General features: G+C 42.3%; 1 long non-coding RNA gene across 2 annotated transcripts; it reads left to right on the plus strand.

The window, feature by feature from the left end:
• Window positions 1–38,274: 38,274 nt before the first annotated feature.
• Window positions 38,275–80,180, plus strand: LOC142110282 (uncharacterized). 2 transcript variants are annotated; one of them, XR_012680506.1, is made up of 3 exons: window positions 38,275–38,404; window positions 49,916–50,022; window positions 80,047–80,180. It is a non-coding gene; the product is annotated as an uncharacterized LOC142110282 (long non-coding RNA). The 2 variants fall into 2 exon arrangements; XR_012680505.1 differs by lacking the exon at window positions 80,047–80,180 and adding an exon at window positions 50,266–50,396.
• The last annotated feature ends 63,999 nt before the right edge of the window (window positions 80,181–144,179 follow it).

The following is a 144,179-nucleotide window of genomic DNA, read 5'->3' on the forward strand; positions in this document are numbered from 1 at the left end:
ATTGTTTGGTCGACAATTTGACTGTAGACAGTATTATTAGGTCGATAATAATATCCCTAACCCTAACCCTATTCCTAAGGATACCAGTTAACTCTTTCCCTAACCCTAACACCCTAACCCTACCGCTAACCCTAATCATATAAGACTATCTACATTTGAATTGTTGACCTAATGTTGTCAACTTTCTGAATGTTGATCAAATTAATGTCTAGTCATCGACCGCATACCCTACTGGATGTCCTGAATGTAAGTAGAGGTGAACCATGCTCCTGAAAATCATATTTTGCAGCTTTATTAGGTATAATGTATGGAATTGGTAGACGAGGTGTTGCCATCTGAAATGTTAAGTGGCGTGTGATGAGTGTCTAACACTGCTGAGACCCCAGAGAACATCCTTGTAAACACCACACAATATAAACTCTGCCTTCAGCCATTTCCTCAGCCGCAACCATTTTCATTGCAATAGGTAATTCAAAGTTTAAGACAAAAAAAAAATCACATATCCAGGTTTCTCCTTGAGGTAGGTGGGTGATTAGAAGAACCATAGGGGCTACAGGGGGTGGGGTTGCATTGGAGGCAAGAGAAGTCGGGGCTTGGCAGTGCTTGGTCTTCCCCCTCCAAGGTCGCATCCACCCTCTCCCAGAGAACATGCTCTGCCCCCAATAGAGCAGAGAACACGCCTCTTCTGAGCAGACACCTCTCAGTCACTTGTGTAGTGGGTTCATGTGCCAGATTGTGCATTCTCAGGAGGGACTCACAGAGCAGAGGGGAGGTACTGGGAGGCTAGAGGGGCATCATTGAGCCACTCGCCAAATTTAGCTATGGAAAGGGTGATGTACTGTTTTTCACCTGTTGATTAGCATTGTGCTCCATATACTGCCCCCCACCCTACTCCCTGCGCACTATACATGTGTGCTGGTGGGTGAGGGACAGTGCTATACAAAGTATAACATTAATAACACTGAGCACACTTACAAGCTGTCCTTGTACCAGGTGAAGAAGAGGGGAGGAGAGAAGACTCTGTTTAAGGCTTTAAATATCCTGCAGTTAACAAGAGAGGAATTGTCGCTTAAAAAAAAAAAGCTGACTTGTGTGACCCGACTATGTTATACAGCGCTGCAGAAACCTTGTGGCGCAATATAAATAAACTATAATAATGATGATGAGATGGGTTATGTTGTGTTAATGCTGTATTAAGTTTATATTGTAATGTTGTGATGCATTGTGGGAAAAAAGAGGGACACTGGAGCATATTTATCAGTAGACTCCTTTCTCCAGCGGTAAGACTTATATCTTATCACCGCTTATCACAGCAATAGCAAATCCCATTATAGTCGCATTTTACAAAATCATATCTTCTTTCCCTGTGATGCTGGCTTGAAACGATGAGTTTGAATGTACCTTTCCGTCGGATAAGTCTCTGATGGCATGTACGTCCATGAGCTGGCTAGCCGTCTAGCGCATGTACAATGGAACACCATGCCCAGATTTGGACAATCTGTTCCACTAATATTATAAAAGTAAAAGAATACATTAAAATAATTATGGGCTTTTCGCCCATTGATAAATCAGCCAGACTGTCTGTTAGGACCGAGATAGATGTCATTTATATGAACTGTTGCTTTGTCCTTTGTGAAGTCTTCCATATATATTTGGCTATAATACAATGTACAACTGTCAGTGAGGACATAAGAACGTCTCAGCAAGTGTGCAGTGAGAGGAACATACAGAACACGCTTAAAATGATTGAGTTCTGACATCACAACTCACTGATTATAAATATGCTAAATGTATATGTGTTATATTGTCTAATATGTAATATGGGCAGCATGGTGGCTAAGTGGTTGGCACTTCTGTCTTACAGCATTGGGGTCATGAGTTCAATTCCCGACCATGGCCTTATCTGTGAGGAGATTGTATGTTCTCCCCGTGTTTGCGTGGGTTTCCTCCGGGTGCTCTGGTTTCCTCCCACTCTCCAAAAAACATACTAGTAGATTGATTGGCTGTTAACAAATTAACCCTATTCTGTGTGTGTGTGTGTATGTGTGTGTGTATGTGTATGTCTGTATTAGGGAATTTAGACTGTAAGCTGCAATGGGGCAGGGACTGATGTGAGTGAGTTCTCTGTACAGCGCTATATAAAAAAATGGTGATGATGATGATATGTAAACATCTCATACACATAAGTGTAAATCATTAACTCCATTGTCTTTCCACACATTGTCGATATATGTAGTACTCACTCGATGCCCCTGTTATTGTGTATATGGACATTGCTGGTATAATGTTTGTGGGGTACAGTTGGTATAATGTGGGGGGACATTGCTGGTATAACTGGAGACATTGCTGGTATAATGTTTGTGGGGTACAGTTGGTATAATGTGGGGGAGACATTGCTGGTATAATGTTTGTGGGGTACAGTTGGTATAATGTGGGGGAGACATTGCTGCTATAATGTTTGTGGGGTACAGTTGGTATAATGTGGGGGAGACATTGCTGCTATAATGTTTGTGGGGTACAGTTGGTATAATGTGGGGGAGACATTGCTGGTATAATGTTTGTGGGGTACAGTTGGTATAATGTGGGGGGACATTGCTGGTATAATGTTTGTGGGGTACAGTTGGTATAATGTGGGGGGACATTGCTGGTATAATGTTTGTGGGGTACAGTTGGTATAATGTGGGGGGACATTGCTGGTATAATGTTTGTGGGGTACAGTTGGTATAATGTGGGGGAGACATTGCTGCTATAATGTTTGTGGGGTACAGTTGGTATAATGTGGGGGAGACATTGCTGGTATAATGTTTGTGGGGTACAGTTGGTATAATGTGGGGGAGACATTGCTGGTATAATGTTTGTGGGGTACAGTTGGTATAATGTGGGGGGACATTGCTGGTATAATGTTTGTGGGGTACAGTTGGTATAATGTGGGGGGACATTGCTGGTATAATGTTTGTGGGGTACTGTTGGTATAATGTGGGGGGACATTGCTGGTATAATGTTTGTGGGGTACTGTTGGTATGAAGTACAGGGTGTGTGCAGTGTAACAGGAATGTTTCCTGGACCCTCCATTGTCAGAGTGTAACTGACATACTGAGTATAATACGATTCCTCTGCAGCTGTATCATTGGCTGATGTCTGGTGCCATAAGTAGAAGAGATTGGTTGTAGAGGGCATATAAGTAGTATTATTATGTGATGAAGTTATTATTACTCCCAGTACACACGTTACATGTAGATAACATGTCTGATGTCTATGTAATGAGTAGATTAGTCAGTACAACTTTAACTCACCTCTGCTCTGTTATTCCAGTCTCTCCGCAGAGTGAGGACATGACGGTTACATATGCGGCTGTTAAAACACCAGGAAAAAAAAAAGGAAAATCCAATGACAAGAAACAGAAAGGTGAAGTCTATTATTATGTCACATAATTATAATGTACAGGTTGCTGGAAGGTGGAGACTAATATTATGTCATATAATTATAATGTACAGGTTGCTGGAAGGTGGAGTATAGAATTATTAATAGGTTCTTCATGATCTTCACTTTTAACAACTCCCTTAGAGTGATACGTGCTCACCGGTTCTTGGCTGCTCCCAGGTCTTAGAGCTGTAGTAATAGAGGATTATTCTAAGACTTACTTTGTGCTGGAAATTTAGGAGGCACCAAAGAATCAAAACTGACATTGGGCAAGAAATGCCGGGACTTACATCAGAAGAAGGAATGACCATGTTGTAGCCAGGTAGACTCCAGTAACAGTCTGATCCAGGGGTCTGGGTGAGCAGTGATCCAGACAATAATCAGAGTCCAAACAAAGCAGAGGTCAGATTCAGAATCAGTGTAAGACAGACTACAGCAGTAGTTTCACAGGTTTACATGACTACACCTATAATTGGCAGCATCAAGGACCTTCCTGCACTATAAGCTTCAGGGAACCAACCAAGAGACTCCTAGTGAGCTCAGCATCCTGTGGTTATTAGCTGCAGTGTGAATGGTCCCCCTGCCCAGCTGCTCCGAGGTATCTATGGGATGTGAGCTGCTGACGGAGAAAGAGAAAGATCCCAGTGGAGCGTGACTGTGAGACCCAATCACCATACTTCCATTTTACCTATCTCTCTGTTAGCATATTGTCATTGCCTCTTTAACTCTGGTGAGCATGAATCACTGACTATATATGTGTCATTACCTCTTCAACTGTGGTCAGCATGAGACATCGTACCCCGTTCTCATTCATTTGTGGTGTATTTTTCTCATGATGTGATTGCACATTTGGGGCCCGAGTCATTAAGCATAAAAAAGGAGTAATCGTTGCACCTGATCAAAACCATGTTACACTTGTGGGGAGGTACATTTTAAACGTGATGGCAGATTTATATTTGGGCTATGGCATGTCCTAGATCAACTTTAAATTTTAGTGTAAAAATTAAGATTTCAATTATTTGTGTGCTACATGAAGTAACAGCCAGTATTTAACATATGTGCAAAATAATAAACTAATTTGCACCCCTTGTATTGTAACATGGTTTATTCCGCAGAACATTTACTCCTTTTTTTGCCTTACTTTCCTTAATGACTCAGGTCCTTGGAGTTTAAATCCCCTCCTGTTCTATCCAATCTCTGTCAGTGATAGACTCTGGACTCTGGAGATTAAAGAACGTTCTTGTGTGAATGGAATCTCACACTACACAACAACAGCAGTTCAGATATACAGTCAAATGTTTACCCCACAAATCCGCCATGTAAGAACCAGCATTACCCACTGAGAATGTCTGTGTCACCGCTCCACAGCAATAACAATGTATAGAAAGGTTTTTAGTAGAGATGGTCACTGACCCCCGTGTTTTGGTTTTGGATTCGGTTTTGGATCTGGACTACCGTCGTGTTTTGGTTTTGGTTTTGTTTTGCTATTTTTTGGGAAAATCCATGTTTTTGGGCCTAAATTAACCCAATTTAGTGCTCCAACTGTTTTAGAGACAAGTAATCTAATTGTTGAGGTAATAAATCATCCAAAAAAACAGTTTAATTCTTCGTTGGTAGGCCTTCATTTATTCTACACACAAAACAGATTGTCTTCCTCTCCATCTATGCATATTGGCAATGCAGCCATCGTCTTTGGATGTATATTACACCCTACACTTATAGTTAAATATGTAAAGAAATGGAAAAAGACAGTTTGCTTTCTGTCTCTCTAGGCCCCCCTCCACTTTTCTAAAAAAACTAAAAATTCAGCCATTATAGACTGTACAATATTAATTGACATGGAGAAAGCCAGTTTGGTTTCTGTCTCTCTAGGCCCCCCTCCACTTGTATAAAATACTAATAAATTCAGCCGTTATATACTGTACAATATAAATTGAAATGGACAAAGGCAGTTTGGTATCTGTCTGCATCAGATCCTCTCTCCACTAGGAGTAAAATAGAAAACTATTCAGCCGTTATATAATCTAGAATATAAATAGAAATTGAGAAAGGCAATTTGGTATCTGTCTGCATCATAATCATCAACATCATCATTAGCGCCCTCGTCGCCTACACAAATCTCCCACTCATCCTCTTCTAATTCCAAAGTGGCATCCTCAATTTGGGTTTCACCGGCTACACTCGGGCTATTAAGGCACACATGAGCAGAATGCTCACGATTAGACATCCCACTGTTGGATGGACTCTCCACAGGGATTGTTGTCATTTGTGAATCAGAGCAAATATTCTCCTGTAATGCCTCACTGTTATCTTGCAGCTCGGCTTTGACGCGTAACAGTAGTTGTGCACCAATTGTAGGCTGGGTAACTTTTTGGGATTTGCCACTAATAGCCAAAGGTGAAGGCCTCATTCTCTCTTTGCCACTGCGTGTGTAGAATGGCATGCTTGCAATTTTTTTTTTTATCGTCACTTAACTTTTGCTCAGTTATACTTCTTTTTCGCTTCAATACAGTAAAAAAATTTTTGGTTTTTGTTTTTTGCACTAATTTGGAAACACTCTGTTGTTTGACATCGCCTTGGCCAGATGACGTACTGGGAACACTAACATCAGGACTGGTGACAGAACCTGGTTGCTCATTCAGATCATATGTAGACTGCTTTGAATCCATTCTGAGCGCAAACCACTGGGGAGTGCTAAAAATTATTTGGTAGATACTGCTGACAGATATGACTTTTGACAGCCAGAAATATTAATGCACAATTAGGGAGGACACCCCAAAAGCACTGAGGAGTGCTAAAAATTATTAAGTAGATACTGCTGACAGATATGACTTTTGACAGCCAGAAATATTAATGCACAATTAGGGAGGACACCACAAAAGCACTGAGGAGTGCTAAAAATTATTTGGTAGATACTGCTGACAGATATGACTTTTGACAGCCAGAAATATTTATGCACAATTATGGGGGACACCCCAAAAGCGCTGGGGAGTGCCAAATATTAAGAAAAAAATAATAAACCTCTATCCTCCTCTCTGCACTAGCGATTTTGGTTAGAGCAATTGCAAGAACAATATTGTATTCTCTGTCCCTGCTCTAATTAGCCTATGACTACACCCTGCTCTCTCCCTCTGTCAAATGGTGATTGCTTGCTGTGGAGGCGTGTATTTATAAAGTTGAAGTATCGCGAGAACCGAGCCCCGAGATCCGACGACGTCACGATGACGTTCGGCCTTGATTTGGATTCGGAACGGGCGGGAGAGTACCGAGCTGCTCAGCTCGGTACTCGGATACCCAAAGTTCGGGTGGGTTCGGTTCTCGGAAAACCGGACCCGCCCATCTCTAGTTTTTAGTAACCCTCATGGTTTTTGCATCTCATCATTAAACACATAATGCAATGATCTTTCCTATGAGTGACTCTCCCAGTGCCACAATGTCTGAGTTGACAGGGGCCATGTTTACTTGGTCCTCTACAGACTATAGGGTTTACCAAGAACTAAATTGATTTACTTCCAAACCCACAGTCTGCAAAGTTCATTAGGTCTCAGTGATTAAACAATGTGCCCCATTATCTTAAACATATAACTAAACATAATTGTGATGGGATGAGTCTAACATGCTCCGTCTTTCCCATCTGTCCCTTTGATAAATGAAGATGGAGTGTGAGCTGCTTGGATGATCATTGTTTTATTTTCACTAATCCCACTGTTATAATCTCTAACTATGGATACTCCTTGTCAGGAATGGATTTAAGCTTAAACACCTTAAAATTAGCCAGGTGGGCTGTACGTTCCTTATATGAAATCCAAAATGTCTGCCGTACTTTCAGGCCAGCTGTTCCTTCCTCTGGGTAAACAGGAAGCTGGAAGCCTCTGGAGCCTCTCGCATGTCACATGGAAGGGGTTACGACGGGAGTTTCCATTGTCATTAACTTGTATTAAGCCCTGTAAGAGCCAGTGTGATCCTTCATTGTTCTCGAGAGGACTGTGCCAGACTTCTGGGCACCATCCCAGCAGAGGATAACATGGAGCTGTGCATCCTCCCCACCCATCATCAGCCTCTAGGTATCGCCCAAACAATCCAAAGGCAGCTGACCTCAAAATAACTTTACAGGGTGGAAATATTGTACTAGTTATAAAGAGTCCAGCGAGGGAAGATCTGCTTGTTCTCTGATCTTCTAAGCGTGGTGTTAGAGTTATGTCTCCTACCCACTATATTGTTGTCATGGTCAGATGCAGAAATAAAGGATCCCCGGATCTGCCTAACTTGGCACTACTCTACCCTGAGGCGCGGAGACTAACGGGACAGGTTGTCTTCACCAGGAACCACCGCAAGCAGGTATGGGTTTAGCAGCAACTGTCCCGAAGGTTGGGGCCCTCAGAGAGAGCATTAGATGAGACCCGTATGGAGAACACAGGAATGGAAGAAACTCTGCAGAGAGATGGTGCAGAGTAGCACTGAACAGCAACCAGCATATCACTGGAACAGCAAGCTGAACACTAAGAGGTGATACTCGCAGATGAGTGGCACTAAACAGCAACAAGGGAATCACTGGAGCAGAGAATTGAACACTAGGAGGTGATAGTTGTGCATGAGTGGCACTGAAAAGCAACCAGGGAATCTCTGGAACAGCGAGCTGAAGCAGCAGGAGCAATTGGGCCACGTCTGAGCACTGTCAGGGCTTGACACACAAAGAACAGGCTCCTGACTGCAGGTTCAGGGGCCTTAAATACCTGCTAATAAGAGAGGCACCAATAGTAAATAAGAGGAGGCTTTAAAAGAAGATCAGGTTTGCACATGCGCAGACCCAAATCCAAGCTGGCCGCTGCCAATGGACGAACGCGGTGCTCAGGGCCGAGAGAGACCCCTGCGTGGAGCAGGTAAGTGTGCCGGGATCCGAATGTGGGCCGAGGATGTGATAATTGCGAGTGCAGATTACAGAGAACAGTCACAAATCTTCATCCTAGCTGCATCTTGGGCTGGACTTCCTGCATTGGGGAAAACTCTGTTACAATGGGAGCTGCTCGTGAGCCTGCCCTCCTGATCTCACTACTGGAGTAGGCTGATTGGGGTGGTAGGGAGCTTAAGATCAAGTGACCGGGACCAGCAAGACGCAAAAATCAGGAGCTTCTAACAGAAGTCTATGGGACAGACAGCTTGACAGGGAAAATAAATGTTACCCTATTGGATTTTACAACTTGGCCGGGACAACGGTGAACTCTCAGTGCAGTGTGTGCCCTTCATGCGGTTGTCCTGGTAATTACATCAGGACAACTTTCAAAACTACAACTTGGCCTGGGAACTTTACAACTTGATCCGGTAAAGTAATTTCTATTGATTTAGCTAAAGTTTATTGCAATATTGACCCTGGTATACCTTGGGGGTTATTTAAAGTTTGATGAAGGTGCTGGTGATTATTTAAAGTTTTTTGTCATAGTATTAGTTATTGCCCTAAGGTGACAGGTTAACTAGTGAGATCTGGCTCTAACACCCCGATATCCTGACAATAATCAACCTTGAGAATTTACAACCCGCCTACGCAGAGCTAATATGGATAATATTCTTCTAAGTAGAGTCACTAATTAATTTACTTGAATAGACTGATAGATACACACTCAGTAAAATGACCCAGTTTTTATACATCAGTTGTACCGCACAATATATGTATCGTTGCAGTTTATGTGCAAGAGGGCGTTTGACAGTGTCCAGTTTGTTACTCAAGCTGCCCCCAGCTCTCTCCCCAGTTCTGCACAGTAATACCACACGTGGCAGCGTTACCCACTTCCTGGGCATATTATTTCACAGGAAGCACTAAGTTATATGAATCCCACTTTATCTGAAAATCTTAATATGTATCTTTTTTTATCCATTTTTGTTTTTATTTACAGAGGGACCTCTCAGCATATTGTCCATAAGATATATTTAGTATTTACACTAATGTAACAATAAAACTGTCTGTAAAACCATCTACTTGACAGTATTTCTGCCACACAAGGGACAGATATAGACAAGGCCAGGAACTATACAAACCTGGAGAAACAAAGCTGGGTCATTCCCTGTTCTGAGAGAACTTGTTGTCCCTGTTTCCCGATATAGATATAGACAGCAGAGCGATGGTCACATCAGGCATATAGTGGGGTCCTGATGTCTCTAAATATATATTATATTATATATTGCTTGTTTTATTTATAAATACATTCTAATAGTTCTAAATAGACAAAAGAGACCCAGAGAGACGGCTGGGAGGGATGGGGTACAAAATGATGCTGATTATTCCAACAAGACATCATCATCATCATCATCAACATCTATTTATATAGCGCCAGCAAATTCCGTAGCGCTTTACAATTGGGAACAAACACTGATAAGAAAATACTGGGTAATACATACAGACAGAGAGGTAAGAGAACCCTGCCCACAAGCTTACAATCTATAGGACAATGGGAGTTAGAAACACAAGGGCATGTGCTACATCATATTGCACACTGGACCAGCTAGAACGCAAAGGTAAAAGTATTGAGTGGGCTGTGTGTGTTGCAGTGTTGATCAGAGGGTTGTTGTCTTGTGATAGCTGTGTAGAGGATGGTAATAGGGTAATCTAGGGAAATTAAGATGGTGGTTGACGAATATCATAACCTTGTCTGAAAAGGTGGGTTTTCAGTGAACGCTTGAAGGTTTGAAGACTAGAGGAAAGTCTTATTGTGCGTGGGAGGGAATTCCACAAATTGGGTGCAGCCCGGAAAAAATCCTGTAACCGCGAATGGGAGGATGTGATGAGAGTGGAAGAGAGACGTAGATCTTGTGCAGAACGGAGGTGTCGAGTAGGGAGATATTTTGAGATAAGTGAGGAAATGTATGTCGGTGCAATTTTGTTGATGGCCTTGTATGTTAGTAGAAGAATTTTATATTGGATTCATTAATATACAGGCAGCCAATGTAGAGACTGACAGAGTGGCTCAGCAGAGGAATAACGGTTAGTAAGGAAAATCAATCTAGCTGCTGCATGCAAAATAGATTGTAGGGTTTCAAGTCTGACTTTGGGAAGACCAGTAAGGAGGGAATTGCAATAGTCGATGCGGGAGATGATGAGTGCATTAATTAATGTTTTTGCGGTGTCAGATATGTGCGTATTCTGGAAATGTTCTTTAGGTGTATGTAACATGATTTAGATATAGAGTTGATGTGAGGAATAAACGACAGTTGTGAATCAAGGATTACACCTAGGCAGCGAGCTTGCGGGGTGGGATTTATGCTCATGTTATCAACAGAAATAGAAATGTCAGGCAGGAAGCTTCTGTTTTTGGGTGGGAATATTATTAATTCAGTTTTTGAAAGATTGAGTTTGAGTTGGCGAGAAGACATCCAAGATGAAATGGCAGAAAGACAGTCAGTAACGTGAGACAACACAGATGGTGAAAGATCAGGAGAGGATAGATACATTTGTGTATCATCCGCATAGAGATGATACTGAAATCCAAAGGAGCTTATTAGTTTTCCAAGAGAAGTGGTGTAGATAGAGAATAGCAGAGGACCTAGGACTGAGCCTTGTGGTCTCCAACTGATAAAGGAAGCGGAGCAGAGGTGGATCCAGAGAAATTAACACTGAAAGAGCGATTAGATAGGTAGGATGAGAGCCAGGATAGGACAGTGCCTTCAAGACCTAGGGATTGTAGCGTTTGTATGAGGAGAGAGTGGTCAACAGTGTCACATGCAGCAGAGAGATCCAGGAGAATTAGGAGAGAGTATTGGTTGTTATTTTTTGCTGTGATCAAATCATTGACAACTTTGGTCAGCGCAGTCTCTGTGGAGTGTTGAGAGCGAAAGCCTGACTGAAGAGGATCCAATAGGTTGTTTGCTGTAAGAAAGTGTGTGAGGCGAGTGTAGGCAATTCTCTCGAGAAGCTTGGAGGGGCACGGGAGCTGGGAGATGGGGCAGTAATTTATGAGAGAGTTAGGGTCAGAATTCTGTTTTTTTAAATGGGAATAATCACTGTGTGCTTGAATATAGATAGAAAAATAACAGTAGAAAGAGATAGATTACAGATTTTAGTTAGAGGGGGAATGAGCACAGGAGACATACCCCGACATCTTCACACCGAAGGGCTCCTTCCCGATGAGGCTGCAGGACGACTGATGTGCCCACTGACTGCAAGCAAACGGGAGCAGTGAAAGAGACGGGCAGAGTGACAGTGAAAGAGAGTGAAAAAGTAGAGAGAGAGAGAGAGAGGATATTATTACACCACTTTCATGTATCCGGCCCACAATGTCAGAGTAATAATTTCCTGTCTGATATCTAGGTATATTACTTGTCAGTACAGCTGTCACTCACCTCTACTCTGTTATTCCAGTCTCTTCGCAGAGTGAAGACATGACTGTTACATATGCAGCTGTTAAGAAAACACCAGGAAAGAAGAAAGGAAAATCCAATGACAAGAAACAGGAAGGTGGATTCTGTTATTATGTTACATAATGACAATGTAAAGGTTACTGGAAGGTGTAGACAATTATTATGTTACATAATTATAATGTACAGGCTGCTGGAAGCTCCTTCACCATGTCAGACTCTCCCAGCTCTTCTTTGTCACTCACTGTATCTGATCCACCTCCCCCTGGGATATAAGTATATTTTCTACTTACACCAGGGGGTAAATGTATGAACCTCCGGATTCTTCAACTCCGGCGAGTTCAGCGTCTTCAGCGCTTAAATTTAAAGCGGCGCTGCCTTGTAAAGGGAAACTTCCCTTTACAAGGCAGCGCCGCTTTAAATTTAAGCGCTGAAGACGCTGAACTCGCCGGAGTTGAAGAATCCGGAGGTTCATACATTTACCCCCAGGTCTGGCTGACGATGGTTATGTCATCCAAGTACGCCGGCACAAACTCCTGTTATTGTTGGGGAGATGTTGCCAGCAGCCAGTAGAAGGAGCTGAGAACGAGGCCCAGGAAGGTGATAAGCAGGAGTGAGGGTAGTTCCAGCTTCTATAGACTGTGGAGTAATGTAGGTGTAAGCAGGCAAAAAACAAGATAGTGAGGTAAGTAATTAAGGAAAGGGTAGAGCTTGACCTTGTTTGGGATGATATCAAAGTGATGTGAAGGGACTTGTGGCTCTTCTGACACCCAATTGTGCTGCTATTACAGTGTCTCCGCAGAGTGAAGACAAGACCCCCACATACAAAGTTGTCAAGACATTCCAAAAACCATCAAAGAAGGAGACAAAATCTGCTATTACCCAGGAAAGTACAGATGGTATAAATGCTGGAAGAAGGGAAAAGTATGTACAATATGCAGGTACGAGTATGTATCAGAGCGTCATGAATGTCATCTGAGGTCTCCTTCTAATGGGAGGAGCTGAGCAGTCAGGTGTGAGGCACTACCTGTAAGCTCCAATGGGGCAGGGACTGATGTGAGTGTGTTTTCTGTACTGAATTAGTAGCGTTATATAAATAGCTGCTGCTGATGATGATGATTGTATCAGCTCAATAAAAACATCTCCTTGTCTCATTACTAACATCTTATTCATTAGTAAATAACTTCTGTGTTACAAGATTATGTTATCTGTTGTTTAAGCAGGGGCGGACCCAGACATTTGTCCTACCCCGGGCGATTTTAGGGGGGCGATTTAACCCCCGCCCCCTTTCTAATTTCCAAGGCTGCCGGCGGCTGCACAGTATGTGCAGGTCCGCTCGGCAGTGACAGTGTGCTGCCCCGCTGCTCTGATTGTGTTTAAAACACAATCAGAGCAGCCGGGCAGCACACTGTCACTGCTGAACGGACCTGCACAGTGTGCAGCCGCCGGCAGCAAGCCCCTGCTAGAGGGGGGCGATCGCCCCGATCGCCCCCCCCCCCTGGATCCGCCACTGTGTTTAAGTGACGTGTGCCATTGATTACCCACCAATTTACTTATTTGGGTCAATTCAGGGTTCGTCACATACGCTGCTGCTATATAACAGTGCTTTAAGAATGGTCTGTATAAATAACTTTTACAGAAATTTTTCTCCCTGCACGTAGCATTATTTCTATAATGTGACAGAAGTTGATACTAGTGTAGATAGGTGTCTGCAATCTTTATCTAGTAACAATTATCGGCAGGAGTTACTTAAATAAGCATTAAGCTGATACATGATGTCTGTTATTAAACAAAGGTCCTTTTATCTTAATAAACCCTGTGATGGGCTAATATTTGGTGAGAACAATAAATGTGACTAAATAACTGTGTAGATAATGACCATATTACATACTCAGCGCTAGATTTACTAAAGAGCGTTTTACTCAAACCGCCGCTTTTCGGTTATTTTACCGGCTGCTTTGAAACCGTCGGATGTACTAAAGGCCAAACCGCCGTCAAAATGGCCAGAAAAGACATTTTTCAAAACTACCACTTTACAAACTGCTAACCCGATTTTAACAATGATGACCATACAAACAGCCGGATTTACTAAGTTGGGGTTTTCAAAACCGCCGCAAAACAGCCGTCCAAACGCCCAAAATAAAAGAGGTGCTTGTGAGTGGTGAGATTGCTCAGACTGCTGCTTGATCTATTTTGCCATTCAGAACACAAGAGAAAGCACCTTTGACATTTAAAATATTTGGAAAATCATTATTTATTGATAAAGGGACAACATGAATTTAAAATTATCTTATAAATATTTTATTAAAGGGACACTATTATAGTATTAAATTATGTGGGGAATGTGAATATATAATATTATTAACTGATTGTTACTGGTGGATATAATTCTTTATATTGCACAATTTGTCATTACATATTGTCCAAATAATATAATAATTTAAATGATTTTATCCCCTTAATATAATGACATTTTTTTCCCCCTCATAAGTTATTATTTAATTAATTTTGCCCCTTTATCAATAAATAAGGATTGCCAACCTAATTTAAATGTCAGTGGAGCTTCTCTTATGTTCTGAATGGCAAAATAGTTCAAACAGCAGCTATCCTGAAGCAGGTAATAAAACTGTCCTGTCCTGTCTTTTGGTGGCGTTTTCATCCAAGCCGCCGGGGGTTTAGCTTTTTCAATCTGCCAAACATCACCAGTAATTTTAAATTGAAGTCATTGCGGTGGTTTGGACCACTAAACCACCAGCGATTCTTAGTAAATCTAGCCCTAAGAATTATCACAGGACTAACAGCAACTACACATTAGATCTCACTTTCCCTACAGGTGTCACTTATTTATATTTCACTTTTAATCATTTATTTTCATATGAACAATAAAAGTTATTTTTTATTCTAGTGTGAGTGTATTTTTCATCCCCCATTGGATGCCAGAACCATTTCTTCTTGAGATTTCCTTTCCTCTATACCCACTTGTCAATCACGGAGAGACTCACATAAGTAGTATTTCTCTCTTGTCTTTTGTTTGCATCTTTATTACTTATACTACAGAGAGAGCGCCCTTAATAACTGATCAATTGTTGTCTATTTTTATATGAAACAATAATATATCACATTTCCTTAAGTGTGGAGGGTTTTTGTTTTATAAATATATTCCAGAACATGGAAGGCACTTTAACATGTTTATACAGTTTATTGGTATCTGTGTAGAATTTATTGTGTCAAGTGCTCACAAATTCTTTGTTTAAGCATTCGGCAATATGTTGTTTGTGGCTAGAGATGCTCACTGACCCCCGTGTTTTGGTTTTGGCTTTGGATCTGGATTACTGTCGTGTTTTGGTTTTGGTTTTGGTTTTGCCAAACCGCCATTGCGTGTTTTGGTTTTGGTTTTGTTTAGTTTTGTTTTGTTATTTGTTAAAAAAAAAAAATTTGGGCCTAAAATAACATAATTTAGGTATTATTTTGTACCTACATTATTATTAACCTCACTAAAACTAATTTCCAGTCATTTCCATTCAATTTTGCCCACCTCCTAGGTCACAATATGATTTTCATACACTTTCAAAGAAAAATTGCTGCATTTCTTGCCAGTGATAAGAAAAAGGCCATTGTCATGCCTGGGTATAAGACCAAAAATCCACCTCTTAAGTGTGGAATTATTTTTACAGAAATCCTGGCAAGAGTTGTCTAGCTATTTGTAGCGTTTTTAAAGCCACACTCAGTAGAGGTAGGGACCATAACCATCTAGGAACCTCATCCATGTTACGGCATTTTTCAGCGAGTTCTTGGAAAACTGTTGGGAAAATCAGAAAGTTAGGTTAAAAAAAAATAAGCAGTCCAGCATCATCTACCTCACTTCTCTCATCTACATCCCAGCCCCTGCAATCTACACCCCCAACACCTTCATCATCAATATCCCCAGAACCAATAATTTACAGTTAAACAATCCTTTGCAAGAGGAAGCAAGTATGAAATCTGTCACCCAGTCACAAAGCGGATCACAGACGCCATAAGGACTATGCTAGTATTAGACCAGCGACCGATGTCCATTATTAATGCAGCTAGTTTTAGACAGTTACTTGTGGTGTTCTGTCCCTATTACCAAATTCCATGACGACCCCATTTTACTCGAAAAGCTATTCCTCACGTCTACCAGAAAGTTCTTAAAAATGTAATCATTGGGCTACAAAATGACATTCTACCCACTGTACACTTAACCACAGATATGTGGGCAAGCGGAACAAAGTATAGATTATATGACTGTGACAGCCCACTGGGTTGGTCATTCGCCTTCACCAGCAGGGACAGCAGCAGCATGTACCCAAGTACGTCACATTTTTCAGAAGTAGGCTACTTTGTGTATCAGCAGCTTCCCTAAGAGGCATACAGCTGACAATCTGTTCCAAAAACTAAGGGATGTCATTGAAAGATGGCTAATCCTGCTTGGACTCTCCTGAGGATATGTCATTTCTGATGACGACCCCAATATTGTTCAAGCATTACAGCGGGGTTGAATTCCATCACATTTCCTGTTTTGCACACACAATCAACTTGGTGTTACAGAACTTTTACAAAATGACATGCAGGGAATGCTGTTTGTGTTCAGAAAAATTTAGGGGCAATTTTAGTTTTCTGCAACAGCATGTAGGAGAATGCAGCAGCTGCAAGAAGACTAACATTTGAGGGGAATGAACTTTAGTCCAACGAAGTAGTCACCTTTGAAGAGAGTGCAGACACGGTTAGCTTGAGTCAAGTCATTGCCTTAATATTACATTTTCACAAGGAGCTACAGAAATTTAACGTGTGACATAAAACAAAGTAAATTTGCTAACTATATTTTAATTGTGGACAAAATACTTAATTTGCTTCGCAAGGATCCAAGACCTATCGACATCTTGTTGAGACATCTTCTCCTTCAGTTTCTCAGGCAACTGCTTGTTGTACAAAAAATTGCTTTCCCAAGACACCCAGTGGAGATGCAGATGATTCCGCACAACATTTTGATATTTGCTCTGTTGTAAAAGAATTGGCCAAAAATCATGACAGCTCTGCCCTAAAATTAACTACTAATTCCATTTGGAAGGCCATTATCGGCAATTACATCATACTACACAGACTTCTATGATGGTGGGATGAATTAGTATTGTTTGGGTAAGATTAGCACTGAACCGTGCCACCTCTCCTGTTTCTGAGTGAGCTATATTACAATAAAATGTAACTGCAGATTTACACAAAGAGTGTCAGCCCTATTATTTCTATTTCAGCAATTACAATTAGCAATGGAGCAATGGAGCTCTTCTCTTTGGGTGTTACCTATATAACACAGTAGAATTTGCCTGCAAAATCTACAGACAAGCCTGCTTGTCTTCCTCTTCATCAATGACTCTTAGCAATTGAGCACTCGACTTTGGGTGTATATTACACCCAAACCTTTTTAGTGCAAATTAGGAAAAATACAGTTTAATCCCTGCTAGGCCCTCCACCATCCTTTGCATGTTAATAGGAGGATTGGTTGCAGTTATGGGCAAGGTCACACATTTTTTTGTCAAATCCTTCAAACCAGCCCAGATGTCAAACTGTTGTGGTCTGCAACCTGCGTCATCCCTGATTGTGTTTCGAAAGTGCAAATTGGTGCCAGAACCTCACATGCCAGAACTGCTGCCACTGGTGCCACCCTGCTGCCACGACTTACACAATCAACCGCATCCTCATCAGCGCCCTCGTCAGCTACCTAAATCTCCCCCTCATCCTCTTCTAATTCCAAAGTGTCATCCTCACTTGGTGTATCACCGGCTACACTCGGGCTGTTCAGGCACACATCAGCAGAACTGCTGAAAGGCCCCTTCTTTATGGGTACACTAACAGAATGCTCACGATTAGACATCCCACTGTTGGATGGACTCTCCACATGGATTGGTGTCATTTCTGATTCAAAGCAAACATTATCCTCTAATGCCGTACTGTTATCTTGCAGCTCGGCTTTGACGCGTAACAGTAGTTGTGCACCACTTGTAGGCTCGGTAACATTTTTGGATCTGTCACTAATAGAGAAAGGTGAAGGCCTCATTCTTTCTTTGCCACTGCGTGTGTAGAATGGCATGTTGGCAACTTTTTTTTTATCGGCACTTAACTTTTCCTCAGTTCCACTTCTTCTTCGCTTCAACACGGTAAAAAAAAATTTTGGTGTGTGTTTTTTTGCCCGATTTCAAAAGACGGTGTAGTTTGACATCGCCTTTCCCAGATGACGTACTGGGAACACTACCATCAGGACTGGTGACAGAATCTGGTTGCTGATTATGCTCATATGTGGACTGCTTTGAATCCATTATGAGGCCAAAGCACTTGTAGTGCTACAAATTGTTTTAGAAACTGCTGACAAATATGACTTTTGACAGCCAGAAAAATTACAGTAAAACACTGGGGAATATGGGACACCCCAAAAGCACTTGGAGTGCTAAATATTATTTTTTTAGACTGCTGACAAATAGGACTTTTGACAGCCAGAAAAATTAAAGCAAAATAATGGGGAACACCCCAAAAGCACTTGTAGTGCCAGAACCTGAACAAAAACCCTCCTCTATCCTCCTCTTACTGCTGTAACAACTGGTATTAAGATTAGAATGGTATTGAATAGAAACAATAATGTGTCCAATTAATGCTCTGTCCCTGCGCTGATATAGCCTGTGTGACCTAACCCTGCTCTCTCCCTCTGTCATATGGTGATGGATTGCTGTGGAGGTATTTATGCTTTTCAAATCTCGCGAGAACCGAGCTCAGAAATACGAATACGTCACAATGACATTTTGCCTCGATTTCAAATCCGAACTGGCGGGAGAGTACCGAGCGTGCTCGGCTCGGTACTCGGATAGGCTAAATTCGGATCTCGGGGAACGGAATCCGCCCATCTCTATTTGTGGCAAACTACAAAATTGCAAAAAGAAAGTAATTGTATCTCTTACTTTACCTTTCCTGCCCTATAGTATATCCTCAGGAGAGTATTTAAGGTAAAGCTTGAGATGTATGAAGGGTTGAGGGCTTTGTAAGTGAGCGTGAGTAATCTGAATGGTATTCTGGAAGAAGTAGGAAGCCAGTGTAGGGATTTGCAGAGTGTGTGTGGTGGGTGTGGACTGGTGAGACTGGTAGATCAGTCTTGATGTGGCATTTAGGATGGATAGAAGCAGGGACAGATGGGTGAGAAGGATGTCAGATAGGAAGAGGTTGCAGTGATCAGGGATGTTGTTGTTTAAGATGATAGTATGAGGGCAGAGTCCTCATTTATGTGGGAGAATAGTCTGAGGGTGGCTTGAGAAGTGTAGGAGAAGGTGGGTGGGGTGCTGGATCTGGCAGGTGTTGTAATTTTGTATTTGAAATAGGTGTCAAAGTCAAGGACTGTGAGGGAAAAGAGGTAGATAGTGCAGATGGACAGAGAAGATAAAGGAAGCAAAGAGATATTGATGGTAGAAGTAGGGAGCTGGGTTGGCTGAGACTGTTTTTGTCAGGAGGACCCCGTGCTGGTAATCCCACATGTCCCAGAAAATAGCACTTCTTATTCGTTTTGGAGAAGGGGGGCACTGTTTTATGTATTTATTTTAAGGATTCCTCAAGTTGATAATAAAAATGATGATTGTTGTACAGCCATATCTTAAGATGCTTAAAATTTAAAATATAAAGTTAAAAACTATATGTTCAGACGCAATTTTATTATCTACGTTTGGCTGCATGGTAATGTTCACCTCTAAATGAGGCCCCTCTGTGTGTGCCCACAGTATCTTCTGGGCTTATTCCCATCTGTGACCACAGAGCTGACAAGTGGCCAACATCTGTATAACTACCAGTCATATAGTCCAACTAATTTATCCTATATACACAACGCTCTCTGTTACGTGTCTTGCACCATTTGATATTATGTAATTGATGACATCTTAATTATTCACTCTTTGTAAAATATGTAACCAAATGCTTTCTTTAAAAATGACATTTGATTTTGTTCAGAAACAAAATGTAAAAGAGGATTAATTCTGTATTCTGACCCGTTTTCAGTGTCTACGTTTCTATGTTTCCATTAGAGATGCGCAGGCTCGGTTTTCTAAAAACCGAAAATAGCAAACTTAGCCCCCCAAACATAGCAAATCCGAGTAAGGAGCCGAGGCAGCTCGGTACTCTCCCGCTTCCTTGGATCTGACATTGAGGCAAAATGTCATTGTTGTGTCGTTGGATCTTGGGGTTATTGAATTCCATAAGTACTTCCCTCCGCAGGAGATCTGGCATCATTGCTCACACAGACACAGGAGGGGTAGCATCGTTCTTGTCACTCTCCAGTCTCCAGTACCATTGCTCAGTGCCGTTGTCACACAGACACAGGAGGGGTAGCATCGTTCTTGTCACTCTCCAGTCTCCAGTACCATTGCTTAGTGCTGTTGTCACACAGACACAGGAGGGGTAGCATCGTTCTTGTCACTCTCCAGTCTCCAGTACCATTGCTCAGTGCCATTGTCACACAGACACAGCAGGGATAGCATCGTTCTTGTCACTCACCAGTCTCCAGTGCCATTCCTCATTGCCATTGCTCAGACACATTTTCCTGCAACACAACACATAAATCACTGACTCATGGTGTGTTAAAAAAAATTCAAATTTTTGGACAAATAGTGTGTATGTTCATCGATATGGATCATGATCAGTCAACAGAAGAGCAGGAGCACCAACAAGCTGCTGTCACCAGTCATGATGATACTATTCCTTCTACTAAAACCTATGGTCAAGGACATAGCGGGATTAAGTCTGGGAAACTGAAATCCAAAATACAAGATCTTTCATTGGTAAAGAAAAACAACTCTAATAAAGGGAAAGTTTACTGTAGAAAAACATAAAATTGCCAACATGCCATTCTGATTCTACACAAAATAACAATAAGCAGTTCAGTATCAGCTAGCTCCTAGGGTCCCAAACTGTGCGCCGCGGCACCCCTGTCCACTGTCACAGGGGTGCCATGGACAGGAAGAAGAAGAAGAAATAAAAAAACATTAAAAAAAATAAAATAAAAAAAAACTTACCAATCCGGCGGCGCCCGGAACCCAGCCTCCTCCTCCCTTCTCACTGAATGCCAGGCATGACATCATCACGCCCGACATATTCAGTGAGAAGCGGCAGGAGAGAGGATGCCGGGTCCCGGGCGCTGCAGGATTGGTAAGTTTTTTTTGTTTTTTGTCTTCTTCCTGTCCATGGCGGGATACAGAGGGGGCAGAGCGCGGATGCAGAGGGGGCACAGCGAGGGCACAGAATATGTGGATGCAGAGGGAACACAGTGTGTGTGGATGCAGGGGGCACAGTGTGTGTTAGCTGTAAATTATTCCTGACAGAAATATAATTGAAAAAAATATATATAAAAATATTCTTTTCCCTTGGATTTATGTGTATTATTTTTGCATACAACTAAATAAGTATTTCTGTCCTGACCTAAATACTTATTACGTTTTTTTGGCTACTTATAAAACGGGACTGCTCGATAATTATTTTGGAGGGGTGCCTTGAAAAAATTATGGAGACTCTAAGGGTGCCGCGAACTGCAAAAGTTTGGGAACCACTGAGCTAGCTCCTTTCTCTCAGCTAGATCCCAACATCTGCAATCTACACTGTCATCATTCTCACCCTCATCAGTGTGTACATCATCCTCAGCCTCACCCTCATCAGTGTGTACATCATCCTCACCCTCATCAGTGTGTACATCATCCTCAGCCTCACCCTCATCAGTGTGTACATCATCCTCACACAATATTAATTTATCCCCTCTGAAATCCACCATTACAGAAGTCTGTGTACTTTGATGTAATTGCCGGTAAAGGCCTTTCTCGTGGAATATGTAGTTCATTTTGATGAACATCGTCTTTTTAGCAAGTAGCCTCCTACACCAATAGCTGACAAGGACCTCACTAACAAGCTGAAACCGATTGTACCTACAATAAAGTTGCTGTGTGACTGCCTCCTGGACGTCATTGTCAAACACCTTCATGATGCAGACCGGGCTGTCTATGACATGTTCCTCAGTGATGCTGCTTACCTGATCTTCCTTAGTAAGGTTCCCGTCTGTGCTGAATACTCTATCTGAGTACACACTGGAGGGTGGGCAGCTTAGGTATTGCAAGGCGAATTCGTACATGGGTCTCCAAATTGCCTTTTTTTTCCTCCCAGTATGTAAAGGGACTGTCTGATGTTTCTATTTCTATGCTGTCATTAAAATAATCCTCCACCATTTTTTGGATGTTGATAATAGGATCAGGTGGAGTTATGGCAGACGTGCCACAAATTTTGGTTAGTTCTTTTAGACCAGGCCAGATATCAAATTGTTGTGCTGACTCATCTGCATCACCACTGGGTCTGTATCACTGGAGCTGTCAGCTTGCTGAACAGGAGCTCATTGCATCTCTTGAGATCTGGGTCAGTTGAAAAAAAAAGGGAAGACATAGCTCTTATACCTAGGATCAAGCACAGTCACAAAATGTAGTGATCCGATTTCAAGATGTTGATAACTCTTGGATCCTGGTGAAGCGAATAAAATACTTGATCTACAAGTCCGATGTACTTTGCGGAATTGCTTTGCTTCATCTCCTCCTTTAATTTCTCAAGCTGTTTTTCAAAAAATCTAATTAGGGGAATCACTTGACTCAAGATAGCAGTGTCTGAATTCACTTCACAGGTGACTACTATAAATGGTTTCAGCACCTTGCAAAACACTGAAAGTATTCTCCACTGCATAGACTAAAATACATTCCCCCTCCTTTTCCAATGTCAAGTCCTTACTGAGTAAGCGTGGATGGCTTTTCGTGGTTCCTCCATCCTCTGAAGCGCATAAATGTTGGACCTCCACCTTGTTACCACCTCTTGCTTCAGTTGGTGGTAGGGCAAATTATATTCTTACAGTTGCTGCAATCTCCTACATGCTGTTGCTGAATGCCTGTCACTCACCGGACTGTGAGTGCTTCTTCTCGTATATTTAGGAACTGTGGCCGTCCTCCATCCTGAGGGTCTGCGCATGCGCAGCCCTTTCAAACCCTTCAGTACCTGTTCCTTTAACTTAATTGGCAGATCAGGCAACACTCCCTATATTAAGCACCTGTGGTCAATACCACGTTGCCTGATCTTGGAGTCCCATTCCCCATGAGCCTCTGAAGGTGTTCCTGTGTTTCCTCGTGTATTCAGCGCTGCTGATTCCTGTGGTTTCCAGACCACTTCTACTCCTGTGGTTTCCAGACCACTTCAACCCTCCTGTGTTTCATCGTGACTGTTAGCTGATTCCTATCCGCTGCCTCCGTGCACTACAGTCTTCCAATCACTTCAACTCTGCTGTGTTTCATCGTGACTGTTAGCTGATTCCTATCCGCTGCCTCCGTGCACTACAGTCTTCAATCTACTTCAACTCGCCTGTGTTTCATCGTGACTGTTTGGCTGATTCCTATCTGCTGCCTCCGTGCGCTTCAGTCTTCAGCTCATCTCATCTCTCCCGTGTTTCCTCAAGACTGCTACAACTGATTCCTATCCGCTGCTCTCCGTGCTCAACAGTTCCAGCTCAGCTCTGCTCTCCCGTGTTTCATCGTGGCTGCACCTGCTGGTTGCTATCCGCTACCTCCGTGTACCTGCAGAGTCCTGCTGACTGCTACTCCTCAGTTCTACTCGTGTCTACAACAGCTGATCCGCTCTCCGTGCTTCTCAGTGTTCCTGCTGGTCTCTACTCGCCAGTCTGCATCGGATCTGCGCCTCACTGCTTTCATCTCGTCTAGACCATCGCTACTCTTCAGGGTCCTCCAGGAGTCCAGTTCTACATACTACTGCTTCCTGAGTATTTGTTCCCCTGCTGGTCTACCTACCTGTGCGCTGCACCTACTTGATTACCGCTTCACCCTTCAGGGACTTCGCATCCTGCCGGCCTTCAGCCGTTCAGGTATCTCTGCACTCCTGTCTGACAGCCTGCTCCTGAATCACGGTATGCATACTTCTCATTGACTGTGCTGGTGTATTGCATATCTTGCTGGACTGAGTTTGTTCTCCTCTGGAGTTTACTATCCGCTGAGACTATTACCATCATTGACTGTGTTATCTTTTGCCCGGATAGTTTCAGTGACTTTCTATTATTGCAGTGCTGTTCAGTCATTACTATATTGTGCATGTTATTGTGGATCAAGTTTAAGGTGCCCGTGTATCCTCTGTATTGCAGTCTCTCCCCGTGCTCCTCCTCACATATATATTCAGTGGTACAACTTGCTAACGCAGACCACTGACTCCCCGGATACCTCCACTTGGATTCCATTCCTTCACTCAGACAGCGGTACAACTTGCTATCCGCAGACCGCTGACTCTCATCACCTCCTCATTTCTGTTGGACATTCCTCCTCACTATAGCAGTGGCACTTTACCAGTGCTGCTAGTCATAGACTTTCCTGAGCATCTCTATCATTTGCTATTTCCTGTTCCGTGATCACCCTGCTACCAGAGTACCATATTACCATCTATACTGCTCTGGTAAGCCTATCACCTGGTGATCCCTGGGTAAAGACTCCTAGTGCCCGTGCCGAAATGTCTCAAAACTCTTTGGGCCACAGACAGCATCTCCTGTAAGTCCCTGACATTTTTTAAAAAGCTCTGTATCACCAAGTTTATTTTGTGAGCAAAACAGGGAATGTGATGGAATTCACCCAGCTGTAATGCTCTCACAATATTGGTGGTGTTATCAGAAATCACATATTCTGATGAGAGTCCAAGCGGGAGAAGTCATGTTGCAATGGAATCCCTCAGCTTTTCTAACAAGTTATCAATGGTATGCCTCATAGTGAAGCCGGTAATACACAGAGTAGCCTGCCTGTGAAAGATCTGGCATTGTTAGGTAGATGCTGCTGCTGTTCCTGCTGCTGAAGGAGAATCATCAACCCAGTGGGCCGTCACAGTTATAAAATCTTTAGTTTGCCCAGTTCAGCTCATCCACATATCTGTGGTTAAGTGTACAGTGGGTAGAATGGCATTTTGTAGCCTGATAATTAGGTTTTTTTGTAACCTCCTGGTATAGTTGAGGACTTGCTTGTCTAGTAAAATAGTGTCAAGATAGAATTTGGAAACGGGCACACAGGACCTCAATTAACTGTCTAAAACCTGCTGCATTAATGGTGGGTATTGGACGCAGATCTAATACTAGTATAGTCGCCATGGCGTCTGTGATCCGCTATACGACTGGGTGAAAGCTGTCATACTTTGTTCCTCTTGCAAAGGATTGTTTAACAGTCAATTGTTGTTTTAAACTACTAGTAGTCTTCTTCTTGGTCTGCTTCTGGGATGAAGATTCACCCCCAGCAGGAGGAGCAGCAGGAGCAGCAGCAGTGGGCCTAACGCTCAAGGATTCTTCTGAGTAATCCTGGATATGGGAGGAGTCATCTCGCCTTACCAACTTGGATGCAGGACTAACTCAGATCGCTAGTTAGGATATTGATGATGAAGGTGTTGGCAGTGTAGATTGCAGGTGCTGGGATGTAGCTGAGAGAAGAGAGGTAGCTGATGCAGGACTGCTTGATGTTATTTTGTTAGCATAAGTTTCTGATTTTCCTGAAAGCTTTCCATGAACTCGCTTCAAATATCGTAACATGGGTGTGTTTCCTAGATGGTTAAGGTCCCTACTTCTACTGACTGTGGCTTTGCAAACACTACAAATCGCTAGACAACAGTTGTCAGAATTTAGTTAAAAATAATTCCACACAAAAGAGGTGGATTTTTTGGTTTTATGCTCAGACATGATAATGGCCTTCTTCTTATCACTGACAAGAACTGCTTCCACTGGTATATGACTTGCCACTGTAGAGTTCATTAACAGCAGTGTTAACTAAGCTGCCTTAAGCCTATTAATAGCTTGTTTTGTGTGTGCCCAAACAAACCAAGCAGTTCAGCCACAAAAGTGGCACTCCTTGTCACTGAAGTGCTTGGTTTTTTAAACTGTACATGTCCTTTTTAACATATGGGTGGGTGGGTGGTCCCAAGGGCCATTCCATCTTGCACTGTTTTACATTTCAGCCTTGGTCTATCAGCTTGTGTAACAGTCAACACTTGAGGTGTCAACACTTTTATTGAGTTACCAATTCATATGGTGAACAGTATGATTTGGTAGACTATTCAAATGTGGACAATATTATTATAGAGCTGGTATATGGTTAAGGACAGGTCTATGGACAGAGATAGGGACAGGTCTAGGGATAGGGTTAGGGACAAGTCTAGTGACATGGATAGGGACAAGGTTAGTGACAGGTCTAGTGATAGGGATAGCATTAGGGACAGGTCTAGAGATAGGGACAGGAATAGAGTTAGGGATAATACTGTCTACATTTGAATTGTCAACCTAATAAATACTGTCTACATTGCAATTGTTGTCCTAATAATACTGTCTATGTCATTATATTGTCGACTTTATAACCTTTTCCAGTCTGCTGCCCATCAATCATATTATGTCAATCCAACATAAGAATAGGTGGGAGGGCCCAAGGACAATTTCAACTTGTACCACTTTTCTTTAGTGCCACAGCTGTGTGGCAATGTTTCCTAGATGTGCTATAAACTGCCATGTGTTTGTGCCATTGCTCTGTCGCTTGGTGTGACAGGATGGACCACCTATGCCACCCTGTCTGTTTGCTGCTCGGATCCGGCAGAGCTTACTTTGCCATCTTTCCCTTTCCTATCCCAAGTGCGCCCTCCTGCCACAGTAGGCGGTGGTATTCGTTTGAACGATGACGATAAATCTGACAAAGAGAAGAGCTACAGAAAAAAAATGATTTCATCCAAGAACGATTGCAATATACACCGACTTACCTGAAAACTGACTTTGCAGATTTCCGATGGCACCAGAAGGCTGACAGTTGATGTTCATGAAAATGAACTACAAATTCCACGAGGAAGGCCTTTACCGGAAAATACATCAAAGTAAAGAGACTTCTGTAATGGTGGCTTCCAGCGGGGATGAATTAATATTGTGTGAGGATGATGTACACAATGATGAGGGTGAGGATGAAGGTGAGGATGATGACAATAGCATCTTGTCACTGTAAAGTTCATTGACAGCATTGTTAGCGTAGTTGCCTTAAGCCCATTGGTAACTTGTTTTATGGGGGCCCAGACAAACCAAGCGCTTCAGTCACTTAAGTGGCAGTCCTTGTCGCTGAAGTGCTTGATTTGTTAAACTGTGCATGTCCTTTTTAAGATCCAACATAAGGGTGGGTGGGAGATTCCCGAGGACAATTCCATCTTGCACCACTTTTCTTTTCTGCCACTGCTGTGTGGCAATGTTTCCTAGATGTGAGGGAGGTGGGTTTGGACTACTTCACTTCCCACAGTGCACATTTACAGTTCTATCAAATGTCTCACCACTCAAGTTCACATCTTTTGAAGTGCATACTGTTAGTATTTTAATCCATTCTCTATGCATGTTGCTGTCATCTATCGCCCCTCTAGACCCCACCAACAATTTCTTGAACACTTCTCTGCATGGCTCCCTCACTTCTTATCTTCTGACATCCCCACCATCATCATGGCTGATTTCAACATCCCTATTGTTAATTCACGTTCCAATGCTGCTTCAAAACTGCTCTCTGTAACATCCTCACTTGACCTCTCCCAGTGGATTGAATCCACTACTCATCAGGATGGCCACTGTCTTAATCTTGTTTTCTCTAGACTATGCTCAGTTTCTAATTTCCTTAACACTCCTTTCCCCATCTCGGATCTTTACCTTATTAGTTACTCGCTCACTCCCAGTTCTTTAACCTCCCTAGTGTCAAACTCTTTCAAGCCTCCTCGTACCCGCAGGAATATTAACTCTACTGATTTTAAACAGTTTTCCACATTTCTCCAACACCTTCTCTCCCCAATTTCTACATTCTCCTCCCCTGATATGGCAGTTGATTATTTTCACCAAATCATACCAACTGCCCTTGATCAAGTGGCTCCAGCGACTCTTCATACTCCACGTTGACTTCATTGTCAACCAGGCACACTAAAGTAACACGAAATCTACAAAAACTTTCTCGTAAAGCTGAACGTCACTGGCGTAAATCTTGTACTTCTAATGATTTCAGTGATTATACTGCAATCTACCACTCCTATCGAAGTGCTCTGGACACTGCAAAACAAACATACTTCCAATCTCTCATCTATGCTCAGGCTTCTAACCAAATGCCTTTTTAACACATTTAAATCTCTTCTCAATCCCCCCACCCGAATCCCTCCGCTAACATCAGTGCCCAGGATCTTGCTTCTTATTTCAAGGACAAGACTTGAAATTATATTATCTCCCTCGATTAGCAATCAGCTCAAATCCTTCTCAGCATCCTCTGACACCCTCTCTTCATTTGATCCCACAAATGAAGAGGACGTTTCTACTCTCTCCTTATCTTCCTACTCTATGTTAGGAACTCCCAAGTCAGTACAGTGAAACTCGGGAACTACTCAAAAGGCCAGGTGTTCGCTGGAGCCCCTAGTGGTGGGGACAGACTGGGCTGCGGGCCGACTGAGGGTCGAGTAGCGTATACTGACTTAAAGGAGTTTCCCAGAAGTGGAGTGATTGGTGGACTGTAGTATAAGAGAAATCCAAGGTCCAAAGGTCACAGGCACAGAAGCAATATCCAAGGGCAAGCAAAGGGTCAAACTCACAGGCAGAGAAGCAAAATCCGAATTCCAGGCAAAGGTCAAGGTCAGAAGAGAAGGGTCAAAGGTCCAATAACAAGCAGGGGTCAAACACGGGTGGTCAAATCTAAGGTAACAAGAATCTAAATGGATAGTACAAGCAGGCAGCAGGACTGAGGACAGAACGCTATAACTGGCAGTGAGGCTCAGTCCTCACTGCCTTAAATAGTACAGATGGCCAATCAGGACACAGTCCAGAATATGTCCTCAGCTGCAGTATGATAGAGATGCAGAGCCTGCAGCCAATGGAATAGGCAGAGTGCCAGCAGTTACCTAATCTGTAATCAGCCTGATTAGCTGATCCTACACAGCCTTGCATGGCTGGTCCTACCTAATCCTGTGCGCACGCGCCCGACTGTTTGACAGCTGGCCGGGCGCGGAGTCAGGAAGACCAAAGCGTCCCGGTTGTTCCCAGGCAACCGGGACACATAAACCGGAAGTGACGCCCTGGTTGCCGTAGCAACGGCCGGGGCGTCACTAGGAACAGCAAGAGAGTCGCGGCGGTGCCCGGAGCCGCCGCGACCACTAACACTCTACCTCCTGTCCTATTGATCTCATTCCCTCACAAATTGGTATGTTCCTGTCTCATGTGCTCATTCCACCTCTAACTAAAGTCTGTACTCTATCTCTTTCCATCAATATTCAAGCAAAATTCTGACCCAAACTCTCTCTCAAATTACCGCCCTATATCAGCTCCCATGTCCCTCCAAACTTCTCGAGCGAATTGCCTACACTCGCCTCATGTTTCCTTTCTGCAAACAAGCTATTGGATCCTCTTCAATCAGGCTTTCGCTTTCAACACTCCACAGAGACTGTGCTGACCAAGGTTGCCATTGATCTGATCACAGCTAAAACTAAAGGCCATTACTCTCTTCTAATTCTCCTGGATCTCTCTGCTGCATTTGACACTGTTGACCACTTTCTCCTCATACAAACACTACAATCCCTAGGTCTTGAAGACACTGTCCTATCCTGGTTCTCATCCTACCTATCTAATCGCTCTGTCAGTGTTAAGTTCTCTGGAACAACCTCCACTTCACTTCTTTTATAAGTTGGAGTACCACAAGGCTCAGTCCTGGGTCATCTGCTATTGTCTATCTACACAAACTAATAAGCTCCTTTGGGTTTCAGTATCATCTCAATGCAGATGATGCACAAAGTTATCTATCCTCTCCTGATCTATCACCATTTGTGTTGTCTCGTGTTACTGACTGTCTTTCTGCCATTTCTGCTTGGCTGTCTTCTCACCAACTCAAACTCAATCTTTCAAAAACAGAATTAATAATATTCCCCCCCAACAATAGAAGCTTACTGCCTGACATTTCTGTTGAAAACATTTATCCCTCACCGCAAGCTCGCTGCCTAGGTGTAATCCTTGACTCACAGCTACATCTTGCTGCATACATCTAAAAAACATTTCTAGAATACGTACATATCTCACACAAGACACTGCAAAAACTTTAATTCCTGCACTCATCATCTCCCGCATTGACTGTTGTAATTCTCTCCTTACTGTTTTTCTCAAAATCAGACTCGAGCCTTTACAATCTATTTTGCACGCAGCGGCTAGATTGATTTTCCTTGCAAATTGTTTTACATCTGCTGTGTCACTCTGTCAGTCTCTACATTGGCTGCCTGTTTTTCAACCAATCCAATATAAAATTATTCTTCTAACATACAAGGCTATCAACACAATTGCACCAATACACATCTCCTCTCTTGTCTCAAAATATCTTCAACTCGACACCTCCGTTCTGCACAAGATCTGTGTCTCTCTTCCACTCTCATCACTTCCTCCCATTCTCAGTTGCAGGACTTTTTTTGGGATGCACCCACTTTGTGGAATTCACCCCCTCGCACCTCAAGACTTTCCTCTATTCTTCAAACTTTCAAGCGTTCTCTGAAAACCCACCTTTTCAGACAATCTTATATTATTCCTCTACCTCCCTTTTAATCTTCCTAGGTTACCCTATTACCACCCTTTACAAAGCTAAAACAAGACAACAATCCTCTGACCAAAATAGTTGTGTGACTGAGCATACAGACCACTAAATACTGTGCATTCTAGCTGGACAAATATTCAATATAATGTAGCACTTACCCTTGTGTATCAAACCATTGTCTTATAAACTGTAAGCATGCGAGCAGGGCATTCTTACCTCTATGTATGTATGTATTACCCAGTATTGTGTTATTACTGTTTGTTCCAAATTGTAGAGTGCTACGGATTATGCTGGCATTATATAAATAAATGATGATGATGATAATGATAGATGTGCTTTAAACTGCTGTGTGTTTGTGCCGTTGCTCTGTCACTTAGTATCCAGGCAGCTCGCTGCAGTCTTTCGCCAAAACTGGATGAAAATAATATTGTCACCTGTGAGGTGGTCAAAACTGGAAATGACTGGAAATTGATGTTATTGGAGTCAATAATAATGTAGGGGAAAAAAATGCCAAATATTGTGACTTTAGCAATGTTTGCAAAAAAATACAGATCCAAAAATTAAACCAAGACAAAAACACGGGGTTAGTGAACATCCCCAGTATCTATGAACTTCCCACGTTCTAGAGAAGAATCACATCCTCTGTATGTGATATAACTGTATTTTATACTGTTCCAGGCAGGAGATCGATGGTGTTCCTGGTCCCCACCGTGATCGCATTTACTCTGCTCATTTCCACCATCTACCTGGGTGCGACATGTAAGTATACAGCATTTATTATGCAGAGGTGATAAGAAATTATATTAAATTGCAGACTAAATTGATGACATCAGTAACCTGTGAATAATTTTAAATGGATGTGATTTAAAAAGTACTAAAATAATAAGAAAACTGTAAAATCAGCAACTATAGAACATGCTAATAACAATGATTCAGTGTACACATATACAACATGCTGGGGCCTCACAATGTTCCCTATATCTTATTGTTTTCTACAATTACATTTTAATTAATCACTCTGACATTCTCCTCCTCATTACTTTGTGTAGCAGTTAATCCCATTTTCTACGTGCGCTGGATGTACAGTACACAAGGCTTTTGATTAGCACCCACGAGCCTTTGCCAGTGGACACCTCAGTGTGCGTCTATTTTTTGTTCTTGGGAGACATGTTTTGTTCTTGGTGTAAATGTCACATGACCTCCCTTAGGACTGTTGTATCACTCCTTTCATTAAATAAGCATTTATGTTTTTCTCTTAAAACACTGCTCAGTGTAGCTTTATTCATGTCCCCTATATAGCTCATGAGACATCAAAGAGTAAATGTATCAAACCTTCTAAACATGAAAAGTGGAGATGTTGCCCATAGCAACCAATCAGATTCTAGGTATCACTAATCTAGTACAGTCTAGAATATGTTACCTATAATCTGACTAGTTGCTATGGACAACACCTATACTTTTCATGTTTAGAAGGTTTGATACATTTACCCCCAGGACTGTCTCTATTACATGTGACGCTTGTGTGTGTGTGAATCTTTTCTACTGAAATGTAAACAGAAGGGGTAAGATGAGCGACATTAACGGTGTAGAGCGAGAGCCAATCTCCTCCAGCGCTGAGCTGGTGCAAGGTGAGATGTTTTAGTGAAGCAGAAATGACTCCTCCATACAGCATGAAATGCTGCTAAACCGTCCCCCTCTCCTCCGCTTTACATCTTTACCGACAGTAGAGATCTCTTTTTTACAAGTATCTGGAGGATTAGGTGCATTGGTCACATGCTCCATATATTACATCATCCAACGTCTCCCATTGGGCAAAAGCAACTTCTACCATTACACAAAATCCTCCATAAACATTGTTTAAAGGCCGCACACAGGAAGGAGTTAATGAAGCATCACTATCAGTGTTCTGGTTATTGATATAAGATGATAATGATCTCTCTGCTCTGGTCACACGGGTGCAGACTGATATTTATTGGCAGATTCCCATTAGATTGCACCAGGTGTCAGCAGATGTCAGTAAGGAGGATAATCCTCACGTTGTCTCTTAACCAGAACGTTGGTTTATTGAGCACAAGATACAGGTTTGTGTATATAGTAAACAAACTGTGGAATCAGGATAAATACACAAGGAGTTAATCCCTGCACGTCCGTGCAGCACTACGGTACTCATGCAGTAAAGAACGAGCATTGTACATGTGTAATACACATTTTAGCAGACCTCATTGCGCATGCGCAGTAGACACCCCAGACGGCGCCGCGGATCTGGTACCTGACGACTGGAGACAACATGCAGCGCACATCTATCTCAATAATTTTTCTGTGTATGTTACTTAGGGCACTATGAAGCAACGTGTGTTCATAACGCTTCCATTATCTGTAAGTGATTTTTTTTTTATCAGTCTCTATTACATGTTATTTTACTATTATTTGAAGAGATAAAAATTCAAACCATATTTACATTCTGCTCTCCAGGGCCCACTACTCACTGCCCACCCCCACCTACTGTGATGTGCAATACTACACAAGGTAATTAGGAGGGAATGTTATACACACAAATATGAGCACTGACCTCCTTCTACAGTCACTGTGAGGAGCTCTGCTGCTGCTTACAGGCATTTGGATATATTGGTAATGACTTAATTTTTCTTTTTTTCAAAGAAATAAAAATAAAATATAAAAATGAGCGTCCCCTTCCCTTCCGTCCCTTTTGTTAACCAGAAACAGCACTATACAGCTACATTCCAGTAAGATAGGAGGACAACGAGCAGAGGGTCCTACTGCTAAAGTGGAAAAAAAAAAAGGCAAGATAGTCTGAGTTAGATCACACTATAAGAGGAAGCAAAAGTAGCATAATGCCCTGGTCTCTGGGTGTCGGAATAATGGTAAGAAATTGGGACCCTAGTGTGTCATCTCTGCCACCCCAGTGGTCCCAGCACAATGAGACCCCACATTATACTAAAATATAAAAAAGAAACATAAAATAAACACAACTTTTTAAAAAAAAAATATTTAAATTAAGGATTCTTTCAAACTCCTCAATTACCACTGTATTTGTTTTTTAATTTTCTTCAAGGATGAAATCCATTGGTAATCTTTTTCTTCTGTAATCCAGTATGGATATAATAAAAAATACATTATCATTAATAATAATAATAATAATAATAATAGTATTATTATTGTAGATTTGTAAGGCACCACAGTGCTCCGTAGCGCTGTACAGTGGGGAAAACAGGACATACTTAAAACAAGAACATACAATGTAGACAAAATAAATGCAGACATGGAAACAAAGGGTGTGGAGGACCCTGCTCATTAGAGAGCTTACATTCTAAGTGGAAGATTGCACAGCTGAAACAAGAGGAGCGAGTGTGGCTCAGAGTGGAGATTGGGAAAGGTGTGAGGGTGCATTAGTGCTAATAGTAGTATCGGAAATAAGGTCACCTTTTAAAAGAGATGGGTTTTCAGAGAGCGTCTCAAGATTTGAAGTGTGGGAAAGTCTGATTGGGTGTGGTAGGGAACTCCATAAGTGGGGAGCAGCACGGAAGAAATCATGTAGGTGGGAGTGAGAGGTGGTTACCAGAGAGGAGACAAGGCGCAGGTCAGAGGTAGATCTTGACTACTTCAACCTCCTGTTATCTGGCATTCCCGACACACACACTTTATTTTATCATAAATGCTACTGCAAGACTGATCTTCCTCTCTCACCGCTCCACATCTGCTGCACCACTTTGCAAATCCCTACACTGGCTCCCTGTGTCCTCCAGAATCCAATTCAAATTACTCACCCTTACCTACAAAGCCCTCAACACCACTAACCCTTCATACATCTCATATCTCATATCAAAATACTCTCCCTCCCACCCTCTTAGATCTACCTCTGACCTGTGCCTTGTCTCGTCTCTGGTAACCACCTCTCACCTCCGCCTACAAGACTTCTCCCGTGCTGCTCCCTACTTATGGAATTCCCTACCACACTCAATCAGACTTTCTCACAGCCTTCAAATCTTTAGAATCTCTTTGAAAAACCATTTCTTTTTTAGAGGTGACCTTATACCCGGTAACATTACTCACACTAATGCACCATCACAACAATTCCAATCTCCACTCTAAACCACATTTGCTCCTCTTGTTTTAGCTGTTTCCTCTTCCACTTAGAATGTAAACTCTGTAATGTGCAGGGTCCTCCATACCCTTTGTGTGTCTGCAATTATTTTGTCTACCTTGTATGTCACTGTTTTATGTATGACCGGTTTTCCCTACTGTACGGCGCTGTGGAGCACTGTGGTGCCTTACAAATCTACTATAATAATAATCATTATTACTTTAAAAATGTTCATGATGTTGACCGCTGTCTTATTGCTGAATCATAAGAATTAATCTTTTTCTCACTGTGCAGCCAACCCACCTACAACCCACCTACAATCCACCTACAATCAAAAAGCATTAGTGATTTTGGGAGTTACTTTATGTTAACATGAGGCAGGATAGTAATACATGAAAGGCACAATGCAATAAAATCATAACGTGCCAAGCGTCTCTTTAACAATCGTTACATTTGTACATAAAGGAACGTTGAGCTGTTAGTGTAGATAAGTAATAGGATGAATAGGTAGGTACACTAGCCTGTATGTGCTCTTATTCATCAGGAATAGCACTTAAGTTATTCTGTCTCACTCTCACCATCTTGTACACATCTAAAACCATTTTCCACCGTTAAACTGGTCACTTTAACTTTAGTAAACTATACAGTTGGTTTCTGTACTGACCTTGTCTCAATCTACAGACAGAAGTGAGCCGAGTACACCCAGTACTGGACCAGGAACGTCCTGTTCTCCAGGTAACGTGTTTGTGCAGCCATGTAACATGTACATGATAAGAGCTGTGTGTGGAAGTCACCCATGCTACATGAATTTCTGATTAAAAATAAACTGTAGGGAGCAGAGTCAGCGCCCCATAGACATCAGTAATGACAAGTCAGTCACACATTCAGTATGTTAGGGGATAGATGTGCAGATTGACATAAGAGGAAGGGGGAGGAGGGTTTAAATTGTGAGTAAAGAGGCTAATCCACATGTTGTGAACTTAACCAGAACAGTGGCTGTAATATATACAGGATAAAGGTTATGTATATGCAGTAAGCAGTCTTATGGAAACAGGATCATGTCACACATAAGCTCTATTAAACACACACAGCACACACAGGAAGAGGAAGCCTCTGCGCATGTGCAATAGGCAAACAGACAAGAACCGGCGACACCCGATCACCGGAGAAAGAGCGTAGAGCTCGCCTCTCTCAAAAGGATCAGAGTAGGATTAATGTGGGGAGTGTTGAGAAGGTGCACCAGCAGGGCCGGACTGGGACTAAAAATCAGCCCTGGCATTTGAAGCAGACAGGCCCATCTCTGTTGATGAGCAGGAAAAAAACTGTGCTACCACTGCAGCAAGGGCGTGGCCACATTATGATGGGGGCATGGTCAACATGGCCCCCCCTCCGTGATCCGAGCTGCCCGCACCCATCCCCCCCCGTGATCCGAGCTGCCCGACCTATACCCACCCCCCCTCCCCCGGCACTTACCTCCTTCTCCGGCGCGCTGTACGCTCTTTACTGAGGAGATCTCGTGAGAGTGAGACTCACGAGATCTCCTCAGTAAGGAGACTAAGGCTCGGGGGGGCCCTAGGCACTTAAGAGAGATGGGCTGCTATGATGTAATATGGTTATTAGACACATTTTCAACAAATACACAGGCAATACTGTGTGCACTACTGTTAGGTGCACACAGTTCTGCCTTCACAAGCAGTACAATGTGAAGCAGTACATACCTCCAAACTGTCCTTGTAGTCAGACCAAATCCTGACTAAGCGGGACAGTCACCCACCAAATTCAGGACACTTGGCAGACTGTCCTGCTCTCTCCTACCTGACTTGTGGCTGCTGGTGTCATTAGATCAGTTGCTGCTTGTCTGGATCCTGAAATGTTGGTGGCCCTATTTGGAAAAAAAATAGGTACATGAAATTTAAAAAGCTCACCACTGTTAAAGCAATATAACACCAACATTTTAAAATTAGGCCTCACTCCAGCTCCAACATTAAAATAATAGTTTTCCCATTTAATAAATAAACCTATTTCTCTCCCTACATAAAGCCCCAGCATTAAATTAATAGTATTTACATTTTATAAATATACCTATTTCCAGCAGTCATCACTGCCATTAAATTCATAGTTACATTTAGACTTCATTCTCCCCAAACTCAGGACCACATTCAGTAGCCCCCAAACCACCCCTTCTTAAATTAATAGTCCCTACTATTACATTGCCCCACCATTACCCCGCAAACAAAATAGCACCCATTAATTAGCCACTATCTACCTCACACACACTACATTGCCAAAAGCTCCCTGTGCGATCACACACACATTACTGTGCCCCTTCATCATCACCACACTATGCCCCCTTATGATTGCACTGCACCCTCCATGCTGCTATCACCCCTTCATCACACTATGCCATGCTGCTTTTGCCACTCTTCATCACCCTGTGCCTTGTATCCCCCCCCTTTCTTGATCCCCCTGTGCCTTGCATCTCTCCCACTTTTTCATCCCCCTGTGCCTTGTATCTCTCTCCCACACTTCTTTCCCCCATCCTGTGCCTTTTATCTCTCCCCCCCACTTCTTACTCCCTGTGCCTCTTACCCCCACATTCTTCATCCCTGTGTGCCTCTTATCCCCACATTTTCTTCATCCCTGTGTGCCTCTTATCCCCACATTTTCTTCATCCCTGTGTGCCTCTTATCCCCCCCTCTCCACTTCATCAGCCTGTGCCTCTCTTTGTTTCTCCAATTGTACTTACCTCTGAATTGCTTTCTTTCAACTCTTTTTTTTGTTTTCTTCTCTATTCTCTCTTTCTTTCTTCTCTCTTTCGTTTCGCCGCTCCTCACTGAATAATTATTGTGGAGAGTGCTACACAGACAGGTTAGGAGAGTGGTACATTGACAAGGATAGAAGTAGGTTTATAGGAAATGGGTAGAGACCCCTGGTGCTCCAGTGCAGGTATTACCAAGCAGTCTATGTATTTACAGCATTATTACAGTCAGGTGTAACCGGTATATCTGTGAATAATAATATCTATGCAGGTCCACAATCCCAGGCTCAGGGCAGAATGGTAATGGAGGATCACAGGTGGATCAGAATCCAGGAGCAACTAATCACATAAATAAAACAGTTACTTATATAAATTTCTATGAGATAATATTAACGTTTGAGAGTTTCATTTGCTAGAAAAGAGATTACAACAGCACAGCCAGAACTACTGGACATTTTGGTTACAGTGAAGGAATATCTTACAGAAGAAATGCATGTGATAATTGCTGGAGAAACTATTAAGTGTTGGACAAGAAGTATAGTTGTATATTTTTAGTTATATTCCTCTATATTATCATACTGATACTACAGTATTAAGCAAGATTATCAAACTCCAGAATTAAGGGAGTTGTCTGAATAAGACAGACGTAGTGTAACCTATGGGTGAGTACACAGCAACTTGCAAAGTGTATGATATAGCCAAATTCATTCAACAGTACTGAAATTGGAGTTTCTTTTCCTGAAGAGCTTACAATCTAATATCCTATATATAAAACAGGTCCAGCAGCAGGTATAATTTACATAGTGCTCCAAGAGGTGGGCCTTCCACTGGGACTGCTAATCTCAGGGAGGACATTACAAACTAGAGTTTCCTTTGCAAATTCAAGACACAAATGAATCTTCTTCCAAATTCAAAAAGTTTATTTTAACTCTGGTTCATGTTCCTGCAGTGATTTAGACTCCTACATACTATCTTACAGGTCTGTGTCCCGCGTGTCCAGCTCACTGGATCCATATTGATAACAAATGTTATTTCTTCTCTGAAAACAAAAAGTCCTACGATGAGAGTGAGAGAAACTGCAGAGAGAGCGGCTCCCGGCTGGCAGCGGTGAAGGAGGGAGGAATACTGGTCAGTATCAGGGTCACTGGGAGATTTAGTCAGGTTGGGTACATTATCCTGATGAAAGAAAATACAGCACTTAACCTGTCTACATGAAAACACCGACAGGGTAAATGGCGGTATTTCAGTTTGTCCGACACTAATAAAATACGGACATTGGGATTGCTGAGTCACAGTGCCGACATTAACTCATCATCACCATCAACATTTATTTATATAGCGCCAGCAGATTCGGTAGCGCTTTACAATTGGGAACAAACATTAATAATACAATACTGGGTAATACATACAGACAGAGAGGTAAGAGGGCCCTGCTCACAAGCTTACAATCTATGGGACAATGGTTTGATAAACAAGGGTAAGTGCTACATCATATTGAATATTTGTCCAGCTAGAATGTAAAGGTTACAAAGTATTTAGTGGGCTGAGTGATCAGTCACACAACTATGTTGGTCAGAGGGTTGTTGTCTTGTGTAGAGGGTGATAATAGAGTAACCTAGGGAGATTAAGATGCTGATTGAGGAATATTATAAGCTTGCCTGAAGAGGTGGGTTTTCAGAGAACGCTTGAAGGTTTGAAGACTAGAGAAAAGTCTTACTGTGTGAGGGAGGACATTCCACAAAGTGGGTGCATCCCGAAAAAAAGTCCTGCAACTGGGAATGGGAAGATGTGATGAGAGTGGAAGAGAGACGCAGATCTTGTGCAGAACGGAGGTGTCGAGTTGGGAGATGTTTTGAGACAAGTGAGGAGATGTATGTTAAATCAGCAATGCCAGCAGGTCCAGCAGCTATACAGCCACTGGATCCGTCGATAGTAAACAGTGTTACAAATAAGTTTTGTTTTTTTAAACGCGTGATCCCTTCCCCTGTCATATTAACATTGACTAACAACTTAGGTCCCCCCAATTCTCTTCCAAACAGCCCTAGGCTTTGCAAATAGGGACTGGTGGTACTCTAGCAGGGGTACCCACACCAGGGGTCCTCCTGCCTTAATGACACACAGCTCCAGGCTGGTCAAAACTGGGCTGGATTCTCTAGGATTCTGGCACCTGCAATAAAAAAATTCAGGGCCCCTCCGTAGGGGTACCCAGCCCCGTGCCGACACTAAGGCTTTTCCCACACCCCTGGGTGGTGGATGTGGGGTAAAAAATGGTTAAAAATAATGAAATCTGAAAGCCAGTACTTTCTCTGGCACTTCTCCGACAGTTTCCCACTCTGTCTGGAAAGTCCCAGATTATAAATAGTACCGCCGGCTTTCATATTTCATTATGTGTCGGGATCCGTCAGTAAGGAAGTGGTTTAGTGTCGTTCTACTGAATGTTTTTTTGCCAACCATGTTCTAGTGGAGTATTCTAGGGATCAAGCTGCAAGACAATATTTTGATTTTCAGCACAATTGGTATATATACAGTGTGTACATTATATATATATATATATATTTATTTTAACAACGCCATTTGAATTAAAAACTTACAAGATTGGATCATACAGATGAAAAACAAAGCTGGTTAGTATGAATGTTTTTTTCTTTAAATGTTTTTATAAAATCTTAGTATTTATATTTTACATTGGTGCACTACAGGGCCCAGTGGCCCTGGGTGTCAGGACATGCTGGCACTTGGGAGTTGGGGTTTCGCTAGACCTGGTCAGCATTGGACCAGCTGTGTATCAATCAACATAATTTTTATACAAATAAAGTTACATGTCTGTATGCCCTAGCCATAATGACTGATGTGAATATTTGTATAAAGAGGTGTGAAATGTTCCCTTATCTTTGTCTACCTCTGACGTACTAGGCAGCAAAGAGAACAATATTTCTCACTACAGTGTCCATTTTAGGACATATCTATGCCAGAGGGTGACAAACTTAATGATATATTTAACACATGTTCATAAGGGCATGACGTCACATTGTCATCTCCACTAAGTCTATTCACTCTGTATCAGCAAAGAAGTTTCACTAATAATAATGAGTGATTTGCTGACTTGTGGCTGTTCTGCTGCTCTGGGTAGGACATGATGTAACTTGTAGTCCCACAGCAGCTGGAGTTGACCTGTAACCTCTGTAGTACAGCCTGTGAGGTCAGAGAGCTTATTATCCCACCAAAATCACCTAGATACTGAAAGAGACTGAGTGCCCATCTACACATAGTTTTTTTACAAACAATATTTTACACAGACATGATAAGATCTCACCGTTTGCCGGTCTTTAGTCCCATCACCCCACACGTTGCTCATGGCGAACCGAGTGTCCTCCTTTTGTTTTATACTCTTTGAATCAGCAGATTTTCTCACAATGAATACGCTCATGTTGAGTTATGGAACTTGTAAATCTGGTAATTGTATGTTTAAAGAGAGAAAGAAAAAAGGTGTATATATAGGGACACTCTGGGATATGTATGTTGAATATGTTAAATAATATAATCTGTATTACTTAACTTAAAATTAACGCATTATCCCATTTAATGAAAAAGCCAGCGAAATATTAAAAACAAAGGGAAAATTACATGAGTGTGGAATTCAAATTGTAGCTCAACCACAATAGCCCTGTTGTCAGGCATAATATATTGATATATATATATATAATTTATACAATAATATGTTGTCATTATTTGAGTCTCATGATGTGACTAAGACATTATAGTCTTTGTCTAGGTTGATTATGATGAATATAGTGGTCCATTTAGATCTATAGCTATGACTTTTGAATATGTAGAGATGAATGAAGTTTTATACTGCAACAGGTTGAAATTAATCTGAACGTGACCGATGAGAACATGATATCAAAACATGGAATAATTTGTCATTATTATACCTCCAGTGTGACATTTTATTATAATAGAATATTCCCTTATTGGGATAAATTACCTAAGAATTATATACATGTATATATAAAACAATGACTCTGGAATATAGCTACTGAACGGAGAACGCGTCGCTTTTATACATTGGAGATATACTGCAAAAGATTACATTGTTCCAAATATATCTTACCGGATACTGATATCGCTACAAAATTCTGCGGGAGTCTGTTTCTCTTCATTCACTTTTATATGATCTTATGCTTCGTTGGTTTGTTTACTATAACAAACCCTTTCAATCCTGCTGACCAATAGCGATATGCGGGAGGCGTGATCAATATGATATGGATGTCTCTGATTGGATCAGGGACCCATCAATCACTGCCTACTTGGATAACAATCTGATTGGATGAGATGAATGACGTAATTGTCAGGCGCCGCGCCTGCTGCTCCCTCGGGACGGCTGCCTGTCTCTGCTCCAAGCAACCAGACGCAAGACTTCCGACCAGACCGCTGGGTCATCCACGCATGCGTGTCCCGTTGCTAGGCAACGGGACGCTATTCAAACCTCCGGCGGTGGCTGGGACAGTAAGCGGTACAGTTCCGTACACTGGCATCGGAGTTAAAATGGAATAATGAGGCTTTGGTAGCAACATTTTGGCAAGACTTGGTCGACCGGATCAAGGATGAACTCATTTCAAGAGATCTCCCTCTGGATATTGACACAGTAATATCTCTATGCATCAAAGTGGATTTGCGTTAGCAAAGAATGCACGCAGGAACGATCGTCTACCAGGCATTTTGTTCCACGATTGGCACCCCAATTCCAGAATTCGGTCTTGCTCCAGGAGGAACCAATGCAAATTGGATGTTCTTGGCTTTCTCTGGAGGAACGGGAGAGATGATTTTAGCAGCGACTCTGCCTTTGCTGTGGAAATTCTGGTCACCTTCTCAAAGCTTGTCCTAAAAGACCGGGAAACCCCTCCTCCTAGATGGTGGAAGGGAGGCCGCTTTAGGAGAATCCACTTTTGCTCCCTATCCCAAAAACACCTCTGAACTTCTCATGGCTGTCACCCTGGACACACCTAAATGATCTTATCCCACCATGGCTTTTGTGGATTCCGGCTCCTCTGGGAACTTCATCTTGGCAGTTCTCGCTTCTTGGCTCCAAATTCATCTACAATCTTTGCCTCAGCCGCTTTCGCTTACAGCAGTTGATGGTAATCGTGTCAGCAATGGTTCAATCTCCTTCGTTACTTCACCAGTTTGGCTAATGGTTGGACCTTTACACAGTGAGACTATCCAGTTTCTGGTGCTGCCTAAATCCTTTAATCCACTCATCTTGGGTTTGCCGTGGTTTAGGATTAGAGATGGGCGGGCTCGGTTTCCTTGAAACCGAACCCACCCGAACTTTGGGGATCCGAGTACCAAGCTGTCATTTGGCCACTTCTTAAAAAAACCTGTATTTGCTGAGTGCTGAAATTTTAATACAGTAGCACTGTATATTTCTGAATTTGCACTAATAAGTGTAGGGTGTAATATACACCCTTATAGAAGAGCTGCTTTGGTCATTTTTATTTATCTAAAAGTCTTTGCAGAATTTTTTCTTAACTTGCACTAATAAGTTTTGGGTGTAATATATACCCAAAGAGAAAAGATGCTTTGGTCATTTCGATTAATAGCGTCCTTAAAGCAGTTCATTGGGGCTTATTCGAAGCTCACTGATGAACTGGCTTTTTACTGTGAATTTCAATAGCTCTTTTTAGTGCGTTGTCTGGCACCCTGGATTGGTGTGTGTCTGATAAAAGCACGCATTCTGGGGGGATCAGAACTTGTTGACATGTATTAGCTGTAGAATTACCTCACTTATCCAAGAAACAGGTGGAGTGCTTGTTGCAATGTTTCCTAGATGTGGTAGGAACTGCCATGTGTTTGAGTCATTGCTCTGTTGCTTACCATCCAGCCAGATCACTGCAATATTTGGCTGAAAGTGTATGAAAAGCATATTGTGACCTGTGAGATGGTAAAAATTGAATGGAAATCACTGGAATTTAGTGTTAGTGAGGTTAATAATAATGTAGGTACAAAATAATAATGAAATTATGTGATTTTTACCCCCAAAAATTAAATTTAAAAAAAAATAGCTAACCAAAACATGCAAAGGCGGTTTTGGCAAAACCAAAACCTGAAGCTAATTCAGATCCAAAACCAAAAACACGGGGGTCAGTGAGCATCTCTACTTAGGATGCATTCGCCTCAACTGGACTGGGGTCGTGCTCATGTTACGTCCAAGCGTTCGGAGTGTCGTTGTAGATGAATGTCCTTGGTATCATCCCCCATGGCTGGATGGTCTGTCATTCCACGTCGGCAGACTCTAGTCTTCCTTCCGTGTATGCTGCTTTTCAAGATGTCTTTATCAAAACTGAAGCCGAATGTCTGCCTCCACATTGATCCTGGCATTTGTCCTATCGAATTGAAACCTGGTCAACCAGTTCCCAAGGGTCGGGTTTATCCGTTGTCTCGACCTGAGACACTAGCCGTGTCTCAATACATTGCAGAAAATTTGAAACGTGGGTTCATTCACAAGTCCTTTTTCTCCAGCTGGGGCAGGGTTCTTCTTTGTTAAGAAGAAGAATGGTTCTCTACGTCCATGTATTTATTACTGTCCCCTTAACCGCATCACCGTTAAGAATCGTTACCCTCTACCCCTTACCTCTGACTTGTTTGACAGGATCAGCGGTTCCCAGATATTCACCAAACTTGGCATTGAGGAGCCTACAATTTGATTCTTATTAAAAGTGTTATGGCCACCAGTGCGGCATAAACTCATAGAACAGGTAGAAGAGGTCTTCACCTTTAGCAGCCGCCTTTCCCGTAGAGACTGGTTATGCTCACAGGTACTCGGATGCCCCCAGGTCTTATGTTCAAAGTAGTATGAGTTTATGCTAACACGGTAGCACACAGTGTAGCAGCAGGCCAGAGATCAGTGGACTGGACAGAGCACCAGAGAGGATATCAGGTACAGGCAAAAGGGTCAAGGTCACAGGCACAGATTCAGAATCCAGGGACAGGCAATAGATCAGGGTCACTAGCACAGGTCCAGAATCCAGGAACAGGCAAAGGTCATACAATCTCAAGGTAATCAATCTCAGGTTCAACACCAAACAATGGTACTGGAGCAGGCAGCAATACTGGAGACAGGACGCTATAAACGACAGTAAGGCTCAGTCCTCACTGCCTTAAATAGTACAAAGAGCCAATCAGAACAGAGCCCTACAAGCATCCACAGGAGTAGCCTAATTGATTAGATTGCTAGTGGCCAATGAGGCTAAAGGTACCCAGCTAGTAGTAATCAGTCAGGTGGCTGCATTATAAATTACTGGCATACAGCCCGTAAAAGAGTAACAGGTTCCTCTTAATCAGCCACTATTGGCTGAATTCATACAACCCCTGCGCGCACACACTCAGCTATCTGACAGCTGCCAGGGCGCTGCGACAGGTAAATGCAGGCGTCCCGGTTGTTGCCTAGGCAACTGGGACGTCGGGACCGGAAGTGACTTTCCAGTCGTCATAGTGACGGCCGTGACGCCAGAGACCAGGGGTGGGGAGTCGCAGTGGTGCCCGCAGCCGCCACGACTCATGACAAAAAGTGGAGATGAATGGAAGACAGCCTTCAATACCAGGGACAGGCAGTTAGAATTCCTTGTAATGCCCCTACCATATTTCAATCGTTTGTCAACGAGATCTTCCAGGACTTATCGCATACCTCTGTTGTAGTCTATCTGGATGACATTTTGGAGTTTTCCAAGGATCTTTCCTCACATCGAACAGGTCAAAGAAGTCCTACTCAGACTACACAAACACTGCCTCTACTGCAAGCTAGAGAAGTGCCACAAGTATCTTTTCTTGGATTCATTATTTCCGGCAAGGGGTTATGGATGGATCCAGCTAAAGTATCTGCTATTCTGGAGTGGCCCCAATCCCAAGGCCTCAAAGCTATTCAAAGATTCATTGGGTGTTCCACCTACTACCGACAATTTTTCCAAGACTTTTCTACCATCATTGCACCCATCACAGCATTAACCAAGAAATCCGCTAACCAAAGAGTTTGTTCTCCGGAGGCCAATGCAGCCTTTGTCACTTTAAAAAAGGCATTCTGCTCTGCCCCATTTCTCGTCCAAACTTGATCAGGAAAGACCATTCTTCTTAGACGTTGATGCATCATCTGTTGGTATCGGAGCAGTTCTATTTCAAAGATCTCCTTCTGGCACTCACACTCCTTGTGGGTTCTTCTCCAGACGGTTTCATCGCAGTGAAAGTGATTATGGAATTGGTGATAAGGAGCTCCTCACCATCAAATCCGCACTCGAGGAATGGCATAATTTACTGGAGGGCGCTCTTCATCCGGTCACTGTGTTTACAGATCATAGAAATCTTGTATTCATCTGTCTCAACCCTTGTCAAGCTCGCTGGGCATCCTTCTTTGCATGGTTCAATATGGTCCTTGTGTTTTGTCCAGGCACCAAAAATGGGCGGGCTGACGCTTTATCACGGTCCTTTAATGATTCAGATCGCTTGACCCTGTTGGAACTTCAATCCATCATTGATCCCTCTAGTATTGTAGCTCTCGCCAGAACTGAGAACAGGTTGATCCTTTGTGGAGGTCCACCTACAACTCAAGACCTTACATTGGGTGCACTCCTCCCGCATTGCTGGTCATGCCGGGATTAAGAAGACTACCGCATTACTTTGTTGTCGGTTCTGGTGGCCCACTATTCATTCAGACATTCGTAAATTTATTGCGGCCTGTACTGCCTGTATCCAACACAAGTCTTCCAGAAGAGCTCCTGCTGGCTAGCTTCATCCGCTTACCATTCCCAATTTTCCCTGGGAGAGTACCGCCATGGATTTTTTTTTACAGATCTTCCCTTCAGTGCTGGATATAACACCATCTGGGTTGTCATCAACAGGTTTTCTAAAATGGCTCACTTTGTCCTACTGTGTGGGTTGCCTTCTGCTAGTAATCTAGCTGACATTTTCATCAGAGATTTTCAAGATTCATGGCTGTCCCAAAGAAATCATCTCTGACCGAGGGGTCCAGTTTACTTCTCGCTTCTGGATAGCTTTTCGTAAAAACCTTGGTACAGATCTAAAATTCTCTTCTGGGTACCTCCCCCAAACCAATGGTCAGTCCAAACGGATAAATCAAGACCTGGAGACCTTCCTCCGGTGCTTTGCATCTGATAATCAGAATAAATGGTCTCAACTTTTTCCATGGGGCGAATTCTCCCACAACCAGCATGTCCATGAATCCACAGGATTTTCTCCATTCTTCATTGTGTTCGGAACTCATTCTACTTTTCCGGATCCTTTTGTGTCTTCAGCCTCCAAGGTTTCCACTGCTGACTCTCTCATCTGGGAGTTCTTGCTTATTTGGTCTAGGACTAAAGCACTATTACGTAAAGCCACCAGACATCACAAAACCTTTGCGGACTGCTGCTGAAGACCTATGCCACTCCTTGTTGTAAGAGACCAAGTCTGGCTATCCACCAGGGATTTGAGACTTAAAGTTCCGTCTATGAAGCTAGCTCCTCGATTTATTGGTCCTTACACTATCTTACAGGTTTTAACCCTGTTTGCTACAAATTAAAATTACTTCCTTCTCTCAAATGCCACAACAGCTTCCATGTTTCATTACTACGACCCTTAGTGCTCAACGAGTTCTTTCGGCCTCCTTCTCCACCTACACCCGTGCAGTCTTTGGTGTAGAATATGAGATCAGTCGGATTTTGGACTCTCATATGTTGCATGGCCGGCAACAGTTCCTAGTTCACTTCCTCCTCAGGACGGCTGCCTGTCTCTGCTCCCATCATGTCTGGTTGCCAGTCAACCAGGAACAAGACTTCTGGCCAGACAGCTTGGTCATCCACGTATGCGCGTTCTGAACGCTATTCTAACCTCTGGCGGCAGCCAATGACAGCGCCGCCTCTCTTTCTCATTGTCTGTCAGCGCTATTTAAGGGAGCCAATGACCCCTTACCTGTGCCAGAGTATGAGGTCTTTTCCTGCTCCAGCGTTCCAGTGTGACTTTGGCATGTCTGACTACCCTCTGATCTCCAGTGCCCTTACTACCCGGATTGTTTGACCTCCCTTCTGGATTCTCCCTTGTTCCTCGTTGCTAGCACTTTACCAGACCGGCTCACTTAACTACTCTCATTCTGTGTCTCGCTATACGACTCAGTGAAGGACCGCGACTTGCGTGTCTCCTGCAGCGGAGCCCATACTTCCTTGTGGGGGTTCTTGGTGAAAACTAGGGTCATGTTAGATTCTGCACTTTTCTGTGGTTTTCTTGATCCAGTTTCTATTAGACACCTATTTACCAAGCTCCCCTCCTTTCATTCTTTATAACTTTGAGGCTATTGTTTTGAGCCTACCATATGGATAAGATTTCTTAGGGGAAGGGATTGGATGAAACAGATCTCGCATTACTATGATTAATACCTATAATTACCGCAACTACCAGTAGAGGTCACTTAACCATTCTAAGATACATAATCATGGCTATACACAATGAATGCTGCTAATTACTATAAAATGATGGCTGAAACATATATCAGCCATATCCCAACAACAATTATCTTATAATAATGTAATGTATTAAATAAATTAACCCGAATAACAACAATAAGAGAGACACAAATAAAAGTGCGGTGGTAGTCAGTTTCACGATAAGAAATCCGAACACTAATACCCAGACATGGCACAAAAAGCAACTTACCATTACACAGATGCACTCATTTCATAACCGGATCTGTTGCCGACTGTTGTAAATGACGTCAATTGAAAACGCGACTTCTCTTAAAGTTCTGATACACAGACCCGGCTATCATTCATCTAATGTAAGTATTAATTGTAGGTGTTATGATTAGGGTTAGGGGTTATGATTACAATTAACCTTACCGCTGCAAGCCGGGTCCGTGTATTACCACTTTAATATCAGTCCCCTTTTCAATTGACGTCATTTACAACAGTCGGGAAGATATCCGGTCGTGAAATCGGTGCTCACTGTTGGGTTATTCAGTGTCGTTAAAGTGTACTACACCCCAAAAGTGTGTGTGTATATGTGTATGTGTATGTGTGTATATATATATATATATATATATATATATATATATATATATATATATATTAATTTATTAAGCGTGAAAACAAGGCTATTGTAGTTGAGCTACAATTTTAATTTCACACTCATTTCACTTCCCCTTTGTTTTTAATAGTTCACTGGGTTTTTCATTAAATAGGATAATACGTGAATTTTAAATTGATTCATAAGAATTATATTGTTTAACATATTCCTGATATACATCCCAGAGTGCCCCTATATACATGCACCTTCCTTTCTATAATCAGGTGATAGGGTCACCTCCCAGGTAATAGTGTAGATGATACATCCTGAGTAATCATATTTGTATGGAGGAATCTACTGAGGGATGTGAGTCACTTATATACATAGTGCGGGTGTCACACTTGTCGTTTTTATTGTATGTTTAATACAGCAAAACGCAGCAACGTCTGTATAATGTTGTGGACAATTCCTCAGTGTGTACTGATATATATATATATATGTAAATAGCAGCAAGCTGTGTACTTGCTACAATCACTATAGGAGAGAAGTGAGTCAGCACACGGGATACTGAGTGTCACAGTAATGACAATAATGTTATTGTGATTTTTATTTCTAGAACTAAAATGAAAGGATTATAAGGAAGGCAGATACTACACTGGTTACACCTTGTTATCTCCACGTAGGGTTTACACTGGGTGCAGGAAAGTAAGTTTCACTTAAGTCGGGATATGAAACATAATTCAATTAACATCTTTTAATTTCTTGAGAAGAAAATCTGCTACTCATGTCCTATAAGGAATAATGCATCCTTACTGTCCAACATAAGTATATTACAAGTCACCACTGAGTATAAAGCACTGAGTATCGTTTCCCCTTTTCCTGATTAAATCCCAGAATGTTCACCTTTGATATATTAATCCTGCAGATCTCGTTCCCCGGACTCTATCTCTCATTATTTCTTTTGAGTGATTTTACTCCATTGTGATATCTCTATATTTATGCTGACTGAGCTATTAACCTCTGGTATCAGTTTTCCAACATAAGTTCATGTGAACTCAATGGGGCGAGTCCCCCCCAATATAAATACCTATTTGTGTTACATATTCATATTGGTAAAATGTGAAGATTATTATCCTTTAACAGTTTGTCTATAGTGGATTGCTAGATGATAGTAAGTCTCCAACTTCTGTTGACTAGTGTATAACAGATCTCCAGTAACTTTTAGCTAGTCCATTTCAGGCCTATAATCTCCAGTTACATGTATAATAGACAACAGATCTCCTGTTCTGGTGGCTAATATACAGCAGCCTCCCAATCACTGATGGTTGGTGAGTAGTAATTCTCGTACCTCCTCCCCATACTATACTCACTGTCATTGTACTCACTGCTGTCTGATTGCTGAAAGTGTGCAGGGAATCTCAGAACTATTATTACATCTAGCGCACAGCTCCCTGCTCTGATTTGTACATAGTGTCAGACAGGAAGATATTTATACAGTTTCCGTTTCTGATACTATTAGTAACCTGTGTACAGTATACAACATGACCACTAATTAGTACATTGACACATAATCATCTATATTATGTATTAATACAGAGACTAGTGACTATCACAGTACAGGAATTCTGGATTGGACTATCTGCTGAAGGATCCCATCACCAGGGGAAAGTGTGGACAGGACGATGGGCTGACGGCAGCACTGAGTAAGTAACACTGATTATATCACATCTAGATGTGAGACCTCCCAAAAGTAAATCAGCCCTAAAAACACTTCACAGACACTAACGGACACCACCTCCCTGCAGAATAGAGGCAGGAGAGGTGGTGGGTAAAGCATGTACAGTGATTATATCTGATAGATACATGACCAGTGCATCCTGTTATTTTCCTGTAGTGAATGAGATGAACATGGACTTTATCTCATCTAATTATTATTTATTTCTTAGAACTGTCAGTGAAGGGACTGGAACTTGCGCCAAGATAGGACGTAACCTGACCCTGGAGAACTGTTACACAGCCCTGCACTGGATCTGTGAGAGAGACACATTGTAACTGTGCTGAGGTTTATTTATAGGAGATAATGGGCCCTGTGTGATAGTTGTGAAATATTTTGTGGTTATTTGTTTATCAAGCTGTCATTTTATATTAAATGAATGTCATCAGCCAGTGTTCAGATCATCTCTGTACTAGTTATACTGCTGGTGGCTCTGTGTGATCTGCTGGAAAATGCAAGAGATGTAGAAAGTCCAGAAACTCTATCAATTCACCAAAATCTGGAATACATTTGCCATTTCATGTAGGTTAATCACAATTCCCTTTGCCCAGTCCATTAAATATCAGTGTTTTTGTGGAGTGGAAGCAATGAATGTCCCCAAATAAGGTGCTCTTCTGGGGCAGGCTGGGCTGGGGGAGGCATCTACCCTCCGGTCCAGTCCCATAGTGGCTACCTTGTGCTAGGTCACTGCGCCAACTACCGTATTTGCCGGTGTATAAGACGACTGGGTGTATAAGACGACCCCCAACATTTCCACTCAAAATATAGAGTTTGATATATACTCGCCGTATAAGACTACCCCCTCTTCCGCAAACCTTCCACACACCAAATAAAACGTAAAAGAACGTGGAGAAGAATGAGAGACAGGTAGGATAGATTTGAATAAACAAAGCAGAAAATAATGCATACAGAATTGCCCCTACATGTAACGTGACCCTGTATATAATGGTAGTACATGAGGTAACCTGATAGTGCCAAAAACAGCGTGGTAAGAACCACAAATCCGGAGAGTCTGTCCCAGATGTAGCTGGGTAAACAACACTGAACAAAGTGTAAATGGTCTATTGTACCTAAAAAAACACTGGAATGATAGTCGCTGGAACAGACCAGGGGGAACAGATAATCCAAACAGAGTCCGTTCTCAAATCTGGGAAGAGTGGGTAGTGGGTAGTGGGTAGTGCACTTACCTTCCTCCCCAGGTTGGATTGTCTGGATGCCTCAGTCTGACTCTCGAATACCCAGGTCCTGTTCCTCTGTGACCTGTTGTACCAGTCTCAAGAAATCCGCACTTTCGCCTTGAAAACCTCCTGCAGTCCTGCCTGGAGACAAGGCTAGTAGCCGGCAAGGACGTTGGGATGTAAAAGTGCTGCGAGCTGCACGTCCGTGCAGAGATCACTTCACGGCCGGAGATGGTAAATAGAACCCGCTGGCGTGTTGACGCGGTTTTGCGCATGCGCATATAGGCTGGTCAGCGCTTCAGTCTCCGTTGATATGCTGTCCCAAGTGCACCCGGCGTATAAGACGACCCCCCAACTAGGAGGCATGTTTTTTAGGGCAAAAAAGTTGTCTTATACGCCGGCAAATACGGTACATATTTTTCCTTAAATATGTTCCTAATATCCTGCTGAGTCGAGTTCCCCCCCCTCCCCTGATGCTCTTCACCCCTTTTTTTATTTTAATAATCTTGCTGCACAAAACATAATCTTTTTGCAAAACTAGGTATCATTAACTCAGTGTGTGTGCGCATGATAAGAGTGGTAGTGTGTGCACATCAGGGGCAGGATGGGCTGAGGGGCAGGGTGGCATTTGTCCCCCGGTCCGTTCCCATAGTGGGCTACCAGCATTTTTTTTCCTTTTCCTTTAAAATGTTCCTAATAGGCTGCTGAGTCGAGTTTTCCCCACCGTGGTAAAATTTGCCAGCACTCCCCTGTTGCTCTTCTTCCCTTATTTGATTTTTAATAAACTTGCTGCACAAAAAAAAAATCTTTTTACACATTTGCAAAACTAGACATCGTGCACCTAATTAAAATAAACTTCTGTCTTTTTCTGCCTAATATCGTCCACTCTTAGCAAGCAACGTCCATACACTGCCCAGCTGCTTCCATTGTTTGGTGCCAGTTTGCCCCACATGCTCTCTGGCTGCAAACTCCATGCACACGTGTAAATTACTGTTTTTGATGCCATATAAGAAGATTTTTCACTGCACCTTTGCAGGTTTGTGCATCTAACATACCTCCTGCGTGTCAACTTATCTCAAAGCATTTCTGCTGAAACTTGAAAAATTTACGACAAAAACAACGTTTATTTCCTGATTTGATATATTTCAAAATTTAGTTTCTACTAGTTGTGAAATATTTTTTTATTCCAACTCTATGTAATGTTACTGGTATCATGGTACAGAAACTCTTTAACATAACACATTTGTTCTTCTGGTGAATGGTACATGGGGGATGGTCATCTTGGGGGTTTATCCATTTTTTATGCATTTTCCACATTTTTGTGGGATAACTAACTGTTCTGTTTATTACAATTCCACTGGCAGCATTAAACACATGTTAAGATAATACACTAGTACATGGGCTGGAAGGCGGACTAATGGCAGATTTGAATGATCCTGGTCACTGGCCGATTTTGAAAATGTGCCTAGGGCACCACGGACCCTAGCACCGGCCCTGGGTATAACAGCCCATTGGTGGCAGCACTGATTATAGCCTGGATAGAAGTGGAGATGAATATGTCCCTGACCCTTTAGATGAGAGATCTTCAGACAGCAGCAACAGCAGTGGTGATGTTCTATTGTGGGGAAACAGAACAAAATGATGAACACAGAGACTCGTTCTACACACATCTCTACCTGATGGCAGAAGTGTTTTAAACATAAAAAGACAAAAATCTGATCAGGTGTCCATCCAAATACTTTCCAAAAAGTGATGGATCCAGAACATATAACAGAATGCAGTACTGTCTATACTGTGCGAAACCCGTATCAAAAATAACCCATCAAATTGAGCATGTTTACTGTAATAAGACTGAAGTTGCCTGGGCCCTTAAATTTCCCAAGCACTTTATGCAAATTGAACATTTTTGGAATTTGTGTAACTTTGCACAAACCTCCAAGGTAATAAGGACAGGACATGTTGTTCCAATTCCATGCAAAGAACCAGAAAAATACAGGGTTGCTAACAGGACTGCCATCAGAAACTGTGGGGCCCAGTACTAATTAATCTGGCGGGGTTTCCCCTCCCCATACATGTGCCCCCCTCCCTATTAATATGCATCCCTCCATCTTCACCATACATGCGCCCCCACTCCCTTGTCACAGTAAATGCCCCCCTCTTCCCCCCCCAGTAAATGTTCAACACTCTTCCCCCCCACAGTTAATGTCCCCCTCTCCCCCCCATGGTTAATGTACCCCTCCACCCCCCACAGTTAAGGTCCCCCTCTCCCTCCCCCCTTCCACAAATAAGGTCCCCCTCAACCCCCCCTTCCACAATTAAGGTCCCCCTCTTCCCCACTCTCTCTCCACAGATCAGGTCCCCTGGGCTCTCCCTCTCTCCCCTCCCTCCACAGTTATGGTTCCCCAGGTCCCCCGGGCTCTCCCTCTCCCTTCCCCCTCAAAAAAAAAAATAGATTATTTACTTACCTTCTGCTCCGCGATGCTGCAGCTCTGCCTCCCGGTCACTGATACACTGGGAGTGCGGCGCACGGTGATGACGTCAATGCGCCGCGCTCCCAGCCTTTCAGAGTCTGGGAGGCAGAGCTGCAGCATCGCGGAGAAGATAAGTAAAAAAAAAAGGGAGGTACGGTCAGTGACTGCGGGGCCCGGACAGTCCAGGGAGTCTGGACAGACGGAGAGTTCTGTCCAGGCCCCCTCGTCTGTCTGGGCCCCTCACAGCAGTACTGGTTGTAACCCCCTGAAGGTAGCCCTGGTTACTAAAGGTTTCATGCACTGGCCCCTTTCCAAGGCTTGTTTGTAAGAAAATACCTCTGGCGATAGATGAAGAAATGTAACCTAAACCAAAAGTGCGACAAACCCAAACCTGGCAAAGAGTCCAGTCTCTGTGGCCTTCGCTCAGCCTGTTCCACCTCACAATAACAACTGCTATTGCTTTTGAATGACATGAACCAAGATGAATTTTTATTCAGTTAAAAATGACCAATGCATCATGCAGACAGGTCAGCATCTCTTCAACTGGGTCGGATCAGATGTTGGCAAACACAAGTACAGCTGTCAGAAACATTGAGAAATGTGAAGGTTACTGTTTCCCTTTCAGAGAAATGGAAGACTTTACCCTTCCATCAAATTTTCTGCATGTAGTAAATGCAGTGAAGCTAGTAACTGGCAACAATGATGAAAGGATTATATACAACACTCTCCCTCTGGTACTGACTTGGCCATGGCTTGCAAAAGACTATGAGCACTGTGGAATGTCAAGCAATGTAGGAGGGCTGTACTGCTATAGTGCAAAATGCATTCAACTTCAGGATTATCAATGAGGTAAGATGGAACAAGATGATCTCATCGACTGCCTTAATGGCTCTTGTCTTTCAAAGAAGATAAAAATAAAGCACTTATATCTCAATGACAGACAGCAGACATATCACAGCAACATATCTACCAAGTTGTCTCTTAAAAACTGGGCATTGCTTCCAAGGTCACCCTGGCACAGGTGATCATATTCAATAGAAAAAGGGAAGGTGAAGGATGTTGTTAACTACCTGTCCTTTGAGAAATACTTGTGTATGAGACTTTTTGCAAATACAATTTAAAAGTGTCCTTTGGATAGGGAGTAAACAATGGTGTTAAATATGAGGCTGACACAATTGTATATTAATACTATTAAGAATATCGGGAAGTTTTCCCAAGTATAAGATAGAAGATAAACCAAATCTTGCATTGAGACTAAACTCAGATTGGCTGTTTCTAATCCAAGCCTCGTTTTTAGATTAGAAGTAAAGAACAGGGTTGAACATCCTTAATCCGATGGAACTATTTGTAAAAAAAATGTTGTGCCTCTTGTATTGAAAGAAATATCTTTATACAATAGAGTGTCCATAAAGATAATATTCACTTTATATAATTATCATATATTAATATTATTATATTACATATTATAAGTTATTTGTGTATATAGCATGTTGGGTATCTTGTGTATGCACAGGATACCTCACACATGTACTATTCTACTTCATACTTCAAATGACACACAACCGATGTGTTTCGGCTCTCTCAGGTCACCATCCTAACACGTACTCCCTGCATTCCATCTGCATTCCACAGTCATCCCAGCAGAGGTCGGGCGCAGTACACTGCTGCTGGCTGGTAATCTCTACAAGGAAACTTAATTTGAGGCTTTTGGGCTAGAAGAAATTTGGAGACATCTGTGGGACTATCAAGCAGGGAAAGAGTAGAGTAAGACCCATATTTCTGGTGCCGATGGCCAACACTATTTATTCACAAAAGAGCATAATAATTTATAATGTGTGAGTTTTTTATTCAAAGTGTGCTTAGAGGTTTTTTATTACAACACATTTTAATTACCTACCACATTTACAAACAAAACTACACTTATACTTTGCCACAGTACAATAACAGTGTCCTATGCGCTTGTATTCAGATTTTTATAAGGATAAGGAGCTTCCCTATACTAGCGATCAGTTCTTGTACCCATTCCCCTAAACCTGAGAACCGTTTTACAGGGTTCAACCATGAGATCCATCTTACTACTTTGTCTCCTATTTCATATATTGTGTACCATACGAAATTCCTATTTTAACTGTAGGATCTCTTTCATTTTACGGTCAATTACTTCTTTATTTCTGTATTATTAGTGATATAAGTGCCACACTTAACACCAAATCGGTTATCTAATGTCACACAGTATCCACAAGTAATTGCTGTGAGGTAATAATATCAATCTATGCTGAACTAACTCCTTCTTGTAGCAATAAATTAAAGAAATAAAGAAAGAAATAAATTATTTAAATAAGAATTTATAGCCAGTGGATTTGGTAATTAATTTTGCAGCTACAGGTTCTTCATCTGGAATCATATTTCTTTTGTCACAGTGTTCATTCTGTGTGTGTACGTATTAGAGATGTTCACTGACCCCCGTGTTTTGGTTTTGGTTTTAGCTTTGGATCTGGATTAACTTCGTGTTTCGTTTTGGTTTTGGCAAAACCGCCCTTGCGTGTTTTGGTTTTGGTTTTGGATCTGTATTTTATAGAAAAATGTGCTAAAATCACATAATTTTGCTTTTTTTTTTTGGTCCTACATTATTATTAACTTCAATAACATTAATTTCCAGTCATTTCCAGTCAATTTTGACCACCTCACAGGTCACAATATTATTTTCATACACTCTCGGACAAAGACTGCAGCGAGATGCCTGGATGGTAAGTGAAAGAGCAACGATACAAACACACGGCAGTTTATAGCACATCTAGCAAACATTGGCAAACAGCAAAATGGAATTGTCCTTGGTCCCTTCCTCCCACCCTTTTGTAAGATATTGAAAAGGACATGTACAGTTTAATAAATCAAGTGCTCCAGCGCCAAGCAGTGCAACTTTTATGGCTGAAGTGCTTGGTTTATTGGGGCCCTCACAAAACAAGCTAACAATAGGCTTAAGGCACCTAAGCAAACTGTTAATGAACTCAACTGTGCAAGTCATGCACCAGTGGAAGAAGTTCTTGCCAGTGATAAGAAGAAGGCCATTGTCATGTCTGGGCATAAGACCAAAAATCCACCTCTAATGTGTGGAATTGTTTTTACACAAATCCTGACAATAATTGTCTAGTCAGTTGTAGCATTGTAAAGCCACAGTCAATAGAGGTAGGGACCTTAACCATCTAGGAACCTCATCCATGTTTCGCCATTTGAAGCGAGTTCATGTAAATTTTTTGTGAAAATCAGAAACTTATGCTAAAAAGTTACAACAAACAGTCCAGCTTCAGCTACCTCCCTACTCTCAGCTAAAACCCAGTACCTGCAATCGACACCCCCAACACCTTCATCATCAATATCCTCACAATTGATCGGAGTTAGTCCAGCATCCAAGTTCCTAAGGCGAAAAGACTCTTCCCATATCCAGGACTCCTCAGAAGAATCCTTGAATGTTAGGCCCACTGCTGCTGCTCCTGCTGGAGGTGGATCTTCAACCCAGAAGCAGACCAAGAAGAAGACTACTAGTAGTTTACAATAATTGACTATTAAACAATTCGTTGCAAGAGGAAGCAAATATGGCAGCTGTCAACCAGTCACACAGCAGATCACAGCACAGACGCCATGGCATCTATACTAGTATTAGATCTGCGTCCAATATCCACCATTAATGCAGGAGGAATAAGACAGTTAATTGAGTTCCTGTGTCCACGTTACCAAATTCCATTTTAACACCATTTTACTAGCCAAGCAATTCCTCACCTGTACCAGGAGGTTGCAAAAAAGTAAATTTTTGGGTTACAAAATGCCATTCTACCCATTGTACACTTAACCACAGATATGGGGACAAGCGGAACTGGGAAAGCTAAAGATTATATGACTGTGACAGCCCACTGGGTTGGTAAATCGCCTTCAGCAGCAGGAACAGCAGCAGCTGTTAGAGGCTAGCTACTCTGTGTATCATCTGCTGCACTAAGAGTCATACCGCTGACCACTTGTTTGAAAAACTAAAAGATGTCATTGCAACATGACTTATCATGCTTGGACTCTCCTGAGGATATTTGATTTCTGATAATGCCACCAATATTGTTAGAGCATTAGAGCCGTGGGGAATTCCATCACATTCCCTGTTTTGCTCACACAATCAACTTGGTGGTACAGAACTTTTTTTAAAAAATGAAAGTGACATGCAGGCGATGCTGTCTGTCTCCTGAAATATTTATGGACCTTTTCAGCATTCTTCAACAGCATGTAGGAGAATGCAGCAGCAGCAAGAAGAATAGAATTTAGGGGGAATGTACTTTAGTCCAGCGCAGTGTAGAATACTTTCCGTGTTGTGCAAGGTGCTGATTCCCCTAATTAAACTTTTTGAAAAGCAGCAAGAGAAATTGAAAAAGGAAATGAAACAAAGCAATGTTGGACTTGTAGATTAAGTACTTTATTTGCTTCGCCAGGATCCAGGAGTTATGAACATCTTGAAATCGGATCATTACATTTTGGTAACTGTGCATAATTCTAAGTTTAAGAGCTATGCTTTCTCTTTCTTTCCAACCAGGGGCAGATTGGGAACTTAAAGTGGCCCTGGAAAAAATTATTGAAGTGGCCTCATGTCGGCGGGACCAAAATAACTGTAGGTGGGGCCAACACAAAAGTAGGCGGGATTTAGAACTACAGGAATTTTGTTGTAGTAACATTTAGGAAAACCTAGATGTGATGACTTTACACACAGTGGGTCATCTCTAAAGCCATGCAGGGCAAATGTATAGTATACTATAGGCAGCCCCCTCTTAGTATAGTATAGTATAGGTAGCCCCCTAATAGTATAGTATAGGACCCCCCCCTTAGTATAGTATAGTATACTAAGCCCCCCTCACTTACCTTCAGTTGCTCTGAGCAGCGTCTCTTCTCACATCAGGTAGACAGGAAGTAAAGTCAGACTTCCTGTCTGCCGAACAGCACCGTGGGAGCCTAGCAATTGGCTGCCTGTTGCTGCCCACTGAACACCAATATTTTAGATTGCTTTCCTGTACGTGCCTCCCCCCGCCGCATCTAAACGCGCCCCCCCCCCCCCCCGGGAAAATCTGAGGTGGCCTCCGGGTGGCCTCGTTAGGCATCGGCCTACCGGGAAACTTCCCTGTAAGGTCTATGGCCAATCCGCCCCTGTTTCCAACTGATCCAGATCTCAAGAGATGCAATGAGCTCCTGGTCAGCAGGATGACAGCTCAAGTGGTACATGACACAACGACATCTCCTCCTTCAGTTTCTCTGGAAACTGCTGCTAGGAAAAAATGTAGCTTTCCCAAGACACTCAGTGGTGATGCAGATGAGTCAGCACAACATTTTGACATTTGGTCTGGCCTAAAAGAATTGCCCAAAAATCGTGACAGCTCTGCCGGAAAATAAATGACAAATTATATTAGGAAGGCCAATACCGGCAATTACATCAAAGTACTTAGACTTCTGTGAAGGTGGATTCCAGCGGGGATGAATTAGTATTGTTTGAGGATGATGTACACACTGATGAGGGGGAATATGATGACAGTGTAGACGGCAGGTGCTGAGATCTAGCTGAGAGAAGGGAGCTAGCTGATGCTGGTATGCTTGGTAATATTTTGGGTAGAATGGCATGTTGGCAATTTTATGTTTTTCTAAAGTAAACTTTCACCTTTATTAGAGAGGTGTTTTTTTCTTTAAAAAGTTACAAGCTTTTTATTTACATTTTTGTTTCCCTGACTTAAAACCACTATGCACCTGAACATAGGCTTTAGCACATGAGGTAGAGTGATTCGTATCATCATGACTGAGACTGGAGAGTGACAGAACAATGTGACTGAAGACTGGAGAGTGACAAGGACACGGGCACCCCTCCTGTTTTTGTTTGAGCTATGGCATGGTAGAATGTCACTGGAGACGTTTAAGAACACTGACAGCCCTATTGTTACAATTTCTGTTTCAGCACTGAACCCTGCCACCTCTACTATTTCTGGGTGAGCTATGGTACAGTACAATGTGACTGCAGATCTTGAAGAACACTGCCAACCCTATTTTTTCTATTTCAGCAGTGACAATAATCAATGGAGCAATGGAGCTGTCCTGTTTGTGTGTTAGGTATATAACACAGTACAATGTGACTGCAGATTTAGAACAAGACTGCCAGCCCTATTTTTCTATTTCAGCAATGGCAATTAGCAATGGAGCTCTCCATTTTCTATGTGAGCTGTAGCTCAGTAGAATGTCACTGGTGACTTTAAAGAACGCTGCTACCCCTCCTCTTTCTTTTCTACCTATGACGCTGCCCAACTGTGCTACCCCCTCTTTCTGTGAAATGGCGCTGGATCGCCGTGGAGGGCAGTACTTATAGAATACAAAACCTGCTAGATCCAACAATGTAACAATGACGTTTTCCCTCATTTTCAATTCTGACGGCGCGCAAAAGTACAGAGCAGGCTCGGCTCGGTACTCGGATCTGCTAAGTTCGGGTTTGTTTGGATCACTGTGGGAACCGAGCCTGAGCATCTCTAGTACATATGGAGGTGAGGTTGTCCTGTGAATGTCAGTCATTTTATCATGAGAAAGAGTAATGATTTCAGGAGCCACTCTACCTAGCAAACATATATCTTTGGAACTCGGAGTTAACCATTTGTAAGCCCTTCGCCCACATATATAATACTCATCATCTGGAAGGATATAAGGCACAGTATGGTTTGTTATAGTGTTACACAATATCTTAATAAAGTTCCCCATGCCTAGGTTCTCCATTTGTTCACAACAAGTTTCAGTTTGTATAACACTTAAACAGTAACCTAGAGGAACTTTCCCAATCAATACTTTCTTATGTCTCTTAACATGACCTTGTTTATGGTAACCTTCAGTCTTTTTAGTTATCTGTACTCTAACAAATCTTTCATCAACATTTGTGGGGCGGGCTATTGCTGATCATTCTGTTCAGCTTCCTAATACTAAGTTTCTTTGCATATGAATAATCCATGGACAGCAGTGACTGGTCTATTAAGTATTGGCAAAGTTTCAAACTAGGGGACTTAGTAATATTATATCCATCTTCCATTAAACCCCTCGACCTCCCGCAATTCATGGACCTCCGAGATTTCAACCGGGAACATAAGTAATCCTACATTATTTTGCCCATGAGGCACGTGCGAGCACACCCAGCATTTAGTTTGGTTTAAGACCTTACTCACCAATGAATGATAATTATCTAATGGATGCCCACCCAAGTTCATATTATTATTGGACTGATATCGCTGGATGCACTTCTTTTCAATTATGGGGTCACAGTATTTACAGACACAATATTCTTCAGACAATAGCCCCTCACACTGGCTCCGAACTCCAAGCTTAGCGGACCTGTTCTTTACCTATGAATTAAATAATGTGCTAGGTTGAACCGATTGTGCTAACATATTCTCTTTTCATTTCCCCAATATCAGCACCACCACCTCAACCAATCTTTATCTCCTTATTACCACTGCAAAAATGAGTACAGAATTCATGCATGAATTCAGCTGGGAGCTCCATATAAGTGAATGAGTACAGAATTCATGCATGAATTTAGAGATTCAGATACGATGTATGTGATTTTATGCTAGGGGGTTTCTTTAAAAAGAATCCGAATGAGCAGACCGTCGTGAGACAGGTTAGTTTTACCCTACTGATGATGTGTTGTCGCCATAGTAATCCTGCTCAGTACGAGAGGAACCGCAGGTTCAGACATTTGGTGTATGTGCTTGGCTGAGGAGCCAATGGGGCGAAGCTTCCATCTGTGGGATTATGACTGAACGCCTCTAAGTCAGAATCCCCCCTAAGCGTGACGATACCGCAGTGCCGTCGAGCCACGGTTGGCCTGGGATAGCCGGGGGGAAAGGCCTCAACCACCTCCCCCCCGGCGCGTAGGGCCGCTCGCCTCGGGACCGTGTGGCATCAGTGGCGCTATATAAAAGTCATGTATGGGGCACATTGGGAGGTCTGAGGGGCATGTAAGGGGCACATGGGGAGGTCTGAGGGGCATTTAAGGGGCACATGGGGAGGTCTGAGGGGCTTGTGGGGGATTCTGGGGGCATGTAAGGGGCACATGGTGTTGAAATATGTACAACAGACTATGGGTTTGTTTATATTCATGTAGTTACCATGGAGGTTCAGCAGATGGCGCTGTATTCATACAGAGGTGTATTGTTTGTCTGCTGTATATGCATGTACTTGTTTGTATATTTCCTGTCTCAACTCTCTGTGTTCTAGAAGAAACTCTCTGAGAAAGGAGGTGAGCTGAGCAGCTCATGTTACTGATATGTTATGTTAAGAAGCTATTACTGAAAGCTGTTGTTATACTGATCCTGGTACTTAGTACTATATAAAGAAGATATACATCTCAAGACTCGTTCTGTCTAAATATAAGGTAACTCCTGAGGTGATTCTTTATCTATGAGACCTCCTGCTGCACACCTATGGTATCATCCATCGCAGCATGCCAACAGGTCATGGGCCCAGACTGGAGTCTATACAAGATAAAGTTATCAGGAGTGCATCCTAAGCAGCATCCAGATCACGAGCTGCACTGCAAGTCCCAGCAGGCACAGACAGCAGACTGTGTAACGTACACAAGAAACACCCAGGAGAACCTTGGAGAGAAAACTGTGAGTAAAACAAGTTTAATACCACAGAAGAATAGAGAGATTCATACAAGGAAGGGTTATGGCCAATTACACAGATCTCAGACTAGCTGCTAGCAAGCTTTCTAATGAGAACTATCAGACATGGAAGTTTAAAGTAGAAATGCTATTAACCAGAGATGATTTATGGGAAGTCGTAAGTGCAGACAGACCTGAAGGAGAGGATCAGCAGTGGATTAAGAAGGATAAACAGGCAAGAGCCACCATAAGTTTACTGGTGGAAGATGATCAGCTTATACACATAAGACAAGAGAGGACAGCTAAAGACATGTGGATTGCATTACAGAGGGTGCATGAAGGATCAAGTTTGAACGGCAAACTATTCCTATTAAGAAAACTATACCAAATGAGATTTAACAAAGGCAAGACAATGCTAGAACACATCAGTGCACTACTAGAGATAACCATACAGCTCAGGTCAATGGGAGAAGAAATCAAAAGCAACCACATAGTAGCTATCCTCCTGTGCAGCTCACCAGATACATACAGTGCACTAATAAATGCACTAGAAATGAGACCTGAAGCAGAAATCACACTAGACTTTGTGAAGAACAGGCTTATAGAGGAGTATCAACGCAGAAAGGAGCTTGCAGAGTGCAATACTGAGAGTGACATAAAGAAAGCACTTAAAATGGTGGACACTAAGCCACACACCAGGGAAACAAGAGCATGTTTCAGATGCAAGAAAGTGGGTCACCTGAAAAAGATTGCACCATATGGAAGACAGAGCAGCACAAACCACCAGATAGATTACACAAACAAAGAGCCAAAGCCACACTTACAGATACAGGAGCACACAATTGGAATGGAACATTTAAAGCGACAGTAACCCAATTGTCGGAAAAGTGGTATGTAGACTCAGGAGCGACTAGTCATATGACAAACAACAAGGACTTCTTTACTGAACTTGATTTGAACCATAGAGAAACAATCTACCTGGCAGATGGAACAAATATCATTGCAGAAGGGAAAGGGAATGGTCAATTCCTATGCTCCAAGGGTAATGGCAGCTATGCAGAGATACCCGTAACAGATGTGCTATATGTTCCCAAGCTTGAAGGAGCACTGCTGTCAGTAAAGAATCTAGTAGAAAAAGGACTTACTGTAAAGTTTCAGAATAATAAGTGTTTTATCCAAAATGGAAGAGAAACGCTAGCTACAGCCAGAATAAGAGAACATTTATACTGTCTGGATATCGCAGAACAGCAGGCAAAGCTGAGCGCACAGAAACACGCTGACTGTATTCACAAGTGGCATAGAAGATTAGGACATAGACACCCAGATTGCATAAAGGAAATGCAGAGGAGAGACCTAGCCAGGGATTTCATAGTGTCAGACTGTTCGGAAATGATGAAATGCCAATGCTGCATAAAAGCAAAAGCAACAAGGATGACAATGCCTAAGAAAAGTGAAAACAGAGCTTCCAGACCACTAGACCTGGTACATAGTGATGTATGTGGACCTATGAAAACGCGAACCGTAGGAGACAAAAGGTATATGCTGACATTCATTGACGACTATTCCAGGTTCACAGTCACTTATCTAATACGAAGTAAAGATGAAGTCTTAGAAAAGTTGCAAGACTATGTGACCATGACCGGAAACAGGTTCAAGAGGAATATGCTAACTCTTCGCAGTGACAATGGAGGCGCGTTCACAGGCCAGAAAATAGAACAGTACTTAAGAGGACTCGGTATTGAGCATCAGAAGACAGTACCATATACACCAGAGCAAAATGGTGTATCTGAGAGGAAAAACAGATCACTAACAGAAATGATAAGGTGCATGCTTACAGATTCAGGACTACCTGACAAATATTGGGGTGAAGCAGCAGCAACAGCCACCTATCTTCAAAATAGACTACTTTCGAAGGCAGTAAGGAAGACACCGTACGAACTGTGGCGTGGTAAGAAACCCAGCTTAAAGCACATTAGAGTTTTTGGATGCAGAGCCTTCGCCTACATTCCCGCTGAAAAACGAAGCAAGTTGCAGAACCGAGCAGTAGAGGGCGTTCTAGTTGGCTACAGTGAACATTCAAAAGGCTACAGAATCTTAAATCCAAAAACTGGAAAAGTAATTATAAGCAACAGTGTGACATTCATAGAAGAAACACGAAATGATGTCATAATTCCAGTAGACTCTACTGAAGCAGAAAGTACAGAATCCAAAGAAACAGATGAAGTAGAGATCACTCAAGAAGTTGAAGTACAACACAAGACAGATACCAGCGACACTCGGGAGAGTATATCCGAGGGGGTGAGACGCTCTTCAAGACAAAATAAGGGAAAACCACCTGCACGTTTATCTTACAAAGCAAAAGCTATTAACATACAAGAACCTACATCATGGGAAGAAATTGCCAATTTTTCAGAAAGAGAAGCACAGAAATGGTTAAGAGCCGCAAAGGAAGAAATGGAATCAATGGAAGACAACCAGACATGGACATTGACCAGACTACCAGTAGACAAAAAGGCCATAGGATGTAAATGGACTTTTAAGGTCAAGTATGATTCTGAAGAAAAAATAGAAAGATACAAGGCAAGACTGGTCGCTAAAGGATATTCGCAGAAATTTGGAGAAGATTATGATGAAACGTTTGCTCCAGTTGTGAAGCACACTACCATTAGAACCTTACTCCTAACAGCAGCCATAAAAGGTATGCAAGTGAAACATTTCGATGTAAAGACGGCTTTCCTACATGGTGAACTAAAGGAAAATATATACATGGAACAACCACCAGGCTTTGTGAATTCTCAAAACCCAGATCATGTATTTAAGCTTAACAAGAGTATATATGGTCTTAAACAAGCAGCAAGAGCATGGAATACAAAGATAAATGGAGTTCTGACAGAGAAGGGATTCGTCAGAAGTAAAGCAGACCCATGTCTCTATACAAAGTTGGCAGAGGAAAGATGGTTCTATGTATTGATCTATGTGGACGATTTGCTAGTTTGTTTTGAACAAGAAGGGGACGAAATTGAATTGCTACAAGAACTAAACCGTCAGTTTGAAACAAAAGACCTCGGCCACATAACACATTACTTGGGAATGCAAATCTCAAGAGAAGATGATGGAACATTCACACTAAGTCAGAAATACAAGATTCAGGAAACCATTGAGGAATTTGGTATACAGGAAGCAAAGACAGCAAGCACTCCTATGGAGACAAGTTATGTAAAGGAACCAAATGATCAGAGCAACCTGTTACAGGATAACCATCTATACAGAAAGGCCATAGGAAAATTGCTATATATTGCAACCGTCACCAGACCAGATATCTCCACAGCAGTCGGGATTTTAAGCAGAAAAGTTTCTAAACCAACCAAGATGGATTGGAATGCAGTCAAGAGGGTAATTCGTTACCTAAAGGTTATCTAAACGATTAACATAAAGCTTAAGCTCTCGGCAAGCACAAGTCACAAGTTAACAGGATATGTTGACGCAGATTGGGCTGGAGACACAAGTGACAGAAAATCCACAAGTGGATATCTATTCTCTATCGGAGAAGGATTAATCAGCTGGACAAGCAAGAAGCAGTCTTCCATGGCACTATCTTCTACAGAGGCTGAATATACCGCGGCAGCTCACGCCAGTGAAGAAGTGGTATGGTTAATGCAACTACTATCAGACCTAGGAATGCCTCAAGAAGAACCTATCAAGATATATGAGGATAATCAAGGATGCCTTGCATTAGCGCAAACAGAAAGAGTGAATCCAAGAACCAAGCACATTGATGTCAAGCATCACTTCCTGAGGGATCTACAGGAACAAGGTCTTATAGAGTTGAACTATTGCCCAACAGAAGATATGACAGCTGATATCCTGACTAAGCCTCTCGTCAGAGAGAGACATTGGAGACTTACGTCAAAGATGGGTCTAACTGAAGAAACCCAGTCTGTTCAGAAGGGGTGTTGAAATATGTACAACAGACTATGGGTTTGTTTATATGCATGTAGTTACCATGGAGGGTCAGCAGATGGCGCTGTATTCATACAGAGGTGTATTGTTTGTACTTGTTTGTATTTTTCCTGTCTCAACTCTCTGTGTTCTAGAAGATTCTCTCCAGGAAAGGAGGTGAGCTGAGCAGCTCATGTTACTGATATGTTATGTTAAGAAGCTATTACTGAAAGCTGTTGTTATACTGATCCTGGTACTTAGTACTATATAAAGAAGATATACATCTCAAGACTCGTTCTGTCTGAATGTAAGGTAACTCCTGAGGTGATTCTTTATCTATGAGACCTCCTGCTGCACACCTATGGTATCATCCATCGCAGTATGCCAACAAAATCTCCCAAACACTTTATGCAAAGTGTATGCAAATTGATTTTTTTTAGGAATAGATGTAACTTTGTACAAACCTCCAAGGTATTAAGGACAGGACATGTTGTTCCAATTCCATGCAAAGAACCAGAAAAATACATGGTTACTAAAGGTTTCATGCACTGGTCCCCTTTCCAAGGCTTATTTGTAAGAAAATACCTTTGGCGATAGATGAAGAAATCTAAGCTAAACCAAAAGGGCAACAAACCTAAACCTGGTAAAAGAGTCCAGTCTCTGTGGCCTTTGCTCAGCCTGTTCCACCTGACATTAACAGCGGCTTTTGGAAGCTTTTGAATGACTTGAACCAAGATGACATTTTACTTAGTCAAAAAAAATGACCAATACATCATGCAGATGTGACAGCATCTCTTCAACTGGGTCGAATCAGATGTTGGCAAACCCAAGTGCAACTGTCAGAAACATTGAGAAATGTGAAGGTTACTGTTGAAGAGCAATGGAAGACTTTACCCTTCCATCAAACTTTCTGCATGTAGTAAATTCAGTAAAGCTAGTAACTGGCTACAATGATGAAATATTTACATTTAAGACTCTCTCTCTGGTACTGACTTGACCATGGCTTGCCAAAGACTTTGAGCATTGTGGATGCCAAGCAATGATAGAGTGAAAAATGCATGCAACTTCAGAAATATCAATGAGGCAAGATGGAACGAGCTGATCTCATCGACAACCTTAAAAGCTCTTTAATGAAGATTAAAATAATGCAATTATATTTTAATGAGAAACAGCAGGCATACCACAGCTATTTATCTACTAAGCCGTCTCTTAAAAACTGGACATTGCTTTCAAAGGTTACCCTGGCACAGGTGATCTTATTCAATCGAAGAAGGGAAGATGAAGGATGCTGTTAACTACCTTTTCTTTGAGAGATACTTGTGTATGAGACTTTTTTCAAATAGATTATGTCAATTTAAAAGGGTCCTCTGGATAGGGAGTAAACAATGTGTATAAGATTTTTTTTCTATTCTTCTCTTTAAATAATAAATGAGATGAGCAGGTTTCCAAAATATAATATTTCTATTTTTTATTAAAAAGATATTATGCATAGATACAGCCATACTGGACGAAGCAGACATACGCCCAGGGTCTGAAATGCCAATTGACAATCTATATTTGATTAAGTCATTCTTTTATAGAAAATGCTACTCATCATTACTTTAAAACACACCTTCCCAGTTTACATCACTGCTGGCACTCTAAGTCTCTGTCATTAAAGTGACATGTTCTTGGAGGGGCCTTTTGGAAGGGTCTTCTTGACCTTATTTGGATAAAATATGTATTTTGGCCTTATTTTGTGAAATGAAGATCACGTGACAATTATATAACTTGTTGTTTTGTTATGTAATATGCTATTGTATAAAATATAGAGTAAAGTTCAACACTTCCTTCTTAAAAGTACAGGCACTAATCGTAGATTAGTTGTATATATTAGCAATATATGGTTTTTGGTAATTATTAGTTCGACAGTGCCACCCTTTTATATACACATAAAAAGGTACTTTTTCATGTGACCATAATTAATTGAATAGGAGTATATATTTCTGTCAGCACTGATGTTCTTGGATTGGTTTGACTTTCGCAAATATTTGTATACAACCAAACCATACTTTAAACAAGAATACAGAAACAATATTGCCACACTTATTATAATAATAATAATAATAATTATTATCACAATAAATTTCATGTAAATATACATTATGTTAGATAGCCACTTTCCAAGTCCAAAGAACCATATGCCTGGATTTAACCATGTCCATGATAAATCATTTTAAGTTTTTATATTAATTTTGTCATCAAAATCCTTCTTTATATTATGGGCATTGTTTATATAACATATAATTATAGCTTCTGGATCGGAAGTGTCGTTGATTAGGTAATAAACAATGGACTCCAAGTTCAGTCTAAAGGATTAAACTTTATCCTCCTGTTTGAGCCGTTAAATAGTCCAAAACAACTCAATGTTGTAAAAGTTCATATTTAAATACCTGTAATTCAAGTCCAACATAATAAAAGTTATCATGATAAATTCCAGTCACTTTATCAATTAAATCCTGACAAACGTTCAATTTCATATTGATTAGTCATAAATCCATAATTTCCATAAGTAAACATATTATCAATATTTATACCCACTTTATGTCTTACTGACTCACTTGAACATATTTTTTATTAATAATATATTTTTCCACTCATCATACAACACTGTATAAACTGATGGTTAATTGATAACCATTTAAATGCATATTTTCCATATTTTCCAAAGATATGTATATAATGAATGTCTCCTGGTAAAATAAATGAACCACAATATTCTAACACCATGGTTGAGATTAGCATACCCAAGTGACATTTTGTATCTGGTATTGTGTTCTCTTTGTCTGAGTCTGGTTCTCGTAGTGTATGATTAAAAAGTCGATTATAATAACACATAGTGCATTGTGTACATATTTTACTCTTAGGAGATTTGGTGGTATACCTTTCAAAGTTAGTTGCATCTGTTTAAAGTTCTATCTTTAGTTTAGCTTCTCATTTTATGTAATTTCTAAATCTGTGTCTAAATCAAACCTACAAGGTTCTTTATATTCTGGCACATATGTTTTGAGCACTGTAGCCTCTATATTACACTTATTCTAACTCTTACAACTTGAAGTACTTGTTGTTCTACAGCACATATGTTTAATACCGGATGCTGTCCTTTATCTGAGGTGTTATTGTTTTAACCTCATTTATTGTTTTATTAAAACAAAAAGGAATTTATTCAGTTATGTGTGGTGCTAAAACTATACCAGGAGATTTAGTTAAGTTACATGTACTTTCAACAATTCGACCATAATCACTAAGATCTCAATTTTGCTCTTGACATCTTATATTAGGACTAATGTGTGTTTTTCTTCATAAGGTACCAGAAATGGTAACATTAGCATATTTTTACTCAATAAAAGAGTTTTAGTACACACCCAAAAATTTGTAACTCCTAACATTTCACTTAACATAACAAGCAATTGGTCAACTGGATATTCTCTCCAGCAATATTCATTATTATCCAACCACCATATTAAACATCTTTCTTTTGGTGGAGTATGACAATACTCATAAATACATTTTGGAATTGTTGGTAATCCTTTACAATGACTGAATTCTCTGGTTTTCCTGTTTAGAAAAGAAGCAGAAATGGTCTTATTAAAATCATCCTCATCTAATATTTCAGATGGGCTATCACCTTACCAACTTCTCCTCAGTTCCTTTCCAAAATATATAAATAACGTGTTGAGGCTTCAAATATCATTGTTCCTATAAGGCAGGAAACAAGGTTGAATTTTCTTTGCATCATAAGTCGATAACCTTGTAGCTGATTATACATCATCACTTCCATCTTGATTGAAGAGTTCTTTTAAATATAACTCAGTCTCTTTATCTGTGTTCAGTTCTGAGTCCTTTGGTTAATTTAAGCTTGGGTCTTTGACCTGTTTGCAATGGGAACTGTGGATCCAGGTGTCTTTTGCTGCAACCTTTACAGCTGTATCAGTCGTTAATAGAACTTGGTTTTAGTAGAAACATCCCATCGATCTGTAAGGGAACCAGAGTGTAAGAGATTTCTTACCATAACATAGTCTCTAGGTTGTATTCTGTGTGCAGGCCCAAGAGCTGCTTCTGGTTGAATGTCTTTGTTCAAGTGTTCTTCTGGGCCCTCTGAAGCTTCTGCAACTGTTCAGACAACTGTATGACATATTGAGCAGTTAGATCATGATGCATCTTCAAGTCTGTGGATTAATAACGTATCTTGTCTGAAGTCCAATAACAGTTCATATGGAGAGAGATTGAGAAGAGGTTTCGAAGTGATTCTAATACCATGATAAACAAAAGAAGTGCCATTCCTGTTTCCTTAGTAAGCTTAGTTATTCTTTAATTACTCCATTTATTATTTCAGCTTTCTCTGAAGCATGAGAATGATATAGTGTATAACGTTTTGAATCTATTCCCATCATATTACACATTCTTTGAAACCCTTTTTCTTTGAAATGAGTTCACTCTCTGGATAAACTACATCTACATACAAATTCTGGCAAAATCTTCTTAGCAGTAAGTTGCACTATGTCTGAGACAGTTAACTAGGCCTCAACCCACCAACACATATCAATACAAACTAACACATACTGTAACCCCCTGATTTTTTTGTTTTTCTCTTAAGTGAATAAAATCAATAAACTAGTTTTTAACCTCTGAATATTAGGCAACTGTCTGACCTTAGTAGGTATTATCTTTCCTTCATTATTCTTAACACAAATTATACATATTTCACATTTAAGCTTAGCAACTGTAGTAATTTCTGGGCATACCAACAAGATATAACAATTCTAATCTTGTTATCTGCTCCCATGTGTACTAACCCATGAGCACTTTCTGCAAAAGCTGGTAACAACATTTTTAATGCTACTGGTTTATTTTCTATAACTACTCAAATTTCATCCTTTGTTTTATAACATTGTTTCATTTTCCATGTATTAATTTCATTCAATGTAGCCTTTTCCTGACATTGTCGTAAGTACTCAAATGTGATATCATGAAAAATCATCAAGTGGGTATGTGGCTGCCTTTCTAAAGCTGCTTCTCGAGCTGCTGAGTCTGCTAGTTTGTTTCCTAGTGAGCCTTCATCTGTATGTTTGGTATGTGCCTGGCACTTAAATGACTGCAACCTCTTTTTGCAACTGTATAGTCTCTATCAGTTGTTTGACTGTTTGGGCATGTGATATAGGTGTTCCTGTTGATGTTAGGTAACCCCTATGTTTCAAATAGCTCCACAATCATGAACTATGGCAATCGTGTAACGTAAATCTGTGTAAATGTTTACTCATTTTTCTTCAACTAGGTGACATGCTCTGATGAGTGCTGTAAGTTTGGCTACCTGAACTGAGTGTAAGTCTAATGACTTAACTTCAATTATCTCTAATCTATAGTGATTGCACATACTGTCACTGTCACTAGTGAGCTATCATGCGTTTATCTATAAAACATTTTCATCAGTAATGAAACTTTAATCTAGATTCTCCAATGTAGTTTCAGAAATATCTGATAATACAGAAAAACTTACACATTTACTTAATACAATCATGCTCATTGTCTTCCTTGTCATGTGAGGTTTCTGAGAGCAACAATGTAGCAGGATTGATATTCTGAAATTTCCGTATCGTAATATTATAAGAATTAAGGCAATTTAACTTAATTTTAATTTCCCATTGTATAAACCTTGCTACAGACACATGTCTGGTCTGTGCACTAATCAGGAGTTGTGTGATAACACGAGGGACAATCAAATGTTACTCACGCTGCATCACAATATCCTGTGTCTTTTCCACAATAATAGCTCCTATGGCTATAAACCATAAACATGAAGTTAATGCTTTTGCTACCTATATAATTGTACACTAATTATCTTTTAAATATCCTAAACAGTGTTATCATTCGTACAATAGAAAATATTTCTTATAATTGTAGATGCGTAATGCCGGGTTAAAGGCTAAAGCCTTTTAATCTCTTCAAATGCCTCAATGAATTCAGGAGTGTGTTCAATTGTATCTGGCATATAGCTATGGCATTCCCTGACTGCAAAAATTGCAACATAAATGTACTGCCTTTTTTTTTATTTTTTATTATTATTCTGAGGCAGAGGGTGTTAAAATATCAGGACCACCCTTTAGGAAATCTAAATATCTTTGGCCAGGTGTCAAACAATTTAACCTTGTAAGTACATAGATGAATTTTCTACTTCTTGGATACTTCTGAAAGAAAACACAATAATTGTTTAGTATCTTCACAGCAGAACATCATTCACATATTCTGGTCACCTGTGGGCACAAAATATTGCAAATTATTCTGCAAACATTATAACAAATAATTAGAACTGTCTATGAAACCTTATAAAGATTGAGACCCCCTGTAGGTAACAGCAAAAGAAAATATTCCTGTTTCCTTAGTAAGCTTAGTTATTCTTTAATTACTCCATTTATTATTTCAGCTTTCTCTGAAGCATGAGAATGATATAGTGTATAACGTTTTGAATCTATTCCCATCATATTACACATTCTTTGAAACCCTTTTTCTTTGAAATGAGTTCACTCTCTGGATAAACTACATCTACATACAAATTCTGGCAAAATCTTCTTAGCAGTAAGTTGCACTATGTCTGAGACAGTTAACTAGGCCTCAACCCACCAACACATATCAATACAAACTAACACATACTGTAACCCCCTGATTTTTTTGTTTTTCTCTTAAGTGAATAAAATCAATAAACTAGTTTTTAACCTCTGAATATTAGGCAACTGTCTGACCTTAGTAGGTATTATCTTTCCTTCATTATTCTTAACACAAATTATACATATTTCACATTTAAGCTTAGCAACTGTAGTAATTTCTGGGCATACCAACAAGATATAACAATTCTAATCTTGTTATCTGCTCCCATGTGTACTAACCCATGAGCACTTTCTGCAAAAGCTGGTAACAACATTTTTAATGCTACTGGTTTATTTTCTATAACTACTCAAATTTCATCCTTTGTTTTATAACATTGTTTCATTTTCCATGTATTAATTTCATTCAATGTAGCCTTTTCCTGACATTGTCGTAAGTACTCAAATGTGATATCATGAAAAATCATCAAGTGGGTATGTGGCTGCCTTTCTAAAGCTGCTTCTCGAGCTGCTGAGTCTGCTAGTTTGTTTCCTAGTGAGCCTTCATCTGTATGTTTGGTATGTGCCTGGCACTTAAATGACTGCAACCTCTTTTTGCAACTGTATAGTCTCTATCAGTTGTTTGACTGTTTGGGCATGTGATATAGGTGTTCCTGTTGATGTTAGGTAACCCCTATGTTTCAAATAGCTCCACAATCATGAACTATGGCAATCGTGTAACGTAAATCTGTGTAAATGTTTACTCATTTTTCTTCAACTAGGTGACATGCTCTGATGAGTGCTGTAAGTTTGGCTACCTGAACTGAGTGTAAGTCTAATGACTTAACTTCAATTATCTCTAATCTATAGTGATTGCACATACTGTCACTGTCACTAGTGAGCTATCATGCGTTTATCTATAAAACATTTTCATCAGTAATGAAACTTTAATCTAGATTCTCCAATGTAGTTTCAGAAATATCTGATAATACAGAAAAACTTACACATTTACTTAATACAATCATGCTCATTGTCTTCCTTGTCATGTGAGGTTTCTGAGAGCAACAATGTAGCAGGATTGATATTCTGAAATTTCCGTATCGTAATATTATAAGAATTAAGGCAATTTAACTTAATTTTAATTTCCCATTGTATAAACCTTGCTACAGACACATGTCTGGTCTGTGCACTAATCAGGAGTTGTGTGATAACACGAGGGACAATCAAATGTTACTCACGCTGCATCACAATATCCTGTGTCTTTTCCACAATAATAGCTCCTATGGCTATAAACCATAAACATGAAGTTAATGCTTTTGCTACCTATATAATTGTACACTAATTATCTTTTAAATATCCTAAACAGTGTTATCATTCGTACAATAGAAAATATTTCTTATAATTGTAGATGCGTAATGCCGGGTTAAAGGCTAAAGCCTTTTAATCTCTTCAAATGCCTCAATGAATTCAGGAGTGTGTTCAATTGTATCTGGCATATAGCTATGGCATTCCCTGACTGCAAAAATTGCAACATAAATGTACTGCCTTTTTTTTTATTTTTTATTATTATTCTGAGGCAGAGGGTGTTAAAATATCAGGACCACCCTTTAGGAAATCTAAATATCTTTGGCCAGGTGTCAAACAATTTAACCTTGTAAGTACATAGATGAATTTTCTACTTCTTGGATACTTCTGAAAGAAAACACAATAATTGTTTAGTATCTTCACAGCAGAACATCATTCACATATTCTGGTCACCTGTGGGCACAAAATATTGCAAATTATTCTGCAAACATTATAACAAATAATTAGAACTGTCTATGAAACCTTATAAAGATTGAGACCCCCTGTAGGTAACAGCAAAAGAAAATATTCTGAATAGTTCTTATTAGCATTAAAAATCAACGCTGCACAAAAATGACTGTAATAAATAGATCTGCAATGAAATGCAGGGCGGGGTCCAGTCATTTTTTTGGTACAAACTGTCTTCAGGCTCAGAACACAGACAATTTCCATATACTGAGCTCCTCCCCTTGGCATCCACCTCATTCCATTGGATGAGGGAGATGGGAGGAGAGACATCTTTGTAACATCCTATACATTGTAAGCTTGCGAGCAGGGTTCTCTTACCTCTCTGTCTGTATGTATTACCCAGTATTGTCTTATTAATGTTTGTTCCCAATTGTAAAATGCTACGGAATTTGCTGGCGCTATATAAATAAATGTTGATGTTGATGTTGATGATGGGAGACTTCAAACAAACGAAAACCTGACACAGTTGCTAATCTCACTATGTAACACTACACAGTTGTTATTTTCAAAGAAAAACATCTACTATCTTTCAGTGCAATTATTTTCTTATAATGCTAACAAAACACAGGTTTTGCTGTCATATTTCAAATAATAATTAACCTAATTCAACCAGCAAAGAATTCTCAAAGTTTAAACACACACCCATTGTGTTCTATGATTGGAGATTCGGTTCACACTACATGCCAAAAATATTAGGCAATCCCTCTGAAAATATTTTAACATACAATTCATTTGCAAAATCACTATTTAACACACATTAAAGACCTTGTTTAAGTATTCATCTCATGTCTTTCTTCCAATTCAACCAGCACAGAAATTTCTAGTCCCTTCCAATCTGGGTGTGAGATAGTGACTCTGTCTCATATTTGCTCGCTTAATCCATCCATAATAAGTTCTCTAATCATATAATCATAGGCTTAATCTGAACATCTTTCAAATTCATAAAACCAGCATATTTTTTATCAATCTGTCAGGATATTCAACAACTGTTTCTAACACAAATACAACTATGACTTAAACCAATCAATTACAAACTTTCTACTGAATCTGAAAATTGTTTAGTTTTTTTAGGTTATTTTTTTTCCTATCCTGCCGTTCTGAAATTAAAAGGTAAAGGCACCATTTCTTTAACATTTAACATTAGGACACATTATTAAAACCAGCAGTTTCACTGAAATCACACACACAAAAAAACTCTGGAATGCGTTCACAAGATAAACTTAAGAGAAGTTAACACTTAGCTTGCAACTGGACGTTTATCTATGCTTTAAAACCAAATCTGATTATTTTACAAGTCTTAACAGGCACTACAAAAAATCGGACTGTCTTTAGCCTATTGTCTCCACAAACCAGACTTATTTACACATATTCATATTTATTCTCACCTCTGTCTCCAAGGTGATAAATAAATTAAATGTCCAGCATTTATTGAAATAGAGCTGAGTGAATAGCCCCAGAATGACAGAAGTGTGAGACAGATATACCATATCATTTTTATCATATATGGAACAAACAATTCACTGATCAATAATATTAACACAGCTGAAGTAAGGTTTGCAATTTTAAAAACAGATGAATTATTTTACACAAAGTCAGCGGCACAGCTATTAATTCTTAAGTAGCTTTCTTACCAGACCCGTCCTCTGGAACCATAGCTCGATGTATTTCCAGTATTCTCAAGTTACAATGTGCAGTGAACCAATAGTATTTCAGGATAGACATATTTAGTTTAACAATTGCAAATCATCAGGATAAAAAAACCAAACCATTCAGTTAATGTTATACGCTGCCAATGGCTGTATCAGGTTTTTTCTGCTGTTTGAATATATACAATTTTGACTGCTCATATCACGTATTAACAACTAACAAATAAATAACATTTTAACTGTCTTATTTTTCACATTACTTTTATAAGAGAATTTTATCCCTCATTACGTCTAGGGTTCAACATTAAAAATTCCAGTCTCTGGAAAACACATTTTATCATTTCTTTGTTATTTTCCCCTCGCACCACTTTTTAGAGTTTTATGCAATCAGGATTGAAACTCTATAGGCACACTTTTGCCCTGGTGCTACCTTTTCTCTCCTTAGAAATAACAGACCCTATCCTGACTTACGGTCCAATGCGAGAAACAGGCATTTCTACTCACATATTAACTTATTAACTTTCCAAATAAGTCGAGTAGTTTGCAAAACATCGCTGTTTCTAATCCAAGCCTTGTTTTTAGATTAGAAGTAAAAAACAGTGTTGAACACTCATAATCCGATGGAACTATTTGTAAAAAAAATGTTGTGCCTCTAGTATTGAAAGAAATATCTTTGTACAATAGAGAGTCCATAAAGATATTATTCTCTTTATATAATTATTATATATTAATATCATTATATTACATATTATAAGTTATTTGTGTATATAACATGTTGGGTATCTTGTGTATACACAGGATACCTGACACATGTACTTTTCTACTTCATACTTAAAAAGACACAAAACAGATGTGTTCTGGCTCTCTCAGGTCACAGTCCTAACACTCCCTGTGTTCCATCTGTGTTCCACGGTCATCACGGCAGAGGTCGGGCGCATTGCGCTGCTAACGGCTGATAATTTTTACAAGGAAACTTCATTTGAGGTGTTTGGACCAGAAGACATTTTGAGACATCTGTGGGAAGGGGCGGGCTAGACCTGGGGCAGGGGGGCATCGGCCCGCCCCGATACAGTTTTTCAGGATTTTTACCTGCGGCCGCATCTGACGATATCAGATGCGGCCGCATCAGCGAACAGGCGGCTGCATCACATGACACGTGACACGGCCGCATCCCGTGTAATGAGATGCGGCCGCCGGTATGCCCCCCTGCCTGAAGTCTCCCAGCCCGCGCCTGTCTGTGGGACTATCAAGCAGGGAAAGCGTAGAGTAAGACCTGGAATCATATTTCTTTTGTCACGGTGTTCATACTGTTTGTGTACGTATTAGAGATGTTCACTGAACCACATGTTTTAGTTTTGGTTTTAGTTTTGGGTCTGGATTAACTTTGTATTTAGGTTTTGGTTTTGGAATTGCCAAAACCGCCCTTGCGGGTTTTGGGTTTGGCTTTGGATATGTATTTTATAGAAAAAATAGCTAAAATATTCTAAAAATGTTGCTCTTTTTTTGTTCCTACATTATTATTAACTTCAATAACACTAATTTAATTTCCAGTCATTTCCAGTCAATTTTGATGACCTCACAGGTCACAATATTATTTTCATCCACTTTCGGACAAAGACTGCAGCGAGCTGGCTGGATGCTAAGCGACAGAGCAATGACACAAACACATGCAGTTGCAAGCACATTTAGGAAAGGAGACATTGCCACACAGCAGTGGCAGAAGGGAAAAGTGGTGCAAGAGGGAATGGTGCTTGGGCCCTCCCACCCACCCTTATGTAAGATATTGAAAAGGACATGTACAGCTTAACAAAGCAAGTGCTCCAGAGACAAGGAGTGCATCTTTTATGACTGAAGTGCTTGGTTTATTAGGGCCCCCACAACACAAGATAACAATAGGCTTAATTGGAGTACTGAGACCTGCGGTACAGCTAGGGGAAATAGGTTTCTGAGCACGCTAAAAGACCATTACATGTCCCAATTAGTAGAGGAACCAACTAGGAACCGGGTTATACTGGACCTAGTAATAACAAACAATGTAGATGTAATATCAAATATTCAAGTAAAGAAGCACTTGGGAAACAGTGATCATAATATGGTTTCATTTGAAATTAGTTTCCAGAAGCAACGGTATAAGGGATCAACTAGGACTTTAAACTTTAGAAAGGCAAATTTTAATATGCTAAAGGAGTCTATAAAGAGCATAGACTGGGACAAAGCCTTTGAAGGAAAAAATACGGAAGAAAAGTGGGCTGTCTTTAAAATGTTGTTGGAAACATACACGTATAAGTTCATTCCTATGGGAAATAAATGTAAAAGAAATAAGTCTAAACCAATGTGGCTAAATAAAAAGGTAAGGGAAGAAATGCAAAGGAAGAAGCGTGCATTTAAATTGTTTAAGTCTGAAGGGTCAGAGGAGTCCTTCCGTAGGTACAAGGAATGTAATAAAACACGCAAAAAGAAAATTAGATTGGCTAAATTAGAAAATTTAAGGCACATTGCAAAAGAGAGTAAGACAAACCCAAAAAAGTTTTTTAAGTATATAAATGGCAAAAGGATTAAAAAAGATAATATAGGACCCCTAAGAAGTGAGATGGGTGAATTGATAAATGATACTAAGGAAAAAGCAGAGGTATTAAACACTTTCTTTTCTTCAGTATTTACCAGAGAGGAACAAATGGCAGGAGTAATACATAAAAATGGAAATGAAACCATGCCATTAATTAATACTTGGTTGTCAGAGGAAGAAGTCCAAAGGCGACTGAAGAATATTAAGATAAATAAAGCTCCAGGTCTAGATGGCATACACCCAAGGGTTCTTATGGAGTTAAACTCGGAAATAGCTAGACCGCTATTCTTAATTTTCAGAGATTAAATCTCATCAGGCTCAGTACCAAGGGATTGGCAAATAGCAGATGTGGTGCCGTTGTGTAAAAAGGGGACAAGATCACAACCAGGGAATTATAGACCTGTAAGCCGGACATCAATAGTGGGGAAACTACTGGAAGGTATTTTAAGGGATAGTATTCATTATTACTTGGTGCGCAATAAAATTATTAGTGGAAATCAACATGGATTTGTGAGGGATAGGTCATGTCAAACTAATCTAATTAGTTTCTAAGAGTAAGTCAGTGGGAACTTAGACCAGGGCAGGACAGTAGATGTGATCTACTTAGATTTTGCAAAGGCCTTTGATACAGTGCCACACAAGAGGTTGGTTTACAAAATAAGGGAACTGGGTGTAGGAATCAACATTTCGATTACTTCGATTGAAAACTGGTTAGAGAATAGGGAACAGAGAGTTGTGATAAATGGAACATTTTCTAATTGGTCAAAAGTGCGCGTAAATACCGTTATTACGGTACTTTTCACGCTGTATTTCAGCTTGCGGCTCAGGGAGCTGCAAGCTGAAATCTGGATAAGTATTAGCGTAATAACGGTAATATTTTTCCTGCGGCCGAAAACGGGAACAATTGAATATGCCCCTGAGAGTGAAGAAATGCCGACAATGAAATCAGTCATATTTGCGTCTGAATTTTCAGTGTATTCGATTACCACCGACAACTGCATCATGTTATTTTCCTGTAGTGAATGAGAAGAACGTGGACTTTCACCTAATTATTATTTATTTCTTAGAACCATCACTGAAGGGACTGGAAGCTGTGTCAAGATAGGACGTCGTCTGATCCTGGAGAACTGTTATACAAACCTGCACTGGATCTGTGAGAGAGACACATAGTAACTGTGCTGAGGTTTATTTATAGGAGATAATGGACCCTGTGTGATTGTTGTGAAATATTTTATGGTTTGTTAATTGTTTATCAAGTTGTCACCACATAATAAAATGAATCACTCAGTGTTCAGATTGTAAGCTGGTGTACACTGTAAGTAATTGAAGGGACAAGAGGAGAAAGTAAACAGCACACTTTATACTCCAGCCTCTATAACATACTAACAGTCAGTGATATTCACTTACTGTAACACATCTGGTTGGCAATTACATCACTTCTGCCAGCTGGTTATGGTTAAACATCTATATCCTTCCTTTCTTAAGTTTGAGAACAGATAAACAATGAACAATGAAAGATAAAACAATAGAATCAAAGCAATAAATTATGAGTTACATTGCAAAGTCTTGAAACCTTGAGTTAGGCTAGGAAAGGCTGCTAGATCTTGTGATGATTGTGGTATCTGCAGGGGAATCCATTAAACACTTTGAATGGTCAGTTGATGTAGAGGATGATGATGTATCCTCTGAAGGCTTGATACCAAAGTCATCAAAGCAAGATCCAATAACAGCTGAACTGAGACTTTTGGGGGTAAATGTATCAAGCTGAGAGTTTTCCGGCAGGTCAGATTCTAGCTATCTTTTATTTAGTACATTATACGAAATGCTAGCTATAATCTGATTGGTTGCTATAGGCAACATCTCCACTTTTCAAACTGTCCAGAAAACTCTCAGCTTGATACATTTACCTCTTGGTGTTAACTTTGTAGAACTGCTAGAAACTAACGGAGAATCTGAGATATCTAGCAAGTGACACTATTTGCGCTCATGGGTGTTGTCGTCAGTTTCAGCCATGTAACTATTGGGTCAGCTAATAATTAATAGTAGCCACATCTTCGTAACCACATGCAATTTGCATACGAACTGTATGATCAGGACATAGTGGCATGGCTGACGAGATGATTTTTTTTCAGCTTGAATTGTCACGAACCCTAGATGCAGTAAAGTGTTGTATGTTGATTTCCACTCTTTGTTGCAACTTGTTTAGTGATGGGAATGACAGTCCTAATGCACCTAGATAATAGCCGCTGTGCAAGAGAGAGCAAACCATATTACTCAGGTGAGCATGGCCATGAATATATCAGTGTCATCACGTGAGCACTCCTCCAAAAGGTGTTTAGCAGACTGTACAGTTTACATACCAAGTCTGAGGGTACAGTGAGCTACTTGTGGTGTGAACAATGTCCCATGCTTGGTTATGTCGTTAAATTCATGACTCACTAATTGCTTGGCATGGTCAGTCCTGATTTGTTTGTGAATGTCATAAACAGAGAAATGTCTCTTGAATTTGTAAATAACAGTAGAACTGGTGGGTTAGGGGGCAGGTAGTCAATTTCATACCACCCTGAATATGATTCCACTAACACTGTTAGTCCTGGTATATAGGGGTCAGCGTCACACAGTCAAAGACAGAAGATGGATACAATAGTACTTTTATTACAAAACATCTAATGCAAACAATTGGCACTAAAGATATATACTTTAAATCAAACCCCAAGCGATCACCACACTCAATAATACTCCCAACAACCTCCCAATGTATTAACTAAAAAAAAATGATAAACAGAACAGTCCTTAGGTTACAGACGGCCAGAATAGGGTTCTGTGATCCAGTCGTGGCTAAATCTCTCAGTGTAATGTTCCAAAACCTTGACCATGCTTCCAGCTTTATATACCTGCGTAAAGTTCTAGCCAGGCAGTAACTGAGGTAACAGAGCCTTCTGACTTTCCTGGTTCATCCGAAAAATGATTTTTTGCACAAGTTGTTCTTGCGATTTCTTCAAATCCGAGCTCATCATCTTTCCTTCTGCCAATGTTGCTATACCTCCCAATATCTCCCTCTTGGTTGAAAACATCACTCTTTCTCATGTAACCCAAGAGTTGCCTTGGAGTCACTCTTGACTTAGCCCTCAGCTTTACTCCTCATATCCAGTCCCTCACCAAATTCTGCCACTTCTACCTCTGTAACATTATGAAAATCCGTCCCTTCCTCTCTCAGGAAGCAACCAAAATCCTGGTCCATTCACTCATCATTTCTCATCTCGACTATTGCAACCTCCTTCTCATTGGCCATCCTCGCTCCCGCACTTCTGATCTTCAAACCATACAGAATGCTGCGTCTAGGCTCATCTTCCTCTCCCACCGCACCTCTTCCACTTCTCCTCTGCGTAAATACCTTCATTGGCTCCCTATCCGTTTCAGAATTCAGTTCAAGCTCCTTATCCTCACTTACAAAGCTCTTTCCAACACTTCTCCCCCTTACATCTCTGACCTTGTCTCGCGGTACATACCTACCCGGCCACTCCGCTTCGCCTCTGACCTCCACCTCAATTCACCTTTCATTACCTCCTCCCATGCTCGACTCCAAGACTTCTGCTTTACTGCCCCATATCTTTGGAACTCCCTACCCCATCTGACTCGACTCTCCCCCAAACCTTTAGTACTTCAATCGCTCATTCAAAACTCACCTTTTCAAGCTCACCTATACTACCAGCTCTTAACTGTTATGTTCATCACCATCTCGTCCTCATCTGCCATCTAAATTTTTTCTTCCAGTCGGTCTTACTGTCTCTCACCACCCCTCCCTTTAGAATGTAAGCCCTTGTGGAGTTGGTCCTCTCTACCTATTGTCCCACGTCTGTCTCCTGTAAAAGGACCTGTAGTTGCGCCTCACATGCGCACGCTATCCTCTTATTCTGTTCTCAGATACACTCGTTATAAAACTCACACTTTTATGCACTTTTTCTTACACAATGTTGCCTTAAAGGAACAAACACACAGAGAATTCTCTCAGCACACTGATATAGCCAGCAAAAGACCTGCCATTTCTACTGTAGATAAAAATGCATAAGTCTTAGTTGCACATATTTGCAAATGTATGCTAAAGCCACCCGCCACTCCACGGCTTTTGCTAATAGGGAAATGGCAGGTTTTTTGCTGACTATAGCAGTGTGCTGGGGGAATTCTCTGTGTGTTTGTTCCTTTTAGGATAACCTCACCCTTTCAAGCACCTGTTATGAGCCTATAAATTGATTGTGCAACTTCCACTTCTGTACAATGTTGCCTTACTCAGTCTTTTGACCACACTAAATAACACTTAAGCTTTACAGAGTTATTTATCCAATAACCACTGTATCTCAGCAGTACTTCACAGTAAAAATTCCTTATAAATAAACAATACTAACAACATATGTATGTGTCACGAACTTAGAGTATTTGCTTACTGGTTTTAGCACTACTCACCAAAGAGACGCGGAGTCTAACGTGTCCAAGGTCTTCGCCAGGAACCCCCGCAAGGGAGTATGGTCTTAGCTGCAAGAGACACACAGGTCGCGGTCCTCAGAGGGAGCAACCAGTGAAGCGGTATGATGAAATGGTGTCAGGCAGGCTGGGTCAGAACCGAGAGTCAGGATATGCCACAGGGAGAATCTAATATTGTAGTCAGGAATAGCCGGGTCAGAACCGAGAATCAGGATATGCCACAGGTAGAATCCAATATCATACTCAGGAATAGCCGGGTCAGGTATCAGAAGCGCAGGAGAGAATGGTCAACAAGCCGGGTTCAATACACAGGGATCACAGATGAAGGGTAGTCAGGGGCAAGCCGGGTAATACACAGGAGTCACTAGAGAAATGCACAGGAACGCTGGAGCTAGGTGGGACCTAATACTCTGGCACTCTCCAAGTGCCAGAGTGATCCTTTTATAGGACATCTGTAATCAGTGGTGGTGGTGATGCTGAACACCACCGCCGGAACTACTGTGAGCGTTCCGTTGCCTAGCAACAAAACGCGTGACAGCCGACCGGGAGTGCGCTCGGTTGCCTAGCAACAGCAGGCGTCCGTCCCTGTGCGACAGACACAGCACGGGGACGGTGCCTGACAGTACCTCCTCCCCTACTTTGTTGGATAGATCTTTGCTCAAGAAACTGTTTTAGTAGCCATGGGGCGTGAAGATCCTCTTTTTGCACCCATGACCTCTCTTCTGGGCCGAAGCCCTTCCAATGGACTAAGAATTGGTGTCGTCCATGGAGGACACGGGAATCCAGGATGCGACTCACTTTGAATTCTTCCCCATTTGTAGTCCGTACAGGAGCTGGATGATGAGGCAAACAATGAAACGTATTGAGTATAAGTGGTTTCAGAAGAGAGACATGAAAACATTATGGATCTTCAGGGACGGAGGTAACCGGAGTCTGTAAGTCACCGGGTTGATAACATGTGTTATGGGGAAGGGCCCGATATAGTGAGGAGCCAATTTCTGAGAAGGTACCCTAAACTTGAAATTGCGTGTAGACAACCATACTTTGTCGTGAACGTGTAATAGAGGAATAAGTCTCCGATGACGGTCAGCCGCTTGCTTATAGCGCAGAGAAGTCTCTTGGAGTTTTGTTTTGGTAGTTGACCAAATCTGAGAAAAGTTCTGCATTAAATCCTCAACAGCTGGAACTGGCGAGGAAACCTGACCGGAAAAATCTGGGAGGGTGGGTTGGATTCCATAAACGACAAAAAACGGAGAGGCACCAGAAGACTCGTGATGATGAAAGTTGTGGGAAAATTCTGCCCAAGGTAGGAGATTAGCCCATTCTGTTTGGTTGTCAGAAGAGAAACATCGTAAAAAAAAGTCTTCGAGGTCCTGGTTAACCCGCTTCGGCCATTGGTTTGTGGGTGATAGCCGGATGAGTACTTGAGGTCAGAACCAAGTGTTTTACAAAAAGCCCTCCAGAATTGGGAAACAAACTGCACTCCACGGTCTGAAATGATTTCACGAGGGCAGCCATGGATTCTGAATATCTCTTTAAAAAAATAAGCGCCAACTGAGAAGCAGACGGTAGAGTGGGCAAAGGTACGAAGTGGGCCATTTTAGAAAATCTGTCAATCGCGACCCAAATGATGGTGAACCCATTACTGGGGGGAAGGTCAGTGATGAAATCCATGGATATACTTTGCCAAGGAAGGTCTGGAGTAGGAAGTGGTTGTAAAAGACCTGGTGGAGCCAATCTGGAGTTTTTACAACGAGCACATGTAGCACAGGAAGCCACGAATTTTCGTACGTCAGAATGTAAGGCTGGCCACCAATATCTTCAACGAAGAAATTCGTAGGTTTTCTTCACCCCGGCATGTCCCGCCAGTTTGGAGGAATGTGTCCACCTAGAGCTTTGGCTCGTAGATTAGGCTCCAAGAAGGAACAACCCCTAGGAGGTGTCTTAGAAGAGGTGTTGGTAAGGGCGATAACCCTGGTGGGTGTTAGAATCGGCAGTGGCTTCAGGGAAGTGCAGAGGTCAGTATTATCAAAAGATCGAGACAGAGCGTCCGCTCAGATATTCTTGGACCCAGGCTGGTAAGTTAGAATAATATTGAAGCGTGCGAAGAATGATGCCCATCGAGCTTGACGTGGGTTGAGGCACCGAGCTTCACTGATATAAAGCAGGTTCTTATGGTCAGTTAAAACTGTTACTGGATGACAGGACCCTTCTAAGAAATGTCGCCACTCCTCAAGGGCAACCTTGATTGCGAGCAGCTCTTTGTCGCCAATGCCATAATTCTTCTCATGAGACAAGAATTTTTTAGAGAAAAACTCGCAGGGAAGATGGGTACCCAGTTCGGATTTCTGGAAGAGCACTGCCCCAATACCTATAGCGGAAGCATCAACTTCCAGAAAAAAGGGTCTTGAATGATTCGCTTGAGAAAGGACTGGTGCAATGCTTGCTTTAGGAGGTTAAATGCCTTCAGGGCATCGGAAGGCTAGTCTATGGGATTGGATGATTTGCGGGTCAGAGCGGTTATTGGGGCAATAATGGAGGAGAACCCCTTGACAAACTGCCTGTAATAGTTGGCGAACCCAACAAATCTTTGAATGGCTTTGGTGCCTTGAGGAAGAGGCCAACCGGTACTGGCGGATACCTTTTTTGGATCCATGCGTAGTCCTGATCCTGAAACAATGTATCCAAGGAATGGGAGTTGTTCAGCTTCGAAGATACACTTTTCTAACTTGCAGAAGAGTTGATTAGTTCGTAGTCGGAATAAAACTTCCTTAACGTGAAGGTGATGGGAAGTGATGTCTCGGGAGAAAATTAAGATGTCGTCCAGGTAGACAACTACAGAGTTATATAAAAGGTCTTGGAAGATCTCATTAACAAAGGAATGGAAGACAGCGGGGGCGTTACTAAGCCCGAAGGGCATAACTAGATATTCGAAATGTCCGTCCTGCGTGTTGAACGCTGTCTTCCACTCGTCTCCTTAACGGATTCGTACCAAATTATATGCCCCTCTGAGATCTAGTTTGGTGAAGACTCGGGCTCCACTGATTCTATCAAAAAGGTCCATAATTAGTGGCAAAGGATAGCAATTCTTTATGGTAATTTTATTTAGTTGTCGATAATCGATGCAGGGACGTAGAGATCCGTCTTTTTTTTTAACAAAAAAGAACCCTGCTCCGGCCGGATAGGATGATTTTCTGATGAACCCTCGGGCTAAGTTTTCAGAGATATATTGTGACATAGCCTGGATTTCTGGCAAACATAGGAGATAAGACCTACCACGAGGAATCTGTTTTCCCGGAATTAAATCAATCGGGCAGTCCCAAGGGCGATGAGGTGGAAGAATCTCTGATCTTTGCTTGGAGAAGATGTCCTTAAAGGTTTGGTAGACCGACGGTAGTGCGGTTGTCTCGGAATTGGTCTGAGTAAGGCAAACGTGGGGACGTGGTGAGAAGATACACTGATTATGGCACTGCGGACCCCAGGAGATAACTTCGGCACGAGCCCAGTCGAATTGTGGTGAGTGGGCCCGAAGCCAGGTGTCACGGTTCTTACCAAGGAGACTCGTTAGATGCAGCAAATCCTAGAGGTTCGAACAGTTTGGCACTACTCCAGCAGGTGTGGAGTCTAACGAGGAGACGGTGTTCATTAGGAACCGCCGCAAAGCGGTATGGGCTTAGCTGCGTCTACCTTGCAGGTCGCGGTCCCTACTAAGAGCACTGTACGGAAGCCCCTGGGAAGGCTAGAGGAAATAGCACCGTTAGAAGAGAGGTCAATGCTGTAAGCTATGGCAGTGTAGATGCCGAAGATCGGTGTCAACTCTGCAGGCCACTATGTGGCAGATGAGGCAGGATACAGGAGGGTGAGCGTCAGTTCAGCAGACCACTATGTGGTGTAGAGTTCAGGAGGGTGAGCGTCAGCTCTGCAGGCCACTATGTGGTGTAGAGTTCAGGGGAGTGAGCGTCAGCTCTGCAGACAAAACGTAGAGTAGATTTCCGGAGATGAGCGTCAGCTCTGCAGACAAAACTCAGAGTAGATTTCCAGAGATGAGCGTCAGCTCTGCAGACCACTATGTGGTGTAGAGTTCAGGAGAGTGAGCGTCAGCTCTGCAATCAAAACGTAGAGTAGATTTCCGGAGATGAGTGTCAGCTCTGCAGACCACTATGTGCTGTAGAGTTCAGGAGAGTGAGCGTCAGCTCTGCAGTCCAGAATAGAAGGTGAATGCAGTACAACAACAGGGAAGCCAATTCTATCACCAGGAGGTGACTCAAAGAACAGGCACTGAAGACAGAGAGGAGGTGCCTTTTAAACTTGCCGACGAAGAGAAGGGCCAATGAGCAGGAAGCAGAAGAGTTAATGCAGCCGCCGGGTCTGCGCATGTTTGAGTTCGAACTCCTCCTCTTGATGGGCTCCCGGAGTGGTGGAAGGAGCTACTGATGTAAATCGATTAATCTTCAGAGGTTTTAATAGAGACACATGGAAAGAGTTAACAATGTGAAGAGATGCCGGTAATCGTAATTTGAAGCAGACTGGGTTAATGACTCCAGAGATACTGTATGGGCCAATAAACCGCGGAGCCAATTTCATGCAAAGGACTTTGAGGCGTATATTCTTGGTGGAGAGCAACACCCTATCACCAATTTTGAAGGTGGGAAGAAATCTACGTCTCTTATCCGCGGCTAATTTGTAGCGTGTAGACGTTTTTTTAAGGCAAGACCTTACTTGCCTCCAAATGGAGAGGAAATTGCTGTATAGAGAATTGGCTGCGGGAACATAGGTGGGTGGGAGAGGTGCAAATTCAGGAAGGGACGCATGATGACCATAGACCACCAGGAAAGGAAATTTAGAAGAAGACTCATGGAAGGCGTTGTTGTGGGCAAACTCCGCCCACGGTAGAAGATCTACCCAGTTCTCCTGGTTGGCAGAAGAAAACATTCTGAGGTAAGTCTCCAGATCCTGGTTCACCCTTTCGTTCTGTCCATTGGATTGGGGGTGATACCCAGATGATAAACTCAGTTTGATTCCCAACAATTTGCAGAGAGACCTCCAGGATTTGGAAACGAATTGCACCCCTCCATCTGAGACTATGTTGAGCGGACAGCCATGTAGGCGGAATATTTCTTTGACAAAATGAGATGCCAGGACTGGAGAGGATGGAAGACCAGGAAGTGCCGTGAAATGGACCATTTTAGAAAATCGATCCACTACAACCCATATGACAGTACAATTCTTACTAGGTGGGAGATCAGTAATAAAATCTATACTTATATTGGTCCATGGTTCACGAGGTATGGGCAATGGAAGTAGTAAACCAGCGGGAGACTGACGTGTGGATTTATTTTGAGAACAAATACTACAGGAGGAGACGAAGTCCTTAACGTAAGTGTGGAGACTGGGCCACCAGTAGTTCCTGGATATCAATTCAACGGTCTTGCGGGTACAGGTTTGTCCAGCGAAGATGGTGGAGTGATATTGTTTCAACAGCTTGTGGCGAAGATCAGGAGAGACAAAACTTTTCCCCGGTGGAGGTTTATGGAATTTAAGTTGAGTTGCTGAGACTAAGCATTTAGGGTCCAGAATGGGACGAACAGGATCTTCCTCCGTGGCTTCGTGAGTAGGAAATGCACGAGAAAGAGCATCAGCTCCCTTATTCCTAATGCCCAGTTTGAAAGTAATGCGAAGGTCAAAGCAAGAAAAGAATAATGACCAGCGTGCTTGTCTGGGGTTCAAGCATTGAGCGGTTTGGAGGTAGAGTAAGTTCTTGTGGTCCGTAAAGATAGTCACCGAATGTTGTGCTACCTCGAGAAGATATCGCCATTCAGCCAAAGCTGCTTTGATTGCCAATAACTCCTTATCCCCTATGGTGTAATTCTTCTCAGCAGGAAGGAATTTTCTGGAGAAAAAGGCACACGGATGGAATTGGGCTTGAGGAGATTTCTGTGAGAGGATGGCCCCGATGCCTATATTAGAAGCGTCGATCTCCAGAAAGAATGGAGAGGAGACATCCGGTTGTTGGAGGATTGGTGCTGAGGCAAAAGCTTTTTTCAGGAAATCAAAGGCCTCGACAGCAACTGAAGACCAAGACTTAGAGTTGGAATCCTTTCGAGTTAGAGCCACAAAAGGTGCCACGATGGTGGAGTAACCTCGGATGAAGCGCCTATAATAGTTGGCGAATCCAAGAAATCGCTGAATAGGCTTTAGCCCAAGGGGAAGAGCTCATTCTGAGATTGCACTGACCTTGTCTGGGTCCATTTGTAGACCAGTTCCGGATACGATGTAGCCAAGGAATGGCATCTGAGGGAGCTCGAAGAAACATTTTTCCAATTTACAAAAGAGTTGATGGCGGTGTAATCTGGAAAGAACTTCAGTCACATGCATGCGGTGAGAGGTGATGTCAGGAGAGAAGACCAAAATATCATCCAGATATACCACGACACAGAGGTACAGTAGATCTCTAAATATTTCATTGATAAAACTCTGAAAGACGGCGGGGGCGTTGCACAGCCCAAACGGCATTACAAGATATTTGTAATGTACGTCGCGGGTATTGAAAGCCGTCTTCCATTCGTCTCCTGCTCTAATCCTAATGAGGTTATAGGCGCCCCGCAGATCCAGTTTGGTAAAGATCTTTGCTCCTTTGATACGATCAAACAGCTCGGTGATGAGCGGGATGGGGTATCGGTTATTGACCGTAATGGCATTTAAACCACGATAATCGATGCAAGGTCTTAAAGATCCATCCTTTTTTTAAAAAAAGAAAAACCCTGCTCCCGCCGGTGATGAGGAAGGTCTGATAAAGCCTCGCGATAGGTTTTCTTTGACGTACTCTGACATGGAAGAGTCTCGGGTATGGAGAGAGGATGCACTCGACCTCGAGGGGGTATTTTACCTGGCTGCAGTTCGATAGGGCAGTCCCAGGAGCGATGAGGTGGCAGATGCTCTGAGCGAACCTTGTCAAATACGTCCAGAAAAGAATGATATTGCCTGGGCAGAACGGAGACCTTGGTATTAGAGGAAGTGGAAATGGAGCCGAAAGGTTGGACTCGAGTCAAACATTTCAGGAGACAAGTAGGACCCCAGGACAGAATCTGAGAGGTGGATCAGTCCAGCTGAGGGGAGTGCTGCTGGAGCCATGGTAGACCCAGGATGACGGGAGTAGTAGTAGATGGCAGCACATGAAAGGCAATAACTTCACAATGTAAGGCACCTACTTGAAGGATGATGGGTTTAGTCTGGAATTCCACGGTACCATTAGCAATACGGGAACCATCAATGGTCATTATAGAGACAGGGATTTACAGTGGCACAGTTGGTATAGAAACCTGCGAAATCAAAGAGAAAGAGATAAAATTTCCGGCTGCTCCAGAGTCCAGCAATTCAGAAGTGTGAATAGGACCACACGGACGTGAAGGGTAACAGGGAAGGAGCAGACATTAGGAATTTTAAAGGAGGGAGAGGTTTTAGAAAGCACGAATCTGACCTCTCCGGAGCAGGCTAGGGTCTGGCATTTCCCGACCTCTTGGGGCAGGCATTCAACAGATGATTCGGATCTGCACAATAAAGGCACAACTTATTTTTTAGTCTTCTATCACGTTCCTCTGGAGTTAATCGAGAGCGCCCAATTTGCATGGGTTCCTCCATCATCACCGGATGAGTGAAGTGACGTGCGAGCCTTGCGGAACTGCGCCGGGAGGAATCCTTCTCAGACGATCGTTCGTGGAAATGCAGATCCTCGCGGTTGCATAGCGAGATCATGGCATCTAAAGTAGTGGGAAGTTCTTGGGAGGCCAAAGCATCTTTGATTTTGTCTGACAGACCCTGCCAGAAAGTTGCCACCAACGCTTCATTGTTCCAGCGTAACTCTGATGACAAAGTTTGAAACTGAATAACATACTGAGCCACTGAGCGGGAACCTTGACGCAGGCGGAGAATACTAGATGCTGCTGAGGTGACCCTTCCTGGTTTGTCAAAAATTCTGCGAAAGGCGGCAATGAAAGCAGCACTGTCGGCCAGGATTGGATCATCAAGCTCCCAGAGGGGTGAGGCCCAGGCTAAGGCTTGACCCAAAAGTAAAGATATTAGATATGCCACCTTGGAGCGCTGGGTAGGGAAATTCTGTGGTAGGAGCTCAAATTGTATTGAACACTGGTTTAGGAAACCACGGCAGGTTGTAGGATCTCCATCGAATTTGGAAGGAGTTGGAATCTGTAGAGTCGAATTGGGGGCAGCTGCAGGGACAGGTGCTGGCGGACTGGCCACTTGAACAGGAGGTGATGCTTGCAGTGCGTCAAAGCGAGCCACAAGACTCTGGAAGCCCTGTAAGAGCTGTCGTTGAATCACATATTGCTGCTCTACCCGGTTGAGCAAATGCTGAAGCATGTCCTTAGTGGATGGTTCCACGTTAGGTTCCGTCATGTTAACAACAACGTTAAGGCCTGTTCTTACTGTCACGGTTCTTACGAGGAGACTCGGTAGCTGCAGAGAATCCTAGAGGTTCGAACAGTTTGGCACTACTGCAGCAGGGCGCGTCGTCTAACGAGGAGACGGTGTTCACCAGGAACCGCCGCAAAGTGGTATGGGCTTAGCTGCGTCTACCTTGCAGGTCGCGGCCCCTACTAAGAGCACTGTACGGAAGCCCCTGGGAAGGCTAGAGAAAATAGCACCGTTAGAAGAGAGGTCAATGCTGTAAGTTATGGCAGCGTAGATGCCGGAGATCGGTGTCAACTCTGCAGGCCACCATGTGGCAGATGAGGCAGGATACAGGAGGGTATCAGCAGACCACTATGTGGTGTAGAGTTCAGGAGGGTGAGCGTCATCTCTGCAGGCCACTATGTGGTATAGAGTTCAGGGGAGTGAGCGTCAGCTCTGCAGACAAAACGTAGAGTAGATTTCCGGAGAAGAGCGTCAGCTCTGCAGACCACTATGTGGTGTAGATTTCAGGAGAGTGAGCGTCAGCTCTGCAGACAAAACGTAGAGTAGATTTCCGGAGATGAGCGTCAGCTCTGCAGACCACTATGTGGTGTAGAGTTCAGGAGAGTGAGCGTCAGCTCTGCAGTCCAGAATAGAAGGTGAATGCAGTACAACAACAGGGAAGCCATTTCTATCACCAGGAGGTGACTCAAAGAACAGGCATTGAAGACAGAGAGGAGGTGCCTTTTAAACTTGCCGCCGAAGAGAAGGGCCAATGAGCAGGAAGCAGAAGAGTTAATGCAGCCACCGGGTCTGCGCATTCGGCACCCAGAGGGAAGCGGAGCGCCGATGAGAGGTAAGTCTGCCGGGTGTCGGGTGCGCTGCCCGAACACCCGGCGCGTGATACCAGGGAAGACCCAAAATTAAAGGATTGACAGATTGTGGTAACACTAGGAATTGGATCCATTCTTGGTGTAAGGCTCCAATCCGCAACTGAATGGCACTAGTGATGCTGGAGATGGTAACGTTGCTGACGCGGTTGCCATCCACAGCTGTTAGCGTTAGCGTCTGAGGAAGGTCCAGAATGGATAACTGGAGCTGTAAGGCAAGAGAGGCCGAGATAAAATTCCCGGCGGCACCGGAATCCACGAAGGCTAGGATCTGCTGGGGTCCCTTAGGACTGACCAGTAGTACTTGCATGAGGAACTCGGGATTAGAAGTTTAGTAGGGAGTGGAAACAGCTACTCCTAAGGCGGCCTCCCTCTTACAGTTTAGGAGGGAGCATTTCCCGGTCTCTTAGGACAGAGACCTAACACATGTCCAGGCTCCCCACAATAATATTATTATTATTATTATTATTATTATTATCGTTTATTTGTAGGGCGCCACAAGGTTTCCGCAGTGCCGCTCATAGTACAAACAGTAGACTATACAGTAGACTATACAGGGTAGAACAGTACAGAACAATAAACACACAGTACCAGTAATTCAGAAACTCCGGGAGGGCAGATACAGTAGAGACGGAGCAGAAGAACAGGTATGGAGACTGGAGGGAAGAGGGCCCTGCTCATTCGAGCTTACATCCTAAGGGAGAGTAAACAAAGTCAGGCACAAAAGGGAGCCAGTGAATCAAAGGGGAGAGAGATGAGGGGTCAAGGGAGGATGAGCAGAAGAGATGAGAGGTTAAATGAATGGTTGGTAGGCCTTGAGGAACAGGTGAGTTTTAAGTGCCCGTTTGAAGGAGCACAGATTGGGAGAGAGACGGATGGAGCGAAGGAGGTCGTTCCAGTGAAGGGGGAGAAGTCTTGGATTCGAGAGTGGGAAGAGGTGATCAGTGTGGAGGAGAGGCGGCGATCATTGGCTGAGCACAGGGAGCGGACAGGAGTGTGAATGGAGAGGAGGTTAGAGATATAAGGGGCAGTAGACTGGGAGAGAGCCTTGTAAGTGGTGGTAAGGAGTTTAAAAAGGATTCTGTAGGGGAAGGGGAGCCAGTGTAAGGTGAGACAGAGTGGAGAGGCAGAGGAGGAGCGGCGTGAGAGGAAGATGAGTCTTGCAGCCGCATTGAGTATAGAGCAGAGGGGGGCAAGGTGGGAGTGGGGGAGGCCAGTAAGGAGAAGGTTGCAGTAGTCAAGGCGGAAGATGATGAGAGCATGGATGATGGTTTTGGTGGCATCCTAAAAGAGAAAGGGACGGGTGCGGGCAATGTTACGGAGTTGGAAGCGACAGGCTTGGGCGAGGGATTGAATGTGGGCAAAAGAGAGAGAGGAGTCAAGAGTGACACCCAGGCAGCGGAGTTGGGTGACAGAGGAGATAGTGGAGTTATTGACAATGATACAGAGATCGTGGTGGGATTGGAGTCTGGGCGGAGGAAAGACAATAAGTTCAGTTTTTTGATGTTAATTTTAAGAAAGCGTGAGGACATCCAGGAAGAGATAGCTGAGAGGCAGTCAGTCACACGAGAGAGGAGGGAGGAGGAAAGATCAGGAGAAGAGATGTAGAGCTGAATGTCATCACCGTAAAGGTGATACTGAAGACCAAACGAGGAGATGAGAGCACCAAGGGAGGAAGTATAGAGCGAGAAGAGTAGAGGGCCGAGAACAGAGCCCTGGGGGACTCCTACAGGGAGAGGGGATGGGGTGGAGGAAGAGCCAGACGTGGATACAGAAAAGGAGCGCTTATCCAGGTATGAGGTGAACCAGGCATGGACAGAACCAGAGAGGCCAAGAGAAAGAAGAGTTTGCAGCAGGAGGGGGTGGTCCACGGTGTCAAAGGCCGCAGAGAGGTCGAGGAGGATGAGTATGGAGAAGTGACCTTTGGATTTGGCTGAAAGGAGGTCATTAGTGACTTTAGCCAGGGCAGTTTTGGTGGAGTGGAGGGGGCGGTAGCCAGATTGGAGTGGGTCAAGGAGGGAGTTGTCAGAGAGGTGACAGGTGAGGCGACTGCAGAAAATCCGCTCAAGTATTTTGGAAGCATAGAGGAGAAGAGAGATAGGGCGGTAGTTTGCCAGAGAGGTGGGGTCAAGGTTGGGTTTCTTGAGGATAGGGGAGATAAGAGCATGCTTGAATGAGGATGGGACTACGCCAGAGGAGAGTGATAGGTTGAATAGGTGTGCGAGGTAAGAGCAGGCAGTAGGAGAGAGAGAGCGAAGGAGGTGAGAGGGGATGGGATCGAGAGGACAGGTAGAGGGTAGAGAGGAAAGAATAAGGGAGCGAACTTCTTCACCTGATGTAGGGGTGAAGGAGCACCACAGCTGGTTAATGGGGGGAGGTGAAGCAATGAGGGTGGTGGGAGAGGGAAAGGAGGAGGAGATGTTCTGTCTAATGGCTTCAATTTTGGAAGATAAAAAGGTAGCGAAGTCAGAGGCAGAGAGGGAAGGCGGGACAGTGGGAGGGGGGGAAAGGAGGGAGTTGAATGTGGCGAAGAGGCGGCGGGGATTGGAGGACTGAGAAGAGATAAGGGACTTAAAGAAGGATTGTTTAGCAAGGGACAGGGCAGAGCAGAAAGAGGAGAGGATAAATTTAAAATGAAGGAAGTCCGCCAGGGAACGAGATTTCCTCCAGAGGCGTTCGGCAAGAGCACTTTTGGAGGGAGCGGCTAAGTTTGGAGTGCCAGGGTTGGGGAATAAGGCGACGCCGGCGAATAGAAGAGGCCGGGGCAACAGTGTCCAGGGCAGTAGTGAGGGAGTGGTTGTAGAGAGTGGAGGCTTGATCAGGGCAAGCCAGAGAGGGAAGGGGTGATAGGAGAGTGTCTAGAGAGGAGGAGAAGGAGATGGGGTCGATGGCCTCAAGGTTGCGCCTGGTGAGGGTGGCTTCATTCTATGGAGAGACGTATGTGGGGTTAGACGTGTGTGATTTCTGCACTAAGTGGGATTTTCTCACAAAGTGGACGAAAATGCACAGTTAGACAACACAGCAACTAATCCTCATCTTTCTCTTCTCTTTTCATCTTCAGGTATGTTCATCCATGCTGCTACTACTACTACTCTGATCATTATTCTGTGAATTTCATCCCTGCAATCTGTGTTTAAGTATGTTCATCCATGCTGCTACTACTACTACTCTGATCATTATTCTGTGAATTTCATCCCTGCAATCTGTGTTTAAGTATGTTCATCCATGCTGCTACTACTACTACTACTCTGATCATTATTCTGTGAATTTCATCCCTGCAATCTGTGTTTAAGTATGTTCATCCATGCTGCTACTACTACTACTCTGATCATTATTCTGTGAATTTCATCCCTGCAATCTGTGTTTAAGTATGTTCATCCATGCTGCTACTACTACTACTCTGATCATTATTCTGTGAATTTCATCCCTGCAATCTGTGTTTAAGTATGTTCATCCATGCTGCTACTACTACTACTCTGATCATTATTCTGTGAATTTCATCCCTGCAATCTGTGTTTAAGTATGTTCATCCATGCTGCTACTACTACTACTCTGATCATTATTCTGTGAATTTCATCCCTGCAATCTGTGTTTAAGTATGTTCATCCATGCTGCTACTACTACTACTCTGATCATTATTCTGTGAATTTCATCCCTGCAATCTGTGTTTAAGTATGTTCATCCATGCTGCTACTACTACTACTCTGATCATTATTCTGTGAATTTCATCCCTGCAATCTGTGTTTAAGTATGTTCATCCATGCTGCTACTACTACTACTCTGATCATTATTCTGTGAATTTCATCCCTGCAATCTGTGTTTAAGTATGTTATAGGAAACTGTTATCTGTTTAAACTTAGGTTGGCACAGTCTTTTATTGCTGCCTAATTTATGATAGGTATCTGGCCTCTATCCTTTCCCACAAATGTTTTCTTTTCCTTTGATTAGCTGACCAATTAGCACATCTGTAGTGTATTCCTAAATTAGACTGACTACATCTTAGCTTCATTCTATGGGGAGACGTATGTGGGGTTAGACGTGTGTGATTTCTGCACTAAGTGGGATTTTCTCACAAAGTGGACGAAAATGCACAGTTGGACAAACATTGGACTACATTTGACTTGCTTTTACTCCCAGCAATAAGCAACATCTGCCACAGCCTATTTCTGCACTACTTGTCTTTTTATATGGAATACTGCTAAGAGGTAATTCTTAAAATACCCTTGCTTTTTGCTTTTACCCCTTTTATCACAATGTTTCACAAATTGCTTTTCTTAGTTTCATTTCATGGCATGATCTTTAGGACTGTGTCATCTTTCACCCCTCCACCAACACACAAATTTGTTCATATTGCACCTGCATTACTCCACTCACCTCTATTTAACACCCATGAACTGTTGTCCTATTTATTATCTCTAACAAGTACAGCCTCCACCTGTCGCCAGAAAATAAAAGGCCACACATCTTACAATCCCCTTGCCTATCTTTCGCTCACTCTGCTTCTATTAGCTGGTGATATATCACCTAATCCAGGTCCCCCACACTCCTCACACACACATACATCAGAACACTACCGTTCTATAGCAAACCTCAAACACATCACCTGTCTACCCTCTCTTCCCAAGTCCTTTAAATGTGCCCTTTGGAATGCACGATCTGTTTGTAACAAACTTACCTCCGTTCATGATCTCTTCCTCTCAAAAAACCTCAACCTTCTGGCAATAACAGAAACATGGCTCATGCAATCAGACACTGCCTCACCTGCAGCACTTTCACATGGTGGCCTCCATCTCACCCACACCTCCAGACCTGAAGGCAGACAAGGAGGTGGGGTTGGACTACTTCTCTCCCCACAGTGCACATACACAGTTCTACCAAATGTCCCATCACTCACGTTCACATCTTTTGAAGTACATGCTATTCGCATTTTTAATCCATTCTCCCTACGTGTTGCGGTGATCTATCGTCCCCCTGGAGCACACCAACAATTTATTGAGGATTTCTCTGCATGGCTCCCTCACTTCTTATCTTCAGACATCCCCACCATCATCATGGGTGACTTCAACATCCCCATTGATAACCCACCTTCCAAAGCTGCTTCCAAACTACTCTCTCTAACATCCTCACTTGACCTCTCCCAGTGGATTGAATCATCTACTCATAAGGATGGCCACTGCCTTGATCTTGTTTTCTCTAGACTATGCTCAGTTTCTAATTTTATTAATACACCCTTCCCCCTCTCGGATCATCACCTTATCAGCTACACTCTCACCCCCACTGCTCTAACCTCTCTACTGTCTAACTCTACCAAGCCTCCTCATACTCGTAGAAATCTTAATTCTATTAATCTTCAACAATTTTCCACCTCTCTCCAACACCTTCTCTCCCCTATCTCTACATTCTCATCCCCTGAGATGGCAGTACCTCATTTTCACCTAACCTTAGCAACGGCCCTTGATCAAGTGGCTCCAGCGACACTTCATACTACACGTCGACTTCGATGTCAACCGTGGCACACCAAAGCAACACGAAATCTTCAAAAACTGTCCCGTAAAGCAGAACGTCACTGGCGTAAATCTCGAAGCTCTAATGACTTCTTCACATATACTTCTGTCTACCACTCCTATCGAAATGCTCTGGACACTGCAAAACAAACATACTTTCAATCTCTTATCTATGCTCAGGCTTCTAACCCCAAACGCCTTTTCAATACATTTAATCATCTTCTCAATCCTCCCACCCCGAACCCTCCATCTACTATCAGTGCTCAGGATCTTGCTTCCTACTTCAAGGACAAGATTGACAAGATCAGACTAGAAATGGTATCCTCCTCCTCAACAAGCCATCAGCTCATTTCCTTCCCACTACCCTCTGACACCCTTTCTTCATTTGACCCCACAAATGAAGAGGAAATTTCTACGCTCTTCTTATCTTCCTACTCTACCTCCTGTCCTCTTGATCCTATTCCCTCGCAAATTGGTAGATCCCTGTCTTCTGTGCTCATTTCACCTCTAACTCAAATCTGTAATCTCTCACTCTCTACTGGCATCTTTCCATCACTATACAAGCATGCAGTGATTACTCCTATTCTAAAAAAACAAAACTCCGACCCAAACTCTCTCTCAAATTACCGTCCCATCTCTCAGCTCCCTTGCCCCTCCAAGCTTCTAGAGAGACTTGCCTACACTCGCCTCACACGCTTTCTTTCCGCAAACAACCTGTTGGATCCTCTTCAGTCTGGCTTTCGTTCTCAACACTCCACAGAGACTGCGCTGACCAAGGTTGTTAATGATCTGATCACTGTTAAGACTGAACGCCATTACTCTCTCCTAATTCTCCTTGATCTCTCGGCTGCATTTGACACCGTTGACCACTCTCTTCTCATACAAACGCTGCAATCCCTAGGTCTTCAAGACACAGTTCTATCCTGGTTCTCATCTTACCTCTCTAATCGCTCTTTCACTGTTAATTTCTCTGGAGCCACATCTGCTCCGCTTCCCCTATCAGTTGGAGTACCACAAGGCTCGGTGCTAGGTCCTCTGCTGTTCTCTATCTATACCGCTTCTCTTGGAAATCTAATAAGTTCCTTTGGCTTTCAGTATCATCTCTATGCGGATGATACCCAAATCTATCTATCCTCTCCTGATATCTCGACATCTGTGTTGTCCCGTGTAACTGACTGTCTTTCTGCCATTTCATCTTGGATGTCCTCTCGTCAACTCAAACTTAATCTTTCTAAAACAGAGTTAATAATATTCCCACCCGCCAACAAGAGCATACCTGACATTTCTATCTCTGTTGATAACATGACCATAAATCCCACCCCACAAGCTCGCTGCCTAGGTGTAATCCTTGATTCACGCCTATCCTTTGTTCCCCACATTGACTCTATATCTAAATCATGTTACATACATCTAAAGAACATTTCCAGAATCCGCACATATCTCACACAAGACACTGCTAAAACCTTAATTCATGCACTAATCATCTCCCGCATTGACTATTGCAATTCCCTCCTTACTGGTCTTCCCAAAAACAGACTCAAACCCCTAAAATCTATTTTGCATGCTTCGGCAAGACTGATTTTCCTTGCAAATAGCTATTCCTCTGTTGAATCACTCTGTATGTCTCTACACTGGCTGCCTGTCTTCTACCGAATCCAATATAAAATACTTTTACTAACCTACAAGGCCATCAACAAAGCTGCACCAACATACATCTCCTCTCTTGTCTCAAAATATCTCCCAACTCGGCAACTCCGTTCTGCAAAAGATCTGCGTCTCTCATCCACCCTCATTACATCCTCCCATTCCCGGTTACAGGACTTTTTTCGGGCTGCACCCACTCTATGGAACTCTCTCCCTCGCACAATAAGACTCTCCTCTGTTCTACAAACTTTCAAGCGTTCTCTGAAAACCTACCTATTCAGACAAGCTTATAATATTCCTCAACCACCATCTTAACCTCACTACCTTTAGCCTGTTACACAATTTCACACAAGACAACTACCCCCGGACCAACATTGTTGTGTGACAGGATCATTTAGCTTATGAGTCACCCTACCTTTGCAGTCTGGCTGGGCCAAGATGCAAAATGTATACTTAACCTCATGTGTCAATCTCCCATTGTCCCATAGATTGTAAGCTTGCGAGCGAGCAGGGCCTTCTCACCTCTTTGTCTGTTTTACCCAGTTTGTTTATTAGTTTATTACGTTTGTCCCCAATTGTAAAGCGCTACGGAATATGTTGGCGCTATATAAATAAATGATGATGATGATGATGAGGAGGGAGCGGGGGAGGAAGACAGAGTGAAGGAGAGGAGATGGTGGTCAGAGAGAGGGAAGGGAGAGTTGGAGAAGTCAGAGAGATTGCAGAGGTGCGAGAAGACAAGATCGAGGGAGTGACCAAGACAGTGGATGGGGGAGGAGGTCCACTGAGTGAGGCCGAGGAAGGAGGAGAGGGCAAGAAGTTTGATGGTGGCCGGGTCCGAGGCCGGACAATATAGACACAGTCTCTGTTGGAACCGTCTCTCACGCTCCTCGGGCGTCAATTTTGAGCGACCCAGCTGCATTGGTTGCTCCGTAACCGAAATAGGATACTGAAAGGTAGGTGCCAAGCGAGGAGGGCGTCTTGTGAGAGATCTCTCCGACGTTCTTTCCCTGAAACGTAGGTCAATCCGGATACACAGGGAGATAAGGGCATCCAGGTCAGAGGGGAGTTCCCTGGTGACTAGCTCATTCTTGATCCGGTCAGTAAGGCCCTGCCAAAAGGTAGCGATGAGAGCCTCGTTGTTCCAACAAAGTTCCGAAGCAAGGGTAATAAACTGTACCGAATACTGACTGACTGACATCGAACCTTGTCGAAGATTCAACAGGCTAGAGGCAGCTGAAGAGATCCGTCCAGGTTCATCGAAGACCTTACGAAACATCTCAATGAATACTGCGGAATTCTCTAGTAAAGGATCGTTGCGCTCCCATAACGGTGAATCCCAGGCCAACGCTTGTCCGCTGAGCAGAGATATCATGAAGGCTACCTTGGTGCGTTCAGATGAGAAGGCAGAGGAGTTGCACTCGAAATGGATTGCGCACTGATTGAGGAAACCTCTGCATCTCTTAGGATCTCCGTCGTACTTCTCCGGGGAAGGAATTCTAAGCACGGTAGGATGAGTCAAGGAGGAAGACGGAGCCACTGGAGCTACTGCGGCAAGAGAAGGAGCAGCGAGAGGTTCCGTCGGGGGAGGTTGGACCTCCTGCAGGGAGTCTAGACGAGACATAATCTCTTGGACACACTGAAGTAAACAAGCCTGGTCCGCCTTCTGCTGTTCCACTCGGCAGCCCAGGTGGATAAGAAGATCCCGAGCTGAGGGCTCACCTGTTCCATCAGACGTCATGGCCAGAGTATACTGTCACGAACCCAGAGTATTTGCTTACTGGTTTTAGCACTACTCACCAAAGAGGCGCGGAGTCTAACGCGTCCCAGGTCTTCGCCAGGAACCCCCGCAAGGGAGTATGGTCTTAGCTGCAGGAGACACGCAGGTCGCGGTCCTCAGAGGGAGCAACCAGTGAAGCTGTATGATGAAACGGTGTCAGGCAGGCTGGGTCAGAACCGAGAGTCAGGATATGCCACAGGGAGAATCCAATATTGTAGTCAGGAATAGCCGGGTCAGAACCGAGAATCAGGATATGCCACAGGGAGAATCCAATATCGTAGTCAGGAATAGCCGGGTCAAGTATCAGAAGCACAGGAGAGAATGGTCAACAAGCCGGGTTCAATACACAGGGATCACTGATGAAGGGTAGTCAGGGGCAAGCCGGGTAATACACAGGAGTCACTACAGAAATGCACATGAACGCTGGAGCTAGGTGGGACCTAATATCTGTCACTCTCCAAGTGCCAGAGTGATCCTTTTATAGGGCATCTCTAATCAGTGGCGGGGGTGACGCTGGACACCACCGCCGGAACTACTGGGAAGCGTTCCATTGCCTAGCAACGGAACGCGTGCCCGCCGACCCGGAAGTGCGCTCGGTTGCCTAGCAACCAAGCGCTCTGCAACAACAGCAGGCGTCCGTCCCTGTGCGACAGACACAGCACGGGGACGGCGCCTGATAGTATGTATTTAAATCAAGTATTTTGCTGTTAACACAGAAAAGCTTCTATTCACAGTTCACACATATATCATAACGTTGTTCAACATAACATAGTATATCAATATAAAATTAACCCTAGGTTCACCACATTTATTCCTTACACTACCCTAGCTTTATGTATGTATCCTTAATAAGAATTAGTATTTATAATATTGATTTAACTATCACAGATATCAGACAATACACAGCTACACAGTTATATGTATATAATAGTCGAATCCACATTACAAACACACATATAGCTTTATATAGCTTTATAGATATATATTTATATATATTATCAATGATACTTATTGTCACACTTCTGGTATTACAAACGGAACCCAATAGCCAGGTAGTTCTGTAGTAAACAGGATTTATCTTGATATAGAAATAAATCTCAAATGTCCAGCAAGCAAGTGCAAAGTATCAACAAGATAAATGTCTTGTAGACGTATCAAGGAATTTTATTCTAAATCACAAGGGAGCAAGGTTCTGTGGAAGCATCTGGTTCAGACACAAACACAATACTCGAGCAAAGGCTGCATAACAGGAAGTGCCTTTTCTAGGCCCAAACAGGAAATGAGATCCAAGATGGAATCTTCCTGAGACAGTTCTGGCCATTTTGGGTAAGGGCTATTGTAAGGGCAAGTTCATATTAGAGATCCAAAATGTAAGCTTCATGAGGCAATCACGGCCATCTTGAATGAGGGCAAATCTAAGGTCAAGAACATAACATAGTAACATAGTTGATGAGGTTCAAAAAAGACACCAGTCCATCAAGTTCAACCTATTTTGGATCTCCTGCGATCCTGCACTTATATTTGAAATTAATCCAGAGTAAGCAACCGCCAATCTGTTTCAATTGTGAAAATCCCCCCAGACTCAATATTGCAGTCCTATTTTTACCCTATATCCACTACTATCCTTCATTTTAATTAACGGTCGTATCCCTGGATACACCTTTCCGCTAAAAATTTGTCTAACCCTTTCTTAAACATATCTATTGAATCTGCCATCACAACCTTCCCTGTCAATGAATTCCATATCTTCACTGCCCTTACTGTAAAGAGCCCCTTCCTTTGCTGGTTGTGAAATTTCCTCTCCTCTAACCTTAGGGGGTGACCACGTGTCCTGTGTATGGTCCTTGGGGTAAAAAGTTCCCATGAAAGTTCTCTGTATTGACCCTTAATGTATTTGTACATAGTAATCATATCTCCCCTTAGACGCCTCTTTTCTAAAGTAAACATGCCTAAACTGGCTAACCTTTCCTCATAACTTAATGACTCCATACCCTTTATCAATTTTGTCGCCCTTCTCTGAACCCTTTCTAGTTCCAAATTATCTTTTTTATAGAGTGGTGCCCAGAACTGTACTGCATATTCAAGATGAGGTCTTACCAACGATTTATACAGTGGCAAAATTACACTGTCTTCCCTTGCATCTATACCCCTTTGTATGCATGCCAATACTTTGTTTGCCCTTGCAGCTGCTGCTTGACATTGAGCACTATTGCTAAGTCTACTGTCTACGAGCACTCCCAAATCCTTTTCCATTATAGATTCTCCTAAATTAATTCCATTTAATTTATAGATCACGTTCTTGTTTTGATCCCTGAATGCATAACTTTACATTTATCTGTGTTAAACCTCATATTCCATTTGGCCACCCAATCCTCCAGTTTATTTAAGTCCCTCTGTAGAGAAGCTACATCTTGCTCTGATTTTATTACCTTACAGAGTTTAGTGTCATCTGCAAAAATAGAAACTTTACTCTCTAAACCATCACCAAGGTCATTAATAAATATATTAAAAAGGAGTGGCCCCAGCACTGAACCTTGAGGTACTCCACTTAAGACTTTTGACCAATTAGAAAATGTTCCATTTATCACAACTCTCTGTTTCCTATTCTCTAACCAGTTTTCGATCCAAGTACAAATTTTGATTCCTAGACCCAGTTCCCTTATTTTGTAAACCAACCTCTTGTGTGGCACTGTATCAAAGGCCTTTGAAAAATCTAAGTAGACCACATCTACTGTCCTGCCCTGGTCTAAGTTCCCACTAACTTCCTCGTAGGAACTAATTAGATTAGTTTGACATGACCTATCCCTCACAAATCCATGTTGATTCCCACTAATAATTTTATTGCGTACCAAGTAATCCTGAATAATAGTAACAGGATGCCCCCTTCTCAAAGACGTCCTCGGGGCGACTTAGGACCAGGCTTCCGAGGATGCTGTTGATGAAATGCTTTTACTAAAAGTGGGGCATGAACATCCTTAGCAGATTGCCATGAGTCATCTTCTGGCCCATACCCCTGCTAATGTAGCAGATACTGTAATTGGTTTCGAAACATACAAGAGTCAAGAATCTTTTCGACTATAAATTCCTCATGCTCATCAACTTGAATTGGCTCAGAAGGAGGCAAAGAGCGACCAGGAAAAGGATTCTTAACTGAAGGTTTTAGTAATGATACATGAAAAACAGGATGTACCTTCATGGAATCCGGAAGATCCAATCGAAAAGCCACTGAACTAATCTGTGCAATGATCTTATATGAACCAATAAACTTACTTCCCAACTTGGAAGATGGTACCTTCATCCTTAAATGTCTAGTTGACAACCATACCTCATCACCGATATTAAAAGTTGGAGCAGCCCTTCGTGATCTGTCAGCATCACGTTTATATCTTTCTTGAGCGGTTTTCAATGTCTCCTTCAATAAGTCAAGATTACTTTTCATAAGAATCAGTCTATCTTCCACAGCAGGAATTGGAGAGTCACAAGGTAGATTGGGACATATATTTGGATGATATCCAATATTAGCATAGAAAGGGCTAAATCTTGTAGACGAATGCTGAGAATTATTGTATGCAAACTCAGCCATGGGGAGGATATCAACCCAATCATCTTGTAGGTGACAAATATAACATCTAAGATATTGCTCAAGTGTTTGGTTTGTTCGCTCCGTTTGTCCATTTGACTGTGGATGAAACGCGGTGGACAAGTTCACCAAAATGCCAATGGATTTGCAAAACTGTTTCCAAAATCGTGATGTGAATTGAACGCCTCGGTCTGACACCACATCATTAGGAACGCCATGCAAACAAAAAACTTCTTTTATAAGTAAGTTGGCTGTTTCTTTTGCTGTAAGAATACCCTGGCAGGGTATAAATTGAGCCATCTTTGTCAGTCTGTCGATTACCACAAAGAAAGTGGTCATATTCTTAGATCTTGGTAGGTCTACAAAAAAGTCCATGGAAATGGAATCCCATGGACATGTAGGTATTGGCAAAGGTTGTAGTAGTCCAAAAGGAGAAGAGCGAAGAGTCTTAAATCTGGCACATGTTGTACAAGAGGATATATATTTTGCTACATCTTCCTTATAGTTGGGCCACCAGAATGAACGGCTTAACAGTTCTTGAGTTTTCTGGAGTCCTTTATGGCCTGCTAATTTAGAGTCATGGAACAGTTGCATGACCGTTAACCGTGCTTTTTCTGGAACGTATAGTTGATGACTCTGTTGTCATAAGTTAATTTAACATTTTTTTGGAGGGTTCATAAGGGTAGAATCTGTATCATATCATTTATTGATCTCTGTTAATAACTCACTTGTACAAATAACCCCCAAAAAATTTGAGTCAGGAATTATTGTTTGAACAGGCTCTACCTGTTGAGGATTTTCCATATAGACTCTTGAAAGAGCATCAGCTTTTCCATTCTTTGATCCAGGTCTATAGGAAATGATGAAATCAAAACGGCTTAAAAAGAGAGCCCATCGAGCTTGTCGGGGAGATAATCTTTTTGCTGACTTAAGGAATTCCAAATTCCGATGATCGGTGAGAACTATTACTTGATGCTTTGCACCTTCTAAAAGATGCCTCCATTCCGAAAAAGCAGCTATAATGGCAAGAAGTTCTTTATTTCCCACATCATAGTTTGTTTCATGAGCAGTCATTTGCCTTGAATAAAAAGCACAGGGGTGAAGTAACATCTTTTCTCCTACTCTTTGTGAAATTACTGCTCCTATAGCTAAATCCGATGCACCAGTTTCCAAAACAAATGGGAGTGTAGGATCAGGATGAATTAATATAGGAGCTGACGTAACCTTTGTTTTCAAAATGGAAAATGCTTTATCAGCTGCTGGTGACCACTGAAAGGAGGAAACCTTTTTTGTGAGCTGAGTAACGGGGGCAGCAATTCCAGAAAAGTTCTTTATAAAGCGTCAATAGAAATTAGCAAAGCCCATAAATCGTTGCACATCTTTTACGTTTTTAGGTATGGGACAATCTACCACAGCATGCACTTTACAGGGATCCATACATAGTCCTTGAGGAGATATAATGTAACTCAAAAATTTTATTTGAGTGCGATGGAATTGGCATTTCTCCAACTTGATGTATAATTGGTTTATACGTAGCCGTTGTAAAATAATTTGAACATGTTCTTGATGTTCTTGTAAAGAAATTGAAAAGATAAGGATATCATCAAGATATACAATAATGAAAAGATCTAACAAATCTCGAAAGACATCATTTATAAAATGTTGGAAAGTAGCAGGGGCATTACATAACCCGAACGGCATCACGAGGTACTCATAATGTCCATACTTTGTTCGAAAAGCCGTTTTCCATTCATCACCTGGTCGAATGCGTATTAGGTTGTACGCTCCTCTTAAATCAAGCTTTGTGAAAATACTTGCTGTGTGCAGTCTTTCCAATAATTCTGGGATGAGAGGACGTGGATGTCTATTCTTTATAGTAACTTTATTTAATTCTCTATAATCAATGCATGGACGCAAAGATCCATCTTTATTTTTTACAAAAAAAATAGGATCCCCTGCTGGAGATTTTGAAGGACGTTTAAAACCTTTAGTTTCATTTTCCTCCAGGTAAATCTTTAGTGTCTTTAATTCAGGTTCAGCTAATGAATAAATCCGACCAAAAGGAATAGCAGCCCCAGGTAATAGGTCAATGGGACAATCATATGGTCGATGGGGTGGTAATTTGTCAGCATTTTGTTTGTTACATATATCTGCAAAATCCTGATATTGAACAGGCAATTGTTCTTCCACAGAAGAGGGGGACACTGAGATCTGATTCTCTTTTTGTACAAGAGGGACCACACTGATAGTATCTTGAAACATTAGGGTTTGAGACTCCCAGTTAATGGCTGGGTTATTGTTAGTGAACCAAGGGAGACCCAAAATTATGGGAAAATTTGGAGAAGAGATGAGAAAAAAAGTGAGTTCCTCCTTATGATTGGGTTCTATCATCAGGGACATAAGTTCTGTCTCATGTGTGATGGGACCAGAATTCAGAGGGGATCCATCAACTTTCTCCATCAGTACAGGAGTCTTTCCTTCTTGAAATACTATAAGGTTTTGTTTAGCAAAATCTATATCCATGAAATTACCATTGGCTCCTGAATCCAGCATTGCCATGGTTGAAATAAATCGAGAGTTTATCTCAAGTTGTATTGGAATTGAAAAATGATTCTTTATTCTTCTGTTCTCTCTCTCAAATGTAGACAGTGAAGAGATTTGAGGAACAATAGCATTCAGTTGATGTGAACAGCATGAAATAATAGATTCCTGGTCAGAGTCTTTAGGTTCCATCAATGTAGCAACTGTCTTGCGAGGTCATTGAGAACAATTAGATACATAATGTCCAGATTTACCACAATACAAACAGAGATTTTCTTGTCATCTCTTCTTTCAATAGAAATCTGTTTGCGAATGGTATCTATTTGCATTGGCTCAGACTCCTCAATTTGTTGTGTTGCAGGAGTTCCAGAGCAATTTGATATTGCTGGTTCTGGATAATTAGGACGAGTCCACATGGAGCCCCATCTATCTTGTTTCCTCTCCATTTGACGAGCATCAATACAAATACAATGCTTAACAAAGGCTTCAAATTCAGTGGGTGCATCAGCTCTAGATAATTCATCTTTAATGAACTCAGATAACCCCTTTCGATAAACAGACAGTTTAGCTGCCGAATTCCAATCTGTGTCCAAGATCCATCTTCGGAAATCAGAGGTGTATTCAGCCACTGAACGTCTTCCCTGACGCATCTTTAATAAAACTGACTCAGCAGTAGCACTTCGATTTGGATCATCAAATATCTGATTCATTGCATCCATGAAATTAGAAAAAAAATTTAATGTTGGACTTTTTGCTTCTATCAAAGGAGAAGCCCATGCCAAGGCATCATCTTTCAACAATAAAAGAATACAACGTTTTTGTACATCAGTCAAAAAATAAGTAGGATGTGAATCAAAATGCATATTACATTGATTAATAAAACCTCTGTATTTTTTACGATCACCTGAGAATCGAGCCGGAGGTAGTGGGAGTGTGGGCTGATGTACTGCAGCTGAAGGTGCTACAGCATTAACTTCTTGAAGCCGCACATGTAGTTCTGTAATAACTCCATTTTGTAGCGCTATTTGATCTTTGAGTTCATGAACATTTATTTGCAACTCAGATACCTGTTGATTTTGCAGTTGAAAATTATTTGTACACTGGGTCTCAAGTTCTTGAAATTTTGCATGAAATTCCTGTAGTTGTCTTGAGGCAGAATGCATGTGGAAACTCAGATCTGAAAGTCGCTGTAAAGCAGATGGTTCTGTCCCGGCGGGGTCTGTCATTTTGGGCACGAGTATCCTGTCACACTTCTGGTATTACAAACGGAACCCAATAGCCAGGTAGTTCTGTAGTAAACAGGATTTATTTTGATATAGAAATAAATCTCAAATGTCCAGCAAGCAAGTCCAAAGTATCAACAAGATAACTATCTTGTAGAGGTATCAAGGAATTGTGTTCCAAATCACAAGGGAGCAAGGTTCTGTGGAAGCATCTGGTTCAGACACAAACACAATACTCGAGCAAAGGCTGCATAACAGGAAGTGCCTTTTCTAGGCCCAAACAGGAAATAAGATCCAAGATGGAATCTTCCTGCAACAGTTCTGGCGATCTTGAATAAGGGCTATTGTAAGGGCAAGTTCATATCAGAGATCCAAGATGGAAGCTTCATGAGGCATTCACGGTCATCTTGAATCAGGGCAAATCTAAGGTCAAGAACATAACACTTATCAAATCCTCGTATCCTGGATCCATATCTTTGTCTGCAATGTAGGGAATGTTCCTGTAGAATAGAATCCTTTTCTGTAGCTTAGTGTAGGTTTTCTGTAGTATAAAGTATTCCTAACCTTTTCTGTAGTGTAGTGTGGTATAATATATATTTTCTGTAGTGCAGTGTGCCCCTAGTGTAGTGTAGTGTAGTGTAGAACAGTGCTCGTTGTCCAGGGGTAGGCAGAGAGAGAGAGGGGGAGTCCCGGGTCTGGCTTTTATAGTCTAGACGCGGAAGTTCCCAGCCTCCCCAGCAGCAATGTGTGTGAGGTGATTCACCACACACATATGGATGATGTGTGTGTCCAGGGGTGATGATGTCATTACCCCTGGCGGTTCTCCCCACTGTGTACGTACCGACTTGAGTCGGCACACACATTGGGGTTCTGTTAAGTAACTGCGCATGCGCGTGCACAGTAGGTACGAGTCACACATACACAGTTGTACTATATACATGTGGACACTGCGGCTCCCAACTTTACATCTCCCTCATATGTCCTGTCACGTCTTTTGCTGCACTCTGTGAGTCGCCATAGCATTACTTACACATGTGTGCTACTGACATGTATTACCTCATCTATTTGTTACTTACTTCTCTATCCGGCACTATGGAATCTGTGGCGCCTTATAAATAAATAATAATAATAATAATGTAATTCATATCTGAGCACAGATGACATTTATGACTGCCTATGACTTGTGAGGTGGAACAGGGGAGGGAAGGAGCTGACTAATATAGCCTTGAGTTTCATGTAATAACGCTTGGTTTCAGCCATATCATTTGCACCCACTACCGGGCAGGTGTCAGTGCCGACTAATAGTGATGACTGACACGGGATAGTCTATGATTTGAGTTACACATATGTGTGCGACTAGAGCACAGAACATCTGTATGGAACTGAGATAGATTATATAAGTGCATTGTATGTACAGTATGCATTGAAAGTATCTTTATTTGTGCACTTCAAAAAATAATAATACCGACAAGTACTGTTTATGTAGAGTATTTCCACCCAGATTCAAATGGAAACGTTTCTTGAGATCCGCTTGAATTTGAAAATGGTTAGAACTACTCACAAGTTCTGTGTTCTTTCCTCAAACGCAACTTACATGCAAGTTGTGTTTGGACATGAATCAGGTCCTGTGTCATTATGTGTCCACATACAATTCTGTCTCTGATTAATTTGTTAGTGGTGGCACCAACTTCACATATCTTTCAAATAATTTTACGTGACGAGACATAAGATTGAATAGTTTCATCACGCTTTTTAGTGTATTAAATGCATACATAGCCATAATTACAATTTTTACATCGAGTCATATGTCATCAATTTTTTTAAGTAGTATGTTTGGATCCCTTCTTCATAAACAAATGTTTCAGCCTTGTTGACAGCATCGGCCCCAGCAAGGTTTAATAATATGAATGTTTGTGCCTGTTTTGATTTGTCAGACGGTCCAGCAATGCAGTACATCCTCCTCTTTCTTGAACTTAGCCAGCTGTCAGCCATATTTTTTATCAAACACAAGTGAATCGACAAATCGGAGAGCGCACTTTATACTCCAGCCTCTATAACATACTAACAGTTGGTGACCTCCACTTCCTATAACCACCAATAACATGATATGGTGACTCTCACTGCAACACATCTGGATGACAATAACATTACTTCCGCCAACTGGTTATACATTCACATCTACAGCTACAACTGTTAATCCACTACCTAATGTACCAAGTGTTCCCCACCCCTATTAGATTGTAAGCTCATGTTGGCAGAGCCAACTTTACTTTCTTTTTTATGTCATTGGGTTCACTGTGAGGGTTCTGACCTTCTCTGTCAGTAGATGATACTACACTCTGGTCTGTACCACGACTTCAGCCAGAGTAGTTATCATCAGTAAAGAATATTTGGGGGCTCATATATTTACACAGGACAAAGATGCACGTAAGAAAAGCGTATTTATGTGGCGGGTGTATTACATTGATGGACTGAAGAAAGGTACAAGGATACACATTATTATGTTCAGTCAGACGCATCTCAAGATACATCCAGCTCAAATACAGTTTCATTTGCCTCAGACTTACATCAAGTGTAGCAGGTGTGTATATTTATGCCCCAAGATAGTGTAGAGAAAGTGTAAATATAGTTTAGAGATGCAGCTGGACAGTGTTAATAATTAATGCAAAAGTCACATTACCCTATTTGTATACATTATAATAATTTAATGATGTGTCATATATACAGGAGAGAATAGTGTCAGGACTACACTGAGTCCTGAGTCCAATATCAATAACAGCAAGAGTTGTATTTTCCATATAAAATCTAATTTTTCCCTTTTGAAAATCCAATGGGAATCTTCTTTCCTTCAGTAGTACATATGGAAATGTCAATTACTTAAAGTGAATAAATGGCCACAACATGATATAATGTAGACACGATTCTAATGAATTAATTATCATCAGCTGGAGTCATCAATATACAACCAGCCAATCAGAAGTAGCTAACTAGAGCTGCTGATAGTCACCATCATTATTGTGTATTATTGAATCAGCCCCTCAACACCTACAACATATACACGTCCTAAACATATCTGTGATCTCATCTTTATACATGTAGTTGTTAGATTAGAACCATTTAATACCGGGCTGAATTTAAATTTATGTTGCAACAGTGTCAGAAATGACTATGTGCGTTTCGTGTCTATCACAGATAAACTGAATGACTATTTGTACAACTATCAGAGAGACTCAGGTGTATTCAGATCATTTCTATGATTAGAATACAATACTTTAATCTTTAATATGTTTACTAGGTGGTTATGATCGGTAGCACCCCCAGAATGTTATTAACATAAATATAATGGATTAAATAAGAAAATATGGGGTGAGGGTGATTCGTTACTGTGTATTTGAAATCTACCAGTGTGTTTCTTTTTCCTTCTTCTGTAAAATAAAATAAAATAACTTTATACATAATATACAGAACAAGGGAAGTGCTCCTGACCACATGTAACAGCTGCTGAGAATGACATAAAGAGAAGTGATACTGTGCAGGTGTCTATATGTACCGCATAACAATATAATTCAGAGTTACATGTAGAACAGAGATTAGTAGTCAGATATGGCAACTAGAAATAGAAATGTATACAGTAGTTAATTAAAATGTTAAATAAAGAATAAGGCATAAAGGGTCTTAGGAGCAAAATTGCACCGTGGCTAAACCGCAGGGGGGTTTAAAATGTGCGGGCAGAATTAGAGTTGGGAGGGGGTGTCCTAGCTCAACTCTAATTGGCAGAGTAAAAATAAAGCCCCTGCATGAAAAATATAAATTTATTTACATATTTTGCATATTCTGGCACATGGTTTGTACAGGAGCAAGTTTGCTCCATTTTTTCACTTTGCTTCTAATTAAATGTGGCCCAAAGTCTATAAACTGTAAATCCCAACATTTCTCAACATTAATTAATATTAACCCCCTATGTACAAATCTGACCATCTCACCAATTTAATATTATTATACAAAATTAATATTAATCATCGCTTACACCCAATTGAAATATAACATAATACAATTATTCACCCAGAGCTCCCACCAGCACACTAGAACCAAAACCTATGACCAGTGATGTTTGTCATTTTGTTGAGACCAATGTTCGTTAAACATATGGAGGTACTCACGGTAGTGTTTCCTAGTCCATACACAGTGTGTTATAGTTCATTTAATGCACATACTGAAAGGGAGGTTCCTAGAAGTTGATGGATCATGTGATTGGAGTAAAAGAGGGTTTCTGAGCAACAAGCATTCCCCCCTAGGTTCACTCCTGATAAATACCATTGAATACAGCAACATGTGTTCTTTACATAGATACAAAAGCAGTTTATAACCCCTGTTATAAAGTTAAAAAATAGCTTGAAATACTGAACTAATCCTAGTGTGTAATGTGAGCAGGGATGGGGGGGCAATCTGGGAGAGGGGGGGCAATCTGGGAGGGGGGCAATCTGGGAGAGGGGGGGCAATCTGGGAGAGGGGGTAGACTGCACTGAGCCAACCAAACAACTAGATATGACTAGGTCAAAGAACAAGCTTTTTATGCTCATGTGTAATTCATTTCTTCCCTATGTAATCATGAGGACAGGCCTCTCCTCTTGCAAATTGGAGATCTTTCTACACAGTGAAATAACATATTAATGTTTGGTATCAGGCAATATCTCTGGGCGCAGGGAACAATGTTCTAAGACGTAAAATTAAGGTTTAAACACAATTTATATTAATCTGTGATTCCTATATAACTGAATGGTTGATCATTGTGACAGATCCAATATGAAGACTCCCTATAGTTCTGGTTGTTAACGTGATACCTTCCCCCTACCTGGGCTTAGAACAAATGCTAATTAACATGACATAATCTGTCTCCCAGTGTTACCAGGGCCGGATTAACCCGAGGTCTAACTGGGCTACAGCCTCGGGCATCCAGGGGACCCTTGACAGTGCTCAGTGGCATTATTGATCGGTGCAGGGGCGGGGGCCTGATCAATGCTGCTGAGCACTGTCACTGTAGTCCTTCCGTGATGCCCAGTAAGGTCCTTACCGAGGAGATCTCGCGAGTCTCACTTTCAAAGAGGCCTTTATTTCTGCCCCGGTACTCAAGCAACCTGACCAATGGAGATCCTTTTTTCTGGAAGTAGACGCCTCACCTGTTGGGATAGAGACTGTCTTATCGCAAAAATCCTCTTCTGGATCCTTTGAACCGTGTGGGTTCTTCTCTAAAAAATTCTCTTGTGAGATGAATTAAGGTATATGCAATAAAGAGCTCCTTGCCATTAAGATCGCTCTGGAGGTATGGTGTTACCTTTTAGAGGGCGCTCAACATCCTGTGATTGTGATGACTGACCACAATAATTTAACTTATCTACAAGAGGCACAATACCTCAATCCCCACCAGGCTCGCTGGTCACTTTTTATTTCTCCTTTTCAGCTAACACTCACTTACCATCCTGGTTCCAAAAATCTCAGAGCTGATGCATTATCCAGATCCTTTGATAATTCCGACTCCCTAGTGCATCTGGATTGTAAGCCCATCCTCAGTCCCGTTCAAGTAGTGGGCCTAACTAACTCTTCTGTGAAGTCTCCTCCTCCTGGACACTCTTTCGTGAGCCCTCAACTCTGCTCCAAATTGTTAAGTTGAGCTCAGGATTCCAAATTCGCAGGTCACTCAGGCTACAAAAAGACCGTGGCTTTCCTCTCTAGATACTATTGGTGGCCTTTTCTTGGTTTGGATGTCCGCAAATATGTACAGGCCTGCAGCACATCTGCACGTCACAAGGTTCCCAGACAATGCACTCTTGGTCTTCTTCTCCCTTTTCCGATCCCAGACTCCCCCTGGACCACTGTCACCATGGCCTTTGTTACTGATTTACCTCAAAGTCAATGCTACAACAGTATCTGGATTTTTGTAGATATATTTTCTAAAATGGCTAATTTTACTACTTGTAAAGGACTACCTTCAACCTCTGAACTATTTTTGAAGTACATCTTCCGTCTCCACGGGTGTCCACAGGAAATAATCTCTGATCGTGAAGTTCAATTTGTGGAAAAGTTTTGGAGAGCTTTCTGTGGGAACTTCAGAATCAAGCGGAAATTCTCCTCCAGATATCACTCCCAGATGAATGGGCAGATCGAACGTGTTAATCAGGATCTGGAGTGATTTTTCCAATCTTTTCTGAGCATCAATCTTCTTGGAGTGACCTTCTCTGTTGGGCGGAGTTTGCACACAATAATCTAAATAAATAGATGATGATGATGATGACGAATAACCTAGCACATTTTTCTATGGGGTTTTCTTCATTCTTTACAGTCTATGGTAGGCATCCTACCCCTCTCTCCTTGCAAGAGGCTCTATTCTCGTCTGTTCCAGTTGCAGATTCTCTAACACGCGTTCTTTCGCAAATCTGGTCCCAGACTCAAGCAAAACTTTCAGAGGCCTCCCTGCGTTATAAGGGTGCTGTTAATCACCATTGTAAGAACCTTCTTGTTCTAAAAGTTAGAGATCGAGTATGGTTATCCACGCGCAACCTCAGACTCCGTGTCCCCAAGATTAAATTGGCTCCACGTTTTATTGGCACCTTTCCCATTTCTCAAGTTATTAATTCCGTCTCTTACAAACTTTCATTACCGCCCTCCCTCAAGATCCATAACTCCTTCCACATCTCTTTGCTAAAACCTCTGGTGCTCAACAAATTCTTCAAGGAACCAGTTACCCCTCCCCTCATCAAGACTTTCCTTGGAGATGAATATGAGGTGGATAGAATCTTGGAGTTTCTCTCTCTTCGTGGCAAGACCCACTTCCTTGTACATAGGAAAGGCTACGGCCCAGAGGAATGATCTTGGGTAGATTAAGAAATCCTCCCTGCTCCTCGTCTCCTTGCTGAGTTCCTGGATAAGACCATTCCTTCTTTGGGGGAGAGAAGGGGATGGGGTACTGTCAGGCGCCATACCCGCTGTTCCCCTGTGAAGAGAGGACGGCCACCTGATATTTCTTGCAGTCCTTGCATGCGCACTGACACGTCCCATTGCTAGGCAACGGGACGCTTCCTTGACTCGGTGGTCAGCATGTCTGACAGCCCCTATTCTCCTCTTATCACAGCATGGCTGTCTCTATTTAAACCTGTCTCTGACACCATTAGGGTGCCAGAGTATCAGATCTCCTGTTCTCCAGAGTTATTGTATGTTCCTGCTGCTGTTTTCATTCTGACCTGGCTTTTCTAACTTCTCTTCTGGATTGTACCTGTTTGCCTCTGTTGTGACCTCGGCTTGTCAACCATTCTTCTGGATTCCCCTACTAGTCCTATCCTTGTGATCTCAGCCTGTCTGACTTCTCTGTGGATCTCCCTTCGGTACCGCCTGTTTCTTTTTGGTTTCTGACCCGAACCATTCTGACCACTCTCAACCACTATTTTGGTAACTGTCAAGAAGGACCGCGACCTGCGTACCTTGCGCTGCAAAGCACAAACCTCCTTGTCCCTGATGATCCATGGGTACATTAGACTCCGCACCTCTTGGTTTAGTGGTGCTAATACTAGTTAGTGATTTATAAGCATCTGCAGTCCACAGTGCTCCTCGAACTTTGAAAGTACAGTGCTCCTCGAAGCCTGACAATAAGATGTACAGACATGTCCCAATACTTTTAATATTATTATTATCTTTGACTTATAAGGCGCCACAAAGGGTCCGCAGCGCCGTACATTAAATATAAAGAAAACAAAGAACCAAGACACAACATGATGCAAAAATATATACAAACACAGGTGACAGGGTAAAGCAAATCAGATTATTTCTGGGACAGATAGTGAAAGGGAAAGTAGAAATCAGCGAGAAGAAGGCTGAAGCTAAAGAAAACAGGGAAAACAGGGCTAGCGAAGCAGGCCAAGAGGTACAGAGGATGATGGAAAAGTAAAGGAGCACACAAAGAAAGAGGGCCCTGCTCATGAGAGCTTACATTCTAAAGGGAAGGGGGAGACACAAATAGGGTAGTACTAACTGGGGGAGAGAGCCAGGACAAGGAAGTTATGAGGAGGACTGATAGACTTGAATAAAGAAAAGAGTCTTAAGGGCACTCTTGAAGCCTTTGAGAGTAGATGCTAACCTGATGGAACGTGGAAGATCGTTCCAGAGCCGGGGAGCAGCCCGGGCGAAGTCCTGAAGATGAGAGTGAGAGGAGGTGATCAGTGAAGTAGTGAGGCGGCGGTCACAGGCAGAGCGGAGGGGACGGGTAGGAATGTAGGTGTAGATGAAATTGGAAATGTATGGAGGGGAGAATTGACTAAGAGCTTTAAAGGTGTGGGTGAGGAGTTTAAATTTAATTCTGTAGGGTATGGAGAGCCAATGTAGAGATTACTGGAGGGAGACTGCAGAGACAGCGGCGGGAGAGAAAAATGAGGCGGACAGCAGCATTGAGCATAGACTTAAGAGGGTCAAGGCGAGAATCTGGTAGGCCAGAGAGAAGGAGGTTACAGTAGTCAAGGCGAGAGATAACAAGCGAGTGACCAAGGGTTGTCATAGCTTCCGTGGTGAGAAAGGGACGTATCTTAAATATATTCCGAAGGTGGAAGTAGCAGGATTTTGAGAGGGACAGAATGCAAGTCTTGAATGAGAGGGAAGAATCAAGGATGACCCCAAGGCATCGGACCAGGGGGACAGAAACGATGGTAGTGTTATTAACAGAAATAGAGAGGGGGGGAGGTGGGAGAGTCCTGGAAGGGGGGAAGACTATAAGCTTGGTCTTGGAAATATTGAGTTTAAGGAAGCTTTGGGACATCCAAGATGAGATGGCCGCGAGGCAGGAGGAGACACGAAACAGAAGGGAATGGGAGAGGTCAGGGAATGAAAGATAAATTTGGCTATCATCAGCATAGAGGTGGTACTGGAGGCCAAAAGAGCGGATGAGGACACCAGGAGAGGAGGTGTAGAGGGAGAAAAGCAGGGGGCCAAGAACGGAGCCTTGAGGAATGCCAACAAGTAGGGGAAGAGGGGGTGATGTAGAATCATGAGTAGAGACTGAGAAGGAGCGGTTGGTGAGGTAAGAGGAAAACCAAGAGAGGACAGTGTTACATAGGCCTATAGATTTGAGAGTTTGCAAAAGGAGTGCATGGTGTTAGGAACCCCTCCAGCCGATACAACACAACCCGGAGTCTGCTCTGCCAGTCAGGTGTTCACTGGAGCCCCTAGTGGTGGGGACAGACTTGGCCGCAGACTGACAGAGGGTCGTGAAGTGTGTACCGGCTGGGGAGAACACAGGTAAGCATAGTGGAGTCCAGGCAAGGGTCAAGGGCCGGCAGCAGACAGCAGATCCAGTAAACAGGCCAAGGTCAAGGGTCACGAGCAAACAGGAAGTTCGGTAAACACGCCAGAGGTCGGGGTCACAGGAAACACAGGCAGGGTCCAAATCCAGGCAAGGGGTCATACACAGGCAATCAGTTCAACAGGTTTCACCAATACAGAGCAGTAGCAGAAGCAGGAGCAGGTTAGGCTGACAGGCAACTGGACGCTATAACCGGCAGTGAGGCTCAGTCCTCACTTCCCTAAATGGTCCAAGTAACCAATCAGGGAAGAGCCCCCCAGGAGCAGCCTAATTAATACATAACCCCGCAAACCAAAGAGGGAAGAGGAGAGAACTGCTAATGAAATGCTGAGCAGCTGAATCTATACAGACCTGCGCGTGCGCGCCCGGCTGTTTGACATCTGGCCAGGCGCGGCGGCAAGAGAACTACAGCATCCCGGTTGTTGCCCAGGCAACCGGGACGAAGACCCCGGAAATTACGTCCCGGTCGTCATAGCGACGGCCGGGACAGTTGCAGAAGGAAGGTGAGAGTCGCGGCGGTGCTAACACATGGTCAGCGGTATCGAAGGCAGCAGAGAGGTCAAGAAGGATAAGAAGGCAGTAGTGTCTATTGGATATAGCGAGGAGAAGGTCATTAGTGACCTTAGTGAGGGCAGTTTCAGTGGAGTGGAGGGGGCGAAAACCAGATTGGAGCAGGTCAAGGAGTGAGTGAGTGAGAGAAGAGAAAGAAGGTGAGATGGTTGTAGACAACCCATTCAAGGAGTTTGGAGGCAAAAGGAATAAGCGAAATAGGACGGTAATTAGAGAGAGAGGCGGGATCAAGGGACTGTTTATTGAGTGTGGTGGAGACAAGAGCATGTTCAAAAGAGGAGGGGATGATTCCAGAGGAGAGGGAAAGGTTGAGGAGTTGTGCAAGGTGGGAGCAGGCTTCTAGAGAGAGGGAGCGAAGGAGGTGTTTCCTTGGATGCTCGGAGAGAGATATGGATCACATGTGTGATATAAAGTCCATACAAAGCTGAATAAGATGTACAGACATGTCCCAGATACTTGTTTTCCAGGATGCTCAGAGAGGAGATATGAATCACATGTGTTGTATGGAGTCCATACAGAGCTGAATAAGATGTACAGACATGTCCGGACTACGTGTTTCCCTGGATGCCCGGAGAGGAGATATGGATCACATGTGTGGTATAGAGTTCATACACAGCTGAATAAGATGTACAGACATGTCCTGGGTACTTATTTTCCAGGATGTCTGGAGAGAGGAGATATGGATCACATGGTTATGTCCCATAGCTAAAAAATTGGCATCAAGGGATTTATTTTTCAATATTTAATAAGTTATTGTGCATGGCTTCACACCTGACTTTATATTGAATGTTTGTAAAAGGAAATACTTTCATTTTTAAACAAAGAATTCCACAATATTTGTTAATATAATATAAAATAATTATTAGTTGGAAGATAGTCTAAATAAAAATTGAGATGACTTCTACTAGAGAAAAACTAATTTTGAATGATCAAGGTTCTTTGGGCAGCATGGTGGCCTAGTGGTTAGCACTTCTGCCTCACAGCACTGGGGTCATGAGTTCAATTCCCGATGAGGATTCATATAAGATAAAATAATTCAGACCCCCTGGGAATTTAGTTGCTGTGGTTCACATATTAGTAAAACATCTGATATTATTTTACTCTAAGACATCTTCCCTATTTCTGTTCCTATACTTCCTAACTTCACCCAGTTTTATTGTCAGTTTAACATTTATCATAAGCTAAAGAGAATATCGTTGATACATTGTTGTCATTTCTTTTGTTTGTGATTTTAATAAAAACAGTTTTAAAGTAAAGTGAGATTTCTCATCCAAATATGGATTTTCTACTGATGAGGAAGGTCCAGGGACAGGGTCACATCTCAGCTGATCTGTGCACTTCTGGGAAGTGAAGACAAACACATGCTCACTAATTTTCAACCATCACCCAATAATTGTTCAATAATTCTTGATAGAGCAAAGATTCCTGACAGTGCGATGTAGCAACAATGGTGGCATCAGAAGATAGAATGGGACCAGGAACCACAATGGACCTGGTAAGAGACAGAACTCTAATATCAAGCTCAACAGAATCCACGTACACCCCGAAGTCTCTCCTGCAAGTTTTATTAAAGGGACAACATTTCCCTCACTGGAAAGCACACCCTGCAGGGATTGGCCAAAAGGTGTTGCTGGGCTGGAGATGGGCAATGACCAGAATTCTTTCCATGACCTCATCTGGTGTGTTGGTGCCTCATTGTCTCGCAAATCCAAGGGTAGAACAATAGTGGGATAAACTGGATACAAAGCCTCCTGATCCCAGTTGATGAAGAGCAATGCCTCATTTTAACCCTTTACAAGCTTATGTGATGTGACAAGGGCTTGAGAAGTTGCTGACTTCCTGTTTTGGCCAGTGGATGGGGGGGTCATGCTAGGCAGTGGCCAGTACATCATTTTGCAATCCCAAGGGAAACAAAAATCATGATATGTCAATATTACCCACCTGAATTATTTAAAAACCAGAAGCAATTAAGTCCATAGTGCGTCCCCAGGAAATTTGGATCAGGTCATTGAATCCATCAGTCCCACTTATAAGTGTATATTCCACATCCTAATTATAAGTCCATGGTAGACTTGTGATGGATGTAATGGCAGATGGACAGGTTGTCTCTGGATGCCCATATTGTCACACGGGAAAACACAAATACCAGTGTAATAAAAACATGGAAATGTACAATAGTGATATGTAATAAAGACTGTCCTGATGTTCCCGCACTCTCATGATTAATGTAAGATGTGAATTAGGCTATAAATGAGCAGTGTTGTAGGAGATAAATAGGAGTGTAGTAAATAATGAAGAGTGTGGTCCTAAAGTGATAGGAGGTGACAGTTTTACTCTTCCAACCAGGACCATCTCCAGCTGAGCCACAATCCTGCAAAGTAGGTGCAGAGAGATTTCCCACTGGCAGTACGTCTACCTATGAATGGGTGAGGTGGGCAAATAGACACATATGAGATGCACTGCAGGGCACGTATTTACCATTACATATCATAGACAATGTAATGTTGGGATTTTCAGGTCTGTTCATTATCTGCATCCAATGGTGACATAATTGCCTCGTAGCATACATACATACATACATACATACATACATACATACATACATACATACATACATACATACATACATACATACATACATCACTGCTTCTTTCATAAACCACAAACACGTGACTTAGGAGATTTGTGGCTTGTTGAGAACCTATACTGCAGTCACTGTGAGATATACATGGTACAGATTTATAAATGTAGCTCTATTACCTGAGAACCAGTTCCTATATTACTGTCTCACTTCCGCCAGAGTCAGATCTCAGGAGAGCACAGAGAAGGATAAACCATGGACGACATCGCCTATGCCGAAATGAGTTTTACAAAGAAAGCTGAGAAACCAGACAATCCCAGCTGCGTAGCTCAAGCAGGTGAGAAGTTTAATATATACAACTATTTAACTTTTTTATTACATGACTGTATGAATTGATTTTTTACTGGATAGACCTCTATATCTCTCACACTTTCTGTTCTATCTTTCTTTATGGAACACACTGATAAAGAATCATAGGAGAGGTGGAGGCAGGAAGAACTGAAAAGATTTTGTCAGTGGTCCCCAAGTCTCCTTCTTATCCCTTCCACACAGTCCCCAAATAATACCCTACACACAGCACAGGACTCCCCTTATACACCCATAGAGGACACATCTTATACACACACAGCACAGGACACATCTTATACACCCATAGAGGACACATCTTATACACACAGCACAGGACACATCTTATACACCCATAGAGGACACATCTTATACACACAGCACAGGACACATCTTATACACCCATAGAGGACACATCTTATACACACAGCACAGGACACAACTTATACACACAGCACAGGACACAACTTATACACCCATAGAGGACACATCTTATACACACAGCACAGGACACATCTTATACACACAGCATAGGACACATCTTATACACACAGCACAGGACACAACTTATACACCCATAGAGGACACATCTTATACACCCATAGAGGACACATCTTATACACACACACAGCACAGGACACATCTTATACACACACAGCACAGGACACATCGTATACACCCATAGAGGACACATCTTACACACATAGCACAGGACACAACTTATACACACATCTATATATAAATATGTTTCTAGATTCAGAATGATAACTGTCACCATACAGCCAGACTGCCCTAAATAAATACACAACACATACATTCTGAATAGATAAATGGACACAGCTTTTATGCAGCTACTTGAATGTAACAATCATATTGAAGTCAGGAGAAGTGCCAGACAAGTAACATATAGGTTTACAGATACGATGAGACCCCCCCCAGCTGACTAACAGACTGTCCTGAACAGACAGCAAAGGCACCAAAGCCCCTTCCAAAGTTTGGAGTGAGACAACTTCCAAACTCTCATTTTGAAACCCAGCTTGGACAATCCCTAACAGCCACCACTGGGTGATAATACCATAGACTTCAGGGTCAGTGCAGTAATCACTTATGTAACGTGAAGCAGTGACAGCAGATATGAAAACAGCAGACACACGGAGACTCATCTTTCAACACTCAGAAGAGAAAGAAATAAACCTTGTGTTGTAGGAGCCTCATGGTGAATGGACTACCCGTCCCTCCGGCTTACAGGCTGCCAAGATGGGACCAGCTACAGCTTCATGCTAGAGAGGGCTCCATGGAATATTCTCCTCACTCTGCATTTGGAGTGGAAATTCACCTGTTGTTCCAGCGGAAATTGGCTTTAAGTGTTCTGGGCTAGAATGTTCCCAATAAGTTTTGTTCCTCCCATAATTCTCCTAATATACCCCACCCCCCATCCATTGTTATAACCCAAATGTTGCTGCTATAATCCCAGCTCTAGTTATAGATTATAAATTCCACAAACTGCTCAACTCTATCAGTGAGAAATTCATGATTCACATTTGTTTTAACAATTATCAACATAGATATTATTCCATAATATACTTACTATGCAGAAATGATCCATTATCACAAATATCTGATAATTATGTCACATTTAAGATTTCTCCTTGGAAAGTTTTATCTATGGAGTTGTCATATTTAATATTGACAAATTGCACAATATAATTCCTTTTAATCTGTGTACTAGAAGCCTTTTTCTGAATTTTTGTACCCTTGGCTTAATGTTATTACTTATTTAAGAGACTTATGTAAAATACTATAAGCCAGGTGATTATATGGTATTACGGGATGGTAGTGCTGTGAGCTCCCCCTAGATAGCACCATTAGTGGTAGATTTAGATTCACTGTCTGTGTAACTATGTATCACATAACCTTACAAGTAGCTGCACTGCTAAATCTGTAACAAATTATAAACTAGGAGAGAGAGAAAGAAGTAGAAACATGAAGTTACACGGCAGCATGAACTGTGTCCACACCAAGGCAGAGCTGTCACCTGTCCCCAATTTCCAGGACCATTTTAGAATTATTCCGCCCCTGGTACTGTCCCTGTCTTTCAATACTGAACAACTGCAGCATAATTTTCTGCCTCTTAGAAGCAAATATTACCAAATATTCAAATTTTCTGAGCTTATAATTTAATATTTAGAATAAAAGTTATCTGTACAGGGAGAGAAGCTGCAGTATCTGAGTGGTCACATTACAGTACTCCAGGAACTGATACAGACTTATATCTCACACTATCTCTAAGACTATTAAGACACGGTCTTTACATTCTCTCCTATAATAAGGGAATGAAGGTTATTGTAACATTGTAAATCATATTAACAATGGGGTTATACAGATATTATTATTATTATTATTATTATTATTATTATTATCATCATTTATTTGTTAGGCGCCACAAGGTTTCCGCAGCGCCGCACATAATACAAACAGTAGACTAAACAGGGTATAACAGTACAGAACAATAAACAAAAAGTACCAATGCTTCAGAAACTCCAGGCAGGCAGATGCAATAGACACGGAGCAGAAGAACGGGTAAGGAGACAGGAGGGAAGAGGGCCCTGCTCATACGAGCTTACATCCTAAGGGAGGGTAACACAGACCAGGCACAAGAGGAGCCAGTTGAGGGAATGGGAGAGAGGGGAGAATGAGTGGAGGAGATGGGGGTTAAGTGGATGGTTGGTAGGCTTTGAGAGAGAGGTGAGTTTTGAGTGCACGTTTGAAGGAGCACAGAGTAGGAGAGAGACGGATGGAGCGAGGGAGGTCATTCCAGTGAAGGGGGGCTGCATGGAAAAAAATGTCCTGGATTCTGGAATGGGAAGAGGTGATTAGAGTGGAGGAGAGGCGGCGATCATTGGCCGAGCGCAGGGAGCGGGCAGGAGTGTGAATGGAGAGGAGGTCAGAGCTATAGGGGGCAGTGGAGTGGGAGAGAGCCTTGTAAGTGGTGGTGAGGAGTTTGAAAATAATTCTGTAGGGGAAGGGGAGCCAGTGTAGAGCAAGGCAGAGAGGGAAGGCAGAGGAGGAGCGGCGTGAGAGGTAGATGAGTCTTGCGGCCGCATTGAGTATAGAGCGGAGGGGGGGAGAGACGGGAGTGGGGGAGGCCGGTGACGAGGAGGTTGCAGTAATCCAGGCGGGAGTTGATGAGTGCGTGGATGATAGTTTTGGTGGCATCCTGAGGGAGAAAGGAATGGATGCGGGCGATGTTGCGTAGTTGGAAGCGACAGGCTTGGGCAAGGAAATTAATGTGGGAGGCAAAAGAGAAAGAGGAGTCAAGGGTGACACCCAAGCAGCGGAGTTGGGTGACAGAGGAGATGGTAGTGTTGTTAACGACAATGGAGATACACAGCTGCACCCTCAGTTGTAATGATTGTTAGAGGGAAGAGGAGACGCAGCTGTGATATTTCCATGGTCATCTATTGTATGTTACCTGGGATTCTTTCACTGTCATATCTCCACTGAAGACTGATGCTACTAGTTCTTATGCCCCCAATAAACTCACACTGCAGCTATCATCCTCTCTCCTCCATTGACCCTTTCTCAGTCTGACATCGCTCTCTCTCTCTCTCATTACAGTAATCTATATACAGTATATGCTGAATTTGCTTTTGTTATTGAGAATTTTATGCAGTGTACAATTTATGTTACGCCCTTAAGGTGTCTGAATTAACATATTATGTAATAATCAATATAATTGTAACTGTACAAATATTCCACAGCACTGTACAGAGAACTCACATCAGTCCCTGTCCCATTGGAGCTTACAGTCTAAATTTCCTAGGGCACATAGACAGGCACATATGCACAGACTAGGGTTAATTTTGTTATCAGCCAATTAACATACTAGTATGTTTTTGGAGTGTGGGAGGAAACCAGAACACCCGGAGGAAACCCACGCAAACATGGGGAGAACATACAAACTTTACACAGATAAGGCCATGGTCGAGAATTGAACTCAAGACCCCAGAGCTGTGAGGCAGAAGTGCTAAGTAAGTCTTGCTGTCAATGTCTCAAGAAAAGAAATAAAGATACAGAAAGATGTTTCTGTGACGCCCAATAACTACATTAGAGGTGATACATGAGGTCAGGTGCTCCAACATCTCTCTGCTTTATGTCCTCTCTTCCAATATGTTTTTTCTGGGGGGGGGGGGGGCAGATGAGGGGCTTGAGAAGCATTAGGGGCATGCTGTGTATATGCACCCCTCTTATAGAGGCTTGGACTCTGTGCTGACCAGCCTGGGATTGGTTACTACTATTAAAAAGTGACCCCACACTTGTTGTCTCCCTGTTTAAATGAAACCCAGCCCAAGCAGTCTATCACTGATGCTGGAGGAGGAATTTGATGGGAGAGGAGGAAACACCATATGCTTTGATTATTTATTATTTTACTAGATCTTTCCCATTAATTTTAATAGAGTTTCTACATTATTATAATTATTGGTAATATTATTATTATTATTATTTATGTATTTTCTCAGTGTCACCATATTACACAGTGCATTACAGAGTATGAGTCTATTAGTCTTTGCCCCATTGGAGTTTACAGCCTAAGTTCTCTAACACACACACAAACACACATTTTGGCAACAGACAACTAACATGTCGGTCCTGATTCATTAGGGGACACATTCTGAGTGCACCCCGTGCTCAGTGTTACATGCACAGATTTAGGCTTTGCGTGTGCCCGAATCCAGCAAGACACAGATCTTAAGATCCGCTGCAGTACGTACATACTTGTCAGAGCCTGCAGAGCTGGCAGATCGGGAGGCATTAGATCCACCTGACCCACCGGCTGTGTAATACAATGTAAAAAAAATATTGGAAAAAAATGCGTTAGATCCCCCCCTAATGCTATTAACCCTAGTGCTGCCAGTCTAGTGCTGATTGCTGCAAAATGGGAGGAAAAAAGCATGGGGTCCCCCTGATTTTATGAAAACCAGCACTAGACAAAGCAGCCGGGGTTGGTGGCACTATAGCAGGGGACACGCAGCAGGGGTCCCCCTGCCATAATGACAAACCAGCCCCAGGCTGGTCAGCAAGGGGCTGAATTTGCTAGGGAGTGGGCTCCTCAAAAAAATTGTGCATGCCCCCCTCTAGTATTACCCAGCCCCATGTTGAAAGCACTTGGGCTCTTCTTACACTCCTGGGCGGTGTGTGTGGTGTAATTAAGTAAGTAAAATAGAAAGAAGAAGTATAAAACACCATTTTACTTTCTGGAACTACAAGTCCCAGCTAGCTCGGGCTCCCATGCAGTCATGAAAATCCCCCTAGTATATAAATAGTCCTTGCGTCTGTTGATATTTCATTCTGCACCGTGTGATCTTCCATAGAAGATTAAAGTTCCGTTGTTCTTGTGTTTTTTTTTTATTTTGCCAAGCAGGATACTTTGGATTATTTTGGGGTCTTTAAGACTGAAGAAAAGCATATTATTTTTTTGAGGGGTTTAAGTTTTTTGAACTACTCCAGGACCTTAAATGTTATTTTTTGAATAACTACAGGACCTGTGGAATATTATAGTTTTCTTTATGGTTTCAAACAGTATGGATTAAAAGCTTACAAAATTTCATCGTTTACAGATGAAGACATCAGATAATAAATATATGGGGATTTATTATTTTTAATAAATATATGTGGTTTTAATGATGTGACTGGTTTATTTTAGGGGCTTTATTATTTTTATTAAAGTAATGTGGTTTAAAAGAGGGTTGTGTGTTTTATAAATTTTACTTTGTTGTTCTCCAAGTGCCAGCATGCCCTGGCTGAAATGGATATTCTAGTTCTTGTAGTTCTACAAGCACCAGCATGCCCAGACTGTTAATGGCAGCCTGGTCTGGCTGGGACTTTTAGTTTCACAAAGTAAAATGGTGTTCTATACTTGTTTTTTCTATTTTTCTTATTTTCTTACTCCACACCAACCACCCCGGTGTGTGTTAAGACCCCTATTACTTTCAGCACTGGGCTGGGTATTCCAAGAGGGGGGGTCGCTCAATTTTTTGCGGACCACACTCCCTAGGGAATCCAGTTCTGTGCTGAACAGCCTGGGGCTGGTATGTCATTATGACAGGGGGACCCCTGCTATTAGTGCCACCAACCTCAGCTGTTTAGCCTAGTGCTGGTTTTCATGAAATCGGGGGGACCCCATGCTTTTTATCCCTGAATTCACAGCAAGCAGCACTATGCTGGCAGCACTAGCATTAATAGCATTAGGAGGGGGGACCCAATACTTTTTTTACTTTTCTAAATCTATTTTTTACACTGTATAGAGCCAGCGGGTCAGCCGACTGCAATGCCGGCTGACCCACCGGCTCTACTTTGACTATTCCCAGAGCTGAAGCAAGAGATACGACAGAATTTTAAGGTTACATAAACAGCCGTAGAGCTAGCTGCGGACGTGGCTGCATGTGCTGGAGTTTCGGAAGCCCCTACTGTACATTGACTATCATCCTCACCATCATCATTTATTTATATAGCGCCAACATATTCCGTAGCGCTTTACAATTGGGGACAAACATAGTAACTAATAATAATAAACAAACTGGGTAAAACAGACAAAGTGGTGAGAAGGCTGCTCGCAAGCTTACAATCTATGGAATATAGGAGAATGCCCCTTCCTGACGAAAATGCTTCCCTAAATCGTAGCCTTTATTAAATGTCCTTTCCGTGCACTGTTGCACGGAAAAGAGCCACTTTACCTACCTACCTGTATCTTCCGGTTCTGAGCATGCGCAGAGTGATTTTTGCACACCATACCTTCAAAATCTGCAGATACATTCCTTGATGAATCAAGCCCGTCATGTTTTTGGGACTGTGTAAGAAAACCAGAGCACCTGGAAGAAACCCACGCAAATAAAGGGAGAACATTCAAACCCCTTTGCTGGAAATCCCATTGAAATGAATGGACTATAGAAATGAATGGACTATAGAAATGAATGGACTATAGAAATGAATGGACTATACAAATGAATAGGAAAATTCTGTACCAATGGTGTTCTCATTTCATTTGGAAGTAAATGCATCAAGCTGATCACAGCCACTAATCAGGCGCTTGCGCGTATAAATGTTTAAATGGTTTTCAAGTTCCCCTATGTCTTTCTTGTAGGCAGGTGCCAAAAACTGTACCCTATAGTGGAGATGTGGTCTGACTAGTTATTTACACAGATGTATAACTATGTTCATGTTATGTGCATTTATCCATCTTTTAATGCAATCCAGCCACCACCTGGCACTGTGCTGTATTCTGTCATCTAGTATCCCTAAGACCTTTTCCAGCTCAGTTTCCACCAGTTATATTCCACTTAATGTGTATGTAGTATAGTTATTACCATGACCTAGGGGCAAAACCCACATTTATCTACTGCTATTTCTCTGCCTCACTTTCCAGTTTTTCTAAATCCATCTGTTGATGAATATTAACGATGAACAAAGTTCCAGCGAAATTTCATATGATTCAAAATTCGCACAGGTGTGAAGTGATAAAATCTTTGAGTTCCATTTTTCTATCATCGTTCTGCAGTATAACCAGGTCACGCAGTATCTGTAAATTATGATTTACAGTCTATAAATAGAGCTGAAATTACAGTGATATCAATTCAATTTGATCTTTGCTTTGGTTTGTATTTCAGTCAAATAAAAATTCATAGGAGGAATCCCGCCCGTAATACTGAAGGTGTGGGCAGCACGGTGGCTTAGTGGTTAGCACTTCTGCCTCACAGCACTGGGGTCATGATTTCGATTCCCGACCATGGCATTATCTGTGTGGAGTTTGTATGTTCTCCCTGTTTTTGCGTGGGTTTCCTCCAGGTGCTCTGGTTTGTTCCTACACTCCAAAAACATACTAGTAGGTTAATTGGCTGGCATTAAAATTGCCCTTAGTCTCTTTCGGTCTGTGTATGTATGTTAGGAGATTTAGATTGTAAGCTCCAATGGGCCAGGGACTGATGTGAGTGAGTTCTCTGTACAGTGCTGCGGAATTAGTGGCGCTATATAAATAAATAGATGATGATGATGAAAAACATGCACAATATCACATCAAAAAGTGTAATGAGGAGAACATTCCACAGAGCAGTTTTATGGAATCCAAAACCCGCGAGAAACGATAATGTTTTGCCTTGATTCAGATCCGAGAAAGCGGGAAAGTACCTATATAGTACATATTATATACATATATATATATATGTGTGTGTGTGTACATGACCAAATGGGAAAGTTGTATCACAAATGACCCAATAGAGCAATTTTCTGCTATAGTTTCAGAAATAAGATTCTTCAGTGTAGATTATGAGGATAGTAAAGTCTTTGGAGAGTTTTGTGGTGATTTACACGGACGAGTCACCAGTGACTTCTATTCTCTTTATAATCTAAATAGTACAGTGTGAAATATGCATTATAAGCCAAAATCATACTTTTCAAATATTTAAAAAAAAATAAGTTAATTAAACATAAAGTAATCACAAATCGTCGCCAGGGTCTGATTAAGGGTTCTGGTTGTCCTAGGCTATTTCACCCATAGCGCCCCCACCTCCGATGTTTAGACCTACTCTGCCGTTCTCTCTTACATATTATTGCAGTTTTGACTATTTGCTGTTCTCTCTTCCTTGCAGCTTTGTTGTCATCAAACTGAATTCTGGAAAGTTGGGTTGTGCATTGAAAATATGCAAAAACTGTATTATATTGATCAGGCTCTATAGTTCAAACTAGAGATAGGCGGGCTCGGTTCCCAGAAATTCGAACCTACCCGAACTCTGCCTATCCGAGTACCAAGCCGAGCAGGCTACTCTCCCGCCCGTTCGGTATCGAAATCGAGGCAAAACGTCTTCGTGACGTATTCATATTTCAGAGCTCAGTTCTCGCGAGATTTGAAAAGCATAAAAACCCGCCTCCACAGAAACCCATCTCCATTTGACAGAGGGAGAGAGCAGGGTTAGATCACAGGCTGTATTAGAGCAGGGACAGAGCAATAATTGTACACCTTATTCTTTCCATTATTCTTTCATTTCTAATCTATTCAATTCTATTATTTATTCAAATTCTATTAGCAATTGTTAGAGCAGGAAGAGAGGAGGATAGAGGAGGCTTTTTTTAAATTTTTTGCACTACAAGTGCCTTGGGGTCTACCATATTCCCCAGTGTTTTAAACTAATTTTTCTGGCTGTCAAAAGTCATATTTGTCAGCAGTATCTAATACAATATTTTGTACTACAAGTGCTTTGGGGGTGTCCAATATTCCCCAGTGTTTTACACTAATTTTTCTGGCTGTCAAAAGTGATATTTGTCAGCAGTATTTCTACAATATTTTGCACTACAAGTGCTTTGGGATCATTAAAATAGATTCAAAACAGTCCACATATGAGCATAATCAGCAAGCAGGTGCCTGCACCAGTCCTGATGGTAGTGTTCTCAGTATGTCATCTGGTAAGCCTATGTAAAAGTACATAGTCTTTTGAAATCAGGGAAAAAAACACAAACCAACATGTCATTCTACACATGCAGTGGCAAAGAAAGAATGAGGCCTTCGCCTTTCTCTATTAGTGGCAGATCAAAAATGTTACTGAGCCTCCTTCTTGTACGGTCACTCGTGACCAAGCAAGACCAAGTAATTTGGAGTCTAAAAGTGGTGCACAACTACTGTTACGTGTCAAAGCCGAGCTGCAAGATAACAGTAAGGCATTAGACGATAATGTATGCTCTGAATCAGAAATTACACCAATCCCTGTGGAGAGCCCATCCACCAGTGGTATGTCTAATCGTGAGCATTCAGTTAGTGTACCCATAAAGAAGGGCCCTTTCAGCAGTTCTGCTGATGTGTGCCTGAACAGCCCGAGTGTACCCGGTGATACACAAATTGAGGATGCCACTTTGGATTTAGAAGAGGATGAGGGGGAGATTTGTGTAGGCGACGAGGGCGCTAATGAGAATGTTGATGAGGATGAGGTTGTTTGTGTAAGTCCTGCACCAGTGCCAGCAGTTCTGCCACGTGACAAGAAAAAGGCCATTGTCATGCCTGGGCATAAAACAAAAAAATCCACTTCTTATGTGTGGAATTATTTCTACCCAAATCCAGACAACAATTGTATAGCCATTTATAGTGTATGTCAAGCCACAGTCAGCTGAGGGAGGGACTTTAGCCATCTTGGAACCTCGTCTATGTTACGCTATTTGACGAGAGTTCATGGCAAAGTGTTGGGAAAAGCTGAAAGTTCTTCCAAAAAAATTACAAGCACTCCATCATCAGCTAGGACCCTTCGGTCACCAACATCCCGACGGCTACAAAATACACCCACCACAACATCCTCATCAATATCCTCGGAAGTGCTCGGAGATAGCCCTGCATCCCACTTAGTAAGGCTGGATGACTCCTGCACTATAATTGATTCCTCTGAAGAAAGTGTTAGTCCCACTGCTGCTGCTGTTGCTGCTGCTGGAGGTGAATCATCAGCCCAGAGGAAGGCCAAGAAAATGAGCAGTCCTACATTTCAACAATTAACTGTGAAACAATCATTTGCTAGGGGAAGCAAATATGACAGCAGTCACCCAGTCGCCAAGCGAATCACAGATGACATGGCTGCCATGTTAGTGTTAGATCTGTGTCCAATATCCACAATAAACTCAGCTGGTTTTTCACAGTTAATTGAGGTTTTGTGTCCGCGTTACAGAATTCCATTGCGACACCATTTTTCCCTTAAAGCTATTCCACAACTAAACCAAAAAGTGTGTTAAAATGTAGAGATTGCGCTTAAAAATGCCATTCTGCCCACTGTCCCTTTAACCACAGATATGTGGACAAGTGGAAGTGGGCAAAACAAAGACTATATGATTGTGACAGCCCACTGGGTTGGTCATTCACCTTCACCAGCAGGAACAGCAGCAGCATGTACACCACTACGTAACATTTGTCACAGGCAGGCCACTCTTTGTATCACTAACAGGCATACGGCTGACAATTTGTTACGCAAACTAAGAGATGTGATTGATACATGGCTTATACCACTTGGACTCTCCCCAGAATATGTCATTTCTGATAACGCCAACAATATAGTGCGAGCATTACAGCTGGGTGAATTCCATCACATTCCCTGTTTTGCTCACACCAACAACTTGGTGGTGCAGAGCTTCCTACGAAATAACCGTGAGGTGCAGGAGATGCTTTCGGTGGCCCGTAAAAATTCAGGCCATTTCAGGTATTCAGCCACAGCATGTAGGAGATTGCAGCAGCTCCAGGAACAGTTTAACTTGCCCTGCCACCAATTTAAGCAAGAGGGGGTAACTAGGTGGAATTCCACCCTGTACATGCTTCAAAGGTTGGAGGAATAGCGCAAAGCCATCCAAGCGTATTGCACAAGCCATGACATTGGGAAAGGAGGGGAGATGTATTTCACTCTTGCACAGTGGGGAATACTTTCAGTGCTGTGCAAGGTGCTGAAACCATTTGAAGTTGTGATGTGTGAAGTGAGTGCAGACTCTGCTAGCTTGAGCCAAGTCATTCCTTTAAATAAACTATTGGAAAAGCAGCTTGAGAAACTGAAGGAGGAGATGAAATCAAGCAATTCCGCAAAGTATGTTGGCCTTGTAGATCAAGTACTTAATTCGCTTCACAATGATCCTCGAGTTATTAAAATCTTGAACTCGGATCACTACGTTTTGGCCACTGTGCTTGATCCAATGTTTAAGACCTACATTGAGTCCTTGCTTCACAATGACCGAGATGTGAACTTTTGCAAGGAGCTATTGCTCAGCAAGTTGTCTGCTGAACTGGGCCTTGGCTTGATGACGTGTCCTACTTCAGTTTCTCAAGCAGCTGCTGCTCATAAAAAATAAAATTTTCCAAAAAGAAGCAGGGAAGACGCAGGGGGCAGAACAGAACAGTTTAACATCTGGGCTGGTTTGAAGGATTTTTTAAAAAATTGTGTGACCTTGCCCATAACTCCATCCAATACGAGTATTAACATGTAAAGGATGGTGGAGGATTATTTTCAAGAGGTATTTGATATGGGAATGTCAGACAGCCCCTTTCCTTACTGCAAAGAAAAGCAGGCCATTTGGAAACCCATGTACAAACAGGCTTTGCAATACCTAAGCTGCCCACCCTCCAGTCTGTACTCTGAATGAGTTTTCAGCACAGACGGGAACTTAGTCAGTGATTGCCGGAGAAGGTTACTTCCAAAAAATGTGGAGAAAATGATGTTTATAAAAATGAACTACATCTTCCACGAGGAAGGCCTTCCCCATCCAAGACATCCAAGCACTGACTGTTCTCTAATGGCGGATTCAAGCGGCGATGAATTGATAGTCTGTGATGATGATGTACACACTGATGAGGGTGAGGATGAAGCTGAAGATGATGACGATAACATCTTTTTAAAACTTACTATTTAACTGTAGGGTGCAATCTACCCCCAAAGAAGAAAGGGACTTGTGGCATTTCTATGTCACGTACCGTCTTGAAATACTGCTGTTTTGGCAATTTCTCATTAAGGGTAGGGTATCATACACAGATTGACCCAAACTGGCTTTGTCCATTTCAATTAATACTGTACAGTCTATAACGGCTGACTTTTTTAGTATTTTCTACAAGTGTAGAGGGGCCTAGAGAGACAGAAACCAAACTGCCTTTGTCCATTTATATTGTACAGTCTATAACGGCTGAATTTTTTACCATTTTCAATAAGTGGAGGGGGGCCTATAGAGACAGAAACCAAACTGCCTTTGTCCATTTCAATTTATATTGTACAGTCTATAACGGCTGAATTTTTTACTATTTTAGAATTAATGACAACCTACCAGGAATTAAACTGTTTTTTTGATAATTTATTAGCTTTACAATTACATTACTTATCCAAGAAACAGGTGGAGCACTAAATTCGGGTATTTTATGCCCAAAAACATTGATTTAACAAATTTGCAAACAAAACCAAAACACGCAAGGGCGGTTTGGCAAAAACCAAACCCAAAACCAAAACACAACGGTAATCCAGATCCAAAACCAAAACCAAAACACAGGGGTCAGTGAGCATCTCTAGTTCAAACACAACAATCCATTATGGGCAGATAAAACTGCCCCACAGCACAGACATATATAAAAAATAAAATGTATGAAAATTGCTATCAAATAGCTATAATCAAATACATAAATCTATGAGTCCCATCTGACTGATATTTTGCATTCTAGTTACTCCTGGGGGGTCAGAAACATATATTCGACAGTTACATGATCGACATTTATATGGTCGGCAACATAATATAGACATATTATGGCATAGTTTGGAAAGTCGAGAATAATAGCATACCTCCAGACCTGAGAGCAGACAAGGAGGTGTGGTTACTATTATTATTATTAATTTTTATTTATAGGGCGCCACAAAGTATCCGTAGCGCCGTACAAGGACAAACAGTGGCACAGTACAAGGTGAAACAGCACAGTACAAGTAACAGTAAGCACTACAACTCTGGGGGCTCAGGTACAGCATGAAAGAGAGGGAGGGAGGGGAAAAGTGAGTATAGGCAGGTAACTATGGCCCAAGAGGGTGGGCACGGGTGACAGGTTGAGAGTCACTGAGGGGAGCGGAGAGAAGCGAGAGGAGACAGAGGGCAGAGGGACTGAGAGGAGGTGAGCTGAGTAGCTGGAGAGCGCAGTTAAAAGTGATGGAAACAGAAGGTAGGAGAGCCCTGCTCAAAGGAGCGAACAATCTAAAGGGAGGGGAAGACAGACAGACACATGGATGAGACGGAGAGACGGGAGGAAGGGGGAGAAGGGAAGAAGGGATGAGAAAGAGAGGTAGCCAACCGGTGGGAGTTTAGGCATGAGACTGGAAGGCTTTAAGGAAAAGGTGGGTTTTTAATGTTCGTTTGAAAGAGGACAGATTAAGGGAAGTTCTAATGGGTTGGACTACTTCTCCCCCCACAGTGCACGTTCACAGTTCTACAAAATGTCCCATCACTCACGTTCACACCTTTTGAAGTACATGCTATTCGTATTTTTAATCCATTCTCTCTACATGTTGCGGTGATCTATCGCCCCCAATGTCCACACCAACAATTTATTGAGGATTTCTCTGCATGGCTCCCTCACTTCTTATCTTCAGACATCCGCACTCTCATTCTGGGTGATTTCAACATCCCCATTGATAACCCACCATCCAAAGCTGCTTCCAAACTGCTCTAACCTCCTCACTTGACCTCTCCCAGTGGATTGAATCATCTACTCATTAGGATGGCCACTGCCTTGATCTTGTTTTCTCTAGACTATGCTCAGTTTCTAATTTCCTTAACACCCTCTTCCCCCACTCAGATCATCACCTTATCAGCTACTCACTCACCCCCACTGCTCTAACCTCTCTACTGTCTAACTCTACCAAGCCTCCTCATACCCGCAGAAATCTTAATTCTATTAATCTTCAACAATTTTCCACCTCTTTCCAACACCTTCTCTCCCCTATCTCTACATTCTCATCCCCTGAGATGGCAGTACCTAATTTTCACCAAACCTTAGCAACAGCCCTTGATCAAGTGGCTCCAGCGACACTACATACTACACATCGTATTCAATGTCAGCCATGGCACACTACAGCAACGCGCAATCTTCAAAAACTTTCCCGTAAAGCAGACGCACCTCTAATGACTTCTTCACATATACTTCTATCTACCGCTAGTATCGACATGCTCTGGACACTGCAAAACAAACATACTTCCAATCTCTTATCTATGCTCAGGCTTCTAACCCCAAATGCCTTTTTAACACATTTAAATCTCTTCTCAATCCTCACACCCCGAACCCTCCACCTACTATCAGTGTACAGGATCCCGCTTCTACTTCAAGGACAAGATTGATAAGATCAGACTAGAAATGGTATCCTCTTCCTCGACAAGCAATCAGCTCAATTCCTTCCCACTACCCTCTGACACCCTCTCTTCATTTGACCACACAAATGAAGAGGAAATTTCTACTCTCTTCTTATCTTCCTACTCTACCTCCTGTCCTCTTGATACTATTCCCTCGCAAATTGGTAGATCCCTGTCTGCTGTGCTCATTTCACTGCTAACTAAAATCTGTAATTTCTCGCTCTCTACTGGCATCTTTTCATCACTATACAAGCATGCAGTGATTACTCCTATTCTAAATAAACAGGATTCCGCCCGAAACTTTCTCTCAAATTACCGTCCAATCTCTCAGCTCCCGTGCCCCTCCAAGCCCTTAGAGAGACTTGCCTTAACTCGCCTCACACGCTTTCTTTTCACAAACAACCTGTTGGATCCTCTGCAGTCTGGCTTTCCTTCTCAATACTCCACAGTGATTGCGTTTACTAAGGTTGTCAATGATCTGATCACTGCTAAAACTAAATGCAATTACTCGGTCATAATTCTCCTGGATTTCTCGGCTGCATTTGACACCGTTGACCACTCTCTTCTCATACAAGCACTACAATCACTAGGTCTACAAGACACTGCTCTATCCTGGTTCTCATCCTACCTTTCTAATCACTCTTTCACTGTTAATTTCTCTGGGGCCACCTCTGCTCTGCTTCCTTTATCAGTTGGAGTACCGCAAGGCTCAGTGCTAGGTCATCTGCTGTTCTCTATCTATACCGCTACTCTTGGAAATCTAATAAGTTCCGTTGGATTTCAGTATCATCTCTATGCAGATGCTACACAATTTTATCTGTCCTCTCCTGATCTCTCGACATCTGTGTTGTCCCGTGTAACTGACTGTCTTTCTTCCATTTCAACTTGGATGTCCTCTCGCCAACTCAAATTTAATCTTTCTAAAACAGAATTAATAATATTTCCACCCACCAACAAGAGCATACCTGACATTTCTATCTCTGTTGATAACATGACCATAAATCCCACCCCACAAGCTCTCTGCCTAGGTGTAATCCTCGACTCACACCTATCCTTTCCCACAATGACTCTATATCAAACTCATGTTACATACATCTATATAACCAGGGCCGGCGCACCCATTAGGCAGCCTTAGGCAGCTGCCTAGGGCGCCGGCCTCTGGGGGGCGGCACTAAGGCCGGGGACCCAGTACTACTTTATAAATAAATGCTGGCGGTGCGATCGCCTAGGGCAGATCGTCCTGCCGCCTGCACTGTAGCAGCACCGCATTTTAAAATTTACCCGGCGCCTGGCTCCCGGCTTCTGGCAGCGTTGTGATGTCACGACACTGCCAGTGTAGAGGAGCCGACAGAGAGAAGAAAGAAGCGAGCAAAAACAGAATGGAAGGAAAACGAAGAAGCTAAGGTGAGTACAGGAAAGAGGAGGCTACAGAAAACAGGAGAGGACGGGGGACGGATGGATGCTATACATAGGAGGGAGAACGGAGGCTACAGAAAGGGGGGGATGGAGACTACACAAAGGAGGGAGAAGGGAGGCTACAGAAAGGGGGAGAGAACATAGGCTACAGAAAGGGGGGAGAATGGAGGCTATACAAAGGGGGAGAGAGAACGGAGGCTACAGAAAGGGGGAGAGAACAGAGGCTACAGAAAGGTGGGAGAATGAAGGCTATACAAAGGGGGGATAATGGAGTATATACAAAAGGGGGGAGAATGGAGGCTACAGAAAGGGGGGATGGAGGCTATACAAAGGGGGTGAGAATGGAGGCTATACAAAGGGGGGAAGGAGGCTACAAAAGGGGGGGAATGGATGCTACAGAAAGGGGGGGATGGATGCTACAGAAAATGTCGGGGGGGGGTGGATGCTACAGAAAATGTGGGGGGGGGGATTGGATGCTACAGAATATTGGGGAGGGGGAGGAGGCTGGAGAAAATAGGGAGATGGGGGATTACACTTAGAAATGTCCTTGAGTTAGAGACTATGGGTTGTTTGTACTAAAATAGTGTCATGACAAAATGCAGCGATGCATAATGAAGCACAGCTTTAATTCACCTTGCTGGGGCTACTCTAGGATAGTTAAGGAACTATTTATGTGTTTTAGTATTTGCCCTCTATTAATATTATTAATTTTACATCTGCAGAATACATTAACAAATGCAAATAAAATAGAACGGTCTAGATTATCTGTCATTTAGGTTACCGTTCTCTATTTATTTGCATGTGTTAGTATATTTAATATATCATCTACAGAATACATTAATAGACAGCAACAGAGGAGAGCCAAGTAGTGGGCAGGGGGGCATGTGAGTGAAGCTGGTGTTATGCGGCTGGCATATGTGACACAAGCTGATGGGCAAGGGGTGACACATGTGAAAATAGCTAGTGGGCAGATGGACATGTGTGCGGGAAGTTGGTGGGCAGCAGGGTACATGTCATTGTGTAACAGGTGAGTGATGTCAAGTTTTCTTTTCTTTTGCTTGTTTTGTTCTGAAGTTTAGCATTTGGAGCCTCCTCTGTAGATATCCTGTGTTTGCTCCTGGCCACCAGTGAAGCCTGGACAGCATTCTGCATCAGACATCAGTGCTGCGTCAGATATCTGGACTGCATTGTAGCCAGCCAAGAGGAGGTAAGAGTCATTATTTTTAAGTGTGCTAGGGACTGGGAAATTAGGGGGGTTTTTTTGGAGGGGGGGCGGCAAGCTTAAGCTTTGCCTAGGGTGCCGGGCAACCTTGCACCGGCCCTGGCTACGGAGTATGTTGGCACTATATAAATAAATGATGATGATAGCATAGAAAATATTGTTAGGTCGAGAATTCACAAGGTCAACATTATTGTTTGGGCGACAATTTGAATGTAGACAGTATTATTAGGTCGACAATATTATCCCTAACCCTATTCCTCTCAGGAGGGACTCACAGAGCAGAGTGGGGGTCCTGGGAGGCCACAGGGGCATCACTGAGCCACTAGCCAAATTTAGCTATGGGGAGGGTGATGTAGTGTTTTGTGCCTGTTGATTAACATTGTGCTCCATATACTGCCCCCCACCCTACCCCCTGCGCACTATACATGTGTGCTGGTGGGTGAGGGACAGTACTATACAAAGTATAACATTAATAACACTGAGCACACTTACAAGCTGACCTTGTACCCGGTGAAGATGGGGGGAGGAGAGAAAACTCTTTTTAAGGCTCTAATTATCCTGCAGTTAACAAAAGAGGAATTGTCGCTTAAAAAAAATAAAACCTGACTTGTGTGACATGACTACGTTAAACGGCGCTGCGGAAACCTTGTGGCGCCATATAAATAAACTATAATAATAATGATGAGATGGGTTATGTTGTGTTAATGTTGTATTAACTTTATAGTGTAATATTGTGATGCATTGTGGGAAAGAAGAGGGACCATGGGGCATATTTATCAGTAGACTCCTTTCTCCAGCGATACGGCTTATTTCTTACAACTGCTTATCCCGGCAATAGCAAATACCATTATAGTCACATTTTACAAAAAATATCCGCTGTCCCTGTGATGCTGGTTTGGAGCGGTGAATTTGACCTCTTCGCCAGTCTCTGATGCGATGTACGTCCATTAGCTGGCTAGATGTACAGCGCATGTACAACACCGTGCCCAGATTTGGGCAATCTGTTCCACTAATATTTTAAAAATGTATAAAAGTAAAAAACTACATTCAAATGATTATGGGCTTTTCGCCCATTGATAAATCAGCCGGACTGTCTGTTAGGACGGAGATAGATGTCGTTTACATGAACTGTTGCTTTGTCCTTTGTGAAGTCTTCTATATATATATACGGCTATAATACAATGTACAACTGTCAGTGAGGACAGAGGATCTCAGCAAGTGTGTAGTGAGAGGAAAATGCAGAACACGCTTATAATTATTGAGTTCTGACATCACAACTCACTGATTATAAATTTATGTTGCACATAAATATATATATATGTTATTATGTCTAATATGTAATATGTAAACATCTCATACACATGAGTGTAAATCATTAACTCCACTGTTCTTCCTCACGTTGTCGATATATGTAGCACTCACACCAGGACCCTGTTATAAGTATATGGGCATTGCTGGTATAATGTTTGTGGGGTACAGTTGGTGTAATGTGGGGGAGACATTGCTGGTATAACTGGGGACACTATTGCCCTGCATAACTACCATCATTGGTGGTAAGTGTAAATCTGTGGGGTACAGTAGGTATAATGTGGGGGAGACATTGCTGGTATAATGTCTGTGGGGTACAGTTGGTATAATGTGGGGGAGACATTGCTGGTATAATGTTTATGGGGAGTACTGTTGGTATAATGTGGGGGGGACATTGCTGGTATAATGTTTATGGGGTACAGTAGGTAAAATGTGGGGGAGACATTGCTGGTATAATGTTTTTGGGGTACAGTAGGTATAATATGGGGGAGACATTGCTGGTATAATGTTTGTGGGGTACAGTTGGTATAATGTGGGGGAGACATTGCTGGTATAATGTTTGTGGAGTACAGTTGGTATGAAGTACAGGGTGTGTGCAGTGTAACAGGAATGTTTCCTGGACCCTCCAGAGTCAGAGTGTAACTGACATACTGAGTATAATACGATTCCTCTGCAGCTGTATCATTGGCTGATGCCTGGTGCCATAAGTAGAAGAGATTGGTTGTAGAGGGCATATAAGTAGTATTATTATGTGATGAAGTTATTATTACTCCCAGTACACACGTTACATGTAGATAACATGTCTGATGTCTATGTAATGAGTAGATTAGACAGTACAGCTGTCACTCACCTCTGCTCTGTTATTCCAGTCTCTCCGCAGAGTGAGGACATGACGGTTACATATGCGGCTGTTAAAACACCAGGGGGGAAAAAAGGAAAATCCAATGACAAGAAACAGAAAGGTGGAGTATAATAATATGTCACATAATTATAATGTACAGGTTGCTGGAAGGTGGAGACTATTATTATGTTACATAATTATAATGTACAGGTTGCTGGAAGGTGGAGTCTATTATTATGTCACATAATTATAATGTACAGGTTGCTGGAAGGTGGAGACTATTATTATGTCACATAATTATAATGTACAGGTTGCTGGGAGGTGGAGTATATAATTATTAATAGGTTCTTCATGATCTTCACTTTTAACAACTCCTTTAGAGTGATACGTGCTCACCGGTTCTTGGCTGCTCCCAGGTCTTAGAGCTGTAGTAATAGAGGGTTATTCTAAGACTTACTTTGTGCTGGAAATTTAGGAGGCACCAAAGAATCAAAACTGACATTGGGCAAGAAATGCCGGGACTTACATCAGAAGAAGGAATGACCATGTTGTAGCCAGGTAGACTCCAGTAACAGTCTGATCCAGGGGTCTGGGTGAGCATGATCCAGACAATAGTCAGAGTCCAAACAAAGCAGAGGTCAGAACCAGAATCAGTGTAAGACAGACTACAGCAGTAGTTTCACAGGTTTACATGACTACACCTATAATTGGCAGCATCAAGGACCTTCCTGCACTATAAGCTGCGGGGAACCAACCAAGAGGCTCCTAGTGAGCTCAGCATCCTGTGGTTATTAGCTGCAGTGTGAATGGTCCCCCTGCCCAGCTGCTCCGAGGTATCTATGGGATGTGAGCTGCTGACGGAGAAAGAGAAAGATCACAGTGGAGCGTCACTGTCAGAACCAATCACCATACTTCCATTTTACCTATGTCTCTGTTAGGATATTGTCATTGCCTCTTTAACTCTGGTGAGCATGAACCACTGACTATGTGTGTGTCATTACCTCTTCATGGTCAGCATGAGACATCGTACCCCTTTCTCATTCATTTGTGGTGTGTTTTTCTCATGATGTGATCACACATTTGGGGCCCGAGTCATTAAGGAGAGCAGAGCATAAAAAAGGAGTAAACTTTGCACCTGATCAAAACCATGTTACATTGGGGGGAGGTACATTTAAAATGTGATGGCAGATCACTAATCCCACTGTTATAATCCCTAACTATGGATACTCCCTGTCAGGAATGGATTTAAGCTTAACCACCTTAAATGTAGCCAGGTGGGCTGTACGTTCCTTATATGAAATCCAAAATATCTGTCGTACTGTTTCCTGACCAGCTGTTCCTTCCTCTGGGTAAACAGGAAGCTGGAAGCCTCTGGAGCCTCCCCCATGTCACATGGAAGGGGATACAATGGGGAGTTGTTATTGTCATTAACTTGTATTAAGCCCTGTAAGAGCCAGTGTGATCCTTCAATGTTCTCGAGAGGACTGTGCCAGACTTCTGGGCACCATCCCAGCAGAGGATAACATGGAGCTGTGCATCCTCCCCACCCATCATCAGCCTCTAGGTATCGCCCAACCAATCCAAAGTCAGCTGACCTCAAAATACCTTTACAGGGTGGAAATATTGTACTAGTTATAAAGATCCCAGCGAGGGAAGATCTGGGTGTTCTTGGATCTTCTAATCGTGGTGTTGGAGTTATGTCTCCTACCCACTATATTGTTGTCATGGTCAGATGCAGAAATAAAGGATCCCCGGATCTGCCTAACTTGGCACTACTCTACCCTGAGGCGCGGAGACTAACGGGACAGGTTGTCTTCACCAGGAACCCCCACAAGGTGGTGTGGGCTTTGCAGCCACTGCCCCAGAGGTTGCAGCTCTCAGAGATAGCATTAGACGAGAGACCCGTATGGAGAACACAGGATTGGGAGAAACTCTGCAGAGAGATGCCGCAGAGTGGCACTGAACAGCAAGCAGCAAATCACAGGAACAGCGAGCTGAACATGAGGTGGTGATACTCGCAGATGAGTGGCACTGAACCGCAAAAAGGGAATCTCTGGAACAGCGAGCTGAACACGAAGAGGTGATAGTTGTGGATGAGTGGCACTGAACAGCACCAGGGAATCACTAGAACAGCGAGCTGAACAGGAAGAAGTGATAGTTGTAGATGAGTGGCACTGAACAGCACCAGGGAATCACTAGAACAGCGAGCTGAATAGGAGGAGGTGATAGTTGTGGATGAGTGGCACTGAACAGCAACCAGGGAATCCCTGGAACTGCGAGCTGAATACGAAGAGGTGATAGTTGTGGATGAGTGGCACTGAACAGCACCAGGGAATCTCTGGAACAGCGAGCTGAACACGAAGAGGTGATAGTTGTGGATGAGTGGCACTGAACAGCACCAGGGAATCACTAGAATAGCGAGCTGAATAGGAGGAGGTGATAGTTGTGGATGAGTGGCACTGAACAGCAACCAGGGAATCCCTGGAACAGCGAGCTGAAGCAGCAGGAGCAATTGAGCCACGTCTGTGCCCTGTCAGGCCTTGACACACAAAGAACAGGCTCCTGACTGCAGGTTCAGGTGCCTTAAATACCTGCTAATGAGAAAGGCACCAATAGTAAAGAAGAGGAGGCTTTAAAAGAATATCAGGTCTTC

The sequence above is a fragment of the Mixophyes fleayi genome, chromosome 1, assembly GCF_038048845.1.
Source record: "Mixophyes fleayi isolate aMixFle1 chromosome 1, aMixFle1.hap1, whole genome shotgun sequence".
In the NCBI taxonomy this organism is placed as follows: domain Eukaryota; kingdom Metazoa; phylum Chordata; class Amphibia; order Anura; family Limnodynastidae; genus Mixophyes; species Mixophyes fleayi.